Source organism: Cololabis saira, chromosome 13 (genome assembly GCF_033807715.1).
Source record: "Cololabis saira isolate AMF1-May2022 chromosome 13, fColSai1.1, whole genome shotgun sequence".
Lineage (NCBI taxonomy): Eukaryota > Metazoa > Chordata > Actinopteri > Beloniformes > Belonidae > Cololabis > Cololabis saira.
In genome coordinates, this window is record NC_084599.1 from 14,469,834 (window position 1) to 14,614,012 (window position 144,179).

The following is a 144,179-nucleotide window of genomic DNA, read 5'->3' on the forward strand; positions in this document are numbered from 1 at the left end:
ATCCCTGCGAAATAGAGACAGTTTTGCTAATTCTGCGGAAACTTCCAGCTAATGGAGCTTGGAGAAAATCAAACATAGAGGGATCTCACATCAGCAATTAGAACATTGTGCCTGAGGGCAAAACACTTTTAATCACATCACACTGCAGTCTGCAGTCATGATATGCCCCTTTAGTCAGTGGTCTATCCAAACCAATCAGATGTAAAAACTGGAGCAAAGGATGGACGACACCTCTTGTGAGGCGAATAATGATCTTTCTAATGTGCAACTTTAGCCAAATTAAGCACCATGTTCTGGTTGATACTGTAATAGCTAATTAGCCATGAGCTCATGACGCCTTGCTTTGTTTATAGAAAGTAAAACTTTGAGATGGATGAGGGAAAGACAGTTTGTCTTCTCATTGACGTAGTGGGATGTTAATATTTGCTGTCTGTGATGAACCTCTTGTTTATATTGCATTGCAATCGTATCATATTTATAAAGAGATTACTGTCAGCTCATATCCACAATGTTCTCATAAGTTTCTCCATCTGTGCTTGAGCACTGCTTCATTTCCACCAGTAGTAACTCTCAGTACCACAGATTAATGGTTTTGAATTAATCAGATGAACGATGCATCGGTTCTGTAGATGTATTTCCACTATTGTTTAATAAAAAAGCATTATTTTATTCATTCCTTTTCAGGCTTGACATTGCAAAATAATGATAAACTCTCTTAAAAACAAAGTCCAGGAATCGGTCTACTTATCATTCCTCTGAGGCATGCACAAATGCTGAAGCAATAAGGAACTAAAATGAAATGAACTTGTTTGAATTATCACAGTGTGCTGAGTTGGCTGCTTTTCACTGATTTATAGCATGAGCGCTGCAGTCCTGCAGCGTATTTGGATGGCTTGAATCAATATTTCCTTCCAAAATAACAGTAGTTTGTTTTGGGGCAGCTATTGATCCCATAGACAGAGGAGAATTTATTGAACGCAAAACCTTTATTGTTTTGTTATATGTCTTCTTCAGATCCACGACTACAGCGGATCTAGACTTTGTGTTACTTGGCTCATCTGAATGCCTTTTTGTTGCTTCACGGTGTCAGTTCAACCTCGGTCTTGGGTCTTTCTGGGTAGAGTTTGCATCATCTCCAAGTGCCAATTTGTCCTGGATGAATGGTAGAAACACTGTTGCCATTGACAGCCCATAATGTATGAAGTTCTCTAACAAGTTCAGCTACTAATTAATTCCATGATTAGGGCTTTCGTCTGCTAGCGGGATCAATAATCCAATTTTGATTCAGTAATGAGCACTTACCCGTCATATAAAATAAGGCAAGGCAAGTTAATTTGTACAGCACATTTCAGCAGCAAGGCAATTTAGGGTGCTTTACATCATTTAAACATGAAAAGCAAAGAGTCTCTAAAAGTATAAGAGCCGTTAGTTATTAAACTCCTCTCTTGTGGAACCAGCTGCCAGACAGTTTGGGACTCCTTTAAGGTTAGGCTTAAAATGTTTCTTTTAGATAGCACTTATACTGTAGTTATGGAGGGTTTCATTGATGGTTTCATTTCTTTCTTATATGTATTTTTCATTCTTCATTGTCTGTCTTTCCTGCCATTATAATAATGACATCAATAAATACAATTTACATTGTATTTATTGATGCCTTTCTACATCCAGGGTCACCTCACAGAACCATAAGAAATTACAAAAATAGTAAAGGAAATGAAGTGAAAGGTTTAGAGTAAAAAAATGTCTAAAGCAGATAGATAGCAGGGTCAAAGTGAATAGGCCAGTTTGAATATGTTTAGGTTTCAAGTTCAGATTTGAGTGATGGAAGAGAGTCTACGTACGCTTCAGAGCCGGGGAGAGGGTGACTGAAGGTGGGGAGACGGGCAGAGGGAGCAGTGAGGTGAATGGAGGAGGATGACCTGATAGTACAGGAGGGAGAGGCATAATGGAGCAAATCAGACCGATAAGTGAGGGCCATATTATGGATACATTCGAAGGCCGGTAGCAGTATCTTGAAGTTGTGTCTCATTGAGAGCCAGTGGAGCCGTTGAGGGTAATGTGTTCAGTGGAAGAGGTCCAGGTTGTGATTCGAGCAGTAGATTTCTGCCGGACCTGCACTTTATGAAGGGATTTGTTGGGGAGACCGAAGCGAAGTGAGTAAAGCTTGAGTTATGGTTCTGCATCAAAACGACGCCGTGCCTACGGCGTGTGCGCGTAGACGCATACCACATGCCGTCACTGACGCCGTCACTGACGTGCACCTCCTGAAAATTGTAACTACGCGTCGAGGCGACGCAGACCACACGCAGACGGAGAGGGCTGTGATTGGTTCGCTTGGAAGCAACACATTTCCGGTTTCCGGTTTGAAGCAGTCGTGAACTTTCAGCGCTCTTTTCTTCGTGTAAGTGTGATTTTTTGTTTTGTTTTTTTTGCAAAATAGTTGTCCTTATCTCTTTGATTCACTGTGACCGGAAAAAGTTGGATAAACCATTCAGGAAAAGATCGCGAATTAGCGGTCACGGGGGGTACTGCACCGCGGCGAAATGGAGTGACGGAGAAGTCCGAAGGGTTCACGACGGCGTCACGGTGACGGCGTGTGCTCTGCGTTGGTTTGACGCAGAACCATAATTCAGCCTTCACAGTAATCGAGTTGAGAAGTGACATGGCTGTGGACGAGGATGGCGGCAGCATGTGGAGAGAGATGCAGTCGGTAGATGTTTTGGAGGTGGAAATAAGCAAGACCGGGTGATGCTGTTGATGTGAGTTTGAAATTATAGCGCGCTGTCAAGGATGATGCCCAGACTATTAACCTGAGGGGAGGGGATAGTGGAGGAGGCGTCAATGTTGATGGAGAAACTTTGTGATTAGGTCACAGTGGAGGTCGTGGCGACGAGTACAACTTGTGTGATATTGCTCTTAAGTTTGAGAAAATTCAAGGAGAACCATGGTTTGATTTCCTGAAGGCCGTCATCTCAGACTCCTAATCGGTCAAGAACGACAACTCGCTTATCGTGACTCATCACTTAACACTATGGAGATTTAGCAGCAGGGATTAAATTGGGCCGGGGTTGTGCGGCGCTGAGCCTGGCACATAAACCAGCGCTGCATATGAGACACATCCAAAGCAATAAACGTTTGTCATGAAATATTTTCAACAAATACGACCATGAAACTCCTTTATTGTTATTTTCCCACAGTGGAATACCTTATACTAAGAAGTTTTACAGCTCTGGTTAGAATTCAGCTCTGGTTAGAGTCTTTTAGTGAGTTCAACTTCAACACTTTGAACTGCAGCACCAGATCAACACCACAATGAAGATAGTTTCTGATTTGGACTGATAGACCACTCCACTGCAGTTTAGCACAATGAGGTTTTTGACCAGGTCCAGGTCAAAAGCCATCGTTGGACTGCAAAAACTTGGATTAAGTTAACTTTTAGGTAATAAAAAATATCTAAATACAGTTTTTAATTTGTGAAACCTTTATTTTATTTGTGGAAATGCAAAATAGGGCATATTCCTTGCACTTATACTCGTTCCAAAACTAAAAATGCCTTTTACAACCAGAATTTTTATTACAACCCTATCAACTTTGTCAGATTTGTATAACCCTTATGTTTTGTCTGGTCATATATAAGCACTCCTTATCTACACAAGATTTATGCGTGGTTGCAGGAAGAAGCGGATTTTCTTTGTACCGACAAAAAGTTTGGAACTGCTAACTTGGAAGCTGAAACTAAATGCATAAATGTTTCCGCTAACACTTCATGCACACATTCACTGTGCTCATCTTTCATGAATGAGGCCCGTGTCAGTTGTGTTGTGGTTGCTTTCTGTGATCATAACTTTGAGGAGGAATGCCTATGGTTGACTTTGCCATACAAGAGAAATACGCTGAGAAGGATTAAGAATATATTTCAACATGATCCAGATGATTCATTTACTGTATGCCAGTGAATATTCTCCATGTCAGTTAAATTACCATTACAATCTCCTATTTTCAGTATATAGAGAAGTGGTCTATGCAGGCTGCATTTCCCTTGTGAAGGCTCTGTAATTGTAAACTTTCTGCCTTTAAATGGAATCTGCAATTATGACATATTTACAGACCTTTTACAGCACATACTTGACTCCAAAGTGGTATTGTAATTCCGCTTTTGTTACATTGCAAATAAGAATGCTGCAGTTAGGTAACAAATATCTGCATGATGGCTGAAAAAGACCTAATTACTATGTTTATTTTTGTTATTACTTGTTTTTATTTTATACCATTGAGTTCGAGTGTTGTGCTCCTACTTTGAAGACATTGTACAGTTATGTAATCAAAATCAGTCACCATTTTCATGATTTTTCTAAGTGGATTACACATATGGTTCTCCTCGTACTAAGAAGCCTCTTCTGAAGTAACTAAAAAAAATCATAAAAAGGCAGTTCAGTGAACTTCAAACTGCTACAAGAACAAAGAAAAGGAGGGGAACTTCCTCAGATAGTAACATCAAATATGAAGAGGTTCCTGTAGTTGGAAAGTGCCTGATACAACAGAGGAACCTGCACTGAGTCTGCCTTCACTAACATCAGAACATTTCAAAGTTTGTAAATGATACTTTAAAGGAGACCTATTATGGCATTTAATGTATATTTAAAAAAAGCCTTGAATGTCTTAAAAACAATCTAAAGCTTGTTTTTTCTACATAAAACAGAAATTCAGCCTGTGTGTCATGTCTCTAGTTTTACTGCTTCTAACCTCCTTTTCTGTGAGTGATCCTGAGGGGCGGGGCTATGATAATGAGGCTCTGTGCTGATTGGCTGACTGAGACCCCGTCCACACGTAGCCGGATATCTGCGGATATCTGCTAAACCGGAGATATTTTCCTACGTTTTGACCTGTCATCCACACGAAAACGCAAATAAACGAAGCTTTAAAAAAACTCCGGGCAAAGTGAAGATTTTTGAAAACTCCGTTTATGTAGATGCGTGTAGACACACACAACCGGAGTTTTGCGTTTTCGAACGTCACATTATGCGCCAAAACAACAACAAATCTGCTCTGACGTGCGCCTTTTGTTTACTACAGATGATCCAGCATCTGTTCTCCAAGCTATTAAATAAATGGTCTCTGGTCTTGACCACCGCTTACTGCGTTACACCGACACAGAGCCTACAACCGTAGGGTACGCGTCGCCGCGTACCCTACGGTGCCCGCGGAGCTGCAGCTTCCCGGGAGCCGCAGATGATCTACACGTTAGAATGCTTATGAATGTGGTCGAAAACGCAGATCTTCGGTTATGTGTGGATGCAAATTTTTTTATAAACGGAGGGGGGAAATATTCGTTTTTAAAAATACCCGGCTACGTGTGGACGGGGTCTGAATGACGTGTAGCAGGGGAGGGAACAAAACCTCGCTCTGGACAGAAGAGCCGGCTGCGTCGTACACAAAGCGTGTCACATGCGAGGGAGCTTCGGCGACAAAATAAATTCCATTGCTTTATTTTTTTTGTATTAGACTGTCCTAACTGGCCGCAAGTTTAACAGTTTCAGTGTGGACAGAGAGCGTCCGATGTCACGCAGCTCGACGCGATAGTCGGACGCTCACATTCAGTTACGCGGTGTAAACGGATCTTAAAGGCTGATTTACGGTTCTGCGTTAAATCGACGCGTACCCTACGCCGTAGGCTCTGCGTTGGTGTAACGCGGAACCATAAATCAGCCTTTAGTCACCTGAACAAGGATCGGGGTCACCTCGTCTTCACACTAATTCACACAAGAAGATTTAATTGAATTCTAAACAGGTACACCACAGTTATTTACTCCAATTCCTCATCATTTCACTTCTTATGTTACAAGACAAATGAATCATGTTAACTGTAAATAAATCACAACACTGAATTTTCACAAATGGCAACTTTATTGTTAAAAAAATAAGAACATAAGTTGTATATAAATAACATTTATGCACTATTGCTGGCTCAAGGAAGGACCGTGCGTCTTCTGAATGTGTCGTTGAACAGCTTCAGGTGCTTGGAAGATCTGAAACCATAAACAGAAGAAAAATGTATTACTAATAGAGTTCCGGTGTTACCTAACGAGTGAGTGGCTCCGTTAGGGAACACTGGAGCCACCGGGGCTCCTCACCGGTCCGGTCCGGTGAGTGGCCCCGGTGTGTGGCCTCCGGTGCTCTGGAGCTAAGCTAAATACTTAGCCCATGCAAAGATCACACTTGTAGACAAATATAAATAACATAAAAAAAATAACGACACTTACCGCTGACTTGTGTGCAGTTGCCGGGTCCGTACTGTTGGTACTGATCCTTTTATGAGGGTAAATGTCGATGCAAAAACTGTCCCTCGCTGTGGAAACCGGTGGAAACAGTCACCGCTTCCAAACAATGGCGGAGCTCCAGCCGGCGAAGAGAGCTGGTTGTGGGCGTGGTTTCAGCAGCGGAGGCCGACCTATGGAAATCTGCTCCTATCGTTACGTAACGATAGGCGCTTCATCTTTCCTGTGTTGGCAGTGTGAGGGGAGACCACTTTATATATGTTAAAACAAGAAAAAACGTGTTTTTCATAATAGGTCCCCTTTAAATGCTTTATACTATAATGAACTTAAACCGAAGAGTTATTGTAGAACAATCTTTGCTTTGCATTAGTGCAGAGTCTCCCAATCCTGGTCCTCGGGGCGCACCGTCCTGCATGTTTTAGATGTTGCCGTGCTTCAACACACCTGATTCTAATTAAAGGTCGTCATTACCTCGTTATCAAGGCCTGCACAACTCTGTTAATGACACAGCTGCTCGTATCACGGTGTGCTGAAGCCGGGTAGCATAAAACCACCAGGGTGGTGAAACGCTGCCTAAGTGAATGCTGTTTTCCTGGCGAGTCACGCACGAGTCAACCGCTGCAGTGCTTCTACAGGCAGTCAATAAGTAACTTCTGATGGAGATGAGAGGAACTACAGATGATGCTGCACGCTTTGTCTGTGTTTGTACACTCTCACATAATTCCAGCAGACCCTCAAAAGCAAGTTTGAACTCATTTGAGAAGAGAGGTTCCCAAGCCCTAATTAAAAAACCAACAAAAAAACTATTACATAAACAACATATATGCACATTTCATAAACATATTTCATATGCAGACGTATTGCTTTTTGTCCATGTTTTCCCTGTTGTCATGATATAAACTCAGCATTAAATATTATTAAACGGCCTAAATATGAATGACTAAAAATGTATTTGAATCACCAGGACAAAATGAGAAGAATATGCTTGAGTTGTGGAGGAAATCAAGTGAATCCAGTGTAGTTATGTCATTAACTTAAAGGGTTTCCAGGCATGTTGCCAGGATCAATGGACTATGCCAAGGTAGTGAGCCTCACAGAGCTAATATTTAGAGATATTACAGTTATCTACAGTATGCTTTCTTGCAAGCACGGTTAGGGGTTAATGTTGTACAGAGACGACGTGGCTCAGCTGGCTGACTTTGGTAGAGCTGTTGAGTGCAGGGTCTTACAGCCATAAAGAGGCTGTGATTAAGCAGTCCTTTAGAACCAACAGGTGAAATAACTTTTACACTGCAACATAAGAGATTTTTTCAGAGTAAGCAAACACACACACACACACACACACACACACACACACACACACACAGACACACACACACACACACACACACACACACACACACACACACACACACACACACACACACACACACACACACACACACACACACACACACATACATATGTATGTGTGTTGTTTATTTTATTTTTTTTACAAACATTGCCCCCTCCTTGAACCGCCACCTTATTGTGGTGGAGGGGTTTGTGTGCCCGAGTGATCCTGCCTCAAACTGCCTCAGGTAGAGGAGTTCAAGTATCTCGGGATCTTGTTCACGAGTGAGGGAAGGATGGAGCGTGAGATTGACAGACGGATCGGTGCAGCGTCCGCAGTTATGCGGCTGGTGTACCGGACCGTCGTGGTGAAGAAGGAGCTGAGTCGAAAGGCGAAGCTCTCGATTCTACGCACCTACCCTCACCTATGGTCATGAACTCTGGGTAGTGACCGAAAGGACAAGATCGCGGATACAAGCGGCCGAGATGAGTTTCCTCCGCAGGGTGGCTGGACGCTCCCTTAGAGATAGGGTGAGGAGTTCGGTCACCCGGGAGGAGCTCGGAGTCGAGCCGCTACTCCTCCACATTGAGAGGAGTCAGCTGAGGTGGCTTGGGCATCTGTACCGGATCCTCCTGGACGCCTCCCTAGGGAGGTGTTCCAGGCATGTCCCTCCGGGAGGAGACCCCGGGGAAGACCCAGGACACGCTGGAGAGACTATGTCTCTCGGCTGGCCTGGGAACGCCTCGGACTCCCACCGGAAGAGCTGGATGAAGTGTCTGGGGTGAGGGAAGTCTGGGCATCCCTGCTGAGGCTGCTGCCCCACGACCCGGGAACGGACAAGCGGCGGACGATGAGTGATGAGTGAGTGAGTGACAAACATTGCAGTTGAGTATGCTTAAAAGTTGTTAAGCATAAACAACTCTCTTGAGGTGATTCCTCAGCTTCTCTATACGTTAAGATTCAGGCCTCTAACTGGGGCTTGCAGCACGTGAATTTTCTTTTTTCTGAAGTTATTCTATGGTGGGATGCTTTTTGAATGCTTAGGCTCATTGTCCGGCTACATCCCCTCACTTTTACTAAGTTTTGGCTTAGTCACAGTACTACAGAGTCACAGCACTGTAAATGTTTCATACGTACAGTATTTTCAATGAAGACACATTAAGTATGTTTCTATATTTGTTTGTGCTCTCAGTTTGAGTACATTGTTTTTGTCTGTTAGTCGGACTTAGATGGGCTAAGTCACAATTTCTCGATTTTATGCATCATTGAGAGATCTCAGGATGAATCTCTCTGTTGGTTGGTGTCTCTTTCCTGTCCTCTCAAACTGATCATGCAGACGGCTGCCCTGTCGTTCCTGTCCACTATCAGGTTATGATTCCTCAGCAATGAAGTGAAGATTTGATGCAGTTAGCTGGGTTTTTTTTAGCGCCATGGTCATTAAAAGTTGCAGAGTTAGGGAAAGGCAGAGGAAAACAGAGGTCTATGTGCCAAACTTTATTGACAGTGCGCTCACAGCTCCATAAACATTCCACTGAGTCACATTTATTCAGTGGTGAAGAGCAATAAGGGAGTGCACTGCAGTCAGTACTTATAGTCTGGAGAAGTGCTGCATTATCTACAAGGACTGCGGACATGAACCAACAATATCCTGCAAGGTGAGTGTGATGGCCACACAAGAACACTTATGACTTCTTGTCATGGATACATTTACAAATATATGGAGATAAATGATTTACATTCTACATTAGATGAGTGTGCTTCATGTTTCTTTGTAACGAGGAAGTGTGTGGAATTAGTTTAAATACATCGTATCCACTTCTTGTGTTGGTAAGTGACTTTGACCTAATAACGGTGAGTTTTCTAGAGTGCACCAGCTGCTTACCAAGCCCTTTTAAATAACATGCTTACAGTGAAGAAACGTGAAAGCTGCTGGTATTTTGTTTTCATGCCCTGAATGCTCTCAACCACTAACACTCGAAAAGACCTCCGCTTCAATGCACTTACTTTTTAATTCCACACCATTTCACTCTCATTTTTCAGCTGATACAACAACAAAAGTAAAATGCTGCAACTTCAGCTTTGCTATTCTGTCACTCCTCAGTTGGAAGAATACTGGAATAAATCTGTTAATGAAGGGACAATTACATTAGGAGATTCTGGTTTTCATTAGTCCATCAATCCTTAAATCCATGATGATCTAATATGCAGCCTGATGAGTGCCATAAAAATCCTTCAGCTTTAACAAATGTTGTGATAATTCACTTTGTGCTATCGTCAGTTTAAAAAACAATTTTTTAAATCTCAATTACGCTAGAGCATTGCTCACTCAGCATATGCATTTGTTGACTGACTGGGGTTTGCAGCAAGATCATGATCATCCTGTGAAAGTGTAGAAAAGCCGAGACAGAAATCCCAACTGGGTTAAACTGGGTGTCTGAGGAGCCCAGTGAGGTTGGAGTCGCATACTATGAAGAAAACAATTGAAATGGGTTTATTCCTCAGAACAGTGTTGTTTTTATTGAAAGCTGTACACATAGGGCCCGATTTACTAAGATCCTAAATAAAGAGTACTAAATTGCGTGTGCACTGAAAAGGTTTGCGCGTGCTGTTGTTGTGTGTTTTGCGGGTGATCAACTAAGATTGCGTGCGCAATTGATAACAGGCGCAAACCGCAGTATTTAAATGAGGTGTTGCGCATCTTACGGTTTGCGGCGCAAACTTTGCGCCATGGAGAGTGGATGGGAAGCAGGATAGTCGCAAGCGCAAAATGAAATTTGACGAGTTGGAGTTATAGAGATATTAGTGGAAGAGGCAAATTGTTGTGCCGTATTCAGCACCCCTGCCGTGAAAAGCACCCCCTCGTATATTCAATGATAAGTAGACCAAGAAAAAAAACAACACACTGACACTTCAATATATTTATATATACACACTCACACAAACACATACTTAGGAGTTTATATTATATATATTTACAAATATTATGGAAGACAACACAGTAAGCAGGCTATTAATTAATGACATCAACATGATCAACATGAATCATTAACACAAAACTGGACGCTAAACAGAACATGGACAACAGAACATGAACAGAACACGGAATGAGAATATCATTTTTGTCAGACGAGGGGGTGCTTTTCACGGCAGGGGTGCTGAATACGGCACAACACCGGGGTATGACAACTGCAGAACAGGCGCACAATAAGAAACACTTTTTTCTCCATGAAAACACGTGATTTATTTATTATCACAAATAAAAAAATGAATGTGCCTCCTGTGGCAACCTTTTGCTGAATAATACTCGATTTAACATTCAAATAAAATATTTCTCCTTTTGCATGTGGAGATTAGCACCTTCCTTTCGAACGTATTAAATACAGACGCAATCACAATACACGCAAAAACTTTCAGGCTTGGTAAATCTAATTGCGCATGGTAAATGGAGATATTTGCATGTTCCCCTCCCAGTATTTAGCGATTTCTGGCGGGTACGCCCCATATTGATTATTCATCAGGGCAAAAGTACTAAATGGATTGCGTGTGCTATTTTGCGCATTTGAGAGGCGCAGTCCTCTTTGCACGCTGTTAGTAGATCAGCTGGCACTTTGGTTTGCGGGTGATGTCAAGTTTGCACACGTTTTTACACACGCAAACCTTTAGTAAATCGGGCCCATAGGGTTATGGCTAACGCTGCTTCAAACTGGTCTGTCCGGTCTTGGCAATTGCCAGCTGGGCCTCTAAACTTTCTTTAACTAAAAACATGACTTAGTTGAAGTTTCTGCTTCCATCCAGCACCGCCCCTCAGTATTACTTGAGCAAACAGTTGCAATGATTTTGGACAGCGTAAAGAAATAAGAAATGTTGCAATTGAAGTTTTTTTAAATGCTTCTCTGATTTTGTCAGACATTACTGTTAATATTAGCATTTAATACACGATTGTGTTGTATTGAATACACACCTCTGTGGGGCACTAGTCCTAATAGAGAGAGGAGAGTATGTGGATGTGCTCAGCTTCACTGTTTAGAGCCAGCTGGAAAATAAATCAAGGATCCACAAGAAGGTGGTGTAGTAAAGATGAATCTCCTGTAGTCATAGGTATCATTTTCTGCAGGATTATTGTGCTGAAAACAAAGCTGTAATATACAAGCAGTGTTCCAGCGTAGAGGGACTGGTTCCTTGTTGGTTTCTCCCTGGATCAGCGATGTCTGGAGCAGCGTAGTCACAGAAGCCCCGTTGATCTGTTGTATATGTATTGGTTCTTGTGAATCACTGGGAGAGACATTACGGGACATGTTCTGAAATTAATTTTTCAAAGCTCTTAATGTGAGTATAAGTGCCACTAGTCTGTAGTTATTGAGGTTATAGGGAGTTTTGTTTTTGGAAACTGGAACGACAGAAGCCTCTAAGTATTTTGAACTTGAACGGGGATAGTGAGAGATTGAAAATATTTGTTTTCACATCCACCAGCTGGTGGGCAGATTTGTTTCAGCACTCTGCCAGTTATTCCATCGGGGCCTCTAGCCTTTCGCACCTTGACAGCACAGACACCATGCAACAGCCCATGTTTTACCAGATTCAGCAGTAGGAGGCTGTGGTGCTGCTGGAAGTTGGACTGTACTACACAGACACAAACCAATGGAATAAATAATAAAGTGATGAAAAAAGACGTAAGATACCTCTGACTTTTAAAGTCGGAAATTGTCACAGGGAATCTGAGACCTGGAAACTCGATGTGCAAAAACCCAGATATTTCTAAGGGAACGTCATTACCAGCAGAATTTGAGGGTGCAATACTTTGAACTAGAGATGTCCATGAAAATGAATCAGGAAATTAGATGAGGTATAATAACATTAACAATACACAGTACCGCACACAACAAGAGCAGTCAATGTTACTAATTTAGAATATATACTGTAAAATGTGATTTTGACCATTTTAAGATGAAGAAAAAACTGTTTTCAAGTAAGAGTGGTTGGGAAGCCTAATATTTTACAGCCTTTTTTTCTCACAAGAGTTGGGGCTGTATTGCTCCTCTGAGCTTGCAGAATGAGGCTGATGGCAATATGAGCATGTGCTAATTGTTGTACCTGCCCATGAGGGATCACTCGTGACAGCTGCCACTGATGCTCCCACCTCCAGGTTTATATGGCTAATTTAGATTCATTATTGTGGGTGAATGCAGAGATATTGCCTCATTACACCCTGAAATGTGTTATTGCCTCCATCGAAGCATCCTCACAAATTCCCAAAGAAACTCAATCAAGTCTCTGATTTGTTTCCTTTATTGCCTTTTATACCATACACTGGCCTTGAGGGTCATTATGACATGGAGGTGAGGAAAACATGGAGATGAGAAACATCTTTTTTATTTTTTCATTTAAGCAGTAATTTTCCTTATCTTGAGGAATATGGCCCACAATTGCAGGTAAAAAAAACACTTTGAATATCTTCATTTTGCTCATTAGAGTCCTCTAAAGTCCTTTAAAGATCCCCCGTGGAGCACTCTTCTATTCCTTTCATCTGAGCTGTTATACACAAAACATCAAACTGCTCTGCATTATTCTTTTCATACAACCTTTCTCTCACCCACCCATCTAAAAAGTTCACCTGGAATCTTAATTAACCCACCAGACTCCCCGAGAAGAATTTTTCAAGGAAGGTTTACCATCTGGCATCTTCAGGGACTTAATCAAGCAGGAATGTTTTTTTTTTTTTTTTCATTCTGCCAATGTTGCGATGACTGATGATATTGCAGGGCCATTTGAACGTGGTAACTTTGCTGCTGTTTCATTGTCTTAGTATAACGATGCATTGATGTTTTTCACAGCTTGTCCTAAGTCTGTTTTTAATGTGGAACACTAAGGCGTTTTTTTTGTGTTTTAATGGTATGCACAAAAAGCTTTAGTGATGTATTTGAAAAAATCTGTTAAATTAATTTCAGCTTCATCTATATAACACTAAATCATGACAAATGTCATCTCAAGTTACTTCAACAATACACTTAACCTTATTCCAAATTAGTCCAACTAATACAAACTAATACAAATAACAATAATAATTGTATTGCCTCGCTAAGGCACCATAACCTTATTTGATGTAATCCCCCATCCTGAGCAAGCAGCAGGCGACTGTAGAAAAGAAAAACCGCCTTTTAAAAGGAAAACTTTGGCAGAACCAGACTCAGGAAGGGGCAGACAGGAAAGAAGAGAGAACAGCAACAACAACAGATCTGGAACACCTACTGGTAGCTGGTTCCCCAGGAGAAGGGCCTGATAACAGAAGGCTATCGGCTTTTGTAAACTCTAGGAACCACAAGTAAATATGTGTGTGAGAGGAAAGTGCTTTGCTTGGAAGATATGGAACTATGAGTACTTTAAGATACGATGGAGGTTTGTCATCCATCCATCCATCCATCCATCCATCCATCCATCCATCCATCCATCCATCCATCCATCCATCCATCCATCCATCCATCCATCCATCCATCCATCCATCCATCGTCTGCCGCTTATCCGTTCCCGGGTCACGGGGGCAGCAGTCTCAACAGTGATGCTCAGACTTCCTTCAGCCCAGACACTTCCTCCAGCTCTTCCGAGGGGAGTCTGAGGCGTTCCCAGGCCAGCCGAGAGACATAGTCTCTCCAGCGTGTCCGGATTCTTCCCCGGGGTCTCCTCCTGGTGGGACATGACTGGAACACCTCCCTAGGGAGGCGTCCAGGAGGCATCCGGTACAGATGCCCAAGCCACCTCAGCTGACTCCTCTCAATGTGAAGGAGCAGCGGCTCGACTCCGAGCTCCTCCCGGGTGACAGAGCTCCTCACCCTATCTCTAAGGGAGCGTCCAGCCACCCTGCGGAGGAAACTCATCTCGGCCGCTTGTATCCGCGATCTTGTCCTTTCGGTCACTACCCAAAGTTCATGACCATAGGTGAGGCTAGGTGCGTAGATTGACCGGTAAATCGAGAGCTTCGCCTTTCGACTCAGCTCCTTCTTCACCACGACGGTCCGGTACATCGACCGCATAACTGCGGACGCTGCACCGATCCGTCTGTAAATCTCCTGCTCCATCATTTCCTCACTCGTGAACAAGACCCCGAGATACTTGAACTCCTCCACCTGAGGCAAGACTTCTCCACCCACCCAGAGAAGGCATGCCACCCTTTCCCGGTGGAAAACCCTGGCCTCAGTTTCGGGGGTACTGACTCTCATCCCTGCCGCGTCGCACTCGGCCTCAAACCGCCCCAGCACATGCTGAAGGTCCCGGTCTGATGAAGCCAACAGGACAATGTCATCCGCAAAAAGCAAAGACGAAATCCTGTGGTTCCCAAACCGGATCCCCTCCGGCCCCTGGCTGCGCCTAGTAATCCTGTCCATAAAAATTATGAACATGACCGGTGACAAAGGGCAGCCCTGCCAGAGTCCAACATGCACCGGGAACAAGTCTGATCTACTGCCGGCAATGCGAACCAGACTCCTGCTCCGATCATATGGAGACCGGACAGCCCTTAATAGAGGGCCCCGGACTCCATACTCACCGAGCACCCCCCACAGAATGGCACGAGGGACACGGTCAAATGCCTTCTCCAGATCCACAAAGCACATGTAGACTGGTTGGGCAAATTCCCATGAACCCTCGAGCACCCTGCGGAGGGTGAAGAGCTAGTCCAGTGTTCCACGACTGGGACGAAAACCGCATTGTTCCTCCTGAATCTGAATCCTGAATGAAGAGGTTCAACTATCATCCGTATTCTCCTCTCCAGTACCTTGGCGTAGACTTTCCCCGGGAGGCTGAGAAGTGTGATCCCCCCATAGTTGGAGCACACTCTCCAGTCCCCCTTTTTAAAAAGAGGGACCATCACCCCGGTTTGCCACTCCAGCGGTACTGTCCCCTTCCTCCATGCAATGTCGCAGAGGCGTGTCAACCAAGACAGCCCTACGACATCCAGAGACTTGAGATACTCAGGGCGAATCTCATTCACCCCCGGTGCCCTGCCACTGAGGGGCTTACGAACTACCTCAGTGACCTCGGCTTGGGTGATGGATGAGCACGTCCCTGAGTCCTCACCCTCTGCTTCCTCAGTGGAAGGCATGTCAGTCGGGTTGAGGAGATCCTCGAAGTATTCCTTCCACCGTCCGACGATGTCCCCAGTCGAGGTCAACAGCTCCCCACCCACACCATAAACGGTGCCGGCAGAGTACTGCTTCCCCCTTCTGAGGCGCCGAACGGTCCGCCAGAACTTCCTCGAGGCCGGCCGAAAGTCTTCCTGCATGTCCTCACCGAACTCCTCTCAGACCCGAGTTTTTGCCTCCAGGACTGCCCGAGCCGCGGCCTGCTTGGCCTGCCGGTACCCATCTACTGTGTCAGGAGTCCCACAGGCCAATATAGCCCGGTAGAACTCGTTCTTCAGTCTGACGGCATCCTTTACTTCCGGTGTCCACCACCCGGTTCTAGGATTGCCGCCATGACAGGCACCAGAGACCTTGCGTCCACAACTTCGAGCCGCTGCGTCGTCAATGGAGGCAGAGAACATGGTCCACTCGGACTCAATGTCCCCCGCCTCCCCCGGGATCTGAGAGAAGTTCTCTCGGAGGTGAAAGTTGAAAGTTGAAGATGTCCCTGACAGAGGGCTCAGCCAGACGTTCCCAAAAGACCCTCACAATCCGTTTGGGTCTGCCCAGTCTGTCCAACTTCCTCCTCCGCCAGCGCATCCAACTCACCACCAGGTGGTGATCAGTTGACAGCTCAGCCCCTCTCTTCACCCGAGTGTCCGAGACATGCTGCCGAAGATCAGATTAAACGACAACAAAGTCGATCATTGACCTCCGGCCTAGGGTGTCCTGGTGCCACGTGCACTGATGGACACCCTTATGCTTGAACATGGTGTTCGTTATGGACAAACTGTGACTAGCACAGAAGTCCAACAACAAAGCACCGTTCAGGTTCAGATCGGGGAGGCCGTTCCTCCCAATCACGCCTCTCCAGGTATCACTGTCATTGTCCACGTGAGCGTTGAAGTCCCTCAGCAGAACAATGGAGTCTCCAGTTGGAGCACTATCCAGTACTCCCAGTCACAGACCCCAAGAAGGCTGGGTACTCCGCACTGCTGTTCGGGCCGTAGGCACAAACAACAGTGAGAGACCTTTTCCCGACCCGAAGGCGCAGGGAAGCGACCCTCTCGTTCACCGGGGTGAACTCCAACACATGGCGACTGAGCTGAGGGGCTATAAACAAGCCCACACCAGCCCGCCGCCTCTCACCCTAGGCAATTCCAGAGTAGTGGAGGGTCCAGCCCCTTTCAAGGAGCTGGGTTCCAGAGCCCTTGCTATATGTGGAGGTGAGCCCGACTATCTCTAGCCGGTATCTCTCAACCTCATGCACAAGCTCTGGCTCCTTCCCCCCCAGCGAGGTGACATTCCATGTCCCTACTGAGAGGGTTTTGGTCCAGGGATTGGGTCGTCGAGGCACCCCGCCACGACTGCTACCCAGTCCCCAATGCACCGGCTTCTCACGGTCCTTCCTGCCGGTGGTGGGCCTACAGGAAAGCGGCCCCATGTCGCCGTTTCGGGCTGAGCCCGGCCGGGTCCCACGGGCAAAGACCCGGCCACCAGGCGCTCGCCTTCGAGCCCCAACCCAAGGCCTGGCTCCAGGGAGGGGCCCCGGTGACGCCGATCCGGGTGACGTAACGGTCCTTGATCTCTTCTTTGCCATGATTAGCTTGTGAACCGCTCTTAGTCTGGCCCGTCACCTAGGACCTGTATGCCATGACATAGCTCCTAGGATCACTCGGGCAACACAAACCTAACATAAGTGAAGAGAAAAGCTTTACATTTGACTCTGGATTTTACAGGGAGTCATTGAGGAGAAGCTAAAACCAGAGAAAAGTGATCCCTCCAGTTAGTTCTTTTCATAACCCTGGCTGTAGCATTTTAGATGAGCTGGAGGTTTTTCAGAGCATTTTGGGAAAACCCAATAATACAGAATTACAATTTTACAATTTTAACATAGTGCTGCTTCAATCTTAAAGCAGCACTATGTAACTGTTCCACCTTAATATAATATTTCCATAGTCATTGTGATGGTACATCAACTTACAACAGGTTTAATGACACCTCTGTCATGGTCTGAGGGGGTCTGTATCGCCTTCACTGGCACTATGTAACTTTGAGGAGCATGGTAGGAACCCTGCCACACTAAAAAACTACACATTTTTACGGCTTTGACTGCTTTACGGCATACGTCACTTCCCCCTCCTTCCCGATTCGTAGTCGAGATGAAAATGGGCGGGGCGTGGAGCGCAGAGCTCAGGAGAAGCTGGTAACCCATTGCTGTGTTGTGGCTGCAGCAGCTCCACATAACAGACGTGGGGAAAAGATCCTAATGGTTTAACTTTTCACCACTTTCCTGCTTGGAGGCAGAACCACGGAGGCCGAGTATCTAATATAACAGAGTAAAAGAGTAAAAGAGTCGTCGGCTCGGTTGGATCGCGGCTGTAACGACCAAACATAACCTTCCACACAGTATCACAAACAAACACGCACACAGACCGGGGTCGGATCAAAACACAGATTTATTAAACCAAAAACAAACAAACAAACAAACAAACACACAGACCGGGGTCGGATCGGGTTTTATTCCCCACTTCTCCAGCTAAACGCAGTTGCTGGCCAGCTCTCTGAGGTGCGATTAACCCCAATCTTCAGATAAAACTAGTTTGTTGAGGAAAATATATTAACTCTATTTGTAGCTGCAGAGGAAAAAAATAATCTAACGAGGAAAACAAAAATATTGCTCACGCCTCGGAGCCTCTTCAGCATAATATAGCAGTCAAAAAAAAAAGAAAAAGAAAAGAGAAGTAAGAGTAATAAAAAAGATGTACTGTATGTTGTACTATTATACAAATTTATTGAAACACATGGCGAGTCAAACATTTACCAAAGCAGCTGCCAAACACTAAACAAGGTAGCCTAAGATGCCGGTTGTGCAGAACTGCGGCAGTAAATCCTTATCGGAGCTCCACTCTTTGATAGGGATTTCATATGAACCCAACCTGTTAATAATCATTATTTTCTCCATATACCACTCCCTGGCTTCCTTGTTTACGGTATCCCGGTAAATTCCAGTTCCTTTCCAGCAGTTTAACATCTTTTTTTTTTAGTTCCGTCTGTTCACTTGGTGAAACAGAAAAGTAGTTTTGAAAGTCCGTCCCTTCTTCATTCGCTATCAAAACAAATGCACACGACAGGGACAGGATCTTTACGGCAGTACGCGCTGGTGCTCATGGGAAACGTAGTGTTCTTTCTGGTAAAGCACTACCGCTTTTGTCCAAAAGAGCCGCCAAACTCAACAAAAGCTGAAAGTTACATTGTGCTGCTTAAAGGGCTGAGTATACTTCTGCGTCACACACACGCAGAGCACACGGCGCACCCGTGGTGCCGTCACGAATCGTTCAGACTTCTCCGTCTCTCCGTTTGGTCGCGGTGCAGTACCCCCCGCGGCCACTAGTTAGCGATCTTTTTCTGAATGGTTTATCCGACTTTTTCCGGTCACAGTAAATCAAAGAAATAAGGACAACTATTGTGCAAAAAACAAAAACAAAAAAAATCACATATAAACGAAGAAAAAAGCCCTGGAAGTTCACTACTGATTCAAACCGGAAACCGGAAATGCTTCGCTTTCAAACGAACCAATCACAGCCCTCTCGGTCTGCGTGTGGTCTGCGTCTCCTCGACGCGTAGTTACAATTTTCGGGAGGTGCACGTCACTGACGGCGCATGTGACGGCGTGTCCTCTGCGTGTCCAAAAACCACACGCCGTAGACACGGCGTCGTTTTGACGCAGAAGTGTAATTCAGCCTTTAAAGGGATTGTGACATGAAAAACACATTTTTCTTGATTTTTTGTGTTTTGTTGGGTGTCTTGACATCAATTACACCCAAAAAACAACGAACTTTTAACATTCAGTGTATTGTGTGCTTTCTGGGATTTTCCGCATAACTATGCAAAAACGGCGCATGTGGTTTGGTGGCGGATCGTTACGTAACGATCCGCTAAATCACCGCCCCCTCCACCCAGCTCCCTGTCTCCTCTCCTCTCCAGCGCACCATAAAGGCTGATTTATGGTTCCGCGTTACACCGACGCAGAGCCTACGGCGTAGGGTTACGCGGAGACGCGCACCATACGCTGAACCCTACGGCGTAGGCTCTGCGTCGATTTAACGCGGAACCATAAATGAGGCTTAACACGCCTCTTTTGTTCTAATCACCGGAGGAAAACTGCTAAGAAGACCCGCGGCCACTGACTGGACTTAAGATAAGGGGACAGTGCTGCTTGCATGCCTTTATTTTTATGATTGTTTGCTGTGGTTCGCCCTCCTGCTTTTCCGTGCATGCTTCGCCTGTCGCTCTGACGCCGCTGTGAGCGTATGGCTGGAGGAGGAGGAGGTTTGGAGGAGGAGCAGAGCAATGATTGACAGGAAAGGGGGGAAAGGAAGCATTTTTCACGGCGCAAAAAAACACTGTAATAAAAAGCCAGGAAAAGATTACTAGAGTGAAGTTTTTCTTGTTACACTCTTTTAGACACATTTGAGGGATGTTGCCCAAGACTTTTAATAGTGTTAAAAGCATGTTAAAAATGATGTCACAATACCTTTAAAGTAAAAGATGCATGAATGCATTTGTGAAATGCTTTTTGTGCTACCATCAAAAAAGCAGAGACAAGTCTTTCTGGGACATGGTGTCATTCTTTTAAGTTTGATAGTGAGGTACCACTTTCAAATCTAAAACACATGATGTTTTAAGCACCGACTTGCTTCAACAGCATCAAAAATTTGGTTCGTTTAATTTATAAAGTCAATTGAATACATCTGCATCATACTTTCACTTTGCATACATCGTTGCCATTAATGAGCAACAAATAACATATTAAAGAAACAGCAGTCTTCAGACTGCTGGGTAACACCATTCTGGCTACACAGATTTTATATAGGCTCTACATTTAATGTGTGACCTTTTTTGTTTTAAGGTATAATAAGCTGTTTTCCCATAACAATTATGACCAGAAAGTTTGTTTACAAGACAGATGTTCACCCCTAATATGAAGCACCAGATGTGCTTAAGCATGGATACAAGTGAAATGTCTCTTTAGGAGTCAAAGTCGGATGTAGTGACATCTAAAGGTAACATTGCAGATTACAATCAGGTAAATACCCCCACCCCTCTGCTGTAAAATTATGTGCAGATTCTAATTAAAAATATCGCTGAACGTCATTGTATTAAGAGGGATTGCGGACCAGTAGGTGTGTAATGTCCTTCTTTCATTCAATTATTGTCTGCCATTACGGCCAGTTCCACTGGTTCGATTAATCTCAGCTGTCAGCAGAATGGAGCCATTTAATCAGAGTGGAGGGGACCACAGCCCGGCTGAAAGGAGACTGGCAAATATTTCAGTCCGATAATTTGCCACTTGTGCGTTACATTGCTGCAATCTACAGCACCAAACACTCACTTGGCATCCATTTCTCTCCATTGGACCAATATCAATCAGATTTAATTGTTAGGGTTCTGGAGTGTCTTGCAGGTCCAGTTCATTCATCCAACACTTCACCAATCACAATACTGACGCAACAATACTGATATGAGATAAGGATAAGTAATGACAGAGCACACAGAAGGTGGGGTAGGTAGATGATGAATGCCAGTAACTGCTGAACAAGGTTAAGAGGTTGTGAACCAATATTGTACCTGATCAGTGAGACTTTCACTGGTGTTGAAAGAAATATAGTGAACCCGAGATGGTATCTTTTTTATGGTCACGCCTGTGCTGCTTCTCCCCTGTTTTTGCTGACAAGGTCCTGCAGAAAATAAAAATTACCTCAGACAGACATTTTCGAAGGGCCCGGCCCTGCCTGGGTGGGGGGGGGGCTGTCTGCGCTGGGGGGGCATTGCTGCCTTGGTCCTCCGTCGCTGGGCGGGGGCCCCGTGCCCCTGCGTCTGTGGGGACTCCGCGACCTTTGGGGTGTCCGCCGGGGTGGCCCCGGGGGGGTGGGGCCGGGTCCGAGGATCGGCCCTCCCCTGGCCGGGGGGTGCGCAAGCGGGCGTGGCAGCAGGGTGGCACCATTCCCAGGTGTCTATGTCTTATGTTGTCAGTATGAATGGGGGGATGTTGGATGTTGGACCGTTTCCCCCTCCGTCTGGGGGCGCCCGTGGAGGTACGGTGGGGCCCGGGCCAGCTCGGAGGGCCGGCCCCCTTCAATTGGATGGCCGGTGGGAGAACGTGGGCATCTTTCTAGGGCCGGCTCTGCTGGTCCTGCCTCCTGGCTTCGGCCTCCGCTCCCCCTCCTTCCCCCCCTACACGACTCATACGCACATAGGCGAAGGGGCGGGGGGTCCAGTCGTGGGGGGCATTGTCCCGCGTGGCCCGGCACTCCCCGCCTTACAGTTTTAACAGCACTGTAGACACTGCACATTCAACACTTAATAAATAAATTTGACAAGGACACTTAGTTCGGGAGGGGGGGGTCGGTGTCAAGTTGATACTTGGCCCTCCCCCCTCCCTGTTTTTATGGCATTAATCACATGCACTCAACACCAGGGTCGGGAGGGGGGCCCACATCACCCGCGTTCCCTTGCCAGCCTGGGACAGGTGGGTCGCGATGCCCGGGCCTGGCGGGGCTCGCCATGCAGCCTGGGGTGCCTTCTGGCGGTGCTGGACCGCCAGAAGGCGGTGCCTTCTGTGTCGGTGAGAATGCGGTATGGAAGGGTCCTGCCATGGAGGATTTGGGCCTCCATTGGCAGGACAACAAAATGTAATAATTTATTAATATTATGTTATACAAAGATGGTTATTAATATTATTATTATTATAATATTATTATTATTATTATTATTATTATTATTATTATTATTATTATTATTATTATTATTATTATTGTGTATAGTATATCATATTATTATTAGTATAGATATCGGATAGGTGAATGGATGAATGAATGGGATGCCTGGGTCTGGGGCCCTCCGTTGTCGGGCCTGCGCGGGTGTCGCCCTGTTGGGGGGTTCCCTCTCTCCGGGCCCGTCTCCGGTCCCCCCCGCTGCCTCCGCGGCGGGGCGCCCCTCTGGTCTTAGAGGGCCACTTTCGTGGGGACGGGTACTCCTGCCCGCGTCGGCGGCCGGGGCGGCTCTGTCTCTCCGGGCAGGCTGGCCCCTCGCCGGGTGGGGGTCGTTGGCCTGGAGGGTGAGGGCCTCCTGGCCACGTGTCCGGCCTGGACTGGGTGGTCAGGGACTGCCTGGGTCGCGGTCCGCCACGACGGGATCCCTGGCTGCTTCTTCCCGTGTCGTGGGGGCCCCGCCCGCGGGCCCCCATGACAGGGGAAACTACAGGAACGATGGACAAAAATGATAGCTATGAGATATTTATAATAAATAAAAATGGTAATGGAGAAGAGAGGAAGGGAAAAGGAGAGGAGAAGAAGGGTGAGAGGCACCGCCCAGCGGATCATGTCGGTGCCCAGCAGCATAAGCCTATAGCAGCATATCTACAAATACATATTCATACATTCATGCATGCACACATACACACACATAGCCACAAAAATGCATTCCCACACACAGACACATTTAGCCACACATACATACACACACACACACACACACACACACACACACACACACACACACACACACACACACACACACACACACACACACACACACACACACACACACACACACACACACACACACACACACACACATATAGCCACTCAGTCACATACGTATACACACACATACACAGCCACACAAACATATACATACACACACATACACACACACACATAGCCACAAAGACATGTACACACACACACACACACGCACACACACACACACACACACACACACACACACACACACACACACACACACACACACACGCATGATCATATACATACACGCACACACACACATAGACATACACACTGGCTTGTTCACTTACATGCTTGCTCTGTAGTTTTTTTTAGTTAGCCGTGGCTTAGCTCAGACTGTGATTTTGGTCGATTGCTGCTCGTGTTTTGGTCGGCTCCGTGTCGGTTTTGCCGGTTTTGTGTTTTGTTTGTGGTTTTTGTTGCAGATTTCCAGTGCTTGACGTGTGCCTCCGTGTGTTCCTGCTTCCTGGATTGGCAGTGGATGTAACCCCCCCCCCCAAAAAAAAAACACTGAGTTTGTATGTGTATATTTATGTATGTGTATGCATTGGTATGCGTATATATATGTATATATATTAAATATAGCAATAATGCACATATATATACATTTTCTCTTTGTCTTAGTCAAGCGTAGAATACTTAATATCGCAAAGCCAGTTTGTGGGAATTATATATTTATGCTTGCAAAAGCAACAGGTGCGATCCAGACTGGAATGTATCAGCAATGATTTGATAATTGGCGTTCCATTGCTTTGAAGACCTTTGTGATCTGCAGGGTAACCTTAATCCTTAAAATAGGCACAACCATAAGATTACAAATTTAAAGTGTAATATAACATATTTAATTCCCTTTATTGAGGTACTGTAGTGTGATACTAACTACATGGATAATTGGCGGATGCTTTTTCAGTGCTTACGAGAGAACAGTGAAGTTGAAATATCCTCTGCAGGCCTTAGATGTGTGTTCCAATTTTGCAGGTGGTGGTTTTATATTCTTTGCTGGTAAATAAGTTTAAATAGTACAATCTAGCAGAAAGCTTTTTTTTATTTCAGAGGGACTATATCATTGAATTGGCAGCTCTGATTAATTTGAATCAGTGTGAATTAAGACAAAATTAAATAGTATATTAACTACAAACAACAACAGAGCAATGAAATAAACTTTAAAAACTCAATATTCATGTGAATACCCCTTAATGAATAAAGCCTGTCAACAGGTAATGATGTTGAAACCCATCCAGCCATCGATGGTGTTCAGCTTGTTGTTTTGCTGACCCCTGTTGTTGGGAAAAATACAGAAGACACATCTCCGTGAGACAAACTAACAGGACAGAATTAGTGATTTACTGTAAATGTTGTTTTTTTTTAATCAACTCAGATTCATTAGGATATAATTCAGTTTTATTCACAAAAAGCTATAATTTAACTTCATATTACTACTTCATAAATTTGGGATTAAATTTGATTTTAGGTTTAATCAAATTGCATCACTTAAATACCTTTAACATATAGATTATGTGCACATGGTAAACATTATAACTGGTAAACTTGAGCACGTGGGCATTTTTATTGAATTTTAGCATGCTTACATCAGCATTTAGCTGCTAGCATTATTTGAAAGCAAGGTGCAACACTTTAAATGACATGATTCAAAGACATTTAAAAAGGAAGAACTATAGTTAATGAAAAATTACTAAAGTGGAAAAATTACTAAAGTGGAAATTACCAGTTGACTTTTTGAGCAATGTGGGACAAAGTTATCTATGATTTTAAGTGTAGCTATATCAACATTTAAAAATTCTGATTACAAATTTAAATCTGAATTAATGAAAGGTAAAACAGTACAAAAAGATGCATTCCTTAGCTAGAATGAAATAGTAGCTTGTTACAAAGCAACATACTTATGGTCCCCATTAAGATATATATATATATATTTTTTTTTTCAATTTTACCTATCTAAAACATTTTTAAAGCCTTATTGAATATTTCCTTGTTCTATTGAGCATTTTTTCTTACATTTTGAAAAAAATGTTTTAATCAATTATAGATAATTATAGTCTGGCGACCTCTCCAGGTTGTACTCCTGCCTCTCGGCTGTGATGAGCTGGGATAGTCTCCTAAGTTATGCAGTTAAAACAAAATTAGCTCTATAACTAGATGGTAAGGAGTTTAAACTTTCATTAGGGACTGAAACAGTTTGAATCGAAGCAATTTTAAGTTAAAACGGATAATACAGACATTAATGTCAACACTTGGGGCAACGAACATATGTCTCAATAAATCGCTTTCTAAGCCTGTGACAACACTCAAAAATGTCCTTCCACTTTAGTGGATGAAGTCCCTAAAGACAAATTAAGGTCAGTAGTTCCTCAAAATTGGGCTCATTATCTTGCTGCAGCATGAATGCTTCTCCAACAGCATGATTCGAGCTGAAAGAAGCCCTGCTTACCAAATTTCCTACCTCCCAATAGTATCATTTATTTTGGTTGCATGCTTCTCTCTACCATACTTCTTTTAAGAAAAGTAAGGAATATTAAAAACTATTTTATCATCCATCCATAGAACACGACATTACACACACTCACACACTCATGGAGGGTGTTTTATTTGTCATTTTAATTTGATCGCTTGAAAACATTGGTCTCCATCAGGGAGCTCTGTGAATCCAAGACAGTTGGTGTCACTCCTACGCACTGCAAGTCGCTCAACCAAGCACTGCTGGCGGTGCATTGCAAGCTCTGGCTGTTGGGAGTTTGATTTTATTATTTCCTCTCTCTCTCGCTCTCTCTCCACATGTATACTATATGTATACCACATGTATAATATATACTAATATGTGTGTATATTATACGGCCCCAGTTCCTTCTTTATTTGAGCTTTTCCATGCTGCACCTTCAGGAAAGAACGAAATATTCTCAAACTGTGATTTTGTGTTTTATATTTTCAATCACCAATAGGAAAAATATAACGTCATGTACAGACTAACAAAACAAAACAGCAAGGCCAAATATCAAAGAGCAAAACAATGGTGACAACATAGCCGTGAGAATAATGCCAGCTGAGAGAAAATGTGCAATTACAGTATATACATCAAGTCCCAGGTAAAATAAAGATATTTGAGCATGGAAAATCAATTTCAAATCTGCAACAGTGACCCTGACAGTGTGCTTACAGCGTGCAGCCTGAAAGAAAAAAGGAAGTTGCTGTATGTGAAATCTGCTTTAGCAAATAACATTTTCTTTTTCTATTTTTCTTTAGAAAAATCAATAAAAGTTTGTGTTGACAGTACAAAGAGCACAGTGAAAAAAAATTTGTAAACTGATCATATATTTCACAAGTTTATCATAAAAGCCTGATGACGTTTAACAGTCTTGTAACTCATGATTGGTGTTAAAAATACAGAAAATGTTGCAAATTGGTAACTTATGTGCAGTAACATAAGCTTTATGGGCCGTTGTTTCTTGTATTTGTTGTCTTGTGTTGTAAGAATGAAGCCACTGTCGTATTTTTCTACAGCTACACGATGGTTTGCATAACTGCAGCAGCATTAAGACAGGAAACATTAAGTTTTACTTAGTTGTTAAAAAAATAAATCTAAAACATTCACTAACACCTGTGAGGATCACAAAAATAATCCACAATATCGTGTATAATTGACCAGTAAACACATAAATGACTGTCACTCCGTTCAGTCAAACAATTCTTACAATATAAACCTCCCACCATCTTTGTTCCCGTGCTTTGGTTTGGGTGTGGGTTAAAGCAAATGTGATGTAATGTGTAACTTGGCATCAAAGGTGATATTAGGCCATATGTTTTTTAGTTGTTTCATACATTTAAACTAAGTTACATTAAATAGAAAAGCTAGAGGTATCAGCCTTCCGTGTGCCAAAGCAGCAGAGAAGCTGAAGTCCCTAAATATTCCTTTGAGCGATTTGAAATCAGTTACGCTTTGACATCATCACGCAGGATCAGCCCTGGCTAACCACAGGAAAGTCCAGTCCATCCTGTAAGCAAAACAGCAAGCAAAACAAAACAGATGGTGACAGTGATTTCAAAGTAATTTAAAAAATAAAATGCATATTTAGAGAAATACTCTTATCTTTTTCTCGCCTGTTTCCAGTCTTTATGCTAAGCTAAGCTAAAAGCTGCTGACTGTCACTTTACATGATCAGACATGAGAATGGCACTCATCAACTCATTTAACTGTTCACCTTGCTTTCAGATGTGTCCAGTGCATGCGCTCAAGTTTTAGTGCTAGGAAATGTATTTCGTTTTGCATTAATTTCAGAAATTTGACCTGTGTTCCCCAACTGGGTTTAAAGGTTAAACAGAAGATCTTTTTTTGAAGTACCTTTTGATACATTACTGGAAATTCTCTTTCAACATGAATAATAAACATTTAATTCAGTGCTGTCATGGCCCAAAAAAATAAAAAATAAATAATAAATAAAAACACCTATAGTAACTAAAACGCGTCTTAAAAACCCCATTTCATATGATTTCCTACCCCACCTTTAAGGAATATACACCTGCAATCATAGTAACAGAACAAGACAAATGACATAAAGGCAGAACTCATAGATATATTTACACACACAGAGTTGATATCCACCGTCGTCCTTTAGATCCGTGGCTGCCACCGAGTTCTGACTGTCGGTCTTATCTATTCATGCCGTAAATACCCAGCTTTGTTTTTGCAGTTTTTCAATGTTCTGAGCTTGTTTATATTAGTGCATTTTAATTATTAGTCATAGCTCTCAAAAAGGTTAAACCAACAGTATGTAACAAGAATGTCACCGTTATGGATAATGGATGGATGGATGGATGGATTATATATTACTGCAAAATGCGCTGAACTGCTTTTCTAAATAAACAGCTATGTTTTTATAACCTAATCATGAACCATTTAGATCTACATGCACCGCAGGTCCTTCTACATGAGAGAAAGGTAATCTTACTGCCGTATCAGGCACCTGGAATTTTTTGAATCGTTATTTAACCAGTACAAAACAGCAAAAGTATCATAGCCAAGTGACCACAACAAAGGACACATATCAATATCATAAAAAGGAACCATAAAATATCCAAATTTTAAACATGAAACTTAAAAGTAATCCAAATTGTTTTAGATTTTAGATTGTAATATATAACCATGACACATCCGTCACACATGAAAATGAGGCCAGAATGGTCAACCACAGCATTTACTAGTTGCACCTGCTTTTAGTATCTTAAATTTCCAGGGTGACAAAGAACGGTATAGTGTGGACTGCATTTAATTGCTGAAGTTTAGATGCTTATTTAGGCTTGCTTCAAATTAGCATTTAGCTTGTTTTTATAAGAATATCGCATAGATCTGTAGCAAGATCTGTCTTCCACTACTCTTATTTCTTAAACGAGACCATATTATAAACAACCTTAATTCACATTAATTACTCGCATCTCATTTGTTTATTCTGCATAGCGTAAGTATTTAGAACTTTAATTTTTAATGTATGACTTGTTTTTATTACAGAACCTCCTGATATCTTGTCTGTGAGATGCTTGGGCCGTGATGCCACAGAGATAGAGTAGAAGAGCTCCTGGTCCAACTGTGTCTTCACAGCTCCTTTCATAGCAGCCATTAGGGGGTGGGTTCACTCATAGGGCTTTTCCACCAACTCAAAATCGGTGCTGGTGCTAGAGCCAGTTCTAAACAGGTTCTACAAAGAACTAGTTTGCTAGTTTGCTGGTGCTTTGTTTCAGCCGGTGGTCAAAAAGTAATCATCACCAAACTAGCACTGAAACCACTTTGGTGGAAAAGCCCTACCGGTCAGTTCAACTACACATCCATCTTCAGAAGACTTGTGCCCAGTGTTGGTTCATTTATACTTCTGCTTGGGGCCTACTCTGGCGTTTATACTTTTACGTAATTGTGTGTGTTGCTCTGTAAGGACGCCACCAACTGCTAGGCTGCAGTGCAGGTTCTCTTTCTGTCTCCCAAAGTTTCCCTCAGTTTACTTCATGCATGTAGCTCAAACATAGCAGCGGAGCAAATAAAGTATATTTTCGGCAAGTTAGAGTTGATGAATGTTGAACATCAGTCATTTTCACAGACATTGAAGCAAACTACTGTTCTACTTGACTTGAAAACGGCGAAGAAGAAACAGCAATGGCAAAAATGAAGAACAAATCTGCCAATTCCGTTTCTTGATGTTTGCATCAACTCAGCGCGTACATACATTTGGAGAGAGACGCCTGTTGGGCTTTGCTGTAGCTACTTCATTGGGTTCACACTGACACCGTACCTAAGGTGTAGTTTTGAAGAGAAAAAGTAAGAAGAGTAAATCAGGGTTTACTCAACACAAAGTAATTTATTCCTTTTTGCTCTTTACAAAGGTAATATTATTACTCTATACTGTATGTTACTTCATGCCAAAAGTTATTTTTTGTATTCGTTGTTATAATACTTTCTGGTGCATGCCAGAAAAAAAACAGCTGAAGTCTTTGAAATGTCATAATTTGCAAGAATTGACTTTCAACAGCTGGTTATCATTCTGAAAACAGCACTTTCTAAAGATAAAACTGGTCCTGAAGGAATATGGCTTCAGGCTCAAAACTACACATAGCCTTTTCCTGTAGCCATAAATACCGGCAGTACGTGAAGCACATCTGTGGTGAGGAGGGAGAAAAATAGTGGTCATCATTTTGTCCATTTGAGTGGTATCTGTAATCTCCCAGCCAAGAAATCTAGACACGCCACTAGCAAGTTTAACCTACGTCTAGCTATCCTTCTGGAGCGTATCAAATATGCTCAAAGTCTTGGAGAGCCAATCAAATCAGTCTACTCTTGTATAGAGGGTCTCTGGGCGGGCTTAACACGACAGCGACGTAATCAGGATGTAAACGGTGTAGATGGCTGCAGCTGAGGATGAACGGCCGTTTGAATCGGCTTTGGCATTAACAGTTTAAGATTCAGACCTTTTTTTTTTAAATCAAACAGAAGACAGAACTCAAATTATTCCTTTGGGAGGTAAATGTCTATGCAACTGATAATCATTGAAGTCTGATCTGTCAGGCTGGTAATCTCCAAGAATGCTACATTTTTTATCCTCATTTCAACATTCTCATTCTTGTCAGTATCAACAGGCTGGTCCAGTTTAAACACATAAAAGGTTTGGTCCAATATCAATAATGGTGGTCGTAATTTGGTAAGAAAGTCTATAAAATCATGAGCAATCCTTTTGCAAACTTTATACAAAAATCCATTTAATCCCCCCAAAATTTTAATAAGTTATTTCATTATGTACTAATGGTAATGATATTACTGAAATTCTGACAGTAATTAGTTACGCTGCTTGTTACTGGAAAAAGCAACATTATTACAGAATTGCATCACTGACTAACACTAACTCTGCCTTATTTTAACTCATTATGGCATTATGGCTTTGAGCTGCCACTTCTGGGGTACAATAAATGCAGGATACATTTAAAAGTGGGGTTTTTCACGATCAGTTTAAACGTCTAAGTTTTGATGTTTTTAAAAGCTGATATAGAGCTTCCTTCTTAGACATTAACGCATCAGCAGGTGCATCTCCCTGTGATCACTGATCTACGAGGAGAAGCAGGGTTGGAGGATGTTTTCATGTCACAAAATGTGCTATTGCACCTTTTCTTTTTGACATCGTTTCAGTCCTGGTTTACCTAAAAACTTCAGTACACTTGATGCAAAAGGAGAAACAAAAGTCAGAGTTTTGTACATCTGACCGCCTAGCCATGAATGGACAGTGGATTTGCATGCATGACATATTTGGAAACAAGGTGTAACTTATGGCAATAAACCAAACCAAGCATTATTTCCCAAAGAGCAGACCTACTTTGCAAATCCAGACTGATCACAAAACATTACCAGGTCGTAAAGCCACACTGTCTGTATAGATCAGGATATCCATATTTGTCGATGTCAGGACTGACGTACAACTAAAACTGAGACATGAATCTTGCAGAGGATACAATAATATTATGAAACACAATGTAATACTGATGTTTTGTAACAGAGGTAACGGCAAACGTTAACCTGTGCAAACTACCTTTTGCAGGTACAAAACTGCAGCCTAAGTGTTAACAGAGGTTGGAGCAGAGAGTGACCGACTGTACATGTGAGTTTTTGTAAAACAATTGTGTCAAGTTAAATCCTTTTTTTACCTGCATGTAGAGAGAGTTACAGCTCCCTCATCAAACTCTTCCCTTGCTATGATAAAAAATGGTTAGGATTTCACCAAGTCAGGGGTGTCACATCAAGAAGTCTTTTTAAAAAACTAGAATGAGATACGGGTGGGTTTAAAAAGCACAGTGTGTTAATTGACGTAATAAAGCCAGTAGATGACGTTGAAGAAGGAGAAGATGGAGGGGAAGATAATCCGTGACCACCTGTCGATGGTATTCACATCGGTGAGGTCAGGGATTTTGATTTTGAGCTGCGATGATCGTCTCCGCAGGTGTGTTTTCTTAGGATGTGCATTCCTGGTCAGGCTGGGGCGTCCTGATTCATGTGATGCACTCGGCTTCCTGTACTGGACCTCAGAGTTGTCAAACGCCATGGAGGAGGAGTTGTGAGTCTCACTCAGGGTGGTGGTGATCTCGTTACTTCCCACCTCGTTGTGGATCTCCAAGGTTGTCAGCAAAATGTTCCCTTGAGAGTCGATCTGGGAATAGCAGACAGCAGTGGTGTTAAAAATGGGCTGTGAGATGAGCTCGGTGTGACTGATGACACATGTGTACTAAGCCTTCAGGGCTCCCAGGCTGGCCTCTTCTAGGCTAACAGATTACAGCCTGGAAAACAGAGATCGACCTTCAAAAGTAGTTTTTATTTGTCAAATTGCTTCTCACAAATCAGCTCAAGGTCGGACTGGGTGGCTCTAAAACTAATGTCCTGACAACTAATACTTCCCCCACAGAAACAAATAACTCACTAAAACAAGATGAACACAGTAAATTATGGTGATCACAATGCATGACATGATATGACAGGATTAATATTGTCAGGTTTGGTGTGAGCTCAGGATGCAAACGTATGGAAAACCAACTCATGCTCATGTTATATGGAGTCCCAAAATAAAGATAAACGCCAATGACCCAGCTGTTTCAAGGTGCATTACTGCCATCAAATTCAAAAGAGGTTTTTCAATGAATGAGTAAATATTTCACTTTTAACATTTGCTATCTTTCTATGTTCTCCTGAGAATAAAATACAGGGTCCTGAGATTTGCAATTCATTGTTTTTACTTACAATGAAAACATTTTATTGGAACCACTGAAAAGAGTTGACGCTCACCAGGCTGCCAAAAGTTATAAAATTATCTCCAAAAAGTTAGGTGTTCGTACTCCAAATCCAGAGTCAGATGGATTGAGTGTCATTGGATGCATTTCCATGAGCGGGGGTTCAGGGTAAACCCGCCAGACAGGAACCTCTAACAGGGCCGACTCCTCCTCAGCCCCCTCAGCTAGTGAGTCTCCACTGTAGCGCCACTCAAGAACCATCGACTGAACAAATAACACAGCTGACCAGGAGGTGGCAGTAATGAGCATTTTTTTGCTGATTGCAAACAGCCAGCAATGTAAAAGAAGTAAACAATGAATGTAAACAAGGGATCCTACTTGCGTTTTTGTGTGTTTTTGTAACATACCGTACAAAAAAACACGTTCGTAGCAATTGAGATTAAGAGAAAACTCACCGCTGGACCTCTATATTACCATAACATGCCAACAAGGCCCGAACTTACTCGCTGGTCCATCTATTGTTGTTTGTGGTAATCTCCATCTTCATCAAATGTAATCACAGCAAAAAGTTTCTGGTTCAGTAGGTTCAAATGAGTTCTGTTCACATGATTTTTGTTTACGTGTGAGCGTTGAAAGTAATTTAGAAATCCAGATTAGCAGAGATTCCCCCGCCAGGAGGTCCCTGTTGGCCAATCTTAGTATCTCCTACAACAGAAACCTTTTTCGCTCCGTTAAAGCTCCTGATGACAACTGTTGCTGGGCCGTTCCTGATAATAGACACATGTAAAAAAAAATCTACCTGTAACTCCTGCTAATGGAAACGCACTTATCTATAGCAATTCAAGACCATTGTTCCCTAATTAAAAGTGATGCACCAACAAAGACAACTCCAACAACATGTCTGCGCGGTAACAAAGTCAGATTCTTTGCAACTCTGGCCTCCCTCACACTTAAATGTTAATTTTACACCAAGTCTCCCATCAGGACAACAATGATCAACAACTGTTAGCATAGCATTTTTGACTATAATTTGATCATGTGGACAAACCAGAATATATCTGTTTTATGGTAAAAAGAGAGCAAAATACAAATGTTTACTTATATTTATAGTTGAAATCAGAAATGTTATGCCTGCAGAAAGGAAAACAATGGATTAAAGCATGGATGGTATCACAGTCCTGAGCCCTTGTGGTGGAAGTATCATGGTTTGGGCTTGCGTTGCTACATCTGGACTATAATGGTTTGCTCCACGTGATGGAATAATAACTTGTGAATTATAAAAGAGACTTAAAAAATTAAATAAAAATACAACTGTCCATATACTGAATGTCAAGAGTAATTGGATCAAACATCAAGACAATGAGATTAAGCAAATTATTCCACCAAAAATAATTGCAAAGAAAAAGTCCAATTCTTATACTGATCCAATGGAAATCTTGTGGAAGGACTGGAAGCAAAAAGTAGATGGCAGGAAGGCCACCAACCGATTATTTCATCTTATTTAATAGATTTATTAAAAAAGTAGTATTTTTATCCTATTTTCTTCATTTACTTTTTGTCCTTTTGCTAAAACTTGAGATAATATTGGAAATATTCAAAAATAGTTTTACAAATTGTAAAGGGTTTGCAAGCATTCAAGCATCACTGTAATCGACTGTAACCTCAGTGATGGATCGATGAGAATTATTTATAAGTACACATATACAGGCGGCAAGAAAGTGAACTACAACACAGGGGAAGGCAGTGTTGAGTGGAGTATACTCATACAGTGAGAGAAATGACTGGTGGAGAGGCTGTGAGGAAACATGTTGCTTCATTAATGAACGGGTCAAACTTTGTGCTGGAGCAGCAAAGTTCCCGTGTCGGGTTCACAGATGCGACACAACCACCAATGACAGACACTCACCCGTCGTGAGTGACGACGCCCTTGTACCTGATTGGACAGTTTAAGAGACGAAAACTTGCAATTGACTTCCTCCAGAATGGTCTACCCAGAAGAAATAAAAACACAAAGGCCTTTGCTTCATCTGTTGTCATGTGTTAGCTGATGTGCTTCACATTAAAATAGAGTCAAACGGTCCAATGTGTTAATCAAATGAACAAAGATTAATTCAAATGAACGAGTTTGAAAATTTGCATGTAGTACATTTCTCCTACTGTTATCCTGAACTGTGCAGTTTCCACTGCCACCCCTGAGCTAAAATAATGCATGTGTTATGCCACTGTGGAGCTCAAAACATTCAGATACTGACCTTGCTTAGTTGCTGACTACTTCAAATGGAGGCTGTTGTATAATAGTGGGACTAAGGCAGCCATCTGCTCCCAGTCAGCAGCAGTAAACACCACTGACAGTTACGACAAAGCATGAATCAGCAGCTGCGCAATTTACAGAACTGAAACAATCTGCTGCCAAAGCTCTGCAGCCAGATACAAGACAACGTCTCAGGTCTCGTTCAGCCCAGGCCTCAGGGGGTTAAAGCTGAAATGGCATCGAGCTCTGATTTTCATTCGTTTTTGTTTTTGTTTTGATGAACCACGTGAATATGACCTACATGTCCTATTCCACTTTCATTTGAGTTACTATCAAGACAAACATAACATTATTGGAATTTCCATTTGAATGATAAACTTAACTGACATTCATATAGTGTCAATTCACAGCAATGGTTTCAGAGAGAAACCCACAGAAAGAATCCCTTTATCAAGCACTTTTAAGAGGGGATTGGGGTAATGCAGTTTACAAACTTAAATCACAGGGTTTAAACTCAGCCTGAAGAAGGGATGCCCTGGAAATTCATGACATCTGAACATCCAGCCCACATCCTCAGTTTCATCTCTCCATCTGTGTTCAACTGTTGCTCAGACCAACATACGGGTAGATTAACAAGTATGGTTTACGTTTAATGGTATTGATTTTTATTTTATTACGTATTTATGGCTTTAGTAGCATGATCATGGAGACAAAAAACGTTTTCAAACGCATGCTTGGACGAGATTCTCACCTTGGGCCTGTCAAACTTATTGCGTTCATTATTCGCCTTCATTGCCTTCTCAGCCTGTTTCTTCTGCATCCGGGGACCTCGGCCAAAGAAGATGTAGTTGACGAAGGCATATTCCAGGAGGGCCAGGAAAACAAAGACGAAGCAGCCCATCAGGTACATGTCTATAGCCTTGACGTAGGGGATTTTGGGTAACGTTTCTCTCAGATGCGTGTTGATGGTTGTCATGGTCAGCACAGTGGTGATCCCTGCAAGAAAAGCAAGTACATTTCCAGGTCAGGGTTGGGATTAACGTTCTACTCTTTAGACAAGGTCTGAATAAGACGAATGGGATGTTTTTGGTTTGAATAAGCAAAAAAAATCCAATATCTGCCTTGTGACTCATGTAGCCACACAACGAGTGAGGAGACTTGTGCGACAAACAGTCATGCAGTCATCCCTGAAATAATACACACCATCGACAATAACGCGGCCGTGTTGTCTCCCCTGGATGGCTCACCAACCTGGACATTGTGTTTATTTTTGTTGATTTGCGCTTATATAATTTAAACAAAAATGCAATGTGGTGTATGAGGGTGAGTCAAGAGCAGGTACTGTACATGTCATTGATTTTTTGATAACAAAGCTGAAGCTCTCAGAGCTCAGAGAAGATGGTTACTTAACAAACACCTTGAAAAGCAGTACTATGCAATAATACAGATTTCTGATGCTAAATCTGCTTTGTCTGCATCCACATTGAGATGCAAAATGTTTTATAACAAACATTAGATCTCTCTCTCTCTCCCTCTCTCTCCCTATATGTATATATATATATATATATATATATATATATATATATATATATATATATATATATATATATATATATATATATATATATATATATATATATATATTTATTTATTTATTTATTTAAAGGACAATGTGCAGGTACATTAAAAAGATGGCTGCACCAGAGTTAGCCACAAGCTAATTTCCATCTGTAGTCCTTGACAAACATAAATACTACACATTAGGGTTTACAATGACAGTGTTCAAATACAAATACAAGAAACAGACTACTGTACAATGTCCTGAAACCACAATAAAAGGTTAACATTTAAAGCACTTAGTGCAAGTACAAAATACAGACTGATTAAAATAACATAGATTAGGATAATTGAACCTAAAATAAGGTTGGGTCAAGATAAATAAATCAGAAAATCCAAATGCCATCAGATGGTACCCACAAAGGAACCATCGGATGGCCAAATACCCGTACGGTATTGTCAATGAGAACAGGACTGACTATCCATATATACATATATATGACTGACTATATATATATATATATATATATATATATATATATATATATATATATATATATATATATATATATATATATATATATATATATATATCCATATATACATATATATGACTGACTATATATATATATATATATATATATATATATATATATATATATATATATATATATATATATATATATATATATATATATACATACATATATATATACATACATATATATATATATATATATATATATATATATATATATATATATATATATATATATATATATATATATATATATATACATACATATATAACTATACTTAGGGCAGCAGTGTGAGGCCAGAAAGCATGGAAGCATGCAGTGAATTATCACAAAGACAGTGATCGATTCTGGACAGCGTAGAAGTGTAAATGTGTCCTAAATTGCATCGATCAGGCCGTGTCTCAGACAGCGGCCGTCTGAATGAGATGGTGCTGATGTAGAGGAACCAAAGGACAGTGATTGGTGAAGATGCATGTCCTCACATGGACTCTCCTGAACTTATCTGCCTTGTAAAATCTACTACACTTATCTCATTATGGTGCATGTACGACTGAGGTTTAATGATTGCTGAAATAATGCGTTCTTTCATTCACAGGCAGCACTTAGAGTGTACTGAGGCAGAATGAGGATTTCCATTAAGGCCAATATTCTAGGGGAGATCAATTATGGGGAGTTACAGAGAGTATGGCGTTTTCAGATGGCAAACTGATACTCATTTTATACTGGCTTCATCTGGGACATGTGCGCTCGAAGCTTGACTGTTTGACTGCTGGACACCAAGCCTTCAGAAAATGTCCACTTACAAAGCTGCAAACACTATATGGACTCTTCCTGTAAATACGACCCCATCTGAATGCACCATTAGTTTCCGTTCCAGTGGTCGGTGGAAAGTGCCTGATGCAGATGAGTATCCTATTACACCACAAGGCAGCAGCCTCAAACACACCAGCGGGAACAAACACCATTTTCCAATGTGATACTCGTCTATTCAAATGTGATATGAGAAAATTCAGTATTGCTTTGAATGAACAAGATCAAAGAAAGGGGACTTTTTCAAGCCAATTCTAAAAAATAAGAAATATTTTGATGCTACAGGTATTATTAATCAACATAAAATGTTTAAAAAGTCAAATCTGCCTGTGATAAATCCACAGGCAATGTCTTATTTTTTTCATGTGAGCTTTAGGCTTTGATAGCGTTTGATTAAACAAAAGGAGAAAAAAAGGCTCTCCTTTCATAAAGAAATGTGCACACTGGCAAAAAAAAGAAGACGTGCTTCTGAATATGTTTTGTCACAGTTGCCTCATAACCACTTTATTAAGTTGTGTTGTGCAAAAATCAGAGGATGAATAATTATCAGCGGAACAAACGGTGTATACGTTTGTGCACACTATCTGGTGCAAGTGAGGAAATGTTCAGCAGGTTTGCGACAGTTTAAAGGTAAAAAAATCTTTTTATGTTTTTTTTATGTTATTCATTAACTTGTTCATGATTTTTATGATGTTCATGATGCATCCATCGTGCAATGTGTTTCCCATTCTTGTTCTACATCTGGGTTCATTTTCTGATTAATGAGCTAATTATATGATATTATCTTCCTTTTCTTTTACCGCCCAGTTTTCTCTTTTCTATCCTCCTGTCTGCCTCGGCACGCTTTGCGTTTTTGTCTTGGTTTGTCCGTTACCTCAGCATTTTAGTTTGGTTTGTTATGCGCAAATAAAGCTTATTTAGTCAACCTACATCCTGCTTGTGAATTTGCAATTCACCCCACTTGAATATGACATAAAAAAGAAAGAGGGGAAAACCATTACAGTTTAAATTGTGGTTCTGGATTTAAATATTGTTGACATAGTTGCTGATGAAGTCCAAATGGGGTCAAACTAAAGTCAGTGAGAGTTTGCAATTTGTGAATTAATGTTTAAAATGATTGTATGGATTGTGGTTCTCGCTCAAGCTTTGACACACATTTGTTTACAAGCCGACTCTAATTTGAGTCCAGGCGTGCAGCGTAACATCCTCCTCACTTTACTCGGTACTCACATCCAGAGGTCCATACGAACACTTTTATTTTGCTGAATGCTCTCTGCTGGGAAGAAACATCCAACCTGTCATTTTAAAGTTGGTGTAGTAAATTTCTGGAGCGCTGCATGATTTCACAGCAAATGTTCCATCAATTGAACTGCATCTCTTTGCAGAGAGAGGCCATCAGTCAAAATGTATCCCAAGTAACAAGTCAGGCACATTTTCTGCTGTGTAGCCATCCATTCAGAACATCCTGATTGCCTCCCACTTGTATGCCACCACTTTCTTCTGTTTCTGTTTCCTGTTTTGTATCTGCCTATTCTTGTATCAGGAACTTGGTGTGTAAGTGCAAAGAGGAACTAACAAAGGAGGGGGCTTTTACCAAACACTTTCGTAAGAGAAAGGACGAAGCAGAGAAAATTATTTTGCTAAAAAAAAATCAGGGTTATCTCTCTTTACTGAATCATTTCTTGTAGTCCTTTGTCACTTGACACATTTTTCCTCTGAAATTTGTTCCACATTTCCTGTTTCTACAGCGCAAATGGACTAATTTTAATCCACTGCAAGGACACATCATACCTAATGCAACTCTGGCAGCAGAGGCGTCATAATTTATCCAGAACGACACCCAGGATAGGATGGTGATAAGGATGGAGGGCATGTACGTCTGCAGGATGAAGTATCCGATGTTTCGCTTCAGCTTGAAGCTCAGAGATAGTCGAGGGTAGGCACCTGCAGGACAAGACCGGGAACAGTTTGAGAGCAGAGTTGTTGGTTTTCAGGCTCCCATTTTGCACTGCTTCGTCCTAAAACCCTGCCTTCACACTCAGAAACTCAAATTTAAAACATGCAGCTCTGCTCACAGGTTTACTGCCGCTTGTACAAAAGTACTTCCGTCTGTTTTGATGTCCTCTTCTCCTTCTGTTTTTCCTCTGCATGCTTGCAAAAGTCAAAGTTCCCAACCAACGCAATACCAGACATACCAGACAACCTTTTACAGGTGCTTTCATGTAACTTCACAGCATTTCCTTTAGGCGGGTACTGGTTAACTGGCTTCAGCAGATCACGCACAACTGTATTTTAATTCAGCAAAGGTCACTTTGTTAATGCAATTTACTGATTCACAGCAAGTCATCTACATATAAAGGATCAGTCTGAGTCCTTTTATAGAAACATTTCTACTGAATACAGTTAATAATGTTATTTTTTTACCATCTGCAGGTATGTCAATGTTTATGAACTGCAACAACAGTACTGTATGGTCATGTCATGTCAGAGAGGCATGCATATAGGTTCATTCATAAACAAATGAACAAAAAAAATGAACAGCAGAAATATATAACTTGTTTTCACTATGCAATTTAAGAGAAGAGTTAAGCCCAAAGGAAAAACATAGTGGGCAATACGAAGTACCCCATGATTCACCTTTAGAGGTAATAATTCGAACTCGTCATTTCCTTTACTCTCACTTTGTTGTGGAGGGATTTTAGTCCCTCTTCTTTACAACGCTGCTTAGGTTCATTCAAGTTTTTGGGTATGTGTTTATGCAGCAACTTTGAGTATTCAATTTGAATAATCCTTTCAAAACTTAGAATCATTGATTGTTCAGTTATTCTGATGTACATTTGCTTTGAATCATTGTCCTCTCGCATGACCCAATTTTGAACAAGCTTTAGTTGTCGAGTACATGGCTTCACATTTAACTCGAGAATACATTGGGTATACAGAGGAGCTTTCAGGCTGCAACTGACCCTCTTAAATTCTATGGGAGCAGTACGGGGGTACTTATTGTTGCCCCCATATTTTTTGGCTTTATTTTTGATAAATAAATAAAAGAATAGTGTAAAAAAGTCATTGTTCATCAAAGGTTGTATTTGTTTAAGACTGAGACCCAGTGCAATCAGATTTTTTTATTATGCTTTGACAAAAACTGCATACAGTCTGAAGTTAATAAAAAATCTTTATATATTTATATTATATATTGTAGGATATATAAACAGATTTTTTTCATTTTAAATTTTTCTTTAGTTTTGTTGACTGGGAAAGTTTGACAGGATTGTAAAAGAAAACAACAATAAATTAAACATGAGCAGACATCAACATCCACAGAAGAGACTGAACAAGAGGAACTCAGGCAGGGTGAGCAGGACGCTTGTACAGGCAGCAGTAAATCTATGAGTGGGAACTCAATATTGAGTTGACGCAGAGGAAATGGGCACAAGCAGCGGTTTTCTGAGGGTGAGAGCAGAGCAGAGTATGTGAGCCTGAAAATAAGGACTCTTTCTCTCAAACAGATCAACAGATGATTAAAATTAAGAGCAGTAAAAAGCAGGACAATTTTAAAAGGTTTTCAATGAATTGACAATTTCTGCTTTACCCTGAAGAATACCTCCGATTTTATTTTAGTCAGGACATTAATGTATAAACATATCTCAAAAAATGCACTTTTCTTTTTAATAGAAAGCATTAGAGGTTGCAGTGGCTCAGTCATAATGAGCTCTCTGTATTATAACATTGATTTCAGAACTCATCTTACATGTTATTAATTCAGCTGCAGTGAGAATAACTGCTGACTTTTTGATACTATGGAAGAATAAATCATGCTATAGGCGCTCTGCCACATGAATTATTATGGTACGTTTTCTGCCACTATTATTCATCTTGGCCGGGAAAAACAGAAAAGCAACTGCTTCTTTAACTCTGATGAGAGGTTAAGGTAACATGCAAATACAGTTAACAGAAAAGCCCAGTTTATTCATGAGAGAAATAAAGCTAACCCTTATAATTGTAAGACTATATATGGATATAAAAATGACATTGCTGAATCAGGAGTAAAAAATGACCTTATTTATCCTCTCCAGTTGAGGTTCACGAAAACATGTAGCTGATAAATTTGTTGTCTCACATGGGGCACTATTATCTCTTTTTAAATCGATTAAATTCAACCTCACTTTATCAGCAGTGTTTCTCATATGTTTGACACAGGCGAAGCAAGAGCGTACAAAAATAAAATAAAAATATCTTGTCAAAGTCCATTTGACGATAAAAACAAAGCCGAATCTGAATAAGAATCTTTTGGTATTTGGAGGGTTTCTGGTCTCTGTAAACCATCTCTGATCAGTCTGAGCTGGCGCCGTCTCAGTGCTGCGTTTACTCAGGCCGTGAATTGCATCCTGGGGATTAAACTGAATACAGAGATGAAAACTGCGCTCCAGGCAATGCTATTTTATGTGCACATTGTGAAATATAAATACTTCTGCATCACTGATTCTGTTACTTTCTTCACATACCGGTGGAAAAGACCACGTTCCTGGAAACCAACTTGTAGTCAACGATGGAGAACTGAGGGAGCTCGATGCGCGTCACCCCAGTCACAGCGTTGTCTCCCCCCTTCCAGTAGAACTCTATATCATCCGTTGTGTAACCATCTGTTAGAGAACAAGGTACAATGTGTGACTCCGATGAGCAGAAATGCCCTGAAAAATACATTCGTCTCGTTATGTTGGACGACCAAAGTCAATCTACAACCAGTTTTCTTTATGGGCTATGAATTGCTGATGAGATGAGATGTAAATCTCTGTGGGAGGGCATGTCACTGCAGGCAGGCAGACGTATGCTCGACATGCCCGGGCTCCATCACTGTCAATGGTTTTATAGGAGGGCAGATGGCCACACATGTCACCATGACTGATGGCGTCGGACTGATCCCTGCCATGCGCTACTGTGGAAACGACTGTCTCCTTAAAGCCCCTCCGTGAAGACAACGTCTTTTTAACTGGGGAGTGTGAAACGAGCAATCTTGCTGGGAAAGAACAGGTCAATAAATCCAGAGCAATTAAGCAGTCTGTGCAGTTTCTCTCTCCACAAGACATAAATGAGAATCACGGCACAGTTCATACTTTAAGAGATGAACAAAAATATATATATATAGCATTCTACCGTATTTTCTCAGAAGGCACAATTTGTGGGGCTTAATCTTACAGCTCTCAATTTCCAGAGTGCAGTTCTGCTCGTCCAGCGGGTACCGCCTCAGATCCATCATGCAGGCAGCTGTCGTTGTGATTCTGTATCCGAACATGAGCAAAAAGGAGGAAAAGATCAGGAGAGGTGTGGTTTAGTCAGGAAAGGTACAGAGAAAGACACATGCCCCTTTGTTGGAAACTAAATCTGCAAGTTTCACAAAGAATTGGGGATTCATACGGTTCTTTTCACAGCCCAAATAAATACATACACTGTGTTGAACTGCAACCTCAGAACAGTAAATAAAGCTTTTCATGTTTCGAAGAGTGTCAGGGAGGAAGCTCACACAACAGAACCAAGAATACCATTAACGCAACCAGTGAGCATGAGAGATGAGTTGAGAGCTAACTGCTACTGAAAGCACAATAAAAGATGCTGAAATATGAAAATATGTATTGCACTAAATGCACACATGGCAGCAACTGGATGAGACAGAGGAAAATTAAGATCTATCCAATCTGAGTATTAGAGATGCTCTTACTCTACAGACAGTGGCTAGGTGTAAATAATCCCTCACATCCGCATTTACAGTGTAAATGTTACTGTAATGGCAGCTCTGAAAAGACGTTTATCTACGACCACAGTCTATAACTTTCTCCTGGAGTAGGAATGAATGGAGACAAAGGTATTTCTTGTGAAAAGCAAGGCTTGGGTATGGAAATCTCCTGAAAAGACCCACTCCGCTGTCACTGGCAAACTTTCTTGAGCAGTCACGCTGACCAGTGCTCAGCGGTTGTGCTCTAATTGGAGATCTAATTTTCAGCAGATGCAATGTTTTTCCTGGGTAATGATTTTGGACAGACTTGGCTTTCTTGTATTCGTTTCTCTGAAATCTCTGTCTCTGTGTTTTATTCTAAAAAACCTTCCCCTCCTGCCTGCCTCTACTTTTTGTCGCCTTGCTTGCCCCTCTGGTGACATTTGAAAAAAATAAAATAATAATGCGTGGCCACGCATTAATAACTCGTGGCCACGAGTTAATATCTCGTGACCACGAGATAATCAATGCGTGGCCACGAGTTATTAATGCGTGGCCACGAGTTATTAATGCGTGGCCATGAGTTATTAATGCGTGGCCACAAGTTATTAATGCGTGGCCACGAGTTATTAATGCGTGGCCACGAGTTATTAATGCGTGGCCATGAGTTATTAATGCGTGGCCACAAGTTATTAATGCGTGGCCATGAGTTATTAATGCGTGGCCATGAGTTATTAATGCGTGGCCACAAGTTATTAATGCGTGGCCACGAGTTATTAATGCGTGGCCACGAGTTATTAATGCGTGGCCACGAGTTATTAATGCGTGGCCACGAGTTATTAATGCGTGGCCACGAGTTATTAATGTGTGGCCACGCATTATTTTGTTTTTTTCAAATGTCACCAGAGGGCTCCGTAGTTTTTTCTAGTGATTCACAAATGAAAATGTCTTTTCTTTTTTTCTTAGAACTGGCTCCCTTGGGCTCGAGGTAGGCGGTGCAACAAGAAAAGCTTAAACCTTGAATACCGGTAATAAAAAGTTGTACCAGTCAATCTTAAATCCATTGCTCCTCAGTGAAATCATGAACAATGGAGTCTTTAAAGGGAAACCTACAACAACTAAAATATCAACGTTCTACAGGAAGCATTCAGAGCCATGGAGGAGGAAAGTATTTATTTAAAGACTGCAAGTGTGCATTAACGTTAAGGGGTTTTTAAACTTGTTACCTGAGGCCATAGAGCACTGTGCCATCTGGGTGGAGTCGGATCATTCTGTTCTTCACGGTGACACCGTGCACAAAGGACTTTTTGTCATTGAGGAAGTAGGTGTCCGGGACCCAAAGCTGGTCTGCTACTCTGTTGTCTAGTGTCAAGTTGAGGGGGATCCCCAAGTAGGCCAGCCTCTTATCTCTCCAGTACTGCTGGAAGTACATAGTCAGCGTGTAGTCCTATGGAAAGTAAAAGAGCAGGGTCATGTGACCTGAGTCAAAAGGATGCAGTATATAAAGTAAATACTGTAATTTTGTTTCAGATTTCTACATGCTAGTGTGTCTGATTCAAACAGAAACAAACCTTTGCACAGGGTTATCAAGTTCGGCACTTGAGTCTGCAGCCAGGAGCTTTTTTTTTTTTTTGAACTAAAGTGATTTTTCTGAAATTGACAGGCTCCCCAGGGTGACTATTTTTTAAGACCAATTCAACAAGAAGCCCTTCCCAAAAGTGTCAGCAGTTTTTCAGACGGCTTTAATTAATTAATTAATTAATTTATCTTCATGGATTGATAAAGTATTTTTCAGTTTGACTTTGAATTGTCATTATGGCAGGCTCCATTGATACTATGCTCCAGATTACAACTGAACACTTAAAAAAAAAAATGTGGATAAGAAATAGCATTGCTAATTACCAAGCATGCATGCATGGGCATCAATGATTTATTCAGATTTCATTTGCAGCTCGCTCCACAACCTGATCTATCTGACACAAAAGCTTTTCCAAGCCTATAATGGAGCTTTTTACTCATTCTCTCATTCTGCTGACTAATGTTCTCTTAAATAAGTAAACAGTTCCCAGGAAGTAAATAAAAACATGCTGAAAATGTCTGTCCACTGATGCAGTGGCACATTTATAGTATAAAGCCTAGATTTGAAAATCAATCCAGTACTTCCCGACTAATGTCCCTAAATCAGAAAATTTCAGAACAATAAAATCCCCCCAAAATAACTCTCAGATTGACTTTTATTTCTTTGCAGACAGTTTGAACTGAATATATAAAATGTAATTTGTTTATTTACGTCCCTTCTTTTTTAAATTCCAGACCAGCAATCCAGCACAACATGTGATTAGAATTGTGATTTGGTCCTAAAGGGGTTCTCCATAAAAAGCTGTCTTTTTGGAACAAAGTTGTGCAGAGGGTCTTGAAAAACATCAATAAATGTGTGACAATATGGAAGATTTGTTTCAAAATAATGTTTTCTAAAAGAAAGACTGGAAGGGATTTGCATATTTCTGCTTCTCCATTGCATAATATAAAATCATTCAAGAAATCTGGTGGAATTTGAGAGCGTAAAGATGAAGAACACAAGTCTAAATTGAAAACCAATCGCATACTGTATGCCAATGTCATTTATAAATAACTCACATAACCACATGGGCAAAGGAATAATGTAAGAAATGTTTTTAAGGTACGACAATATTATTTTACTTTCATAAATGTCACTTAAACCTTTAATCAGAAAACGAGAAACCTCATGTTGGCCTTGTCCAGAAGCCACATGGACATATCTGGGCTCAGATGAGCAGGTGTTGGTTAAGGGCCTTGATCGGGGCCCACGGTGCTTCACCTCTGTTGTCAACCATGGACTTGAACCTGGCCCATCTCACGTTTTCACATGAGGTCATTTTTTTGCCAAGACCTGGTGAATTCATTTTGTGTATGGTGTAGAGTTTTTGAGTGTGTTTGTGTGTCTCTTTAGACGTCCCCTCACTCTCCCAATTCAGCCTCAACTTCCTTGAACAGAAGCTGCCAGCCCACATACAGCAGAGGTGTGAGTTGATGAATCAGCTTTACACAACTCTCATGTTCCAACACACTCTCTCCATGTCTGGACTAAAGCTATTTTAATCTTTTTGAGATCTTTTGATCCCACTTCAGCTTTCCTCCTCGGCTGCCTTGAAACAAGCTGCACCACATCACTTCCCTCTACACACTGTTCTCTCTGCCATCCTGCTCTTAAGGCTCTGTGTAACATGCAGAGTCCCACAGGGATCTATTCCAGGCCTTCCCAAATCCCCACTGAGGTGCTGCCATTTTGCACAGGCTCACAACTACACTTGAGGGCGGTGTAGTCAAGTCTTGTTTAATGAAGGTTCTTGTCTCTTCAGTAAATTACTGAGTATGTAACATAATGATTCGGTGCTGTACAATATTGTGAACTTTTTTCGAGGCAGAATACTAAAATAAGTCAAGCTTAATTGCTTGTCTCTTTCTTGTGTTGCTTGTAACTGAAGCACAATTTAAAAAATTGATATTATGATGTTTTATTATCTTTATTTGGAGACGAATAATAGCCATAAATAATGGGACAAACATGTAACAAGCTGAACTAGAAATTGGCTATCAACATTTGTTTTTCTGCCCAACCTACTGAACCACAGGAACCTTTGGTATTATTGCAAACAACTAAATTATATAGATTAGTCTCTCTGAGTTACTTTACAAATCTAACATTGAACTACAGGGATTTTAGCGATGTGTAATATAAAAACAGGTCCCTTAGGCATGACTAAATTATACCACTTGTGAAAAAAATATATACAGTATTTTTTGGGAGAAGTAATAATTTATAAGAGTGCCATGTGGCTGCATGCCACTGTTTAAAGTAAATTAGACCTGGAAAGTCCCTAACCAAACAAACATTTAATAAATACCTAAATAGATTGCTTATATTACATTCACTGTGAATCCACGAGAGATAATAATGGATTATAAGTGACTTGCTAAGTCATTACCGACTGAATACTCTGATAATAGTAATTGAACTGAGTTGAGTGGATTTGAATCCCAAGTCAAATGTGATTTCAAAAGTCAAGTAAGTGTACAAAGGAGTTTGATTTGAAATCACAAGTAGGATTTCAGACCAAAATTGCACGGGACAAAGTTCAAATACAATTATATATATATATATATTTTATAGTCAAATGCTGTCATGTGACCAAAACTCACAATACAGTAGAAACAGAAAATATGCTAATTTCATCCAATTCAATTTTTCACCAAAGAATGGAGAATTCTTGGATTCAAGCATTCTATATGAATAATTCTGTCATCGTCATTGGACTCCATGACATGAAGTTTCTAGAGTAATTTAGGTGATTTTATACTGTTTTAATCAAAGAAAATGAATCTGCCACCGCTGTGAAAAAGAATAAGTTCATATTAGAGCGAATGAAAACTTCCACCAGGACGAAAGCTTGGAATAATTGTTGCTGTATGAGGTTTTGCTTATTGAGGCCGAAGAAATATTTCTAACTTCTCCCTCAAAAATGACAGGAAACTCTGGAAACATACTCCAAAGAAACTTTTCATTCTTTGAAGGAAATAACTTGAGCTAGTCATTTCCTTTATCGGTTGAATCTTACTGTGTGTAAGATTCAGAATTTTGGCAACTTTGGAATTCGACAACAAATTCTGCAAAAACTATTTCCTATCTATCTTATTTATCTGCAGTTAGACTGGTCGATACAGCAGAGTCCTAAAATCTGCTTAGATGTTTTATTTTAGCACTTGCTCATGAACGGCTGAAAAAACGCTGTGATTAGTAAATTTTCAAAATGGTGCAACGTGGGAATAAATTGCTCTGCTGTGAGCCAATCAGATTGCACAGATCTGCACTGATTGGATGGTATAAATTCAACCTTCTAAGTTTCCACACTTTCCAAGAGATGTTGAACACATTTTTCTAATAGTTGGAAAACATTATTTTTTAGGATTTTGCAGGTATATAAAATTCACCACACAATGGAATTCAGGTTTTGTCAAGAGTTTGGGTTTGGACATGCTGCATACAGTAGCAACATTCAAAGACAGCGATCAACAACAGGAAGTCCTCAACAATGTAATTCCCTCAGCTTTGTCACTTGCATAGATGAACGCCAACATTAAACATTTCAGTTAAGCCAAAAGAGGAAGCAGCCTCATTGTTGTCTGGGGTTGATCCTCAAGGTCTGGGAAACCCCCTGGAGGGATAAACAGACACACTTTAAGAGGATATTCCCTCCTTTAACTATTAATGACTATGTTCTAATGCACAAAGCTATTTTAATCTTATAATCCTCTCAAAAAGACATCTCAGCAGCACGAAAACTACTTTGGACACAGAAACGCTGTGATTGAGAAACATCGTAGTGAGCAGTAAATTACATTTGAACTTTCCTAAAGCTCCAGTCACAATATAATCTATAATTCAATTTCAAAAGTATGTTTTAAAATGATAGATAAAAATGGCTGAAATCGAAAAAAATCACCTACTTATGCAGTAATAGGAAAACTGATCATAAAAAATCAGCTATATATAAATTAACTTAAGGTAATGAAGGTCATTGTGTGTAGGATTGAAAAATGTTGACAATCATAGTGGGAACAAAATCAAATTCACAAAATACCTGTAGACGCTCCTCTTTCTGACTCAAGTTTCAGGCTGTGGTTTGTTATTCAGACCACAGGAGACACAAAAAGGTTTGTTCTCAGCGAAAGTAAATGAGGTCCAGTGGGAGGAGGAGACTGGTGTGTCATCCTCGGCTCAGGGAGTTTGCCGTCTCATACTCAGACGTGGTTACTGTGTGGCAGTCAAACAACATTTACATCAGCTTAACACCCAGATATCTGCTGGGAATACAGGAATAGCACTCAGTGATTCCTGCCCCGTGCAAGAAGGGGACTCTTCACCACTTCACGAGACAGGTAAATCTTCCCAGCAGGATTAAGAAGAGTAGGAGGCGTATTGTGCAAACCATGCGTTTAATAATTTAAGTTTTTGAATCTACCTGCCTTGACTGGTTTCCTTTCATTATTTGTTAAATTGTTTTATTTCATGCACCTGCATCTAATGCAAATCTTAATACTGTTTTGAAAAAGACATATTAAAGTAAATTCACATCTGACAAACAAATTGAAGACGCATTTCCTGCTGTCAGTCAGTTCAAATCAAAACATAATTTTTATTTGTAAAATCTCAGATTGGCAACATCATTTGCAGTGAACTTTTAATTGTGTTTCTCAGGGGTAGATGTTTAGACACATTTGGTCTGAATTTAGTAGAACTGCATCTCAGTTACCCTGCATGACCTTTCAGTTCAAGTTGGTGCAGAACATATTTTTACTGTAAATAATAATGATCTCTTTAAGGTTTCTACCACCATCTTAACAGAGTCTTTCATTACTGTTCTGGCGTTGATTTGCATCAAAGCAGTTCCACCTCGAGGACAGAGAGGCTGCATCCTCATTTTTGAGTGGTATAATTACTGTATATTCCTATGACTTTTGCATTTTGTAATATTGTTTGAAGAAATGAAACAGGGATCTAAAACTAAGTCTTGATCCATGAGTCCATGAGAGATAATTATAGACATACCTAATCTCACTTTTATTTTCTAAAGTTCAAGAAAAAACTGTTGAAAATCAAATAATAAACAATTTCCACATAAAGCTGTTTGAAGAGTTTCAGTGAGGATTCAGATTACATTATAGTACAGAAACAACACTGGTGAAAGTTTCCAGCAATCTCCCCATGACCTCAGACAGTGGATTTGAATCTATACTAGTCCTATTGCTCTCAGTGCCGCACATTCACACCATACTATTATGTATGGTAGGCTTCAACATCCATCCATCCATCCTGGACTGGTTGCCAGCCAATGCTTCAAAATATTATTAGAATTAAAGGAGCCACCTTAGTTGGTTTAGGTCCTATTCAATAGATTTTAGTTCATGTGAATACACTAGTGTTGGTCTTGGTGTTCCACAAGGTTTTGTACTTGGGCCAATCATTTTCATTCTATGCATGCTCACATTAGGTACTATTATTAGAAACCATGGTATAGACATTCATTCTCATGTAGATGGTACTCAGCTGTATTGATCCATGTGACCAGATTAGACCGATAAGCTATACGAACTGTAAACATGTCTTAGTAACATGTTTGACTGAATGACTGCTGATTCCCTGCTACTATACTAATGAGGCTGAGGTTATTGTCCATAGACCTGAGCAATACAGAAATAAACTGTGTTGTCATTTAGTGACTTTGCATGGGATAACTTTTGCATTTATTACTGCTGTTGGGAATCCTGGTGCTTGCTCAGCATGGAGGAATACACCAAAGAGAAGAAGCAAAGCAATCTCTTGGGTTCCTTAGCTAGCTAATATATGTTACGTTAAAAGTTTCTGATGCAGAATGGTGTTCCCGTAAGAGAAGCAGACAGCCACATTCAAAATTAGTCACAGTAGCACTTTCAAAAATAAAACATGTCTCTGAACATTATACCATCTTGAATAGGTCATTGTCTCTTTATCAACTGTCATGGTTTGGTTTGCTAAGGACCCAAGTGCAGGAGAACAGGAGCCAGGCGTGTTCCCCAAAAGGGGTCCCAATACTCCTCCTCGGCCCAGCGCACGTTTTTAGCCGCTTCACGGCAGAGGAAGTCCAACAGGGGGAGGTACTCTCCCGCTGGGTCCACCTGATCGGACCGTTCTGTCATGGTTTGGTTTGCTAAGGACCCAAGTGCAGGAGAACAGGAGCCAGGAGTTGCAACAAGCGTTTATTCTCAAAAAGGCAAAAACAAGGCGCTGCAGAGCAGGATTAACAAAAAACCAGGATCAAAAAACTACGAGGAGACATGGAGGCGGAAACAGCACCGTCCGACCAGGTGGACCCAGCGGGAGAGTACCTCACCCTGTTGGACTTCCTCTGCCGTGAAGCGGCTAAAAACGTGCGCTGGGCCGAGGAGGAGTATTGGGATCCCTTTTGGGGAACACGCCTGGCTCCTGTTCTCCTGCACTTGGGTCCTTAGCAAACCAAAGCATGACAGAACGGTCCGACAGGGCACAAAGGAATGACAAGACAAGATATACTGAGGGGATAACGAGACATGACGAGACACAGGTGCAGACACAATCAGGGCAGATGGGACACAGGCGGGGCAAGACAGAAACTGAAGGCTGGGGGGAATGTCAACCTTGACATCAACTGCTTCTAAAAGCTCTTCGTAATGAGACGTGGTGAGAGCTCTACTCCAATCTGGACCCTGTTCATTTCCATGTATCGCATGACGTAAGGACCTGTGTCCTGTTTCTGAATCCTGTTGTGAAACTAAAAGCTGTGGTGTGCAGATGTGTGGGTGCAGCGCCCTGTGATTCCACCGTGTCAAGTTGCATAGACCCTAACATTAGCTCTTTCTAATGAAGTGGTATAATCGTGAATCTTCTACCTTCAAAGAACAATACTCTGTTCTCGTGGAACATTTCATTACTCCAAATTATGCCCAATTTTGTGTGTCTTGCTGCTTCTCTGCAGCCAGCTGCCATGCTGTTTCCTGAGCCTGAATTATTTCTTAAAACCTGTCGGTGTACAGCTGCAGCCCCTGGATGAGTCTGAACTCTTCCAACTTATGTGAATGTTTGATGAAATATCCCAGCCGTCATCTTCTTCATTGCAGCTCATCCCCTGCTCTTCATCCATACATCTAAGTTAGAGCCTCATTTCATCGGCAGTTAGGAAGATAAAGCATGAATTGTGTGCAAGTTTGCAACTGAAAAAGTACTTAATATCTGCCAACCACCTCACCTATGTGGACACAATTTGCACGTGTGTGCCTTATTACCAGTTTACTATCTGTCTCACTGTTGTCATCTTTCATAACTGGTTGGGTTAAATGAGAGCAGGCCTGTCTATTTTACAGCTGCAAAAAATATGAAATAACTTTTTATCATAGCTTTGAGGTTTGATTTTTCATCCAGTTCCTTCACACTAAACAAGCCTTTAGATTGTTAACCTAAAGTGTTCTTCACATTCAGTCATGACTAAAACATTTCACAGCCCTAAAGCTATGAAGAAACTTGCCAGTTGGGGGTCATCTTAACTTATTTAAAGCATTTCTCCTCATTACGCATCTTTAAATCCAACTAACAGCACAAAGGCATGTTTCTTAGGCGCGATTCGTGCCATTCGGCTCAATAAAAGCCCTTGAAGTTCCATTTTTATTTTAAGCACTCTGAGAGCGAGGAGAAGAGTGATTGTGCCGCATGCAGGCTTTATGTTCCTGCAGGGTCACATCCTACTCATGTGTAACCCTAAATTCAGCATTTTCTTCCTGCACAATGTGAAACTCTGCATTTTGTTTACAGAGAACTGCACCAGTATTTCTCACGGAGCTTTCTGCCTTGTGTAGCTGGACGAAGCAGCTTTTTGGGGATTTCTGTGGCTGATTTATTAACAAAGCCCTTCAATATAAATATGCGACAACATCTGTAGTATGAGTTTTTTCAAGGCGATACTTCCTTCAGGCAGAAATTGGTTAACATTTAACTGTCAAAATAGTTTTGGAGATTTTAGCAAATGGTGCATTTGTGTTTCACCTGACTCATACTGAGGGTAACACCACTAGGATGTAACTTGCCACATTTGGTGCTTCCCTGCCTCATGGTTTACATCTGAATGCATGATTTCCTTAGAGCTGTAAACATTCACCACTAATATGTGAGAAAGAAGCACTATTAGAAGTAATAACAGAATGGAAATCGGCACAAAGCAGTTTTAAGTAAATCAAATAAATTCAGAAATATATTACTCTAATCTAATCTTCTACACAACAAGCTCAGGAAGCTGTTAGTGGACCAATAACTCGCGTTACTCTGCCATCAACACCTCTATGCCCTAAAAGTTTTCATTTTATTCAGGTTAAAATCCTTTGGATTGTTTTTATCACTTTAAACAGATAAACTGAACATTCATTACTTTCAAAACGAGTTATACAAATGAGTTTATTATAAAATGAAACACCGAAACAGCAGAATATCTTGTCGTTAAGGTTTAACTCAACTGTTTTATTTTTAAAAGAAAGATATTATCTTCCTGAAAATTCCAAAAAAGGTTCATCCTGTCCACTCTGTGACTTCTGTAATGCTTCACCTATATAAACTTTCCTGATATGTCAGCTCGCATAATCTCCGTGAGAATATGTCATAGAAATTATTAAAAATGTCTGTGATACTCAAACACTTTTTCTTGTGCAAAGTTGGCAGGGATGCTGTCTTACAACTGTCACTGCCTATAGGTCGTCATTGCAAATACAATTTTTAGATACTGTTTGCATGTCATTTCATACATTTGTGTAAAGACCTAAGATAATAAAACGACTTTTAAAACCAGAGGGGCACTGCAGAGAATCTCCTCTTCTAAGTCCAATCATGCATTTTTTGCCAATTAACCTAATTAACCTTGCCTTAATGTAGTAATAAAAATTGTTGCAATGTAAAGATCTCTACACAAATCACTGACTAGGTATCATGGCAAAATCCTAATAGTCCCAAATTAAAAATGATGCTTATGGAGTTCCGGTATGAGTCTTGAAAGTTATGTGTGACAGCAAGAGGTCTTGTGAAGACTGCGTTCTGCACCTTCTGGAGATGAAGTGGGACTCATACATTATGTTTTCACAAGCTTCCTCAAGATGCTTTTCAACTATCACAACAGGAAAAACGTGACTGGAGTTAATAAAAGGTAACAAGTCTGTGTAAGAAGAGAAATAACCAAACCACGCACGGCACCTTGTTAGGGCGAATGAAAGAGAGGCCCTGCAGATCTTCACTTTATCGATGAGTTATGATTTCTTTAAATGCTGGATCTGATCCTGTGATCTGCAAACAAGAGGTCTGTGCCAATGGCTTTAAAGCAACTAGTGAGGCAAAATGGCATACTTAATCAATAAATGTACTGTTTACGACAGAATGATAGCTCTAGATTCAAATATTCTGGTAAAAAAAAAAAGTGAAAAACACTTAGTAGCCACAAAAAAGGTCATGTGGCAACACCCACACGGACTCCTTTGTGCATCTATTCAGTAACCTGCTCATCAATGTTCAGCATATGTGTTTGCTCCAGTAGGAAATTCATTCCCATGTGGACGTTTTATTTTCAAAGGAATCGTTAATACTCTTTTTTCAGCGTAGATAATGTGTCAAAGGAATATTTCAAACAGCTTACATACAAAAAGTCTGGGGTTGTGAAAGGAAATGATTTAGCACTCGTGTTATCAAAATGTCAAAGTTACATGTAACTCTGTGTACATGTCAGAGACTTCAGTATGTTGCAACAAAAACAAAAAACAAGGCCAGCAACGAACTGTCTCAAATATCAAACTGGCCATCTTTTCTCCGGACAGAGGAACAGAGCCTAAAAATGACTCCTGGTGGATTCTTCAAGGAAATGGTGTTTAGTAAGAACTGCAGTGGATGGCTGATAGTCCTTAAGTTGACTCAGAAATCACCGTTAAGCTTGCTGTGATCTGACCGGACACTGGACATACATTCACATTTTTACTTCAAGCTTTTTTCTTCCCAATACTGGGGCTGTGGGTATCAGCCAATACTGGATACTGGTCCGAAACTAATTATCATTTTTAAAATATACAATTTTACTTGTTTCAAAACTGAAATCAGATAAGCGACAAAAATATTATATCTATTAAATAATTAGTAAATAAAGAGCAGTCAGAGTTGTACTTCTGACCTGAGAAACTGTACCACAGCTCCAGATGTTCAGTTAAACAGTGAAAATGAACATTTTCATAAACCAACAGGGGCTGATCATCTAAGATGAAGAATCTTACAGGTTTGTCCACATTTTTCTGCTTTCAGTCTGGAAACTACAGCCTTGCATGAGGAGAATGTCACAGGTTTTCCAGCTTAAAATAAAGCAATACTGGTAATATAATGGCAGTGCTAGATAGCTAACAACTCATGCACTACTGCTTCAGGCGACTCAAAAACAAGAATTTCCAAGGGTGTACGGAGAAACGTCCTGTACCAGCTTTTACAACAAAAAAGAAGGTTTGAAATTCTGCTTGAAAAAAAAATACATGGTAGAAAATTATGCATAGATGCAAATACTCACTCATATCAATACCAATATTTTTGTCAGTATCTGCAAGTATTTCTGATACTGGTATCGGTATCAGAACAACTGTAACTTCCACCACAACTATCAACATACACATACACATACACACTCACAGATGATGATGATTAAGATTGTTGTTACTGTTTTATTTTGTTTTATTCCTTAAGTTGATATATGAGATAATTATTTCTGTTTCATTTTATTTATTTATTATTATTATTGGGTACTATTTTTTTTTCTTGTTGTTTCTGTTTTTTTGTTTTGTAATTTTGAGCATTTTGAGCAAAGCATTTTGAATGGCTCACACGAGTTTCTTCATCTCTTCCAGGTTACTACATGTTTCAACAAGCATCATGTCGGGTCTTTTAACTCTGAGGGCTGTTTTCTAAACTTAAATCATTTGTTTTAAAAGTTGTGAGGTGTTGCGTGGACATATGTAGCTTCAAGCTTATTATATTGTCCTGAGAACATCCCAGTGGGGTTCTGAAATCAGGTTAGCGCTGCTTCGATCTATGACGAGGAGAACAAGAGAGTACACGCTAAAGGTGTTATAGCTAAATCACAGGGATTAAAGTCATTGGTTGTTTAGGATTAACACCTACCTGTACGATCTACCATGAACAACACTTGTACTATTTTAAAATTTTTTCATGTGATGACAAAAAAAACATAGGTGACCTTCATACGCTCTGAAGTTAGAAAGTGTCAAATTCGAAAGCATCTGAACTTGGTCATGTGACTCTCTGAGAATTGCAGGGGGTTCTTTACTGAGCAAAACTAAAATGATTGCAGGCGAAATGTAAAAACAGCAAATATGGCTAACAGCAGAAGCAGGATTATAAACAAGGCCCTCAAGCCGAAATATTGAGGGAGTAAAACATTCTTTACTGTGCTCCTTTCAGCTATTAGAGATCCTTTTAAGCTAGTTTCTTGTCTTGTTTAATTCGGTTTGTCATTAGCTTTTGGCTCATTCCTCTTTTTTTGTACATTTTTGTGCTTCTGTTGTCATTCCATGTAATTTAGTGTTTCTGTCTGTTCTGAGTGGGCAGGTCGCTGGACTGGTCTTTAACTTCCACGGGTCACGTGTCAAAGTGCCCTTGGACGAGATACAAGCAACAGCCCTGTTGCTCTTTGATACTCCTCATGTAAAGTCACAGAAAAATGCAATTTCTTTACTCTGTAAGCCTGTTAATACTCACTTTCATCTGTACATTTGTGAGGCTCCATGATACTGATGAAACAGCAAAACTCCAGGCCGCCCTTATCCACAAAGCTGCTTCAGCCTTAAAAACTGAAGTAATGTTGCTCAGGATCACAGATAAATCGCTGCTGCTCAAAATCCTGATAAATAAAGTGATAAATACTGCAGATCTGGGCAATAAAAAAAAGGTAACTCTGCTGTGCGTGAACAGTCGGGTTCAAGCACTCTTGTCAGCGATCTGTGTGTTTGATACTCAATATTCCCTCGTGCAGCTATTTTTAGCTTGCTGACAAATCAAAGGCGTGACTGTTTTGGTTCATGGAGACGCCATTCCATCACTTCCATTACAAGCAGATCATTTTTAACACATACTTGAGCGCCAGTGGGAATCATTATTTTCTAGATGTCTCTGATTCCTCGGGCCCGAGGATGGCGTATGTATTTCCTGTGTCCCATCTGCATGCCTAAAGCTATTAACGCAGACAGTCTGATATGATCACCACAGAGGAGACAGCATGCCGAACACACTGGACGGGGGAGCAGAAAGCGTTGGACTCTAATCTGGACATTACTTTTAACTCTTTAGGTGCTGAATTTTAGGCAGTTCATTTAAGATTTATGGGCTAACCAAGTAAAACAAATATGTGTATACTGTATTCCAGTTCAATCAGTCCAATTCCAATCAGTGAAAACACTGGAAATTATTGTTGTTTTATTTGTATCCATTAAATAAAAGTATTTAACAGATATAACAGATATAAATAAGAGATTTAAGTAGTGATCGCATTTTAAAAACACTTGTGTACATCTGAACAGCAAATAATCTCATGCACTGCTGAAGATTCTGTAATAATCGTACAGACCATCTCCAAAAAACATCCGCAAACAACCGCAAAATCAGGGCTGCTTTTGGCCCTCATGTCTCAGTTATGGGACTGTGATAATAAGCAAGTGATATGTGGCCCAAAGGTCATGACGTCGGTCTGACGTGGGTTATAGCATGTGTGTGGGCCCAGAGTCATTAGCCTCGTTTACTTACGGAAAGCATTATGAGTCTGGCCAAAACTGGTCCACAAAGGGACAAACTGCAAAAGTTGCTAGATTTTGTAACTACAAAAATGCAAAAACAATGAAACTTTTTTTCAAGACTTCATCTTGAGAAAACAATACTTGAGAAAAAGAAAGAAAAGACAAGTAAGGAGGGCTCAACTTTTGCATCGGAACTCTTTAATCGTCTGGTCCTCAACCGGTCTCACAATGCCAAAAATCCAATCTCAGAAGAACAACATGTGACATATTTACATTGATTATCTGATTAGTTAACAAAAACTAAGCTGGTATGCAGAAGCAGTGTGTAAATAAAACCAAAACTATAGGTACACTCTTGTTGAATCAAGAGGGGTTAAAGTAAGAGGATAATTTGCCGCATAAGCTTGATCATAAGCAAATGTCTATTTAAAAAAAATAGTATTGAAGAAAGTTTGTGAAAGAAAACATCTTAGTGGCTTAATGGTCTGGTACATTCAGGTGTGTGTTAAAAAAAATAGTTAAATGTTAATCCCTGGACTGTACAGAACTGTGTAATTATGCTACAGTACATATTAATGTTCAACAGTTTATAATTGTAAAAAGACTAACCAAGTAAGAGTTGAGCTTTGTGTTGCTGTGTCTCTCAAAAGGGAATACTGTCTCTATGATTTAAGACCTCTGCAATGTGGCGATGTTTGGCTATAATGCACGGCACTGCATGTGACAAAACCCAAACACAAGACCAGCACAAACACCCCAGCCTTTTCAGGTTAAGTGTATCACGTCCAAGTGAAGCCACAATTTATACCTGTTTAGTCTAAGTCTGATTACCTTTTTTCATTTTGATGATTTAAGTCCACACCTCTACTTCTGAGCAGCATTTTAAACGTCAATCCTAAATTACAAAAATGTCAGCCGAGTTCAAATATGACTTAATCAGATCTTTGAGAGAATACACAGGTTTTAGATTAAAATCTAGATTCAAGATGCAAAGAAACTGTATTCATAAATAAGACTTAATAAGTATAAAATCGATCCCATTATTTGTAACAACAAAACTTTTTCTAGTATTATTATTGTAACAAACTAACATGACAAACTGACTGAGTACAAGATGGAAAGCCCATGTTCTGCTGTTTTTCTAACTGTGTTGAGACGCATTAAAATGCACCATGGGTACATTTCATCACACACTCTTGTCAGGACAGCATGTCAGGGGCTGTTTCCTCTCAGACCGTATGACTGAACACCCAGCTCTGCCAGCAGTTCACATCACTGATTGATGACATAAATGCATCAAACGGAACAAAGCTCATGGCATATCAACTGCTACACCTACACATCAACACATTGGGACACACCACTTCTTTCTATTCATTTTCATTCATTTATTTTTTTAATTTTACTTTTGAAGGAGGCACTGCGCCAGTAAAACTAACCTGGACATTACAAAGACCTGCAACCACACACAACCTCACTCAAAAATGTGCAAATCCTTCTGAAAACAAAAACATAATATTCTTGGATGCCTTTTTGGATTTACCAGGCTGCATCAAAATGATTTTTGCCAAATTAAGCCAGCTTTTATAGACTTTCAAACACATCCTAAATGTATCAAGGGTTAACAGACAAGATCTAATCACATTTTTAAAAATTACATTTGTGATGTTAAGTGAATTCTCTATAAAACATGTTTCTGAAGTCTGTTTTCTTTGTGCAGGCAATTAAATATTGGCAACTTTGCAAATCCACACGGGATGTATTTACTATATAAATGTCTTGGGGGCAAATAAAATGATGATTTGTGAGGTAGGAGGGGAATCCATGGGTTCTTAATAAGTAACGAACGCCTGCAAATGCATGTTCAAAAACACCAGCCCGGGGGATTTTTACAACCTGGCAACACAACACATCTCACTTTTGGTGCACAGCATATAAATATTATTTGTATTAAACAAGCAAACATCTGGCAACATGCCACCAAAACCACAAATGATTTGTCCTGGACTTACCATGTTAACTTCTGACACCATGTCGATACTTGCCACATCTATACTCATGCCAACTGCAACTGGTGCACCTTAAAATGAGTCACATAAAAGTGAATTACGTGACAGGCGAACCACAAAAGTGCAGAAAAATGAGGGAAGACGTGCCCGCGACACAGAGTGAGAAATGACTTAAAAGTCCTACCTCCAAAGTCTGGCCGGAGACGAATATCATATCCTTTTAACAGTTTATCCACAGTCTCTTTGACGAAGGACATGTTCCCCGGCTCATTGACGCTGAAAGACAGAGAGCAACAAGGCTGTAAGACTTCTGGAGAGCAGACACCCAGACTTTAGTCCGATATTAACCCCAAATACACGCAGTATTTCTCTTTCTGTCAGTCACACGCACACACGCACACGCACACACACACACACGCACACACACCTCTGCGCGCAGCACATCAGTGCCACGGCCAGAGCCAGAGACAGGATGTCAAAGATCCCTGTTCCCCGGGTTCTCCACATCCCTCTGTGTCCTGTTCAGCTTCAACAAATCCCTAAACGAAGTGAACCCTCCGCTGTGAGGTGAGACTTGCCCCTCATCACTTTCACCTCTGCTCCAGCTCCAGCTGACATGCTGCACGGCTCAAGCCTGAATTATGGTTCCGCGTTAAATCGACGCAGAGCCTACGCCGTGGGGTACGCCGTAGGTTACGCGGCGACGCGCAACGTACGTTGCGCGTCGCCGCGTACCTACGGCGTAGGCTCTGCGTTGGTGTAACGCGGAACCGTAAAACAGCCTTGAGGCGTGGTGATGCTGGGGACTGCGCTGTCATGTGTTGAGCTCCAATAACGGGGAAGGGAACTCCCAACCTCCAAGTTTACTTCCTTTTGAAGTTTGAAGTTGACCTGTGTACTTTCTGTAATGCAGCAAATGAAACTTTAGATCATATGTTTTTCTTATGTCCTGTGTCTAGAAACTTCTGGAAATAATTGAGAAGTTGGTTATTACTTAGAATAGATGACATACCAGTTTTTGATATTTCTCATATTTTTTTATATGTAGACAATTTGAAGGCTGTTATATCTGATATGATTAATATAATTATTCTCATGGGTAAATATCATATTCACTGCTGTAAGTGGAGAAATGGTAAACCCTCCTTTGATTGGTTTTTAAATGATTTTAAATTGTTCTTTTTGTCCCTCAAAAAATTGATTCCAGCAAAATGGCTAAAAAAATTTGTGACGACATATCTTGTTTTTTGCTTTTGTGATTCATGCCTGAGACAATGCTCCTATTTTGTTATGGTTTTTGTTTTGCCTGATTTTGAAAATATATGCAAATGTTTTTACTTGTATTTTAAAATAACAACCCCTTTTTGTTTGTTTTGTTTCATTTCTACACACATATATATATATATATATATATATATATATATATATATATATATATATATATATATATATATATATATATATTTTGTACATGGCTTATACTTGATGACAACATTCCACTTCATGTTTAAAATGTATTAATGTCCTTACGAGAAAATGTTATGATACTGTGTTATTGTATGTTCAATAAAAAAAAAAAAAAAAAAAAGAAAGTTTACTTCCTTGACACCGTTTAGGCTATGAATAAATAAAGTTAAAGAAAAAGGAGAGTTTCCAGAGTTTTTTAACTCCACACTGTCCCACGGCGCACGGGCCATTGATTATACTAGTTTGTTTTTTTTCTGTTTTACTACTTGAAGTCTACAGTCATTGCCTTTGAGGCACAAATATGTTTACAAGTTTTCTTCAGACTTTCTGTTTGCACTTTTGTTATTGCACTAAAAATGTGCACTATTACAGAATGGATGTTCTGCTTTCTTTCTATTGTTTTATATTAATTTATACAATTTTAAGGACAGGTTTCTGTTTTAAGAAAGATACTTTTTTTATTCAGTTCATTTTGTTATTTTGTTTTATAGTGAATAGCTGGATAATAATTTGTTTTCCATGTGTTCATGGCATTCAAAAATATGCATCTAATTCAATTCAGGTTTGAGTCAAATAGTTAAAAAATCGTTTCACTCACAAAAAAAGGGGCTAAAAAAATTCACCATGCCAGGAGGGGTGAAGGCAATCGGGTCGGCCGGCCCTGCCGATGAGGTGTACCTTATTTATTTATCAGGGAGTTGTCAAACCTAATGGTACCAGAAACTTATTTAAGATGTTCCTGGAAAAATACGCTTTGGTTGAGATATAGTGGCATGCTGAGGGGTGTCCACGACTGAAGTAACACTCTGGAGTATTTTATGTTCACATATCATTTTTATTGATTATTCTTCAGAAGGGTCCTCCCAACTTCTCCTAACAGACTAAAAATTACTGGACAATTTAACCATCGGTGTCGTCACCCATAGAATTTCTATTGAGGCTTTGAAGCCCCTTTTTCCTCATGTAAGGAGAAGCTGCCTGGACTTCCACCTTTGTCAATATCCCAGTTTAGCCGATCAGCCATTTTTAGTTAACATATTCATTTTTTCGACGAAGTTGGACATTTGTACTTGCAGTACCAGTCAATAGAGATTGAATTGCTTTTGGAACCAGCACCCAGTGGTCAGTAGATGAACTGCAACTTTTGTTATTTATAGGTTTGGTCCCGCCTGGAAGACAGATTGTTCACTGGAGTAGCTGCAAAGTTGATGATGAATGTTTGCAGAGGAATATCCTGTTTCAAATTGGCATATTTCACCAATTCCAGTGGTGAAATCAGAAATTACGGCTGTGTTTAGCCGGTGGTGGGTTAACACAAGCTGGTGATGGCTGAACTAAACGAGGAAAATATGATAGCTAGCCATTGGCCAAGCCAGCTGCAAAAAAGTCTAACCAAAATCCTATGCCACTAATGGTACATAAATTAATTGCTTTATATAAATGTATCTGATGTGGTCAAAAAAAAACAGCCTGTCCAGTTGCCATGATTGTGAAAAAGTTGAACTGCAAAGCTAGACATTTTAATGTGGGGGTCAATGGAGATTGATGCGCCTTTGGAGCCAGCCCGCAGTGGCCAGTCAATGAACTGCCACTTTTCTTTTTTCCCCACTGGCATCAGTCCAGAAGTTAGATTGTTGGCACTTGGTCCCTAATAGACTATTAGAAAGAACCACTGAAAGTTGTTGGTGCTCATCCTTCCATGTGTCGTAAGTGCTGCCCTTACACGTCAAAATCAATGACAAAATTTTACATTGATAATAGAGATCTTCGATACTCCTCCGGTCGTTTCTTTTTGTGGTTCTAAATCTCGGCTCGTCAAAGAAAAAAAAGTACATGTAATGCAGGGTAACCGTATCGTAAAAGCGACTTCAGCTCCACACCTATAGTATAGTGTACTGTATATCCCACGTAGCAAACAATGCTTGGCCCAAATCTGCAACTCCTGAATTATACAGCATTATCTCATGGTGAGCGTGACTGCTGAAACTTGGCCACATGTCCACCAGACATGGCACAAGTTTTCATTTTCACCAGATTTTTAGGCCATGCTTGGCACTTACTAAAGTTTTCATGTCAGAACTATTTCGGATGAAATCTGGGCCACATCTGGCTTATTCAACCTTTGCTGAAACCCAACTTGGGCTCAGTTCATGAACTATGGGACACACGTGGCCCAAATATTTATTGCCAGCTCCATAACTTAGCCATTAGTGGCAAATATAGCCCTGATACGGCACAAACGTGTCTGCTGTCTAGGTAGGAGGACCCTCAGAGGTAAGAATAGAATAAGCTCCTTTGGATTGCTTTAAGTCTGATGAATAACACAATATTTGCCATGTTTAGAAATATTTGCATTTCTTTTTTGTTCTAATGTCATGGAGAGGAACAGCAAAGCAAGCGTACCCCTTCACCAAAGGAGAGCTGGAATGGGCTCCAGCAGATCCCTGTGGCCCTGAATTGGAATAAGCAAGTATAGATAATGGGTGGACGGTGTTAAATGTCATACAAATACTGAGCTAGTTCCTGAGGCTTTTTTTCATCTTATATTGCTTATCAACATACTCATTTCCCATTTATTTCCCATCCAGCTTATCTACATATCCTTGTGTCGACCTGCTAAAAATACAAAAACAAACAGTACTTTCTACTCCATTTAAGTCTGTTAATAACCCTCTAACAAGCTCAATGTAATAGATAGGACCCGGTACGAGATGGGAGTTACTTTAGCAAGGCCAGCATAGCAGGAAGGCGTCGTCCATAACTCAGTGCTCTCCACTCTGAGATGGGTTCAAACAACACTCAGCAGCTGTCATGAGGCATGTGTGCTGGCGCTGATAACATGATAGTCTGACCATTCAGTTGGAAGACAAAGATTATTTCTGAAGCACAATTGTGTGGAAGGCCTGTTTCCTGTTAGTTAAAAATTGATTATTACGTTTGTGAACTTGCCACTTGCTGTAACCCATTGCATTTAACAATTTCTCAGTATCCCGTGACTGTTTTTTGTTTTTTAAATCAAAGAAACAGTAGTGAAATCCAAATTCAGTTTATCAAATGTTGACGTGCTTCCCTGCATCTTAAAGAGGCCATGAAAGAGGGTCTTTTAGTAATAATTGTCACTGTTTTTCAGGTTTAGAAATGGGGTAAAAGAGTTCCTGAGATGCACACCAGCGTTACAGCCACAAACATTTGTGGGGTTGAACTTACCTCGTATCATAAATAGCATAGAGCTTTTTATTTCCACTGGCAGCATTCCTGAAAAGAAAAAAAAGAAAAGTAAGCATTACTTTCTGTGGTACAATGCTGACTTTTGCAATAACTGAATAGGTCTATGGAGATCTGTTTGGAGATTTGATAATTACCCTAATTTCACCACACACATGTCAAGATCATACTGTACAGTATGTACAGCAGAATTTCCAATCAAACTCTATTGTATTGAAATGCATTTTGAAAATCAGACTTAATAGAAGTCAATTTCCACAACGACTGTGTTGGAAGTGGCTTGACTGTACTGTAAATGCAGAGTGATGTGCAGTCTTTTTCTGTGCTGCCGCAGTATGTGTGGGACACGTTTCCTCCAATCTGGATCACAAACTGTCATGCTCCGTGGGTTTTCTTTGTTCTTTGGCAGATACTTGTTTCCTGGCTGCTTTGCTCCAGATTGATCTCTTATTTTGACGACTGTTCATTTGGATTTGGATCAGAAATGTATTTGGACCATCATGGGTTTCTTCTGAAGCGGTTCTAAACCTGTCTGTCTCAACCACATAACATAGATATGAAAGGATCTTTAAAAATACAACAAAAAGAGAGGATGTAACAGTTTTCCTTTTTTTCTTCCATATAATGGCACTTAGCGTTAGTGCGGCATTTAGACTTTTTTCTTTTAAAATATGTTTACAACTCCAGAGCCCAAGTTAATGTCATCAGATGTTTTTGTGCTTTCTGTCATGAAGATACCAAAATGTTTAATTTATGTACTTTCTCCCAAATTTTTCAGTCAAAATAACATATGATCAGCCAATAATATACAAAGTGTAGATGTAAAAGAGTCCTTACTGTCCCCAATGTTCATCTGCTGTTTAGATAGATTAGTTGGCTGTGTCATAAATTAAATGTACAAGCTCTGCCAAAATTGGTGAAAGATTTAAATAACAGGCAGTCAAAAAAAGGAACAAACATAATATCATATACAGTATGATGCACCGGGACTACACACTTAGTAGCAGAGAAGTAAAAAGTATTTAGTTTTTTACAGTCAACTGAACTCAATCTAATATCATGGCTAAAGGGGACACAATATGTGTTTAAGAGCTTTTACTTGAGTGTCTGAAGCGTCTGCCAACTCGAAAACACAGAAATGGGAGCATGTCTGTGTCCCCACAGCCCTGATATCCTAACCCCAACCTTAATGTCATCCAATGTGTGAACACAGGACTGTGGGAACGCAGGGACGACCCCACAGAGATAATACAAGTCTGTCCTTTAGTCTAAAAGACTTTCATGAGCAGTTTAGATTTGCAGGGTATTGTGACACCACAGACCCAGATCACAATTGAATTATCCAGGTTATCGTTCTTTACCTCCTCCCATGTCTATTTATGCTGCATCTGCACTTCTCAGAGGTGCATAACACAAAACTGTACCACTGATTTCAGAGGAGACGAACCCCAGGGAAGAGGAGGATAGAGTGGCTCTAACTCCACCTCATATGGCTGAAAAAAGGATCCCCCCCCCCCAAAAAAAAAAATAACTGTCCCCTTTTCCTATAAATACATGGTCACAAACATTTGAATAATAGCTCAAAAAATATGTGAACTTTTGAATAGTGCGATGAGGCATCCTGGCAGGGGCGTCAATTGGGTATGGCAAGGTACGGCAGCCGCCACACCTTGGCTTCAAGGGAAAATCAAATGTAAATGTTTGTTTTTTAAATACATTTATGGAATTACTCTGTGTCTATTTGTATTGATTATTCTATTACTTAATACATATAGAATAACTACAAATGCAAATCAGAACAACATGATCGATTTCACTAGTTATTATACACAAAACTGAAAATCTTAACAAGAATATTTGTCTTATTTCTAGTTAAAATGTCTAATTTTTAGTCAAAAAAAATCTCATTACATTTAAGACAAGACTCAAAAATAACCATTTTCACCTGTTTCAAGTAGATTTTCACTTAAGATAAGTAGAAAAATCTGCCAGTGGAACAAGATTTTTTTGCTTGTAATGAGAAGATAAATCTTGTCCCACTGGCAGATTTTTCTACTTATTTCAAGTGAAAATTTACTTGAAACAGGTGAAAATGGTCAAATAAGTTATTTTTCTGGTGATGACTCTTGTTTTAAGTGTAATGAGATTTTTTGACTAAAAATTATACATTTTAACTAGAAATAAGACAAATATTCCTGGTAAGATTTTGAGATTTTGCAGTGAGCGAGACTGCATTTGAAAAAGTTCCAATTTTTCTTGACCACACAGATAAGCTCCATAGACTTCTGTGATGAGTATTAGCTGGACGTGTTGATTGATACTCTAGTTAAGTTCTGTGACTCGTAACCTTGCCATACCTTAGCTTTGACTGAATTGACGCCACTGCATCCTGGTAGGAGTGTTGTGCAATAATGATGAATTATTTGAAAGTTATGAAAACTTTCAAGTGCCCTTTTGTTGTAATTTGTGCTTTTAACAGTTTACCTTTCGCTCCAACCCTCTTTTCTTTCTTCTGCCCCCTCCCCTCCTCCTCCTCGCATCTCCATCTCTCCTCCACACTGAAGGCTGAGTTATGGTTCCGCGTTACACCAACGTAGAGCCTACGCCGTAGGGTACGCGGCGACGCGCACCGTACGGTGTTCATCTGCTGGGTGCGCGTCGCCGCGTAACCTACGGCGTAGGCTCTGCGTCGATATAACGCAGCACCATAAATCATGCTCGAGCCTTCCTCCCGCCTCGCTGCACGCTCGCCTGCTCCACTCGCACCACAGTGTGCGTGGAGCCTCGCACTTTGCGGTCGGATACAGTATTGGATTTTGTGCTGGGCTTGCTATGTGCACGGGGCTCCTCAGGGACCAACCAAGCAATGGTCAGTCAGCATAAGTGTTTGCAAGCCGTTACATTTTATTTTTTTATTTTTTTCCCCCCCGCAGCCGACCTTTTAATAGCGCTGGAGAGAAATAAACCGCGCTGCCGCTGCTGGGGAAACTGCTCGGCATCTTCTATTTATCGTTTTTCGTTAATGTTCGTCTGCTTCTTGTCTCTTCTCTCTTTCAAAAATACAATTAACATGCGTGGATGGAGGTGATGTCCAGTAGGACCTGACGCCAAAAACACACCAAGACACCGGCGCAATCTGCGTGTGAGATTCAGATCTTCGGAGAACTTTGCGCATCGTCTTGCGCGGTAAGCTTGGTTTTATTTGGCAGCTGCGCCAAAGACGGCTGCTGCAGGTCGGTGCATTACAAATGTTTGGGGAATTTCAGGGGAAATATGCGTTAGGAAAGACCAGCAAAGGTTAGATTTGGCGGTGAAAGCCGGGAGGTATCCACACCTGAATCCCGCTGCATGTGCTGGGATGCGGCGCATCCTTCACACACACGCGCTGCGGGACAGAAAGCGTTGCAGCTGGAGCTTGAAGGAGTCCCAGACAGCTGCTGTACTTATTGTATCCTGCTGCAGAACAGGTACAAGTACTATTTGATCCGCTTCAGCCCCGGATTTCAGCCGTTTGCAAAAACTTGATGCAACACAAGTGAGATTCTGGGATGGATTATGGGCTGCAAGAGGAAGATGGAACAAATAACGGAAACTGTGACAGATGACAGCTGTAGTTGCATACACGGAGACCGCTGATGTAGATATTCGTGTACATTTTGCACGAAAGCAAATGCAGCAACCTATATGTGTGGTCCACTAGTAATTTTGATTTAGTCTCTATAATAAAAATGCCGTAACAAGTAAATTCAGGGACGAAACCCGTTTTATTTGGGGTTCAAACAAGCAACGGGCAGTGATGGAGAATTAGACACTTGCTGTAGTTTTACACAAGTATGTGTGTGTGTTTTAGGAATGGGCGATGGGATGTGCTACAGCCTTGCAATGAGACGTCTGTGGTTCTCGGTGTTGCTCGTGTGCGCCACCTGCTGTCCGAGGTGAGGAACGACTCCCATAAAGTCAGGCTATTCATGTGTGGAAGGATTAAATGATGTCAAATAGTATTGTTTTTTGTTCTAAAATTTGATGTAGGAGAGGGTTGTCTTAACTTTATATCTTAAATTGGCCTTTCATGCAGCATCTGCCAGGATGCGACTGGAACTCCCAAAGAGGCAGAATTAAACAACAACATCACCATCTTCACTCGCATCCTGGACGGGCTCCTGGATGGCTACGACAACAGACTCCGACCCGGACTAGGAGGTAGACACGCTCAATAACCTTCACTTCAGCAATAAATACAGCCCTACATATGTGCAGTGAGGGAAGTGTTTGGCATGTTTGGCTGAGAGGACGAGTAGTACAAAGAAGTCTACACTTCGGTGGAGGAAGCATCAGTTGCGTAGGAGATTGCAGCCGCCCAGTTCTCAGTTTGAAGGTAATGTGTTGGTATGATGGCACAAAGACAGGTGCTCTGCTGATTAAACCTCCTCCAAGTATGATTTAAAGTCACTGTGAACAAACCTCCGAGCATACGGAGGGCTGCTGTGACCTTGAGCAGGACATTGTACATCACTGATCTGCTGTTCTGCATCTGAGAGCTGAGGTTCTCACCATAAAGGAGAAACTAAATGCTCAGTCTAGTCTAGATCTTAAGTGGACACTCTTTCTCTCCCGTAAAATTAAACAGTTGTGAATTGTAAGTCCTGTTTAATGAAATAAACAGGGCACATATCCGCTCCTACAGCTGCCCCCGTGTGTCTAATGATTCTTTTATAATGTTTACATCCATTGCTTGTTTTTGTGTTGTTATTTTTTTGTACCAGAAGGAGGAGTAAGCAAAAACAGAATTTTTTAAGTTAAAGCAATAAAGAATTGATCTAATGTCAATTTTATTGAAAATTTAAATTAAAGTTCATATTTTCCTTTAAGAAAGCTCGATCTAAAGATGTAGTTTCTTCTTTGAGTGTCAGACTGTGTGAGTCCCACCATATTTTAAGATTGGTGTGTATTATACAGTTGTTTCAAGACCCTTAATCTTCACTTGTTCAGCTACTTTTTGAAAGAACTCATCCGTCACTATGCCACCAGAATAACTGCAACTTCGGCACTTGCTGCAGCAGTTTAATCTGTACAAATAAGTCAAAGCCGGCATGTGGACACTGAAAATAGTCTGTTTTTTTTATAAAGGCTCACCGTGTTCTCTTTATTGTCACAGAGAAGGTGACAGAGATCAAAACCAACATCTTTGTCACAAGTTTTGGTCCAGTATCTGATACTGAAATGGTGAGAAACTCTTTATTTTGTGTGGTTTTTTTTTGTTTTTTTGCATGATGATTTATGTTTGGAAATTTCTAAAAGTTCTTTGTCAGTGACCTTAATGCAAATATGTTGTTCAAATAATGTTGAATCAAAAGTAACAATTTAGCAGTTACAGACACATGAAATATTATCATAAAATAATTGATTCCACTTGATCCTCTCACTCGAAGAAAGTCATAACATCCATTTAAACATATACTGAATGTATCTCTACTTATATGATCTTATTCGTGCACACAGGGAGCTCAACTCTTTAGACATACGTAACAAAGCCTCCTCCATCTTTGTGGACTCAAACAGCTGCCGTGTTCTCCTGCAGGAATACACCATCGACGTATTCTTCCGTCAAAGCTGGAAGGATGAGAGGCTTTGCTTTAAAGGCCCCATGGAGATGCTGCCCCTGAATAACCTTCTGGCCAGTAACATCTGGACACCCGACACCTTCTTCCTCAATGGGAAAAAATCCATTGCACACAACATGACCACGCCGAACAAGCTGCTGCGGCTCAAAGACGACGGGACGCTTCTTTACACCATGAGGTAAGCTCCTCAGCCACCGCCGACCCGACGTCCTGACCTGCACCAGGATAAACAGCTCCTTTCTGATCAGTCCCACGTTAAAAGCGCTGACTGGTGAGGGCTGAGTTGTTGCTGTGTTAGACGTTAGATGTTCTGTAATCCAATCAGAAATGAGGAGATGACTTAAACCTCTATAAACCTCCTGTTTGTGTTTTATTGGATCTTAAGACCCTCAGTACGCTGATACAACCCACGCACTTGTCACGCTTGTCTCAGCAGTGAACTGATGCGTCATCATGTTGTCCTCCTACAGTAAAGTCGAGGTCAGGGAACAGTTTGCTTTGACCCGGCGTCTGCCTCCTTCCCACTCTGTCATTAACTGTCACAAACACCTGTGTCGGGTCTTTTCCCCTTATTTCTGATTTTAACACCCAGTTCTACACATGTGTTGTTGCTAGGGTTGCAAAATTATGAAAGTTGGAAACTTTCCATAAGAATAAATAGGATATATACATACATATGGGAATTAATGGGAAAAAATTACAAATTTGTAAAACTGCAGGTCAGCCTGTAACAGGGAACTTAAACTTGTGGACTCGGAGGATAGAAAGACATCTTTCAGCCAAATTGTGGTAAATATGTTTTGATTTGATGCAAATTAAGTTTAATTTCTAACTTATGCCATCCTCCATCACATGGAACCTTACAGTATATATTTTATAAGGGTGTACTAATACTATGGTATTAAAGTTTAACTAACAAAACCAATGTGGGTAATAGTTTGATTTAACATGCTGATTCAGGACAGCTCATGATTTCATTTACACTAATTGTCCAGGACCAGTTGTAAATTATTGTAACTATTTGAATATGTTAAAATTCATCCGCTCACACCTGTACCTATCTGGAATTGTGTTTTCAGAAGCCTTTTTATTTATTTTTTGTTTATAAACATTATTCTAGAGAATAGTTTCAAATGTTTACCATTTGACTCAAAAATGTAATATTTCCAAAATTTGTGGAGATTCTTCTCATGAAAAGTTTCTGAAACATTTCTGGAAATTTAACCAACATTTCCCACCCATTTGCAACCCTAGTTGTAGAGTTTTTAAACCCCAAAAAAGCATATTTCTGTGAGTGTTAAATACATTTTCTTAGCTATTTCGATCCTCTCATGGTACAGTATTTATAGACTTCTTAGAAGTATCTGGAGTGGCTCGGAGGCCTCACGTGTTTGCATCTGTACAACAAAGGAGAGACGTGTCCTTGATAGAGTTCTCATTTACATTTCAATCATAATCTTATCAGGATGATAAATGCATCCAAATCAAATATTAACAAAGGAAGTTTGAGGAGATGGAAATGGCTCAAGGCTGAAAGTTGTTATTGATCGACTCCATTTAAAATGACTAGAACTCTACAGTGCATTTGCTAATGCTACGAGTAGAAATGACTTTCCAGCTGCCCATTAATGTGCTTGGGAAACAAGGCTATTAGAGGAGCATTTTATGCCCCCTTCTCCTTCATTGGTTGAGAGAACGAGTCCTGCAGTCTGCTGCGCTGCACCGTGAAAATATCTCTCAAAGGAAAATCAGGGGTTCGATCCAGGCACTGCCATGCTTTCCAGTTCACTGTAGAGAAGTAAAGCACACCATGCACCTGAGTGAATAAACAAGCGTTGCTGCAACTGTCCTTCTTTATATCAGCAGATAATGGGCCTGCTGGTCTGCTCTGCTCACCGGTTATGATTCATCCAGGGTCAGCAGTGTTTGTGCATATTTTACTAATGAAAAGCAGTCGGAGCTCTGCTCCAGTGTACCTCTGTGGATATTAGTCAAGATTAGAAGAAAAAAATGTTGGAGTTATGCAAAGCAAGATTAACAACCCAAGGCACATTTATGACACACCTTTTACGAGTAATTCATCACCGTAGAAACCCAGAATTAAACAGTGTGCATGTGAACTTCACTGCAAACAAACCTTGAGAGTCAGTAGATCAGGTTTACTACATTGAAATAACATCTAGCTGCAGTTAACAGTTATATGTCACTCTATTGTTCATTAACCAGTTCACCTTTTTTGCCTTAAAGTCAAAAGGAATTAAAAATGGCGGTTATGATTTTGCCTCATTTGAAGTGCTTGTTTTATCATAGCAACTATTCAAAAAACAGATATGTTCAGTTTACAGCTACAGAAGCGGTAAAATGCAAATTGTCTCTTTGAAGAGCTGGATTTAATGAATACTGTTCCATATATTGAACTCCTAATTATGAAATAGAAAAATAACTTATGAATGGACATCTTGTTTTCCTTTAAAAACAGGACAGATTTAAATATTCCGATCCGTCTCCGTGGTGTGATTTGTCCACAAGGGGGCGCCAAACACTCCAACCCAACGCTGTGACCAGAGACGGGTGATTATGCAGAGTAATATTGTGCTCTGTAATAAACCATATTGCGGATACTGCAGTGAATTCCAGGCCCATCTTTATTTATATCCTCTTTCTCACATATCAAGGCATGTGTGGCGCCATGGGTCACATTTTCATCCAAAAAGCTGAGGCAGCATATGCGCTTTAATATGTTGAAATGCCCCCTCTGTGGTCACTTTGGGCCCTACTTCGCACTGTGTCAGTATCACATGGAAGACCTTGTTTCCTGCCCCCTCTACTATAAATAAAACCAAGCAGCTGGTTTTAATGTTGTGACTGATTTATACGGCATTATATTCTCTGAGGATTACGAGTGAATTAACATGCCTTGTTCCAGATGGTCAAACCGAGCTGGATGCATTTTATCCTAGTCTCCACTGAAGCTGTATCATATACATACCACTTCAAAAAAATACTAAAATACAAATAAAATCTCATGTTTATTTACATATATGTATGGATCCATGTAGAGGAGCTCTGGCTGTTCCATGTATGATCAAAAGAGGGCACCATCACACAAGACTGAGGCTCCACAACTCCCCACCTCAGACTGGCGGTGGTGTGAATGTCTGAAACTTTTAGACATTCACTCGCACTCTGGTCCCTCAGTTAGTTTCTTGTTGGCCTTATCAAACTATGACTTTAATTTGTTTATTATGTTTAGTACAGATACAGTAGGATTTACATTAGCAGAATATGTTTATTTGTGAGGGTGGTACTGAAAATATGTCGCTCGAATTTTGATTTGGTTTCACCTCCTCTTTCAGGCTCACTATCTCAGCAGAGTGTCCCATGCAGCTGGAGGATTTCCCAATGGATGCTCATGCTTGTCCCCTTAAATTTGGAAGCTGTGAGTAAACACACCTCTAAGGAAAGTGAACACATTGAATGTCTGCATTAAATCAAGGGAAAAGATGTGAATGTTTGCTGCCAATCTACCATGGTGGACTTTGTGCACGACAAGCGTGGTCAGTAAAAAAAAAGTAGCATGCAGTTTTGACAAAGCTTCAGTTTGAGCCTTTTCTGTGCAGAGGACATGGCAACGGATGTACATTAGTGTGTTTGACAGGCCGTGTCCGTCAGCTGCAGAGCTGTTGTTGTGGAGGAGGAGGAGATAACCATCTAGCCACTGACGCACTCCTCCTGATTAAGCCATTAATCAACGTGTCAGAGCTTCTCTCCCGCTTGCTTCACTGCCTCCGTTTCAATTTATTGGAAAATATCAGACAGTTAGACACACACTGGAAACAGCTCAAAGCTTTCTACGGTCCACTGAGGTTAACTCTAGAAATGCAGTTGTCCTGCTCGGCCCTTCTCATGACCTTTAATCCACTCAGCTGGACTCAGCACTGCCCCAGTGCTGCAGGGATATCTAGGGGGTTCCTGCCATGTAAGTTCAAGATTAGGCGTTAAAGGTGTTCCCTGCCACTGACGTATGGAGGGTGATCCTGGACCTGAATGCTCTGACATCAGGAGTAAAGGTGCACATGCTGCATGCTGACGTGTATCAGCTCCAAGCCTCTCCTCGGGTCGCCTTTACCTCCGGCTGAGGGCAGGGACGGGATAATGAGGGCACCCAACTGAAGCCCGTTACACAAAGAGATCAGACTGTAAAGCCACTGAGAAGACGTCTGCTTTGCAGCGGCTTAACTCTCCTTAAGTTTAAATACAGAGGTCTGTTTCTGTAAAGTCAGCATAACTGCATTTCTGTAGACTTTGATCCAGTTTCACTTCTCTTATCTCTGCAAGGCCGAGAGAAGGCAACCGTTCACTACAGTTATATCCAGGCAGTCAGGAGAAGAGCGAAGGAGGAGATAGAAAATAAACTGACTACATATCTTTGAGATGTTCTCTGCATGTAACTTGTTTGTGCGTTTATGTAAATACAAATCAGATAAATCTCAATGCATAAACAGATGAACTGAAACAAAACAAAAACAACCTTGAGATGGAAAAGCATTAGATATTAATTTCACAAAAAAGTAGATGTAAATTGTATATTTTTTTTAAACAAATGTTGATGATTTTGTTAAAGTTCTCTAAAATGTCTTAAAATAGCTCCAAATGTCTGGATTTAAGCAATCACAAGCCTAAAGCAATTTAAAGCAAATATGCCTAGTAACTATACATCTTACTGTTTAAAAAAAAAGGTTGAAACACATGATATACAGTAGATAACACACAAAAAAATGTACTCATTTTTATGTGTTTTGATTTTGTGTTTGTAGAGGAATTTGCTGTATTTGTGTTTAAACTGCTTGGTTCTACCTGCCCGGGGTGAAAAGGCTTCTCTAGGCACTGATTATAATAGTTTGAGGTATTCTGCTAACCATAAAAGGACTTTTAAACCCCAATGTGGCCATACAAGCTTAACTCACGAGTGTCTAGGCTGTAAAGGTTACTGGGCTATATATCCTGTTTTTTTCCCAGGGGCCTTTAACCTGATCTAATCCTTTGACCTCATGCACGGTGCTCGCCCAGGAGCACAAGGCTCTCAACACTACTGTAGACCTGTCCACCCTGATGGCCAAATATGACTGAATCTATGTGATATATGGATAGGCGGAAACGTCGGATCTATGTTGAAGCCTTGTTGAAGCCTGGTCGGCCACAAACAGAATACGTTGATTCAACATTGATTACACATTGGAATTAGAATTGGATTGTTTCGTGGTGGATCCACCATTAATTGTCTACCTTGGCCAAAAACCAACCTTTTTGACCATAATTCAACATTGATTTAACATCTCTTGCTATCTGGGCAGTGCTGTTGTGTTAATCACCTTTCCCAGGCTGAACTCTACTATCGTGCTCGTCCTCCCCGCGCTGCAGCTCCTGCCTCTGCTGTTTAAAGCTGCCATTTGAAGAAAGTGTGTCAGGGATTGAGAGTGTTTGAATGATCTAAACGGGCCACAGTGTTTTAGGAGATTGCATTTGGTGCTTTTGATTCTGATTTGTTAGAGCAACCCATATGGCTGGTGGTGAGTTTTGATGTGGATTACTCAGTAATCACTGGTACTAACACGTTTCTTGATCTTATAGACAGAGAATTGTTCTTCACGTCTGCTTTTTTTTTACCTTCAAAGATTAAAATCCCTTCCAATTAGGGTCACACCACTGTTATCAGTTAGCCTTGTTCAATCTACAGACAAAGAAATGTAATTTTAGCAACACCTCAGAAGCTCAATATTTTGAATATCACATGCACTCATCAGCCAGGTTGTTAGATACTGTTTGGAAACTCCTTTTTACTGCGAGGACTGACTTCATATGTTCAACACGGTGCTGGAAAAATCCCTCAGAGATGTTTTTACCAAATGGAGGTGGCCTAAAGTGTGCAAAGAAACCATCTCCAACATGATTGCACAAGCCCCGGCAGCCTGAACTACTGACACAAGGCAGACTGGATACAGGGAGGATTCTGGTGAGCTCGCGTGAACTCTAGCCTCAAGTTCCTGTCCTTGGCTGACAAGTGTGGCACCTAGTGTGGTCTTCTGCTGCTGCAGCCCATCTGCTTCAAGCTTGCAGCTTCAGAAAAGCTCTTCTGTACACGGTTTTTGTTAGTTTTTTTTTGTCAATTGTGTCTTTGAATGACATCTGGCCATCCTGCATCAACAAGGGCACTTTTGCTCAGAGACTGTCTGTTCGCTTGATATATTCTGTTTCTCTGACCTTTAAACCTCGGAGATTCTTGCGTTTTAATGAACTCACTGGAGAGTGAATATTTTTGGTTAATAAATGTGGAAAATTGGACCACTGGGTTTCTGCTGAAAACCAATTTAGCCTTTTAGAGTTTTTGATGGCATTCAAGGACTGAGTGATGCAAAGAACAGGAACTCTTAGCTTGAGTAGTTTGTGTCTACGATCTGGATATCTACAAGCTGCATCACCACGTGTCTGTCAGTGTGTCAAAACATCATTTAGCTTCATTTCAGATCAAACATTTGATACTGTTAGAATTAACAGTGGTACTGAGTAAATTATGTGATGTTGTGACTAATATTGCGGCGTTACATCCCTGAAGAAATTAAATATTACGTATTCAGAGCTGTTTGCATGGATTAAACTGTGTGCAACTATTTGTAATCGCTTTAATTGGATCCACGTTAGGAATCTTTTAATGGCCGCTAAGAACAGGGGTGATTACACTGAGCATAAATAGTTCAGCTCCAGACCTAAACTGTTGTTTTACATGAAGTTGGAGAGCTGATTGATGGAGTCCAGCAACCTACAGAACCCATCATACAAGGTCCCAGTTCTTTAGTTAACAGTTCAGTTAGTAAATATTATCTTTCACACACTTTGTTTCAAGCACACTGAATATGAATTAAAATAAAGATTGAGTGTATTAGTTTATTTCACTGAACCTTCCCAATTCAGAAAATTGCCTTTTCTGGTTTTGTCTTAAGTTCACCTACTAACACCCCTAAAATTCAGTCCTTAAAATATTATAATTTCTTTAATTAAAAGTTTAAAGAAAGGAGAGAGAGAAAACCTCAAATCCACTGATTGCAGTGAGTCACAGGACAACCTCACTGAACAATATGCACATGTTTTTCCCCATGCCATTATTGATTTTACAAAAAATTGAGTCAAAAAGACGACATCATGTGTAATAACAAAACGCCAAGAGGGAAAGACATGAGCAACGCTCTCAGAGACCATTGATAACTTACACGAGAAAAGCATTCAAGTTGCAAATTTTCCCAACATGCAATGCTCAGAGGTTTACAAAAAACTAAACGACAAAAAAAAGCTACGCCTCAGACTATACAGGCCTCAGTCAACACGTTTAACCACACATGCAAAGCGATTAAACAAGTACAGTCTGTTTGAATGGGTAGGCAAGAGAAAGCCTCTTTTCTCTATATAGAAGATGAGAGCAAGACTGAGCCTGAACAAATCAGTACTTTTGGAGCGATGTTCTATGTGCAGGTCAAGACCAAGGTGGAGTTGTTCTGCCTTCATGTCTCCACACCACATTTAGCAAATGCTAAACACAGCATTTCAACGGGAGCATCTATAGCCACACATGGCAGTAGAGTTGTGATGGTTCTGGATTCTTTTGCAGCCACAAGAATCAGGCATCTAGCTGTGACTGAGCCAACCACGCCGTATATTCTCCTCTGTCTCCTAGATGCAAATGTGAGGCAATCTATGCAACATCTAAAACTTGGTCAAAGCCTTGGTTCAAAACCTGAATGAACTGAAACAACGTTGGGTCATACGGCCTGTGAGAGACTGATGGAGTCAAAGAGGAAATGACTGCTGCAGCTTCCTGCAGCTAAAGGTGGATCTAAGCGATCAGGATGTCACCGGGCACCTAGTGTTGACCACATGATTCTTTTTTTTGAGCTTGGCTTTATTTCTCTTTCTTTTTTTTAATAGATGGTGCAGTAAAACATTAAATGTTGCTTGTTTTTACACAAAACACATATGTTTAACATAGTGGCACTGGGCACTAACATTTACACATGACTGAAGATGTAGGAAATCTGTCTCTCAATCATACAGCTGTGCAGCGTACAATCTAACAGGCTGCACTAATCTAACAACTGTGGCGTTACAAGACTTCACTGCAATTTGGTTTGACCCGACTAAATCAGTCTGTGGATTATCATCTCAAAGACAGGATGGCATTGTCTTAAACAAGTCTTGGTGGGATTGAGCTGCAGCGAACATAATTGTCACCTTACGTAAACAAAACACAGATAATCATATTTTGTGTGGCTGGCGTTATATTTCTTTATGCGCCGCATGTATTTATCTGGAATTAAAGCTTTATTTTTATGTTGGAGGATTGAAGACACATAATGTAAAGGCTTAACCACTCTTTAAGCCAGTATGATGGAAGTGTGCATCGTATAGGCTGGATGCATCAAAAGGCAGTTTTGTGCTTGTCAGTCAATCAAATGCTGCAATCACACTTACGTACTAGGCACTGCACATGTTGACAAGGCGGAGCTTTACTGTGCTCTCCATTGCCTTTGTGAAAGACACGATGAGATGTGACCAGAGCGGAGGCCTGATAAACACATCGCGCTGCCAGTAATGAGAAGTCGGCAGCTGCTCCTACTAACTAGCACAATGGGAACTTATCTTTATAATTTAGTTTGAAAATAAAGTTTAGTTATGCGACAGCTGCTGTGCAAACTGTTTTACGGTATGTTTAAATGTTTTTTCCAGAGAGTGAGTCTGTCAAACTAAACGGCAGATGTGCGACACCTTAAATAAGAACATAGTACTGCGGTAACAGGAGCAGTATTGTAATGTCATTTCTTTCTATTTTAGCAGCCCTCAGATTAATAATCTCCCTACAAATAAAATCTCCCTAAAAAAAACAACAAACCCCCCCCCCAGAGAATAACCATCCTGGTGTTTCGTCTTTTGTTCCACTTTAATATTACGGCCTGACCCAGTATTTGAAAATATAAAGTCTTTCTTGTTATTTATCGTACAGCGTGCAACAGATGAAAAAGCAGGTTCCAAATCCTAAAAGAAAAAATAAAGAGAGAGAGATAAAAAAAAGTTAATTTGCGTCAGTTGCGTACCCCTGTAACTGTAGTCAACGAGGAGAAATATCTTCTTTCTTTACTCGAGTGATTTGAGATGATCTGAAGTAAGTACAGCGAGTAGTGAGGCAGCTTAACAGCACGAGATGAACCAGATTCATGTTTATTGCTTCTGTGATTATTCTCTATTTTTCTCAAAGAATATGCAGTTGTGTATGTTTGATGCTAACACTCAAATTATACTGAGAATACCTTTGTTTACAATGAAAACTTTCTGAATGCCTGAAATTTGCAATGTGTTTACTTTTTGCTGCATAGAGAAAATTTTAAAGATTATTTGTGCTGCAGCCACAGATAACTTTGCCAAATTACACCGATAAAACACAAAACTGGAACGGTCAGTTAAAATCTTTCCATGTTGCAGGTTTTCTATTTACTGGGGTGAATTAAAAACATTTGGGCGCCCTCCTTATTAGTGAAAACTAGCCTGGCTCCACGGTAGTTTTGGAAACGTCCATCACGGGCTCGTGATTGTGCTGTAACGTAGCTGTTTTTATACCCATATACTAACCACTAACAACAAGTCTGCTGTACATACTGAATACATTGTCCCCGCTGTATGTACAGTAGTATGCAGTTTTGAAAACTGTGTTGCCCTGAAAGTTGTTAAAATGACACTGATTGTGCATTCTTTTCATTAGAATTTAGATCAATTATAGGCGCCTTTAGCAGGTTGGTATAGGAAGCTGTGAGTAAATATGTAACTGTTTTAATTTAAGCTTAAGAGATGATTTTATTTTTTTAAATTTTTTCCTAAACACAGGCTCAAATATTGCAAAGCAGCTTTACCTTCAGCAGTACCTAACTTGACCTCAAGCATGTCATTTATCAAACTCATCCCTGCCTGAGAGGAGGTAGCAAATCAAGCTTCCAGGGAGCATGAAAGTAATATAGTGAACATGAAAGCAGGGTGTTGGCTGACAGGGTTTTAGCACCGAGTGCTGTTCAGTGTGTTGTTTGATCTGGGACGCTGCGTTTATTTAATAGGCAGTTCTTGAGCAGGTAGCGAATTCAGCATTTTCTCAGCTGAAAGACAGCTGAAAGGATAGAAAAATAAAAACAAAAAGTCAGGAGTGAGCGCCGTGAGCGCCGTGGATAACGACAGTTAAACATCTCTGCCACTCCTGTGGTTTCATTCTATTTTTTTTCCCTTTTTCCCCTTTTTTTCTCCTTTTTTTCCTTTTTTCCCTTTTTTTCCCTTTGTGCTTTCATTCTAGATGTCAGTAGGACGTTTTATTGCAATCATGTTATAAATAGAGAACGGTATCTTGGATGCAGATCACGTACCTTATCAGAATGTTCACAGGCCTATTAAATCTGATTGACCTGAATTATACTTTATTACTCCCGTGAGGAAATTGGATGCATAAATGAAAGCCTGTTTTGAATATTGAATTATAACTAATATTGGTTGAATTGTAAAAACAAAATTCATGCACCGATGCATACATAACAACACATAACAACCAGAACAGCCTCGGTGTGTTTAGTGTGATCCTACAGGTTTCTGGAGTTCTGCTGGATTTATTACACACAACATGCCCAAAGATACTTGCTGCTGTTGTTGTTTGGTTATTTCTTTGGGATGGTGGTAATGGGGATTGTTTCAATATGTCCCAGTGGTGTTAAGAGGAGTTGAGATCTAGTGACCGTGAAGGCCAGAGCACATGATTCACCTGTCTTTCGTGCACATGAAACCATCAGTAAGCCCCGATGCCTCATGGATGGAGATGAGGTATTGTTGTGAGAGGATAGAAATGTATCATTATAGATTAAAGGTAATGACTCAGAACAGATGGAGCTTTAAATCAGGTCCCGTCACTGCAGCGTTTAGGCCTGTATGCTTCTCCAGGTTAACACTGTACTCTCCTACTTGTTGAGATTTCGTGAATTATAACACATACGCTCATATTTTGTGCCACTGCAACCTTAAAATGATAACTTTTACCCTGCACTGAGATCGCATATCACTCCTACACTCTTAACACCAAATACTAGAATTTAATTTTCTTTCCCACTTTGGCATTACTGCTTGCTACTTTATTTTATTATATCTTGATATTTTATTTTGTACATTTTGTTCTTGTGCAGATCTCAGTTTAGTCACAGTTTCTTGTAAAACAGTTGAAATGTCTTCAGCACTGACATTCTTGCCATTTCTGCCTCAACAAAGTGCGTTCCTTGGCCCCCTCGCTCCTCTCTTTCTATCGTAGTAGAAACTGACAATGGGCTGTACTTGCTCAGCATTTAGTTCACATCAAAGATTAAGAGCAGAAGTTAGATGCCTTAGTTCTACATGTGCAGCTGTATCTGTATCTGTCCTGCGTCTCCTCGCATTTCTTAGTTTGTTTCTTTTTTCTGCAATCCTGTTGTTTTATCGTTGCATCATCATGAAACTGTTTCTCATAAAGTCAAGGTCTGGATCTTAAAAATGTTTCCTCTCTGGACTCCAGCAGTAAAAACACTCGCGCTAGCCTTTTAGTTTGATGGTGAATTAGCTGCGTCAAAGGAAGATGGAAGCGAAAATGTATTGGTGTTGTAAATATTCTCTTTTCTGAAGTGCGAGATAGCTCACTGTGTTGGTCCGAGTCCCAGCCTGTGTGTCTTTTTGCCTCCATTTCCTGTCAAATCATTTTCAAAAAATGCCACTAGAGCCAAAAACCCCACAACTATTTTCTTTTTTTTTTTTTTTTTTATATTTTTATCCCGGTTTTTTCCCCCATTTTATCACCCAGTGCTCCTACCTAACAGTCCTGTGCATTGCCATCCTCTACCAACCCCGGGAGGGCCCTGCACTGAGCTCAGGTCTCCTCCTTAACCTGAGGAGTGAGCAGGCCGCATCTTTTCACCAGACAGGGTGGGGTTTCTCCGGCCAGACGTAGCGCGTGGAAGGATCACGTTATTCCGGCCGGATCCTCCCCACCCCATCTGGCGCCCCGGTTGGCCAGAGGGGGCAGTATAGCCCAGGACTGTGTGCATGTTTTTGTGAGGGTAGCTCACATTAGCTACCCAAGGAAACACGGGGAGAACATGCAAACTCCACACAGAAAGATCCTTTCGCCACCCAGGGTGTGGGCACTGAAGTCATGGGGGAACTAACACGCACTTCAGCGCCCACAGCGTTGGGAATCGAACCCAGGACCTTCTTGCTGTGAGACGGCTGCACTACCAGCTGCGCCACCGTGCCCCCCACAACTATTTTCAACATATGTTTCTTTTCCTAGATGCCTATCCAGTCTCGGAAGTGGTCTACACGTGGACTCAGGGAGCGGCCAAGTCAGTGGTGGTGGCAGAAGAAGGCTCGAGGCTCAACCAGTATCACCTGATTGGTCAGACGGCAGGAACGGAGGACATTTACACCAGCCGAGGTCAGTGAGGTGACGGTGGCCCCACCCAGATTACTGAGGACACATTTTTACACAGCTGACCATTTGCTTGAAACTTTCAGTATTTCTGCAAAACCTTGATTTGAAACATTATCAGTCCTATTAGACCAAATCAAATCAACCAGACAATATTATTATACCCGGTATTTTCTCTATTTGGGAAATCACCTAATTTCATGTAATTTTGAGTTGGAAAGAGATGTGAACGTTTGCAGCAGTGATTAGCAGTTAACTGGCAGTCAGGTGGGACCGATCTACCTGCTTTATCCAAGTCTGACCTTTACAATGCATGTTTATGGAAGCTCAACATTTTACAAGCAAACAAGAAGATTTCTGATAATATCAGACAAACAGTGCTAATTCTCTTTAGGCAGGAAAAAGTGACAAAAGATTAAAATAATTTGGACTCCAATGAAGTATTCTTAAGGTCCAGTGGACAGTTTGATCTGATTTTTCTTTTCATTTGTGTAGAATTATGTAAAAAATACTCCTATATTTACATAGCTTTAAATTAAATACATTAATTTTTAGTCATAGTCACGTTTCTGCTTAATTCAGAATGGACATGCCATGTTTCCATAGAGGCTTTTAATTGCATGTTAAAGTAATGTAAAACAAATAAATAGCGTAATAATGCAAAAAACTTTATATTGTAATAAAGATGGGTTTCTTTTGCAAATTGATGTGCATAGGGTGAGATAGAAAGGATTTAAATACATATCTAGATGATAAACAGAGCCAACCCATTCTGTCACAGAATAATGATCACAACATTAGATGATGATTCCTAAAAATCTCTTTCAAAAGGTTCTTATATATATTGTCAAGGTGGTTTGCCTGCTCAACAAGGACAGCTTGTCATCATTGATGGGACAACTGATTTTTAACGATGCCCCTTTTTCTTTAATCACTCTGTTATTACATAAGTCCTGCAGTCGCTTCAGGCAGGAGCCAAGATTGCAGGCCTCCGATTACCCCGTCATTCAGCTCTGTGTTGTTGCTGTGTGCCATCTAAGGATGCTGGGAGAAGAAAAATTATGTTCAAATCAAGCTTGATAGAGACAATGAATGACTCACAAGGATTTGAGAGTGCCTCCCACACACAGCCAGCTGTCTCTGGGGCTTCCAGGAGAAGAGAGAGGGTGGGATGGGATGTGATGGGATGGGAAGGGATGGGGGGTGGGGGTAAAAAAAATCACTTATCCATGGTCTGAGGCCATTGGGTCTGTAGGGTTAATCCGTATGCAGGCCCATCAGTTGTGCTTTTACCAAGTGACGTCGCAGCCGAGGGATTGGCTGCTGGGGAAGAGACACGTGGGCCGGGGGGCTTAATTCTGTTATGTAAAGAATAATACATTTCCTCCGCTTGGTTGTCGATACCGACGCTGTTACAGAGGAAGGGGTTTCCTGCAGCGTCCTGCATATTTTGGGATACATGATGTTTACACTGGAAGATTTATAAGAATGACCATTTGTTGGAAAAATTGGTACAGAGCTTTTTTTAAACTGTTGCAGAAGAAAATCCAGCCATGATGGAGGTGATGGAGGAGCCAGAGTTAGGACAAGTTCAGATGAGTACACAGTGCTATATTTTACATGAGAGACTTGCTAAAAAGGGAAAGTAAATCTCACAAAGCCATCATGCTGTTAATTAGTACACCTAATCTGAGGTTCAGACCCTCTTTAACCAGCCTAGAATATCTCAGCAGTGTGGTGTAAGTGACCCCTGACCTAGCAAAAAAGAAAATATAGTGACAGGCAAAACTACACAAATCAATTCCTCCAGATGATAACATGAAGTTGCAAAGCTCAACAGATGCTCTGGATCTTTACTCACCAGTTGACCAACATAGCTGCGTTGTTCTCCGCTATGAATGGCAGTTCCCCACAGACATTCCAAACACCAAGCAGTAAAATCCACCACACCCGCATTTTTTTTCACACCTCTAGGTTTTCCATCCACTTACAATCCCGGCGGGTGGTCAGATCAGAGCAGAGTTCCCCCGGCTGTGCCGCCTCGGAGCGGGGCTGCTGGCTTGTTGTCCACGGAGGGAAGGCAACACAGGTGTCCTTTTCACTAAAGACATGGTGCTCTTGGTGTCAGTGCACAAACCATCCAAACTTTGCTCCGGTTGCTCTCAGCCCCCCTCTGCTCCAGACATCTGTGCACCTGCTGGTAATCACTGCTGACCCAGGTCTGTGTTAGTGTTCCTGCTCAGGCAACGCAAGGATGCACGCCCTCAATCAAGAGCGGCCTGGCAGAATGGGATGGACTCTGCTACACACACACACACACACACACACACACACACACACACACTCTCTCTCACACGTAGAGAGACAGAGGGAGGGTGAGAGAGATATATACAGGATGCAGATTGTGACAAGGGATTAGTGAGACAGAAAAATCCGATTTTGCCAGGAGAAAGCAGCAGTCATCTGTGGATTTTCTATAGTTTATCAGACTGAAGCTCGACAGGATTTTTTGTAGAAAAAAAAAAATCCTTCAAATGCAATCTTCAGTTGGTTAACAGGATATGGTGATTTCCCCACCAGCCTATTTTTTTTTTCCTAATATTTTACCTCACACATTTGAAGGACAACCCTGGCTATAGCTGATAAAACTTCATTTGTATAGCACTTAATCACACTTAACTAAGGGATGACACGACACCTGCTCACTGAGGGAAATGAAAATAAGTCAGTGCAAGGCAAAGCAAGTTAATTTGGGAACACTTCATGTAAGACTATTCAAAGGGCTGTTACATAAAAACATTAAAAAAAGGTGCATTCAAAAGTAAAAGTTAAGAGCAGAAAAAGAAATAAGACAGACGGACAAAAGTCGAAAAAAATAAATGAATAAAACAAATGTTATCCAAGAAATAAAGGTTGTAGTGCATTGTGGGAGATTACTGAAATGCAGCAGTAAATGAAAAGATTTTCGGAGAGTTTCATCAGCCCTGATGCATTCTGGGAGTTTGTTCCACAGGGGAAGAGCATAAAAGCTGAACGTTGTCTCGCCGTGCAGCTGTTTGATGGATTTTTCAGGGAGACCCATGACACCAGCGTCCAGTCTACTGAAGATAAAAGCATGGACAAGTTTTCTAAGTCATGCTGAGACATCAGTCCTTTAATCCTCAATATGTTCTTGAATTGAAGGTCTTTTTATTGATTTTTCAACTGTTACAGAATGCATTACATCTCAGAAAATTTGAATGAACATAGTAAATATAAAGCATAACCCCCCCCATGTCTTGCTCCAACAGAGCTCCATCCCTACAACTGAATTATTGTACATTTCAATCATCAACAGAATAAATTCAAGAACATTTACAGTACTCATTCAATGTGACAAGAATCTTAATCAAAATACAAAACCAATAAAATAAAGACAATAAGGTTAAAAGATAAAACATCAAACACAACAAATAAAAATAAATGATTAAAAATAAATAAAATACAGTATAAGGGTCAGGGTTACAAAGCTGCAACAAGAGTACCGTCCAAGAGTAAGGTCCTATGGATACAGTACCTCTAAACATCAGAGAAAGCTTTAAATATTGATTGCAAGAAATTATTTAATTTTGAACAAAACTGAAACATGTGCAAGAGTGGCTGGTGTTTGTCCCCAGCGATCACACGCAGGATTGATGTTAGGCACAAACTTAGCTCATTTTGCTTTTGACCAGTGGAGAAGATATAAAACCTTAAACTAGATGGCTGTATGCCGAAAGGCAGAAGGAAGAGGAATTAATTTTATCCAGAGCTTTCAACCAAACTTCATCAGAAAACTGTATCCCCAAATCTTCCTCCAGCTGGTTCTTTGTCAAAGTTAAAGATTACAAATTATGCGAGTTTAACAGAGCATAGATAGACTATACCAATATTTCCTTTCCAGCATAGATTTAGTTTCAAAATTGAATCTAAAAGAGAGCTACAGTAGGTGGTTGAGACGATATGTTCTTTAGGTGATAATGTCCGGACTTCACCACTATGATAAAATTCCAGTCTGAGTCCAGAAGCACACAGATTCCTGGCTTGGCTCTTGGTTTTTAGCTTCACTCCATGAAGCTGACTTCATTGGTTCCAAATACAATATTTGCGGTTTTTGTCTTCACTAACTGAGGAAAATTATGGCACACCCACTCTTTAATTTGATCAACACATTTGATCAATGTTTGAATTGGATTATAGTTTCCTGTGAGATGGTTATATAGATTTGTGTGTCATCTGCATAGGTATGGTAACACATTTTGTTCTTATTTGTAATTTGAGCAAGTGGGAGCATATAAATGTTAAACAACAAAAGCCCCAAAATTTAACCTTGGGCAACTCCACACTTTATTTTTTGTTAGCTCTGATTTGTAGTTACTTTAAGACACAAAACAGTCCTATTTTTTAGGGAGGAATCAAACGGGCAAAGTGCTGCATCAGAGAGTCCCACCCAGTTTGTCAACTGGTCTTTCAAGATGTTATGGTCAACCGTGTCGGATGCACCAATAAGACCAAGGCTAAAATGTTGCTACTCTCCGTATTGGAGTGGATGTTTTGAAGGACCTTTACTAGAGCTGTCTCAGTGGTGTGATGTGGCCTGAAACCTGACTGTAAGACATCAAAACACTTCATTAGTATCAGGAGGCTGTGCAACAGTTGAGAAACAGCTTACCAATCTTACTAAGAAAGGTAAGGTTTTTTACAGACCTATAGCTGTTCACAAGCAACCTGTCCAGACTATTCTTTTATAAAAGTGGCTGTTTTTAGACACAAACAGTCGATACCTGAATCTAGAGAAGTATTTACAATCTCTAAAGATCTGAGGCCATACAATGTGCAATACTTTTAAAAGAAAAACCCAGTTGGCAGAGTATTAAGGCAGTCACATAGGTTTTTATGAGTGATTGGACAAAATTGGCTTCTGTAAGTGGACACAGAGGTTGCACGTTTCCTGCATCTAGCATAGGAGCACTGAGTGACTGACAGTAATTTTCTGAATTGTGTCAGTAAAGAAAGAAGCAAATTCATTGCAGCTACAGTTGGACAGAAGTTCAGGGCTACTGGCAAAGGACCTCTCACTGAACCTCTCACTGTGGTTTAATGGCGTGTGATTTCTTGATTTTACAGGTCTGGCAGTAATCAGGTTTGGGTCTAGCTGCTGAAATTGAACTCAGCTTTCAAAAAAAAAATGTGGTTAATCACAGTTATTTCATGATTTAACAAGGGTGATCAATTACTTTTTCAGATATTGCCAGCTTGGCTTGGGTAGCTTATGTCCATTAACAAATGAAATCATCATTGAAAAGACCGATGCATTTTGGATTTACCCAAGTAATCTTTGTCTGATATAAAAATGTGTCTGATGATCAGAAACATGCAAGTGAACATGAAAACATGAAATCTGTGAGGGGGTAAATACTTTTTCACATCACTGTACCAACGTCAATGTAATCAGATGTGTAATCTGTCTAATGTATGTTTCAACCCACTAGCTGTGTGAAGTTTTTAAATCTTTAATATCAAAAGTCCCTGCAACCCAATACAATAGTCCTGGGGCTTTCTCAAAGATCCACTGAAGAAATACAAACTAAACAAAATAAAAAAAGATAAATAATGTTGCATCCCATCTTATCAAGCTGTTGCTAGGAAAACTAAAGCTAACCACAGAAACCCAAATCCATGTCAAGCAATGACGACAGTAAAATGAAACAACAACGCAAGTGTTCATCCTGTTTTTACATGAAATGTCTCAATCATCATTGTTCCACTGTTAGATGACCCAGAAACACAGAATTTGGTAAATAGGTCAAATGAAGGAAGGGCTTTACACCAAACAGGTGGATTTAAAGAGATTGAATGATTGCAAAACAATATTCTATGTCCTTCAATAAAATCTGTGTCATTTTACTCAATATTTGCTTGAATGTTTGTTTTACTTTTGATATCGCTGTGTGAAAACTAAACAAATGACTGCATTCTCACAAGAATCTCATCGTCTTTTTACCTCAGCAAAAGTTGCTTCAGTCCTCCATCCCTGTGAGACATTCACAGAATGTCAGCATCAGCAACAATAATCAACAACAAACTCACAGAGCAAAGGCGGACGTCTTGGTAGGGACAGCTGACACAGGGAGGAAACAAATGGAAGAAGGAGAGTGTGACCGAGCAAAAGCCGCAACAAAACTAAATCTAAGACAGTGATTGTAAAAGCGAGTCAACCTCCACCACTTACAGGGTTCTCGAAAGTGCTGAAAGTTCCTTTGTGCTGCTTTTGATTTTGATTTTGAGTTTTTATTTCGGTCAATTTGGATACAACATAATACAACATAAAAAAGGTCCAATATTTTAAGTGGCACCGAAAAGGTATAGGCTGAAGCAAAGGCTTATTATGCCTACCCTTTTATAAACCTCGACTCAGGAAGTTTTATACAAAACAAAACAAATAATTTGGGTTCAAACATTGAAAAATAATGGATATATTGAACAAGTAACAGAGGTAACTAAACAAGAAGCAAAGACAAAAAACAACAAAGACAAAAACAAAACAAAAAACATACTATAAATTGCAAGGAGTGATAAATTAAGTGGTTTTTAGCTGGAGACTGTACAGCCCGGAGAGCAGAGGTTAAGAGTAGAGTGTGTAAAAAGAATTTAACATAGCAAGTGGTATAAAGTATAAAGCTTTAAAGTCTGATTAAAACAAAGACAGAGATTTATATGGAGACATATGCTTTGTTATGTGTTTGTAAACTACTTTATTATGCTGAATTCTGGAGTTTGTCCATCAGTTTTTTTCTGTTGATGTTCTGTTCAGGATTTTTAACCACAGGTCTAAAATCATTTGCCCACTTTTGCTCCAGATGGGTCAATATAGATGTGCTATTTAAATATCTTTAGGCTGCTCTGTTCACACTGTTGATATGTTTACAGCGGCCGAGAACTTCCAAAATGTACAAAAAGGTGTCACATACTATTCCCTTCAGTTCTACTGTGTTGTTCTTGTGGAAACATCTAGAATAAGCTTTACAAGTGATGTTTTGGCTGAAACTTCAGCGGGTTTAAGAACATTATGTCTTCTGTCCTGCTGTTTTTAACAGGCCAGTACACAGTGATGATGGCACACTTTTACCTGAAAAGGAAGATTGGCTACTTCGTGATCCAGACCTACATGCCTTGCTTCATGACTGTAATCCTGTCGCAGGTTTCATTTTGGCTCAACCGCGAATCCGTGCCAGCGAGAACTGTCTTTGGTAAGTCTAGCAGCACGCAAGCACATCAGTCAGGTATACGATAAAAGTATTTTGACTTGGACAGCAGCAATGAAGCACTTAGTGAGTAATAGTATTAAAGTTTAAAAGCAGTGCTTAGACATTCATTTTATGCTTTAGCTCTTAAAGGTTTTTTGTTGTTTTTTTTTACATCTGCCCTGGTTTTGTCACGACTATAAGACTGAGCCCGTTTCTTCCATCCCCAGGTGTGACCACGGTGCTGACCATGACCACTCTCAGCATCAGCGCTCGAAACTCCCTGCCTAAAGTGGCGTATGCCACTGCCATGGACTGGTTCATCGCCGTGTGCTATGCCTTTGTCTTCTCTGCTCTCATCGAGTTTGCCACAGTGAATTATTTTACCAAAAGAAGCTGGGCCTGGGATGGGAAGAAAGCCATGGAGGCTCAACAGCCTAAGGTACGTCCTGGAGATGTGTGATACCTTATTGATGTAACACTGGAGGACCCATTTGTGGCTGCTGACTTTTTGAGAAGGTGCAAAACATAAAATAAAATAAAATAAAATAATGAAAGTGGAGTTTCTTTTCTGTTGCCTGTTTTATTTAGCACCGTTCCCCTATTTCAGACAGAAGTCAATAGTAATGTGATGAAAGTGTTCCATTTGTACTCGTGTAAACATTTATGTGCCTGTAAGTCCCTGCTCTGTTAAATGTTGAATTTATGTCGGGGAATGATGGGTGTGAAGCACTGTTTTTGAATGAACTTTTGTTTTTGACTTTGCAGAAAAAAGACCCCTTAGCACTTTTGAAGAAGCCGAACAACACGTGTTCAGCCGGTGTGAATTACACAGCCAACCTTACAAAGGACACGTCCATCTCCACCATTTCAAACAGCACGACTGTTCACCTCAAACCGTCTGAAACCAAGGCTCCAGACCCTAAAAAAACGTACAACAGTGTGAGCAAGATTGACAAGATGTCCCGGATCGTGTTCCCCGTGCTGTTTGGGACCTTTAACCTGGTTTATTGGGCCACGTATCTCAACAGGGAACCCGTCATCAAAGGAGCCGTGTAGGAGCTCTGTGACAGTGGCCATTCTTGTGCTGAAAACCACCGAAGGATTTGATGAATGCTGTCAAAAACAGTGCCAAGCACTTAGTCCGTTTATCACTGATGTCTGTTTAGGTTCATTAGACAACCTTGCATGTGTCTTGCTTCAGAAGAGTGTTGCCTTGTTTTCCTTTCATTTGTACTTTTATGATTAACAACTTAAAACGGTTTATTCGTCACCTCAGTCACACCTCAGTTAGTGGTTCATTTCTGACAATTTCTTTAAAACTTAAGCATTTGGCATTTCTATTTTCTCATTAAATCTTATGTAGACAAGGGTATGACAAGGCCAAATGCTATGCAAAATAACATTTTTAACTGTTTTATTACTCAAAACTGGCTTCTACCTTTGTAATTCTTACTTTGTACAATATAAATGAGCTGAAGGTCCAGAGATGTGAGACTGGACCAAGGCACATGGACATTTGCTTCCTTGTTACAAGCAGAAGAATAGCCATGCTAAATGTGTCGCCTTCAGAGTGTGATAGCTCATTATGGGGGCACTGAAATCTCAAGCAACTCCTATTTTCGAAGCCAAGATTGCAACAATAATTAATTGTAAATGTTGTTTCTTTGTTTTTCTGCTACTTCTCTTGAGTTAGAATGGCCAGTTTCCATTAAGTTATGTCAAATGTTATTGTGTCAATAGCAATTCAACAGGGACACTATTCCAAGTTCACCAGGTAAAAATCTGTGTATGCATAGTAGTAGTTAGTAGTTAGAGACGCTTGTATATATGCAGCTGCTTTTGGAAGAGTGGCACTGAGCTGGTGAGATGTCTTCTATGTGATGCGTAAACAGCAGCAATGTTCCTCTAGTCTAGTGCAACATTGGAAAATGAGCCAAATACTTAATATATGCTTTTTATTTATTTATTTTTTTAATTATTAACACTTTTTGACAAGTTTTTTCATTCGTATAAGCAATGAGAGCAACTTCGAAATATTCTTGATATGTATATTTGGATGCTTTTAGCAGAATCTCAGTATTTATTATTTGTAGGAAATAAAATGACAGATTTTTCATTCACTAAAAGACAATTTTAAAGCAGCAAAAAAGACAAAAACCAGCCAATGTACCATTGGATTCCTGTCTGGTTGTCTCTTGCAATAACTGTGTATCGCGTCATGGGGCTTTATCTCACATCAGCAATGATAAAACTAGCATGCAGAGCTGCAGCGGCTGCATGGCTGAAGCAAATGAGAGATTCAAGAGAGTTGACAGAGAGAAAATGACTCAACAAGAGACCCAAACAATGATAAATATAGTTTTTTTTTTTTTGTTTTTGTTTTTTTTTGTCATTGTTGTTTTTTGAACCTGGCTATTTGTTTCCCCAAATGTTTACTGCAAAAACAAATAACTTCTAAGTTCTACTCTTAGTGCTAAGCTAACCCTAGCTCTGTAGCTTAGTATTAAGGTTAAAATCTGTTTAAAAATTAAATCATAAATAATTACCATTTACCACATAGTCATAGTTTAATGCAGTTTTGAAAATGAAATTCAAAAGAGATTGACTTTGGTAAAAGTATTTTTTCTAGAAAAGATGTAGTCATCATTTAACACTCAAACACAATCTGAGACCTTTGATAATGATACATGACAGCGTAGCTCAAGAGTTCTCTCCAGTTAGTGGACCACCGTTTTGGCTTTTAAATTATAGCCAGATAGTCTTCAGCTCCGGCAGCTGCATGCCACTGTCCCCAACCAGGAGAAAGGCATAAAACCACAACACATTTTCACTTTTGGAGTGCAATAAAAGAAACAAATGTTAGAATTCACGTTATGTTTTAAAATCAGTTTCAGCAGAGCCAAACGTAAGGTTTTCTACAGTTTTAAGTCTTTATATTAAGCTCATCTGCTTCATTGTCTCAGTCAGGGACATGCGGATGGTGTCAGGATTCCCATCATTCTGTCAATCACCAAATCAACATATATATCACCTCCACTGCTGTTGCTTCTACATGGGTTGCAAAAACCTTCATGATAACAAGATTGATGACCAGTTATCATTCTCTGACCTCCGCCACCTGGTCGTGCTTTTCGACGTGTTATAAAAATTAGGCCTCACCTGACCTGATATGCCACTCAACTCTTGGTACGGGCCATTATTGTATCCCACCTTGACTACTGCCACGCCATCCTAGCTGCACTCATATCTACAAAAGGTTCTGATTGCGGTGAAGTGTCTGATCTTTAATCAACCCCCCCCCCTCTATCCTAGCAACTCTATCTCACTACCCTTTTAACTCACAACTTCATGCTCTCCTAACTTAACTTACTCTGTATTATGCTGTTTACTATAGCTTGATTGTTTTCCTCAATTTTAAGTCACTTTGGTTAAAAGCTTCTGCTAAATGTAACGATACTCGTGACAACAGCTGCACACATTTCACGCACCGAACACGTTCTGCAGTGTGAGAGTGATCATGTGACATGCCCGCTTTACGTGCCACCGTTTAATAAGTTGCATAGTTTTTTTGCATTTTAGTGAATTATAGATATTTAAATGCAAACATCACAAGCAATAAATAATACTCATCAATGCTAGTTTCTCTTCATAGTAATATGCTTTGATGTGACCCTCGTGATTTTAATGTTTTTTTAATCAAGTTTTCATCTTTTGAAGGTGATCTTTTTCAAATGTGTATAGCTATACTGTAAGTTATTTAAATCTTCTGTCATTGGAAGCCCAGTGCTCTCTAACCACATTTAAAGATTTAATTTTAAATGTAAAATGTACAGGCTTGTGTCACTTTTGAAAACGTTTCATTTTCTTAACTGCTATATAGCCTACCTGGCTCCAATAAAGCTTCACTCACTCCAATTTACTGTTTCTTGTGTTCTAAAAAGTACAATGATAATTATTTTATCTTATTTTTAATTACTTTATCATGTCATTTGTATGATTTATAGTCATGACATTTATGGTAAGGAATGTATGAATGAAAGCTCACAGAGGTCATAGCTAACAGATATACAGTGCATACTGTAAATGCATGTAGATATTAGACTGTATTATCTACATGCACTTTTGGAGCTGACTTTTTTTTGATAGAACAACTATGCAGGTGATTTTTTGCTCATTCAAATCCATTTCATACAGCTTACCCTGTGAGGATCTTTCTTGCAGCAACATCTGGCTTCTATCTATTAGTCAAAGATGTAGCATCATGGCTATTTCCATACAGATGGTCCATAGTCTACCCCAAATTAAGCAGTCACTGATGACACCAAATAGCATCAATCATAGTACGTGAGTTGAGAGGAAATTTTTGGCTGCGGTGGAAAGTACTGTCCGTTCTCAGCCAGCTCCAAGGTATGATCAAAGCACTTCAGTGATTCTTACACAACCACCTGATAATAGACAGATCTGCAGTTTCAGGAAATGTTGGCAACAGATTGATGCCGTCAGGCGTTATACCAAAACATTAAGAGGCACACATACATGCAGTATGTTGTTTACTTAAAACTAATGTTATTGTATCAGAGTGATAGAATGACACTAAGCAGCCACAATCTGTAGCCACCAGTGGTAATGATGGGATTCTTAGTTTACCTTTATCAGTGTCCAATCTAAAGCAGCACTGGGATGAAGTCTTTGAACTGTTCATGCACTACCAACAAATTCATCCACTGTTGTTTAATACCTGTTGTTTTTTCCACAGCACCTTGGATTTGATTGTAACTTGACTAGGCATTTGGGGCATCTCTCATCATCCCTGTGATGGACTGATTCATCCTTTGTGTAGAGTTTTCAGTTTACCCTCACACCTTTGTTATACCTTTCTATAGTGCCAGTTGCCAGAGCCCTCATATCGGCCCTGTTACTGCCTGCTAGTCCTTCCCAAGGCAGAACAGAGCTGAAGCAGCAACAGTGGTGGGATGAGATACCATACCACTATGTTATTTCACACAGCACTAAACGTGCCACATTCAATAAGTCACAATGTCTTATCAATTAACACTTTACACAAGTCAAATAAATGTTAACTATGCAATTGTCAGCAAAGATTCTCATTAGCAAATAAGTGTTTGTGTATAACAAGATGGGACTGCTAATTCACTGCAGTGTTGAATATGTGTAAAACTATATAGTGTGTTTAGTGCGTACTGTAGCTATCCATCGATCCATTAACCTCTGCCTATTGTAATTTAGGTTGTGGGGGGCAGCAGATATACCATCCTAATATTATTCATCCCCATTGACAGCCTTGCTCATCTAGGGTGTTCACAAACACAGGAACCGACAGGCACAGCTTCAGTCAGAATCCTAAACAATCGAGGCACTGAACATGGCTCCTTTGGACTCAATACCACCTCCCTCCCTTGAGTCCTGGTTGAAGCTCTGCAGGAAGTGGGAGCTCGAGATCTCTCTGACAGTTTCTTCCGCCAGACATCCCCAGGAAACCCTCACCATCAGCGTGGGCCTGCCTGGCATATACCCCTGCCATCTGCCGTCTAGATGATATGGTTGCAAATCTGAGGACACAAAATCAATCATTGCACTAGGGTCCAGGATGCCCTGAGTGCTTAACATCCAAAGGAGGGGGTGATTCTTCCCACATCTGAATATTCCCTAAAAAGACTGGTGCAAGACTGTGCAAGATAACAAAGATGGTACAGGACAGTCAGCACACTCCAACTCATTCCCCATTCCTTCGCCCAACCGTGGGCCTTTCTGTGTCAGAGGACAATGGAAACGCACATGCCACAATGAAAGAGCTTAACCTGACTCCTCAAGAAACTGTAAGACTACTTCCCATTAAGATACAAACCTTATAGGAACATATGGCCTGTAATCTGATTTAACTACATGAAGGTGGCTCAGCAACTGCAGGCCTGGACTCTGTGACTCTGCAAAAGCCTGGGATATACTTGCTGTTGGTACTTGCGTTCGCGTCCGTTCACGTCCGTTCTCCTGCACCACCAACCGCAACGTTGCTCGCGTAGTACGTGAGGGGAGCGCGTCGTACCGGCGGTGACCGATTGGGAGCAGTAAGCAGATCAACAGTTGGAAAAGTGATTCAATATTTAGTAGTAGTGGTAGTAGCAGCGGTAGTAGCAGTAGCAGATTAGAACAACGAACAAGTTAACATGACAACATTGGATGATTTAGGAGATTATAACATTGCTTTGGTTGCGATCTCTGCAAAGGAAACGGCGCCAGCGAACTCCGCGTCGTCACTTGTGGCCAGCTGGTATCAGACCGGGACCAGCTGGTATCAGACCGGGACCAGCTGGTATCTGACCGGGACCAGCTGGTATCAGACCAGGACCAGCTGGTATCAGACCAGGACCAGCTGGTATCAGACCGGGACCAGCTGGTATCAGACCGGGACCAGCTGGTATCTGACCGGGACCAGCTGGTATCTGACCGGGACCAGCTGGTATCAGACCGGGACCAGCTGGTATCAGACCGGGACCAGCTGGTTTCTGACCGGGACCAGCTGGTATCAGACCGGGACCAGCTGGTATCAGACCGGGACCAGCTGGTATCAGACCGGGACCAGCTGGTTTCTGACCGGGACCAGCTGGTATCAGACCGGGACCAGCTGGTATCAGACCGGGACCAGCTGGTATCAGACCAGGACCAGCTGGTATCAGACCGGGACCAGCTGGTATCTGACCGGGACCAGCTGGTATCAGACCGGGACCAGCTGGTATCAGACCGGGACCAGCTGGTATCAGACCTGGACCAGCGCCACTCGTGGCCAGAGCGAGAACTGCAGGTCGCGTACGCGTCCAGTGTCTTTTTGAGAACGTGCATGTCGACGCCTCAAATGACTACGCGTGGCTGCCATGATGCGTACGCGTTCTGAACTGCAAGTATATCCCAGACTTAAAGCCTCAGTTCTCTCAGTAGGGGTGAGTAGAAGTAACTAAAGGCAAAAGATTTTACTGAACAGATTCATGAAAAAGGGTTTCTTAGCTTTAAACATGGGAATATTTATTTTTTCAGCGGCTTCTTCTAACTCTGCTCTTGGCTGCTTCAACTATAATACGTCAAAAAGATGAATTCTGTCACAAAGGCGCAGCTCCCTGTATGCCACAAACCAAATTTTTTTCTAAATGTCAAAACAAATGACTCTGCTACAATAGCTCTATCAGAAGCACTTCATATTTTGTACTCGTTCAAAGAAGTAGTTATAAGAGGAGAAGAAAAGGAGATTTGAAAAGCTCCAGGGTGGAAGCTCACAAACTGTAGCTGCGGGAACACGTCAACTTCAGAGGCAGCTTTCCATCGATTGAAGAACTCAAGAGCAAACTCAACTTAAGACTCATTGTCATGCTTTCTGGAGTTTCTAAACAATAAAGCTTCACTCACTCCAATTTACTGTTTCTTGTGTTCTAAAAAGCCCAATGATAATTAAACATTTGAAGCCTTTATAATGTCTGTCTTTCTGGAGTTTCTAAACTTGCTGATGAGCGTCTGGGACCATTCACATCATTTCAAAACAGTCTTTTCATAGTTTTCACTGTAGCAGCAAAGGCTTACTGGCCTTTTCCTGTCGGAAGACACTCTAGGAAGATTTCCTCAGAATCTGACCACGCTCTCATTTTATCCAACTTTTCAAAGAGCAGGAAGAACATGTCTGAATCTTTTTCAGAGGATTCAAGCACATGTCTCAGGTGAAAAACTTCAGAATGTTCTCTGGATTCTGATTGCATGCTCTAGCTGCACACAAACAACAATACTTCTGACTATGCAACAAAACAGGCCAAAACAAATAACTGGATCACATGGACGCTCCAAATCATGCTCAGAGCATATTGAGTTTTATTTTTTCATTAATTAAGGAATTAATTCATTTCTAAAATAATTTCTGTACTTCACCAACTGAGCGTGCCTAATGTACCTATAATTTAATGTATTTAACGCGTGTGCATTTGTTTAAGTAAGAAAAGGCATGTCAGTGAATGCCTGCCTCCAGCTGTCCAGCAGCTTCCCATTTAGCTCAGGTGAGTATTAACATGGACACTGTATTACCTTTAGATATGCAGGAATGCTGAAACCACATGTGGAGTAATGGGTAATGGTGCATAAGAACAGATCATTTAATCTGATGTGAAAACTACAACTACAACTCGACTGAAATGCTATCTGCTGTGAGTGCTCATGTGCACATCAATTTGCCATTACTTTTTTTTTCATTAAAAAACAAAGTCATTTATTTTGCCATGGTGATAATCAGTCTGTTCTTGTTCTCATTATGTTTTATTTCAGCATCATGAAGCTCAGTTTTTACTGTGTGCATTTCTCTTGTTCTCCACCAGAGGATGACATCACTCAATCCCGTACCAGTACCAAACAGACCGACGAGCTGCTGTCGGAGAGCACCTCACTGAATTAAACTTGTTGCTGAGTGCAGCTGTGTGAGTGGAGAGGCTGTTGTCACTGTGCCCTCCCTCTTTGCAGTTAAAGGGAGATAACTTGTGATGCTGCATGCACACAATTTACTATGTGTGTTCCTGTGAAGCCCAAACAAAACAATGAAGCATGGTGCTGTCATGGGATCTGCAAGGAGCTGACACTTCATTTCTCTTCCTACAGCAACACTGCTGGTCTGCACCTCAGCTGCAATTAAAATCAAAGCCACGAAGGGCCCTGGGCCAATGGCAATGTACGCTGAAGAAAACTTCTAGCTGATCCTTGGAGGGGTGGGGGGTCACTGAAAAAGTCCATCTTGAAATAGTAGCAGGGGGAAACTGAATTTTCAAAAAGCGGAAATTCTGTATTTGTCTTTAGATGCCACAATACAATTGTCCCTAATTTTGTCTTTTGGGATGCACAGTTTAACATGTATTATTTGTCATGAAGAGTCCCATTGAGCCCAGAGCACTAGGTGTGGTCTGGTATGTCTGAGGCACTGCAGAGAGCTTTTCCAAAATAAGTGACGTGACAAAGATGGCATCTGGGTTATACTGACAGAGAAACAATAATGGCATGCTTTTAAAATAAGGCAGGTTGATTTAAACAGTAGATGATGTTGCATCATGGGAAATGTAGGATGTATTGTTTATGGAACTTCACACATACCTTGAGACTTACACCTGAGATACATAAGCCTCTGCTGTTTCTTTTTCAAGCACATTATAAGCATAGTCTGCCAATGTTAGAGAAGTGCACAAATTAAATCCATGTTCACCAAAACAAAACAAAAACTAAAGCACAGATTTACAAGTAAGATATCTCTGACCTACATGGGATCAAATCAACAGTTTGGTACATTCTTACAAGGAAAGAAAACAATGGTGTGTTCAACAACATCAGAAGGCATGGAATACCATAGAAGATGATAAAGTGGATGACTGGAGAATCCTTTCCTTTGGACAGAAAACCCTTCACAACATCCACAGGAGCTATGAATACTCTGGAGAAGATATCATTTTCAGAATCTACAATCAAGAGACACCTTCCCGCCTTTACAACAGGGTACAAACTACTTGTGGCAGGGTGGAGGAGCTGCAGCCACTCAGGCTGATTAGGGCACAGGTGGGCCCAATCAGCCTCTCCACCCTGCCAGCCTTCATAAGGCATGGCTGCACAGCAGCAAGGTTCTCCTGTGAAGCTGCTGTGAAGGTGCTTGTGCACGCGTGTGGGTGTTTTGCGATAATAAAGAGGGTTCTGCACAAAACTCTGTGTCTCTCCATCCTGTCGGTCGGGCCCCGTGGCACTCACACTGCTACACTGGCGCCCAACGTGGGGCCTGATGGGAGGAGAGGCATGGAGCGGGCCCTGGACGCGCTCGCACAGGCCATTGCGGACCTGGCCGCCCTGCGCCGGGACCAGGGCGGGCATCAGCTCGCTGTGTTGGCGGCGCTGATGCCCGCGGATCGACCCACCCCTGCGCCACGCCGGAGGTTCGCCGCAGCAGCGCGGGAGGTGCCGTAGCTTAGAGGCCGGGAGGCAAAAGCTGCGGGCCGCCAGGCGATGGCTCCTGGGACAGAGTCGGCGACGGAGACGGAGGGGGAGACGGAGGCGGAGTTGGCTGGGGAGGCGGCTGCGGAGGCGCGGCCGCCAGCGGCGGCGGATCCTGCGGAGACGGGGCCGGACCAGCGGCCAGAGCAGTGCGTCAAGGAGGAGGAGGCGGTCCTGGACGCACCAGCTCCAGAACGGGGCTGCGCCGAGAAGGAAGCGGTCCGGGAGGCGCACCGGCAGCTGGCGCGGGGCCGCGTCACGGAGGAGGAGGTGGTCCTGGACGCACCGTGTGGCCCGAGGCCACCATGGGCCCGGACCCGAGAACGGCTTCCACGGCGGGCGGGCCGACGCCGGGGACGACCCCCCCGACCAGGAAGGCCCGGGGGTTCCGGGCTTCCTCTCCCGCTCCGAGGGGGCGGGGGGGGGAGTAGGCTCGGCCGGACAGACCCCGGCGCGAGTTTGGCGTGGGGGGTGTGTGGCAGGGTGGAGGAGCTGCAGCCACTCAGGCTGATTAGGGCACAGGTGGGCCCAATCAGCCTCTCCACCCTGCCAGCCTTCATAAGGCATGGCTGCACAGCAGCAAGGTTCTCCTGTGAAGGTGCTTGTGCACACGTGTGATTTGGGTGAATAAAAGGGTCTGCACGAAACTCCGTGTTTCTCCATCCTTCGATCGGCCCCGGTAGCACTCGCCCTGCTACACTACTGATAATAACTTTCAAGAGCAGGAAAGCCAGATCAGACTCTCCCAGAAAACATCTAAAAAAAATCTCCCATGTTCTGAATTCAGATTCTGTGGACAAATGAAATGATGGTGAACTTGATACAGAATGATGTGCAGAGAAAAGAACGTAGAAGCAAAGGAAACACTGAAAACATGCTACAACTTGTGCAAGACATGAAGGAGGCAGTGTTATGGTGTGGGTAGGTACGGCTGCAGCTAGACAGGGCTCGCTAGTGTTTATTGATGATGGGACTGCTGACGGATGTACAGTAGCACTATGAATTGTGAAGTGTATAAGAGTACTCTGCTTACATTCAGCCAAATGCTACAAAACTGACAGTGCAGAGGGATATTGTCTTGAAACAAGAGTAAATACATGGAAGGTTCTTCAAAGTACAAATCAGTTGTTTGATCTCAACCCAAAACAACATGCTTTTCAGTCAAAATGAAGGCAGAAAGACCCAAAAAGAGTCAGCAACTAAAGGTGGCTGCAGCAAACGCAGAGCATCTCCACATACAGTAGGAAACAGTGACGTCCATGGACCCCAGACTTAAACTACACACGAAATGCAAATGATTTTATGAAAAATCATGGTTATATTATTATATGGTTATATATTACTCCACTTTGTGCTAATAATTTTGAGCTTCTGAAAATAAACGTACTTCTATTAAAATTACTTTCATAACTAATCAGAAAAGAACATATTTTGGGGGAAATCTCTCAAAGGACATCTGTTGAAATTTTAACAAAATACAAATATATGGCTTGTTCCTCCCTGTCTCTCCCAAAGCTCCCTAAGAAAACATGTCCCTTCCTGTATTTCCCCTGATTAAAGTAAAACTTTCCTAATATTTTTCACCACTCAATTTAGCATCTTAGTGCATTTTCTGTAGGTTACCTCCCATGTGGGTAGCACTAAGCTGCATTTCAAGAGGCACAACCAGCAGAACAGGGTTGCAGATGCTGACTCCACCCACTAAAAGCATCATGTATGAAAGGAGCTGCAAATATGTTGTAACTTTTTATAGAAAAAAAGTTTTGTACAATGGCTTAGTAGTTTTCCAACAAAAAAAGACCTCAGGAATTTATATTGTAAAAAAAAAGAAAATAAATCTACTTTAGATATACTATATAACATAAATATATTAACTATATACTGTAGGCAGCACAGTGGCTTATTGGTTAGCACTGTCGCCTCACAGCAGGTTCCTACTTTGACTCCCTGGTCCCAGGAGTGGTTCTGTGTGGAGTTTGCATGTTCTCCCCGTGCTTGCGTGGGTTACTCTCACAGTCCAAAAACATGCATACTAGGTTAATTGATGATTCTATATTGCCCGGGGGTGTGCTAGGGTTGTTCGTCTCTATATGGGCCCTATGATGGTGACTTGTCCAGGTCAGTTTTTAATTTTCTGTAGGCTACCTCGTGGGTAGGGGTTGCACACCTGCCTTTTGCCTGTAATGAGCTGGGATAGGCTTCCATGACCCTGTACAGTATTAAACAGGTATAGAAGATGGATGGATGGATGGATGGATGGATACTTTGAATTTCTCAAACAATCCTCAGTTACCAGTTTGGTATGTTTGCAGTCTGTTCTGAGACCACAAATGTGATACTTATCTGCAATGATAAAGATTTTATATTTGCAATTATAGCAACAATCAGTAAAATTGTATGTAACCCCACGGGGGAGCATATTCATGTGCAGTAGGCTATAGGTCACTGATTGACAATACTTAAGAAATCCTGCTGAATCTTTAGATAATAGGTGTGTTTACAGCCTATGTATGTGAAAATGTGGCATGATGAAATGGAAGGAAAGAAAAAGACTGATGACGGTCAGGAACAAATTAATTTCCTTGCAGGCGTAACGACTCTTGAGTGACGCACACTTTTCCACAGAGGAGTTTTGGATGAATTCGAGGCTCTCTACTCGGAGAAGCGTCGAGTGTGGGCACCTGCGGAAGACCCTAACTTGCGTTCTTTACTGGGGACAACTGCCTTTTCTGTTTGAAAAAAACAAGAACCCCCGAGGAGTCCGGGAAAGATCTGCTGGAAAACACGGGAACTGAACAAGGACAGACGTTTGCATGGGATTCCCAACTATGGAGCTTGGTTTCCTGTGCGCGTCCTCGGAGCAGCTGTGACCGCGGCGGCCAGACCGATACGCAGCTCGACTTGTTGTCCTCCTGCGAGAAACATGACGTCCTATTCACTGCCTTCTGCCCTACTTCTGTCCGTGCTTTACACCTGGTGAGTGGCATCCATAAGTTTAACATGTTATTCTTAAAATCAATCAACAGTAATAATAAATGCGTATTTCTTCAGTTGCTCCAAATGCGCGCTGTGGTAATGTCCTACAGAAACTTTATGTTCAAGTTCCTGGGAAGTGACACCAGCAGTTTGCAGACATATGCATGCGCTCTGCAGACTGCTCTGTTCCTTTGTCCTTTTTTTTTTATTATTAATATTTTATTTTGCCGTTGTAGCTCCCTGGCTGTCGTGTATGAGGAGGACTATGACGACGCTACTGTGAACCAGATGCTGGCTCCTAAATCCCAGGAAACAGACACCACGGAAATACTCAATAATTTACTCAAAGAATATGATAAGAAGCTGAGACCGGATATTGGAGGTAGGGGACACTTCTGTAAACGTTTTCACCAGTGCAGCAGCAGTTTGTGAAAGGTACTTCAGCAGTTTTATTGAGAAACACATTAAGAGTTCACCTTTTAAGGTACTGGGTGAAACCTGCAGATGTCTAAGTCCTGCCTATTATACTCCCCCAGTAATAACATCTAACAATGAAACTGCAAATATCTGTGTACCTACATAGACCTATAAACTCAAACATGCATTAGCCAGAAATAGGGTTGGATTGCTTGTTGCAATTAATCTCTCATGAAACAGTAAATAACAGATGTGTAGGGGGAGAGTAAAAGAAAAGTAAAGGAGAAATCACCAGGCAGTTCTACTGTAAGTGGGCATGCGTTTTGGAGTCCCTCTCCATATAGTAAAATGATGCCAGAGGCATGAAACAACATCGTGTCATATTCAGAGATACTTGAGGAATCCAAAACGGAGACTACAAAACCTTCCAAAACATCTTTATTTGGTTTATGTACTTCTTTGTTAGGGAATTGATGTTATCATTATTATTATGTGAATTCAAGGCTGAGTCTGTGGAAACTGTCCAAGACGGTCAGAAGCGTGTACTATTTTGTGCTTGATTGTGCAAAAGGATCCTCAAAGAAGCGTTTCTCTTCTCTTCTCTGTCAGTGTGGAGTCTTTTCCCTGCAGGCGTCCAACTCCAGAGCAGGAAAATACCCTCACACTTGAATATTTCCTGGTTTCTCTTCCCCCCTCATGCACCTTTTTTTCTTCCATCATCCATTCTTAAATGATGATATGTTCCATTCCCCCATTGGAGTTAATCCTCATTAGTCTCTGAGATCACAGCTCAAAAGCTTTCTTTTGATAGCTTTGTCACTGATTGTAGCTTTTTTTTCCCTTATTGAGTCAAACTCAGCCATGTTGTTTAAAAGATTTCAGAGTGAGTCTCTGGTCTGCTAAATAAGAAATATTTTAACTTTGTTGAGTTGAGTGACATTTCATTTGAACAAAGTTGGAGGGTTTAATCAGCAGAGAGATGGGAAACATACAGAACCATGGGTACATTGCCAAAGTAACCATGAGTTATACTGAGAAATTCACTCTATGCTTAAATTACAATTGTATGGCTTTTAATACTTTAACGTAATCCCGTTGCAATGTTTCTCAATATTGTAACACTATTTGTTGCAGCTGCTGAATAATCCTGAGGGACGGCCTCACTTCAAGAGAGAACACAATCACATGTTCTTTATCCTCATAATCTAACAATCTCCATATTTAAATGAAATTGTTGCTTTGACTCTGCTGTTAATATAACCATGCAAGGAGCTTCAAGCACCTATCATCAGCTTGGCATTTAGGATCACTCACAAACGTATCCTCAAAAGTAGTACTACTTGACAAGTTAAAGTAATGTGCAAAGCTTACTGCCCCTCTTTAATCCCAATATTGTTTGTGTATGTAAAAAAATAATAAAAACCACCAGATCAACTTGGGTCTTAGAAGTAAGCAGATGCAACAACAGAGGACAATACAGTTTCTTCACTGTGCCATTATGTAGAAAAAAACGAGACAAAAGAAATATATATATATAGATACTCCCTGCTTGACATAAGTTGTAACCATTCAAATACATAACCACCACAATAAGTAATTAATGTATATAATTATAAATTGAATAATGCAATTTAGTGAAATAAAAATGAAAGGAAATCCTATCATTAAATGTTCTTTGGTGGGACATTCAGAGAGCCGTGGTTAAGCAAATGCCCAAGAATCTCAGTGAACTGAAGCAATGTTGTAAAAAATAATGGATCAAAATTCGTCCATACTGATAATATCATACAGGAAATTATTACTTCAATGTGTTGCTGCTACAAGCTTTTATATCATAGGGGTATCGCTCATCATAACCTTCAACCAAGAGTAGCAGTTGTAGCAAGAGAACTGATGTCAGTGTTGTAATGACTTTGTTGGTTTATTTAACACCTTCTAGACCTCGCAACTCTCTTGTTTTTAGCAATAGTCTAGCAACCTTTTTCAGTTGTGACTGAATACTTTTGTTGACTGTACTTAAGGCTCGTACCATCCTCAGTCTTCTCAGTGACTGCTGGTGCTGCTGTGGGATTCTCCCCCATACTGCACGACTTAGAGTGCTTTGGCAACAAAACTGTTTGTCCTATTAGGGAGAAAAAAAACAAACTTCAAGATCACCGAAATAACTTTAAAAGAATAACAGTGATAATAGATAAAAATGTATTAAACATTGATGCATAAAAATCAGACATTGCTTTTGAACTGTGCTTCAACAGAATCATAAAACTACAGTAAATGAAAAAAATGGTTTCCTCTAATTAGCATCAAGTGTCTTCAGCCAGTCAGTCTCACTGTTTAAAGGGTTAAACATCGACCTGCTATGTGGTATCCTGGTGTTCACCACACTGAACATGGACCAGAGAAAGGAAAGGAAAGAGTTATCTGAGGAGATCAGAATCCAGATTATAAATCCATCTCCAAACAGCTTGATGTTCCTGTAACACTAATTGCAAATTTCACTCAGTGGTTTAGAGTCCACAGGATTTTTGTCAACCTCCCTGGAAGTGGAAGAAAGAGGAAAAAAATTATGACAAATCAAAAAGATGGATAAAATGAATTATAACCAGAGAGCATACAACAATACATCCCAAAGAGATTCAAGGTGAATTCCAAGGTCATCTGCGACGGATCACACCATCAGTCACTGTTTGAACCAAAGTGGATGCCCGCGGAGGACTCCACTGTTGAAAGTAAATCATAAAATAGTAGAACTTGTCAAAATGCATTTTAACATGCCACAAAGTTTCTGGGACAATGTCTCTTGGAACATAAAAAAAACGGAGCTTTTGGTAAATCAGACCAGCTCTATATTCACAGATCCAAAACTGAATCATTAAACAAAAAAACATAATAGCTACTGTGAAACACGGAGTAGGCTCAGATAAGTTCTGGAGATGCTTGGTTGCAGTCGGTACAGGGTGTCTTTAAATCTGTGGAGAGTACAATGAAATATCAAGACCAGTAAGGCATTTGGGAGTGAAATCTGCTCCCCAGAGTGAAACCTGGAGAAGTTTTCTGATGTGGGACCAAAATACCCATCAACAGGTACAGAAGTTTTACTGAGAGTACCGGAAATCCACTGATTGCAGTGAAGGCCTCAAAATGTTCTGCAACAAAACAATAAGTTGAGTACCAGCTCATCCGTCCAGACAAGTTTGATTCAGTTTTTCATTCCTTTGAGCTGCAGTTCAAAAGCGGTGTCTGATTTTATTTTGCAGTTTTTATGAAATTATTATTACTTTTGTCATTTTCAACTTATTTCAGTGACCATTGTGGATTTTTCTTTCTTTGGAAAGATATCAAAAAATGTGTCTGCCTATAAATAAAAATAAAAAAACGACATTAAAGCGACACAAAATGCCTCTTTCCTACAACTATTCCACAAAGTCATTTAATCGTAAAATGTTTTCTTCTGTGTGGAGGTGATGACCATGGTTAAATAGCAAAAGGGCCATCTCTCTTCTTCACTGAGTACCTCTGTTTCCAAGTGTATTCATCACATCTTACAAGCACTGAGCAGATTTTTGTTTTTTAAAACACTGCAATAAAACTATAAACAAGACTCCTCAAAATTGCGACATTAGAAGCTCACTTCTACGATCCAGAGAACACCTTTTCGTGGCGTCACCTTATTTATTGGTCTTTCTGGGATAGAGCCTGTCGAGATATCTTGTGAGTGCCAGTTTGTGGCTAAAGATAGTACATTGAACAGGTCTTCAGCTTGAAAAAGAGACTCCCACCCCCCTGCAACATCTTTAAACTTCCATTCATCCTGTTTGTGCTCCTTCAGAATGCAATGCTGCATTCATCATGTAGTTAATCTAGTTTCACTTTCTCAGTGAGACTGAGCTTGTCTCTGATCTTCTCTAGTATCACTGAAGGTCAGTATGCCATGATACAGAAAGAGGACCGGCAGGTTGTTGTCTGAGAACTCAAACAATGTCTCTATGTATGAAATGGCTGTGTAGAGGAAGGCAGAGAAATCTGCTTTCACTTTGGTTGCATCATCTGGAGAGAGACACTGAAGATTCACTTTGGTTAATTAACCCTTGAACTGAACATCTTGTCTAGGAGTTGAATTTGCATAAAAGTATTCATGAAGGCGTACAAATCAATACAGGTGCTTGAATCACTCTGGAGCTTCTTAACTCTCTGAAAGGGGAAGATAATGTTGTTACAGAGCCCAAGATAAACCTCCATAATATCAATATCTACTTCATTAAGGTCTTCTCTATTTTATGGAAAATTCACTTTTTTAAAGGCTGCAGCATGGAAGTTTCATCTCATGGGTGTCTACCAGATCATAAAAACACTTTATAAACCAGTCAGTGTTGAGTTTCTTCAACACAACAAGATCTCTGCATAATAATCAACAGGTGGGCAACACGCCCATCATATGTCGTTCAAAGTTAGCTTTGTCTATTAGCTCCTTCAGCAGATCCCCGTCAAAATAACTGCAGAGCTGCTGGCAGACGATCACAGCAGAATATACCGTTAAACATGTTCTCGATGGCAAAATAAAAACATTACCGTCGCGTTTAGCCAACGCTGGGTTCATACAAACGGCTGGTTGTTCGCTACGCACGGTAGTATGATGATTATGGATAAGGAAGTGATAACAGCTAGACATTGGCTGAGCTGACTGTCAACCAATCCCATTATAAATAAATTTAAGGCTTTATCTTAACTCTCCTCTCCTCTCCTCTTTTTTACCAGGGTGTAAATATATTTATTTTTGCTCTGAAGTTGGACATTTTAACATGAGAGTCATTGGAGTCGAGGAACTGCAATGAATCTTAAGTCTGCATCAAACTCAACCCCGTAGTTGGATGGCTGGTGCGTGACATGGATCTATAATATTAATTGGATAGTACATCGAAAATGGCCGCCCATTCATTTCAATGTAATTTGCTCACCCAGCGCATACGCCGAAATGAGTTCCTGACGTCCGGGTTTACTTCCGCGTTAAGGGGCCCATAGAGCATGTGCAGTTGAGTCACCTCCCATGATGCTCTGGGGCCTCCTATCATGCCCCGGGGCAACATCAATGGCCGCGACACGGCCGTGACGTCACGCCCAGAAAGAGACTTTTCTTTGACTTTTCTGGCCGTTATAAAACATTTTTGACGCATATAAAGTCCATGACTTAAAAATATAGAATACAAAGATTAGTAATTGCCGGTGATTACAGCTGGAGGTTCCTGTGAACAGTTTTAGAGGCTTCTCTTTTACTATTGCGGTCTATGGGAAAAAAGCTTTCTGGGCCCCATGGGATATTTTGTTGCAGTACCGCGGCTGGACACTGGGAAAAATCGGCGTGCTGCGGAGTGCGAGATTGGGGGGCTGGTGCGTGAGCTGCACAGCCAAATGACTCTGATGATCAGCCATATTGTTGTCTATGTGAGCAGCAACGAATAGACTTATGTCCAAAACTTGGACGCCTTTTGAGGTGTTCAGTTGTTGGCTTTACGGGCCAATGCAAAATGTGGCATGACCTGCCATCAACACATGAGCAAAGAGCCCTGTGAATTAACTTTATTTTCAAAGGAAAAGTCCTGAACTAGAGCAATACAGAGCTGTAATGGCACCTAAGCTCACATTAAAAGAGGGATGATTACTGACTGTTCATCACGAATCCATTTAAAAAATATATATATTTCAGTTAATGTGTTGTGTTTTCATTTTGGTAAGCACAAGCTGACAGCAGATGTGGTGTCCATGTAACGTTAACAGTGTTGTTTCCCTCACGTCAGCTTTAACGTGTTAGTCCTTATTGAGGAAAGGGTTAACCGGGCCATAAACAGTGAAACATGTTTTTTGTGTCTACACATCCTTGGGGTTCCTAGATAACCATTTTGGTTATTGTTTTTGCCGTATATTCTGTGCCAATCTCTCCCACTATGTGTGTGTGTCTGAGGGGATTGCCGTAGCGTAGCTTGTTACCTGCTGAGCAGTCAAAACTGCAGATCTTTAGATATTAGTACCAATTGTTATTTCACAGCCTGCATCCGTCTGGTCTCCATACACTGACTGGCAGTTTATACAGGGTGTAACTGTAAAGAGGGATCCTGGGGTTGTTTATACATGTCACATGACACCTCATTCAGAGTACCCAACCATAATTGTATTAATTTCATGAAAAATTGTAAATTTTTTCACCTTCAAACAAAGCTCTGATCTTTCGGGGGTTGTCATATTCCAGGCTTTTTTTTTGTGCTTTTTTTCACACTGGTGGAGCTTTGGATTCCATTATTAAAAAATAGTGTAAATGATGTTACTTGATCTTGTGACAGGCCAAATCTATCAAGGGCAACCTGTTATCTCAGCAGCCGACTAATCTGGACTCTGAAATTCAGCAGTTTGTTGAAGACGCCCCCCTTTCTTGTCTGAAATATTGTACAGTGAGTGGAGACATGTTCCTGTTCTCCTCATCAAGGTTTACCTAATAGGAAGTAAACAACACCACCCACTAGCTTTGGATCAAGAACCTTCTCGCTTCTGCTCTTGGCCGTCTGGCTGAATGCCAGCCGACTGGTATTTAACTGTATTTAGGAAAATACAAGTCAAGCTCCACACTGATTTGATATGGTACTCATTAAGTGTAAAATGTGAGACATTTCCATATTTTACAAGGATGGATGGCAACTCACTTGCCAATTGTCTTCAATACTTTCCTCTTGTAAATAGATTCACTGTAGAACACTGGACTTTAACTTCCTTAGAGGTCGTTTAAAAACTATTTCCAGTTTGATTTACAGCAACACTTGCTTCTCTAAGTTTATTGTTTGTACTCTTCCCTTTTTGCTATTGTGTTATCACTTATCTGAATGTCCCAGACCAACAAAACATCTGCGTTTACCGACATCTGCACACCTGCTGATGATCTATGATTTATTTGTTTGTTTCTGGTCTAATTTTTGTTAAATAATGTCATGGTTATAAAAAGACATAGAAAAAGGAAAGTAGTTATGACGTTGCTGTTGTCTGTCTGGGTTGTATTTGTCTAAAACTGAAGGCAACTAAAATCATACACGGATTAGCACATAATGATTATGCAGTTGGAACTCATGCAAAGCAAACAGCGCCACCATAAAAATAGTTCTGGGACTTAGTGGTTTGTGAAGCATCAGACTAAATGGACCATCACTGAAAGAATAACAAGCACAAACTTGTTACTGCCTACTTTTTGTTACATAAGCTCAAAGTAGATCTGAAGGTCAATATTCCTCCATCTGAGAAATTCAATAAGAGCAGCATGTGTCATCGTGCTGGCATTTAGGATTTCAACAAAATATGTTGGTTTACCCAGAAGGACCTGCTTTATACATGTATCCTATCAGCTTCAGCTTGTGATCATGATTTCCTCTTTGCTGTTGGGGCATTTTAGGATTTTCAAATTTAGAGTTTTGATTATATGAATGAATAACTTCTCACTGATGCACTCACGCTGCAATGTGTGTTCATTTTTTGTCAACAGGTCTGTTGACTTGATGAGATTGTACCTTTACAACTGCTAGATCTGAATTTATATCCTGATATTGGCTCATGCTACATTATAAAATACATCATTTTTTTCTTGCAGTGATGAAACAGGTTATTATCTTGCCCTCATCCCCTGTTGTTTGGGGCTCACAGCCTTACCGTCCTTCTGCTAGCTAGCCTAAGCCAACCTCCTCATGGCTCCAGCTTCATCACCGTTATAGTTTGTGTGCATAAGCCATGAAAATAGGGACAACCTTCTCATTTAATGTTCAGCATAAAAGCTTTTTCGCTTCAGTTCACGTTGTGTTTTAGCAGCACACACGGAAGCAACAAAAACTGTATAAGTGATCACTTTTGAAAACTGTAATGTGGAAATGGGAGATGCTGTGCATACATGCACACTAAGTACCAAAGAATAACAGCAAGTATTATAATTGTTACTATGGATATCATCCCATATACTATAGTCTTGTCTTACTAGGACTGACAAAAAAGTGACAAACTACAGCCTGTAACTGATGCAAACGAGGTGACTGAGGGGCAGCAGCAGACAACCACACACATCCAGGCCTGTCAAATCTCTTTCAGTACTGGCCTGAGAGGGCTGGCCCCACTCTCACACCTCACTGTCATTCCCTCAGCACCACTCCATGATTCGCTTTGACTCCAATAAGTAACCCTAACCCTGCTCTTCACAGTTGGTGTAACACATTTGGCGTCTCCTGGACACCCACTCACGCTGCAATACGTTGCTTTTTTTTGCCTCGGTGATCTAAATCCTCTTCTGTCACCTGAAGTACATACAAATAATGATGACCAGCTAGATGCGCCGACAGCATCTGAGATTTAGATATTCTCTGTTTGATGTAAAACAACAGATATGCACTGGTTGGTACTTTACTCAGCTACACATTTACTTTCAATACAATCATTCATGTATTCTGAAATCTGTTAAACATTGCAAATTAGGCTCTGCGCTGACGAAGTTGCCTTTTAGCACTGAACCAAAAATTATATTTAATGTTTTCAGATTCATTTGATCTGTTAGTTTACGTTACATCTATGTTTGCTTCCAGGCCTTCAACAGCTTGGACAATAAAGTTTTTATTACTTTGTCAGGCTGCCAATCTTTCTCCCAAGACTTGGAGGCCTGGCATTGAGGACACAAAGAGATGAAGTGTTTTAGTTATTGTTTTGTCCCATTCTTCCTGCAGCCACATCTTAAAGTCTGGAACAGTAAGGTTGTAGTTGGTTGCCCATTTTTCCTATCAAATTCTCTACACATTCTTATTTGGGAATAAGTCAATTCTGCAGACAGACTATCTTCAGTCCTGCAGTCCAGTCAGCACCCTTGCCCTCTTCTTCCTCAGTCATGTCTTTGTATGTGTGGTTTAGCATTTTCAACGCTCCAAGGAAAGATGCCCTTTTCTGCATCACAGACATGGACCTGGCCTTTGCCAAGGACCTGGCTTTGGAGCACAAACGTTTTCATCTCTGCAAAATATGTGTTTCTGGAATACTGGCTCATCATCGTGGACAATACACATTTCAGCTGATGGTAGTCCATCCCAGATGTTCACGCTGCATCCAGACAAAGTTAACTTTATTTATTTATTTCATTCGTTTTTTGAAGTGTAACTTTCAAAGTGGCAATTTGTCAGTATAGCAGCGTACTGCGGAGCTTGTGCTTTCGTTTCACAGACGTACAGCTCAATGACAGGCTAATATTTATCTCTCTACTCAACATCCAAAAGAAGTTGAACTTTTTCATTAAACGGATTATCATGAACATTCCCAGTAGAAATAAATGAAATTGAAAGATTGGGTTTATGGGCTGGCTAACCTCATATTACACTTGCAAGCTGGGAGATGAGATCACTGGTTTAGAAGATGTCAGAATTGCCCAAGGCTCCAGATTAAAATACTGTTTTTTGTTTCGCACTTCTCCTTCTTTTTTTTCTTAATATGGAAATGTCAACACAGGGTTGTTGGTGAACACCCAAATGCAGGAGAAATGGGAGGGACAAATATCTACAAAGGGAAAGTGCAAAGAGCATATATGACAGACAAAGAGCACGCATGAGCAATGTGAAAGAGTATGATGAATAGACTGATGGGACACGGGGCCGTATACACACACAGGCTGGAGACACACAGGTAGTAACAGTTAGAGTAGGAGGGGAGAGGTCCAGGACGGCAGGAAGGGAAGGTGGGACCAAACACAAGGATATACCAACCATAAACACAAACCTTTAACTTTGATATGCATGTACAGTACTTATTCTGTTTTTGTTCTGTAATTATTTTGTTACAATATTACTTTATTTTCTAATGTACATTTGCATCCATCCATCCATCCATCCATCCATTTTCTATACCCATTTAATCCTGTACAGGATCACGGGCATTTGCATTCATTTGTGATCAAATTCAGAATCTAATACTTTCAGTCCAGAGCTGTCAATCATCCTGCTCATCACTGTAACAGGTATGCAGCTGAGTCTAAACAACAAGTTATAAATAAGTTAAAAAAAATAAAAAATGTAAGTCCTTTTAGCAATCCCAAAAAGTTGGGACGTTGTGTGAAATGTCAATATAAACACAATGCAATTATTTGCAAATCTCATAAACCCACATTTTATTCCCAATAGAACATAAACAACATACTGAGATATTTTGCCCTTTCAATGGAAAATATTGAGCTCATTTTAAATTTCACAACAGCAGCACATATCCAAAAACCTAGAGCAGGCAATGTTTACCGTTGTGTAGCATCTGCTCTTCTTTTAACAACCGTCTGTAAACTCTTGAGGAGACAGTTACTGGAGTTTCACGGGAGGACTGTTGTCCCATTCTTGTCTGATGCAGCATTCTGGCTGCTCGACCGTCTTTGACCTTCGTTGCTGGGTTTCTTTGTTTCATGATGCATTCAATGTGTTTTGCTGGTGAAAGGTCTGGGCTGCAGACAGACCAGTTCAGCACTCGGACTCTTCTCCTGTGCCGCTGTGCTGTTGTGCTGGATGCAGTTCGTGGTTTAGCGTTGTCTTGCTGAGATATGAAAGGCCTTCCCTGAAAAACATGCCTGGATGAGAGCACATGTTGTCATAAGACCTCTACGTACTCCATCAATTGTGAGGTAAGAGTGATGTTTAACTGCAGTTCAGTCAGACAACTCACACAGAGAAAACTTCTTTATTAATTAATACTTTATTTCTGACCTCATGGCCATTTTAATTTACACTGCATCAATATAATTTATCTTTCAGCACTAATAAAGTATTATTGAATTGAATTAATATGAATGAGGAATGTAGTAATCTTGGGAACTAATAAGGACTTTTATATCGCTCAGATGATCCCATGAATAAACATGAGGACTTTTTATTCAGCTGTCTTACCAAATGTTCCATCTGCATGCTGGTAACCTTGAGTTGTTCCACCCACATTAATTTTCAAAGAAAAACATGTGTCTCAAGCATGTCGGTGATCTTTATTCTGTATTGAATCATGTAGATGACTTCAAAGAAACAAACAATGATAAACATTTGGATCTTCCTCGCTCCCCTGGCCACAGGTCATAGAAGAGCAGATTAGAGTCATTTGTTGGGATGTTTGATGACGGAAGGGATGCTGAAAATGATTTGCGCTTGTCCTTTTGGTATTAGTGAGTGTGATTTTTTTTAAAGTTGCAGCTGCACAGCAAGGGACATTTCTACTACATGGCATGAATGTGCGGCCATTCTTGACTTGCTAATCTTGAGATGCTGTTTTAAAACATGTCTTAGTGTTTTTCACGTCCTCCTGCATTAGTGATATTGGATGTTTCATATTTTCAGGAGGAAATGTTCAAGCCTCCTTCAGTTTTTTCCAATTGCTGTTGTATTTTAAAGTGTGACTTCATGAAAGGTTAACTCTTACTTACTTGAGATGCATATCAGCAGTTTGACGTGCTTATTCTATCTGTAATTATTCTTTCAAATGGTGACAAGAAGCTGACACAAAACTAAAAGAAAACTAAAAAGATGAAGCCTCTGCCACACTAATTGTGTTTTCTTTATCTGCTTCCACTGTGTCTTTGTCAACATCAGACAGTGTGAGAGGTTTCTTCATCATGACAGTGAATTAATATAAATATTTAACATTGAGCAATATTGTAAATACTGAATGATGTTGGCACTAAAATAAAGGACTTTAATGGACATTGAAGAAATATTTTCCTCTGTCGTGTATAAACTCAAGGCTTATACCACCTCAGTAATATAAAAAGCTTTTAAATGCCATGAAAGAGGGAAGGATGAGTACAAAAGGATTGCTCTGTTAGAGAAACTGTAGAACGTTACCGAGTAACCAAGCCGATGACTGTCAGGACACTCCACTCAGCAACGACATTGATTGATTGATTTGGTTCACGTAGGCTACCGTTATTGTAATTATTCACAGAACTGTCTTGCAATATCCAGGAAAATGTAGAAAAAAATAAAAACAAAAAAAGCGGCATTTGTTTTGTACTTGAAATGTTGCAGAAAAACAGCCTAATCTGTCACATCAAATCTAACTGTCACTCGGTTGGATAAGAGAAAAATGACTGCAATCTTTTTTTCTTCCAATTTGTAATTTTCTGAAAGGGTCTCAGCTGTCAATACCAATTTTGGTCAGTTCTGATTTTTTGTCTAACAACTTTAATTAACCAGTAAAAGATAATATAGACTGCTGGCTTTGTGCTTTACTAGCTGTATTTTAGGGGTTTTACCCTTTACCCTTACACACCAGCCAGAGCTCTGAGGTCGTCAAATCAGTTGCTTTTAGACGTCCCGAAATCTAGGCTCAAAACTAGAGGTGACCGAGCTTTTGCGGTGGCCGGCCCTAAGCTGTGGAATAGTTTGCCACTAAATGTTAGATCTGCCCAGACCCTAGTGGTTTTTAAGTCTTCTTTGAAAACTTATTTATTTTCTTTGGCTTTTAGTGTGTGACAACTTAGTTCCCCACATCTGTGTGAAGTGATTGTTTTTTATAGTATTTTATTACTATTTTATTGATCATTTTAGTATGTTAGTGATTTTATTGTTTCTACACTGGGTACTGTGTTTTTCTTTTGGTATTGTTTTATTCTCTTGTATGCTGTACAGCACTTTGGTCGACCTCGGTCGTTTTTAAATGTGCTTTATAAATAAAATTGACATTGACATTGACATTTGTCAGTTTCCCAAAGTCAGACATAAAGTAGCCTACATAACGTTTCACATGGTAGTATTTAGACTATTTTATATGGTATTTTTATGCAATGTGGCAATGTGTTGAACTAACAGATCTGCTGCTATTTTCACAACTTATGTGTGGCACTGCTAAACAGCAATCTCCAATACTTACTGACCTAAATCACTTTGACTATTTTTTTCTTTTTGTGGTTTAAAACTATCACGTATAGAAGTGACAAAAATTTGACTGAAACTAATCAGCATTTTATTCCAAAAGACTAAGACTAAATAAGATGGTTGTCAAAAACACTGGTTTTGAGGCTCTGTAGTGTAGAGAAAACTCATACGGCCAATGATCTATTAGCAAGATCATGAATATGACGTAGAAGCACCCCATGACACAAAGATCACACTGGATAACAGACCCACAACACAAAACCTTGTTATGAACAATAGACACGAGAAAATAAGCTGGACTGCTGGCACAAATAAGATGTACTTGTTCAGGACTAACAGACCATCACGCGGGTGCAGCACGTTGGGCCAGGGGAGTAATCAGGCATGGTGGGAGGGCAGACGAGGCTGTTTTCAAAACCACATGCTATTCTACTAGTCTGTACTGATATTACCACAAAACAATACCTAGTATGCTGCAAATAATCAAACCATCTGTAGTATTAGAGAAGTACCCATATGTCTTTAACCTGCAGTCTATATGGCATGCTATATCCCACAATGCAACGCTACAGATCGGTCATGTGATCAGCTTCGAATGTGCTGTAGCTTAGTTGTTTTGAGGTGGCATGCAGCATTTAATCGGAGATGCATATAACTTGAGCTTCAGCAGCAGTACATCGTATGCTTCACGGATGGGTTTTAGGACCAAGTGCAGCACAACGTCAGGTAGTTTAGAAAAGTTACTGAATTCTCAAAAGCAAGGTATTTCAACAGGAAGCAAGTAACAGTCTTTGGAGGCCTCCAAGAACCTAAAACAGTACCGACTGGCAGGATAGTGAGCTCTGGAACAGGCTCACTAGTCCTGCGAGTGTTCGATGAAGGTGACAACTCCGTGGAGGAGCTGATTGGAATCGTGATGGAGGGAGAAGCAGTGTCAGAACCAGGGCAGACCGTGGGCGGGGCAAACAAAGTCCAGAGGGAGCAGACAGAAGACTTGTCGTGGACGGGCAGAAGGTCATAGCAGAGATGAGATGACGTGGTCAGGGGGAATCTGGAGTCGGAACCAAGACGTCAATCCAAGAATGCTGGATTGACATCTTGCCCAAGAGTGCTGGAAAGCAGTGCACGCTGCAAAGTCAATCTGGCCCAGAGTGAGGCCTCGGTGCAGCTTAAATGCTGGCTGATGAGCAGTGAGGAGCTACAGCTGGGACCACACAGGTGGAACATGAAGCTGATGAGATGGTGGCAGGGAGAGCTGGATGTGACAAACCAAGCATCTATGAATCCATGTACTTTATTTAATTGACAAATAGAGTTTAAAAATCTAACACTCAAATATTCATTCAAATCATGTTTTAGTCATTAAATAACTTGTTTATTTGTAAAATATTGCATTCATTTGACTTTCATATACAAATAGTAAAGTGCATTAATTGTGAAAGTCTGTGACAGACATTTACTTGGTTTATACATGTTTTATGTTAGTTCAAGAAGAAACAACTATAAGTTGTTGACTACACTAAGTAATACACAGCTTTCAATACCAATATTTGAATTCACTTCAGCAGTTATTTTCAAGCAAAACCATTAACACTTGCTTTGGCATCTACTTGCTGGGTGACAGATGATGAGCCCTGGTCCAGTTAGCCTGGAGGGGGCTTGATCGCCTCTGCTTTTTGAATATTTCAGGGTTCTTTGGCATTACTTCTGGTAATGAGCTTGGACTGCGACAGCAGAAGTTGGAGGTCTTCCTACCATCAGTCACTATGCTGCAGCTAAGCTTAAGTAGACGGAAGCCAAAAATAGGCTGCAACTCTCCCAGATGAAGTTATGTCACCGGGAGTTCCTGCAAGGTTTTCTGATTAATGAGTCGACAAAAAAGTGCAGCGGAGGACAGCAGTCCCTGCAGTCACGTGAAGTCTGAAGCCTAACAAGCACGCTGCGAGAAAGGAAAATCATATTCTTTTGGAAAATTAGGGGTTTAAATGAAACAAGGAAACCATTTCTCCACATACTCATTACATTCATATTCATTTTTGTTTGTTTGTTTTCTGATCACCAAGAGTTTAGAATTAGTAAGTAATTATTATGCTTTGAAAGTGGTAGGTATTGTAGAACTGAATGTGACATGGACAAATTTGAGAACAGGAAATTAAAAAGTATGATAACTCAAACAACAAAGCATTTGATTTATCTGACAACTGTGATTTTTTATTTATTTTTTATTCATAAATTAGTCATTTCAGTCACCAAATCAGATTTGTATGGTCATAACTTTTTTTTAAAAAGAAAATCCCAAATTTGATTCAGTTCAAAAGTTATAATTCTTTCAGAATTTAGAAAATGTCACTGGTAGAAAGTTGGTACAAATCCAAATCGTGAGACAGTCAAAAACCTGATAAATCTTGAACATATTATTAGTTATATGGATTACAATTGAAAATGATATTGTTTATTAAGCAATTTTTCACTTAGATTTATGTCCAAAAGTATTTGGACAATGATACACTTTTAAGATTTTGCATTTACACAAAACCATGATGGATTTTAAAATTATATAAACAATCAAGATGCAATCAAAGTGTAGACTCTAAGATTTCAACACATCCAGAAATCAATTACCCTGTCTGACATCACCTCCAGACCTTTTATTTTCACCATTTATCTTCAGTAACAAAGGAATGGACAGCACCTGGCCACTTAACTTCTTCTTCAGTTAATTCTTCAAATACTAGAATGAACCCTTGAAAATAGAAGCAATTTTGCTAAAATGTCTTTAGCATTATTCTGAAAATGTCTTTAGCATTATCCTGGGGCCTCATGTTCAAAACGTGCGGCGCACAATGGTAAATGTCATATTTTAGTCATTTTAGTTGTAGGACAAAAATGTAGTGGTCTTTCAATGACCGTAAAGCGCAGCACAGACAGGTCATTCACAAAGTAAATACAAAAAGGCCTCCAATGAAAAACAAAGAAAATCCAAACAAGGAAAACCAGAGAGTGCAGCTGGTTTGTACACACTTAGGGCCCGATTTACTAAAGGTTTGCGTGTGTAAAAACGTGTGCAAACTCGACAGCACCCGCAAACCAAAGTGCCAGCTGATCTACTAACAGCGTGCAAAGAGGACTGCGTCTCTCAAATGCGCAAAATAGCACACGCAATCCATTTAGTACTTTTGCCCTGATGAATAATCAATATGGGGCGTACCCGCCAGAAATCGCTAAATACTGGGAGGGAAAGATGCAAATTGGTCCATTTACCACACGCAATGAGATTTACCAAGCCTGAAAGTTTTTGCGTGGATTGTGATTGCGTCTGTATTTAATACGTTCGAAAGGAAGGTGCTAATCTCCACATGCAAAAGGAGAAATATTTTATTTGAATGTTAAATCGAGTATTATTCAGCAAAAGGTTGCCACAGGAGGCACATTCATTTTTTTATTTGTGATAATAAATAAATCACGTGTTTTCATGGAGAAAAAAGTGTTTCTCATTGTGCGCCTATACTTGTTCTGCAGTCATACCCCGGTGTTGTGCCGTCAGCACCCCTGCCGTGAAAAGAACCCCCTCGTCTGACAAAAATGATATTCTCATTCCATGTTCTGTTCATGTTCTGTTGTCCATGTTCTGTTTAGCGTCCAGTTTTGTGTTAATGATTCATGTTTAAGTGCGCTCATGGATTCGGGTAAAAAAAAAAAAATCGGGTGAATGGTTATTGATGTCATTAATTAATAGCCTGCTTACTGTGTTGTCTTCCATAATATTTGTAAATATATATAATATAAACTCCTAAGTATGTGTTTGTGTGAGTGTGTATATATAAATATATTGAAGTGTCAGTGTGTTGTTTTTTTTCTTGGTCTACTTATCATTGAATATACGAGGGGGTGCTTTTCACGGCAGGGGTGCTGAATACGGCACAACAATTTGCCTCTTCCACTAATATCTCTATAACTCCAACTCGTCAAATTTCATTTTGCGCTTGCAACTATATCCTGCTTTCCATCCACTCTCCATGGCGCAAAGTTTGCGCCGCAAACCGGAAGACGCGCAACACCTCATTTAAATACTGCTGTTTGCACCTGTTATCAATTGCGCACGCAATCTTAGTTGATCACCCGCAAAACACACAACAACAGCACGCGCAAACTTTTTCAGTGCACACGCAATTTAGTACTCTTTATTTAGGATCTTAGTAAATCGGGCCCTTACAGTATACAGCTCGTCACCTGATTGCAAGATACTGTAGGAAAGATTGTAATGTCTAGGACAAGATAATACTGATATCCTAATATGTACCCCAGGAACTCACTATATGACTGCAAAAGGCCACAAATGCACATCAAGTCCAGGGTGTAGTCTGTTCTAGTTATGCGTCAATGCTGATTGAAGAATCATCTGGAGAGACTCAAAACAGTAAAACAAGATATGTTGCTTTTGACTACAATGTCTCGTGGGTTTGTATATAAATTAAACAAAAGAAATGTGGCATATATTTTTTGGTCATAATTTATACTAGAATGTGCAGTTCGTTGTAATAATGGAAGTGGTGCTGGTTCGGTTCACATTTGAACTGATTCTGTGAACACTGAATCTCAAATTACCTTTGACTCATTTAACATGTTTGCCAAACAGAAAAATACAAACGGTATGTTGTTTTATTAGCATCAAGGACTTAAGTAGAAGACCACTACAAAGTTTCTTGAAGTTTAAGGGGACTGTCTCTTCTGGACACACTGGATCTGTCAGCTTGAAGGGGTTAAGCAAGTTTATTTTTATTTGACTCAAACTCTAAATGCTTCCAACTGAAAGTACAAGTTTACTGATGAAATTCTGCAAAACCGAATTTGAGGTTCAGGATTGTGCTTTTTGGTATAACTGAGCTTATTTTGGGATGGTTATACATTATGTGATAGGGTTTGGTCATTTCTATTGACTCATTTTCTGTTGTTTGAACTCTGTAAGCACATACTTGTGATTGGTATTATATTATGATGGCAAAAAGTGTTCATTTGTTACATTTTGGTCCAAATGAATTAATCCAAGTACTGTATATCATAATCAAAAGGCTTTTGTTATTCTCTCTGATGTGAAATCAGTTTTACATGGCTGTGTCTTCTTTTTGCAAATAAATATGCAAATAAATCAAAAACACTTCTTAATGTTCTAATTCTAGCAAGTCCCGCAGACCTGTTTGATATTCAAAAGGCAAAGTTAATCCTCTTTATTTCAACTCTAGCCAGCCATCACTAATAGGCAGTGTAGGCGGCACCTACTCACTGTGCCATCCCTTTTTGTGACTGGTGATGAGGGATTATTGGGAATCAAAGTTGGATTATCTTCTTTACTAAGGAGCCATTCAGGGAAAGAGGTGGTGGGAAGAGCAAAACACACTCATAATAACATGCAGTACAAGAGAGTTCAAAAGTATTGATCAGTTTGACTCTTCACATGCATGGAAGTTTAATCAAACCCTTACACATTCCACACGTGTATGTAGCTAGCTGAAGTTTACAAACTTGATGACAAGCTAGTAACAATTGTTACAAAAAGCGAGTCAATCTCCATTGTGGTGTTAATTATACTAATAGACACAAACCACTGAGGGCAGGCCTGGAAGGGTCTGATAGTAGTCTTCTTCTCATCTGATCTTGGCTTTTTTTTAGATGTGTGACGTCACACTGTCATAACTATCCCTATCAGTGTGTCTAACAAATCATGTCGCTGGTGTTTGTCTCTTTGTTTCTCTCACAGCTAATGTACATCTATTCATCTGAGGCTCCAGTATAAATCTGGACAGTGATTAGCTGATGTTTCTTTTCTCTTTTTTCTTTTTTACAATTCTCTGCCCACCCCAGTGGCAAATAAACCAGACAAAAGGCTCTGGATTTTCCTCTGCCCTTCCCTGGATGACTGGATGATTGCTCCAAGAGCTAGTTCACCACAGATTAAATCCTCAGAGAAAAGCCACAATCTGTTATTTTCTCTTTTTACTGAAAACTACCCATTGTCAGACTTCAAGTAAAACTCTGAACAGTACGGTATATTTAAATCGCCCATTCAGGCTGCTTCACTGAATTGTTACACATATTAAATACCACAAACAGCTTATAATTTCTAGTTTGTGTCATTTAGTTCCCTAAAGTTAATGAGAAGTCCCTATACGTGCTGAATAATATCACAGCCTGACTGCTACTAAATGACAGGGTAAGAAGGTGCATAATTACACCCTCCAACACAGTTGGCACCTTATAATGAAGAAAATTATGGAGTGCAGCTTCTTTGTCAAAGATGGAAAACTCCACAGGGACGTAATTAACAACTGTTAATTACCTGTTAATATAGACATATATCAGGTTGTGTGTGTCGTGTTATGTTGTATCTTATATGTTTTACCACACAAACACTAAATTATGCACTTGGAAACAGCTGGAGTCCCGGTGACGTAAAGGCTTTCATTTCTGTTCCAACTGAAACCTGTAGCACAACAGGACTTGAATCTGTTCTGGGTCCGTTCACAATTTACAGTGTTTATAAGGGCAACAGTGTAAACATAGAAAAATCGAATGCTGTGCCATGACTGCAGGCAGAAACCTAAAAGTCTTGTTAAATTCCTTTTTTTAACTCTACCAAAAGAAAATACATGTACAAAGTGCCATAACATTAAAACTACTCAATGGTGAGTGTTTAACACTGAGTAACAATCCTTTATTTGGGGTCCTAAGTCACAACATTAAAAACTCCACCATGTTTGGGGCTACCATGTCTGAATATCTGTCATTTAGCAAGTGGTTCACATCTTTGCTGCAATTATTGTACCTCATACAGTAAATTGGAAAAACAACGTTACACTTTATGGACGAAAGCATTTGGTCACACTAATTATTATATTCAGGTGTTTCAATCAGGCCAGTTTGCCACAGCTGTCAAGCACATAGCCATGCAGTATGACACTGTGATTGGATACTCACAAAACAATGTATTTCTTATTACTTGCTTTCTTTTACCCAGTACTCCATGCCTGAATTATTTTTTTTATAGTTGTTAATTGATTTTTTTATTACCTAACTGTATTTGCTATACTCCGGCTTCCTCCCGCAGTCCAAAAACATGCATAGTAGCTCAATTGATGATTCTGAAATTGCCCGTAGGTGTGAATGTGAGTGTGCATGGTTGTCTGTGTGTATATGTGGCCCTGCGATGGACTGGGGAACTGTCCAGGTAAACCCCTGCCTCCCGTAATGAGCTGGGATAGGCTCCAGCAGATCCCTGTGACGCTGCAAAGGATAAAACGGGTATAAAAGATGGATGGATGTATTTGCTATAGTGCTTACAGTATATTACTTTTCATTGCATTAAATAAAATTGATAATTGAGTAATTTATCCTCAAAATATAGACCTGTAAAACAAAGCTAAAGTCCTGTTCACATATTAAACTGTGAAAAATTTGATTTAAAAATCCATCCATCCATTATCTATACCCGCTTTATCCTTTGCAGGGGTCTGCTGGAGCCTATCCCAGCTATTTTCAGGCGAGAGGCAGGGGTTACACCCTGGACAGGTCACCAGTCCATCGCAGGGCCACATGCACGGGGAGAACAAGCAAACTCCACACAAAAAGACCCTGCTGGGCCTGGGAGTCGAACCGGGACCCTTCTTGCTGTGAGGCAACAGTGCTAACCACCAAGCCACCATGCTGCCGGATTTAAAAATATTAATAATAGTAAAATACCTCTTTACAAAAAGAGGTATTATCGTGACCACATAAAACACTGGTCCTGAGTGAACTGGCTTCAAGCATTGAAACTACACAGGGTTTTTGTCCTTCTGCCATGAATGTGTAGGTTACTGCCAGTGTGAAGCACATCTGCGGTGAGGAGAGAGAACAAGAAAGAGTAATTGTCATCACATTCAATTAAGAGGGCATTTGTAATGTATGTAAATGTCAATGTTTATTTTGTCCACAACATCGTTCTCACTTTATCCATTTATCCAATGACTCACCACCGAGTGAAAAGTTTTGTGGTTTGCAGTCCAGATCAGCAGTTGTAGAGTCATTGTCCTGTGCAGAGACTTACGCAGAATTAGCATAATACTGGACCTTGTTGTTTTTCTCCTTTAGAAAATCAAAGCAGTAAACAATTTTCAAAAATGAACACTTTCATCAGTGTATGTTCACTCTCTGGCCGCATCTTTGGGCTCACCTGTTCAACGTAAACGCAAACATCTAATCAGCCAATCACATGGGAACTCGATGCATTTAGGCACAAAGCCATAGTCGAGACGACTTGCTGAAGTTCAAACCGAGCATCAGAATGGAGAAGATTAAGACTTTGAACACGGCATGGTTGTGGGCTGGTCTGAGTATCTCAGAAACTGCTGATCCAATGGCATTTAACACGCAGTTATCTCAAGAGTTCACAGAGAAGTGCCAGTTGAGCATCATTTCCACACCACAGCCACCTGAGTATTCTTGTAGATCATGTACAACCCTTTATGAGCACATAAAGAGCTTCAGATGGCTATTTCGAACAGGTTAATGCACCATGTCACAAAGCTCAGTTAATCTGAAAGTGCTTTCTTGTACATGACAATGAGTTCACTGCACTCGATTGGCCTCAACAGTCTCCAGATTTAAATCCAATAGAGCACCTTTTGGATGTGGTGGAACGGGAGACAAAGGGTGTGCAGCTGACAAATGTGCAGCCACTGCGTGGTGCTGTCATGTCATTATGGACCAAAACCTCTGAGGGCTGTTTCTAACACCTTGTTTGAATCTAAGCCACAAAGAAGTGAGGTATTTCTAAAGCCAGAAGGGGGTCCAAACTAGTGTTGAGGTGTGCCCAATGATGTGGCTGGTACATATGATTTTTTTATATTGCTAATTTCTCCCCAAACAGAAGATCATATGATTGATTTTCAGCCCCGTCAACTTTAATTAATCATTAATTATGATTAATCAAGATTACTGCAAACGTTTGATAATGTTTTCTTAAAGAATCGGTCTAATTTCTACAACTGACCTGGCTTCTGTCAAATGTTGAGAATCCTGATGTATATTTTTTTTATTTATATTTATGAAATCATTCAGTGGGTAGCCATACAGTGTGTATTACAAATGAATGGTTTACGACTGAGACGAGGAGAGCAGGGTAGGAGTGAGGAGTTGTCTGTGAGGACAAGCTATCAGGGTTGATTGCTTCCAGTTAACTGCACATCCTGGTGGCTGCTCAGCAGGTCAAAGTGCATCGTGTTGCAGTAGCTCACATCACCTGACAGCTCACACACACACTGGGCAGGCTGACTTGGAGGAGCCTGTCTGTGGTGTCATGAGCTGACTGAAACCCGGCTCCTGTGAAGAAGAGTTATTGTGAACCGTTTTGACATGGTTTTGTTGAATATACCTTTCAGGTATTTAAAGTGCATCTATGTAGTTTGCTCAGCATGTATTGTACAGTCATGAACATAGCACTGTTGAAAAGCTTTCCTCAGCGCTGGCTCTCCAGAAGAGCTCTCTCGTGTGCCATCTGTTAGCACAAAAGTTGAATGCTTGAACGGAGGTGGCAGGTGGAAAATATACCTGCTGAGCCTTTAATTGGCTGAGACACAATGACCCCAAATACAGGGAATGTAAAATGATGGTGGAGGTCTTTGCTATGCAAAAGCAAGTCACAGCTGTTGCAAAATTCTCTCTAAATTTCACACTTCATTTTTAATTTTTTTAAATAAAGTTCACACTTTAAATGACACAATTACACATAAGAGCATAAAATCCCTTTGGGCTTCAGAGCTGGGGGAAAGCCAGGGGTTCAACATAATTTAAGCGTTCTTTAGGAGGAGGAACTGGACTCTAAATTAAACGTGAAAGTGGTTTATCACCTGGTGTGTATGGATGGGCCTGCTATGGTTTGTGCCATGTACTGTGTTGTGTATTTGTGTGTGTTTGTCCTGCAGGTCCTTAGATGGGCGGAGCCAAACCTGATGAGTAATTTGGAGCACCTGACCAGTGCTCCCACATTACTTAAGACTGCCTGCCCAAATGCCAGGGTGCTGGCCCCCTCTGCCATCACCACCTTTTCTTTGTTGTGTTGCCTTCCCTTGTTTTAACACGGACAACATGCACCTCATATTTCTCATTGCAGCCATGCACCTCACTACACCACAGATGCTGATTCTCCACGACCCATTGTAGTTATTTTTGCATTTTCCTTTAATAAACTTCAATTCGTTGATCTTTAGTTCCGTGCATCTCCCTCATTTGTTGTGGCCTGCGAGCTGGTCATAACAGTAAGCTACAAATTCTGGCAAGAAACCCATGAGGTGTAACTTTTTCTTGGATTGCCAAAGCTTTCTTGCATCTTCATTTGTAACTTCTGCATATGTATGACACACGGTGCTGACAAGACCATATGCCACTTCTTTTGAAAATATCAGGATCTATTAAGCAACATGACAAGAGAGCATGTGCATCTGCGGAAAACACTCATCCATGCATGCAAACATTCTGACTAACTTAAATGAGTGCCCCGCCCAAAAAAAGTACTTATATTGGTGCGTGCATGAGTATGCAATAACTATTCCATAAGGAAGTCTCAATTTAACAGGTGAAAATCAATTTATGTCTCAAACCATAAACTCCGCTTTAGCTGTAAAAATGTAGCATAACATTAAATATCAGTGTGTTGAAAACAGTATGTTTGATGATGCAGGAGATATACCACTTAGCAGAGGATGTGTATGATTGCAAAAGAAAACCTGCCCAGGAAAAATAGATAATAAGCAATCATCTTGGAGAAAAAATTGTTGCTACACAAAGCGTGCCTGCAAATCTATATCAGAATGGCAGAAAAATACAATGATAAGGATTTTGGAAAGGTGTAGTGAAGGTTCAGCTCTAAACCTCACAAAAATGTTGGACCTTGGGAGAGCTGGGCATGAACTGAATCAATAGCCCCTTTCACACAGCCAGTTCGAGGCGGGAACGTTGCGCCTTTAAGCCGCCTCGCTGTTCTGTGTGAAAGTCACGGAGGCGGAATGGGGGGGCCAAGTGGCCCCACCAATAAGCCGGCAGCGGAGGTAGTCACAGAGCCGTCACAGAAACGAAACGGGGTCTGTGTGAATGACACAGCCGGCATGCCGCTGACATGACGGTCGGACTGACGCTGTCGTCACGCCTCTGATTGCGGAACGCCGGCATGCTGTGTGAATTTACAGACGGGAGCGGCGTTATGCCGGCGTTGTATGGTTCTGTGTGAACCAACAAAGGCGGCGTATTGGCAGGACTTCTTTACACCAATATTGCGGAATCTCTGTGTGAAAGGGGCTAATATCGTTAAGAAGAATAGGACAAAATTCCTCCACAATATGAGATACTGATGTGAGAGTATTCCAATTAGAGAGTATTCCAATCTCACATGGCCATCCACATGGATGGCCATGTGAGATTGGAAATGATTACTTCAAATTATTGCTGCTAAAGGTAGACGACAAACTATAGACCAATTAAGGTACTTAGCTTTTCATACATGAGTTTTTGTTTTTCATTCTGACCTAATCTTTTTGTTTAAACAAGTCAAAGGCACATGGAAAGAAGTTATATATATTTTTGTCCATCTGAGTTTCTATTTACCTAATGCCCAGACCTGCACAGATTAAGTTATTATTACTCTTTATTGTTTTTACATAAATACAACAGGATTAAAAGAGGGGGTATGCGTAGTACTTTTTGTACATGACGAGATTACCATTAGAACCTTAAAGGGGACCTATTATGGCATCTAATACCTATTTTAAACAGGCCTTGGATGTCTTAAAAACAAGCTTTTGATTGTTTTTGCTAAATAAATTAGAAATTCAGCCTCTGAGCCATGTCTTTATCTTCCCATTCTCTAACCTCATTATCTATGCGGGATTCTGAGTGGGCGGGCCTATGATAATGAGGCTCTGTGCTGATTGGCTGCCTGAATGACGCGATACACCGCTACGAAAAAATGGCGGAAGCTCCGGCCGGCGGAGTTACACCGTGTCCTAACTGCATCCAATGCGAGCGAGTGTCAGCGACAAAATCAATTCCATCCATCCATTGGCTTTATTTTTTATATAGGACTGTCCTAACTGGCCATAGCGACGCAGCGCGCCGTTTTGCTGAACATTTGTCGGATGCTCTGCTTCGCGTTGAAAGCCGGTTGAAAGCGCTGTAGGAAACAGTCATGGATGAGGAACGGCTGATCCAGTTAGTTGAAATGAGAAGTTATCTCTATGATTCCTCCTCATTTCACTACAAAAACCTCAATAAAGTGGCAGCTGCTGGAGGGAGATGGACAGAGAGCGTCCGATATCACGCAGTGCGATGCGATAGTCAGACGCTCGCATGCAGTTACACGTTTTTATAGTTGTGGCCGTGGTTTGAATTTTGGTTACGTAACGAAAATGGGCATAATCTGAACGGCTCGTAGAAGCCACATCACACTGGACGGCTCATCCGGGCGGCTGTACAGACACTGCAGAATTTGGTTGCTTTCCTCCTTCTCTGAGTTGGCAGGCTGAGGGGAGACCACTTTATATATGTTAAAGCAAGAAAAAACATGTTTTTCATAATAGGTCCCCTTTAACAAGTAGAGCTGATATGGATCCTTCTAATCTAAAATATAATAGTCACTGTTGTAGAAACAATTAAACAAAGAGTTTAGCAAATCTTCGTTAGCAGCGTATTGTAAATTGCAGCACAGCAGAAAAAACTATACACAGTAAATAAAAACTACATGAAAAAAAGAAAACAGCTAACCTGTATACAATATATATAGTATAAAAGATACCTGAAGTAGTTAGAGAGCTGCCGTAAGCATTTTAATTAGGGGTGTCAAATTAGCGCATTAATCGCGATTAATTAATTACAGGCATATTTAGCGTGTTATATTTTTTAATCGTTTAATCTATTTTTTAATCTCTAACTTTACTTTTTCTGTTTGCAAGTTGCGTTTATTATGAAATCTGTGTTTGTGAAGTGGGCTTCTTGTGCTTGAGTTGTGGGTGGAAACAATGGTCAGTCCCTCCTTGAGGTGGACACTGATTGGCTGTTGCTGTGTGGGCGTGGTTAGCTCTGCTGGTACACTCCCATTGTAGCTGGACAGGGGGGGGGGGGCGGTGAGTACGAGGAAGAGAGGCGATAGTGGAGAAGCATGTGAAAGTTGTCAGTCCGGTGAATGGGGAATTTACATTTCTAAAACGCCCCTACGGCACAATTGATAAAGGTAGAATGATATCTCTTTGTGGAAAGGACTTTGCTCACCACTGAAGCAGCTCAAGTTTAGCCACAAAAACGCAAAGCACCCAGTCACGAGCGCAGCCACAGCTAGCGCAGCAACAATGTTGCTACAGCAACGCTCTTCCCCAAACTGCATCTGTTCAAGTCTGTTAAAAAAAAGAAGACTTTATAAAGCCACTTTTTTTTTCTTTCTACTTTCTTTTGTTCTGCCACAATAATGTAATGAATTCAAAGGAAAACACTTCAATTTGAGGGCTTTTCTCAGCAATTGTTTGGTGAGATTAAAAAAGAGATTAGAGATTAGATGAATTAATTACAGATCTCAATTAATTAATCACTCGATTTTTTTCTTTAATCGCTTGACAGGACTAATTGTAATATTGCAACATTAACTGAGGTGGAGGGTGGGTAATCAGTCATTTATCCGGGGGAAGGAGAAGGGCATGTAGAAACTATTTTTGAGTCGGTTTGTTTTTGATTTAAGTGACCTGTAGCATTTCTCATTAGGCAGGGGGGAGAAAGGTGACTGCTCTGGGTGTGTGGGGTCTTTACTGGCTTCCCTCTGTAGCCTGTAAGTGTCTCTGAAGTGGGGTGGGATGATTCTGAATGATCCTGGATGAGTCTGAAAATCTGAGATACAGCAGGGGACGTGACTTTGTATATGCATCTGGAATGTACTGTAGGTGTAGACCTGGTCCATACTGTTATTCCTTTATTGGAAAGCTGACATTTGTATTGATCTTATCTGAAGTTAGAAGCTGGCTGGCAAAAAAAGTCAGTTCCCACAAACCATGTAAAGCTGGTCATCTTTACAGCAGAAACAAATATGATTTTGGATGTTCAAACTAGTTTGTGCTTTCAGGACATTAGCTGTAGCTGTACAGTAGCTGATGTATTTATGAAGCTGAATCATTAATGAAGACGCCAAATAGATGAGTCTGGTTTTGGTGCCAGGTGAGTTGTTTAATGAGCAAGTACAGTGACCCTGGGTTCTTGCTCAGATGTATCTCTCACATGTCACCACGTCACCTCTGGCTGCAACAACCTGAGATGGTTTCAAAATGCCACTCTAGAAGCAAATGAATGAAGTCAGAGTAGCATAGTGAATCATTTATAGAGACAGTCTGTGGGTTTTATCTGACTTGTTATTCCCAAGGGGGACACTGAGCATAGCATCAGATCCAGAAGTAGAAGAGACATTTTCAAATAATGATGATGCTGTAACATGAGGCTGTGTTTGCTGTCTTTGGCCACAATCCCGGACATGGGGACTAAATTTGAATTGCAATGTCATTTATGTCGCAAATATTCATTAATTTTAGTCGACGAGCCAAAGTTACAACGTGTATGCAAACATCTCACTGATTTGGGAAGGACTGAGGGTTAAGGACTTTTATGTACTGTAAGCATGGTGAAGCAAATTGAATTTAAATTTTGTTCTTATTGTGTTTGATCATGTTTTATACCAGTCATTTTTGTGCAAACATCCTGTCTTAACCTGGTTTGTGTAAGATGTATATGACGTAAATTACAAAAATGGTAAAGGGGTTCACGTGGTGATCGACTCCTGAGTGTTCGAAGCTGAAGGGCCCTATGACTTCATACAGTATAAAGATCAGCTGTGTCCACCAAAAGGGGCCTCACAGCCCGAAAAGTGTGCATGCGTGTGGGCAGGTGATGACCCATGCTCACTTGCTGTTTTGACACGTTCACATAGACCACCTTTGCAATAAATGAGTGGGTTCTGCCCTCTGTCTACAGGGGTTATCAGGTTTTAAGGGGCTGAAGTGCAGTTTTATATTACGGTAAATTGTACAATGTGTTAGTAAGCTCATTTGAGAATAATGCAGGAATAATTAACCCTTTCACAGGAACACTGGCAGACATCTGAAAAATCTCTTCACCAAACACATATGCTACTTGTTTAAATGATATCAAACAAAAGGTTCCATTAATCAGTCATTTCTTGTCCTCACTTTGACCTACAGAAGAAGCAGGTTTAGTTAGCGTGTAAATAAGTCTTGATTAATTTTTTTTTTTTATCTTTTTCCACTTCAGTTAAACCAACTGTCATAGATGTTGACATATACGTGAACAGCATCGGACCAGTGTCTTCAATAAATATGGTAAGTCAAGCTTTCCCTGCTTAAAGTTATAGTCTGTAATGTTGGAGAGCTAGCAAGATTTGAAAGTGGCACCTCCTCTAAGCCCCGCCCCCTCCTCCCCCTCCCGTCAACGCTCCGTCCAAAGCCACGCCCCCACAAACTTTGGGGAACGCGCATTTGCAGGAGTCCAGTTTTCCAGGACATTTTGGACAGCACATTTTCAACAAAACTACCCCATGTCTCATTCACCTGTAAGCGAGGCCGGTTTTAGGGGGGTGGGCTGTGTACCCCCAGAAGCGGACAACCTGCGCGCAGAATCGCACTTTGGGTTTCTTTTTTTAGCCTTTTTAAGAGGGCGAGCCGTTACATCCGACGTGACCACCCGACCGCGAGCCGGCAGTGAAGCCGGGAGCGGCAGCGGCCCTCCGATGTCAGGCCGCGGTTGCCAGTCGGTCTGGAGGAGCCGGGGGGAGGGGGTTACACTGGGACAGTCTGAGCCGAGGAAGACCCGTGGGAAGTGGACACGGGGGCTGGAGGCAGCTGGAAGCAGAGGCAGGCTGGATAGACTATACGGGATGTACCCAAAAAGTGAATGTAAGGAGCATTTATGGGTACAAGTCGGGAAGTGGCCTACTTTACATATTTCAAGGGTGCTGAATCCAAAAAAAACGGTACCCGAGCAAAATTTTGAGTTTTTGACCTTTTAATTTGCATATCAAAATGGCCGCCAAACTGCCTGTCTTGGTCAATCGTTGGACCATTTTCCCCAAGTTTTTTTGTAAGTAGGCATTCAAAGATGATTAATTAAGTGTCTAGATCTATAGTCTAGGGTCAGAGCAAGGATATAGTGGAGGCTCAGTGCCTTTTTATATGCAAAATACCAACTTTTAAGGTCAAATTAAGCATTATTTGTGTCATTTTTAAGGCCGACATAAATATTCAGTCAATATCACTCTTAAATGTTCCCAGTGTGTATATGATATGTGGTGTGATAGGAGGCAGAGAGACAAGACGAAAGGGCGCATGAGACAGAGGGGGGCGTGGGCGGGACTTAAAATGAAGGCATCTGATTGGTTCTTTCCCCCCTGCCAAGCCTCTGGTCCTGGACCAATCCATTTCATTCGGACCGCAAAAAACAGATTGGTTAGAGTTTTTACAGGATTAAACCTGTCAGAGAGGTCGGATGTTTTTCTTTTCTTTTTCTGAACACATTATTCACTGGCTACTCTCAAGATGGAAGGACCCTGTATAACAATAAATGTTTTTGAATACGATTATAGACTATACCTTTAATGGGATGATATGTTTGTACAGATTTCTGAATTGTGAGCCCTTTCTTAACCGCATGGTATTTACGTTTAAGCTGTTCAGTCATTGTGTTTGCAGTATGTTTAAAAACGACATCATGAGCCCCAGATAACTCAGTGGGTTGAGCAGGCGCACCATATACAGAGGCTATCGCCCTCATGCAGGTTCAAATCCCAACCCTGTCACTCTTTACTGTGTCTTACTCCCTCTCTTTCTACCCATTTCCTGTGTAGCCACTTTCAAAATAAAGTCCACTTGAGCCACAACATTTTTTTTTTAAACAAATGACATCATAGTTGAACAGTTGAGGGAGTAGTTTCTAAATCAGATTATGACAGCAATCCAAATGCAGTGTATAACACTTTTCTGTCCTGACTCTGTTTTTCTTTTTCTTCATCTTTGCCATCTATGGTTGTTTTTAACATATGGAAGGATTTCACTTAAGCTCCTGGCGAGTATGTGCTTCAGCAATTGTTTAATAAACAGAAACCCTTAAAGTGTTTGTCTTTATTATTTTGTACCAGTTTATTACTTTAAGACTTAATCAACATAAGAAGTTAGATATGAGAGTTATGTCATAATATTTTTAACCCAAGTTTCATTTCAAGACGGCGTGTCCGTATTGAAAGGACAGACAATCAGCCGCCGTGGTTATTTCAACAGTAAGATAAAGAGAATAAGTAAGAAAGAGAGTGACCAGCTTGTTATTTGTTTGATTTTGCAACCCAGAGCAGTTTCCCGGGAAGAAAATGAGGAAAAAAAGAAAGGGGCTCTACTGGGAGAGGCTAAATACCAGTGCCAAGCAGTGGTACTTTGAGAAATTACTTGAGATCATTAACATAGATCCATACAACCTATCCGTAAGACCCGGTCCAGACACAAGCATTGGCTAATTTATCTCTGTAACTCTCCGTATCTCGTCTCGCCAGACTCTTCAAAACAACGAAAAAGAAGACTTCGACTTTGGAGAAGATTGACGAAAACATTAGTCAACAAATTATTGTGATTGTCGCCACCGCTTTTGCGAAAATAGTCTACAAAAGACGAAGGCACCAGATGATCATTCAAATGATTACTCAGAGGCCAAGCCCTTATGTAATGCAGTGATGCATAATGATTAAGTGGTGTTAAAGCACAACTACATGATATTAATGAGGCCAAAAAAGGCTAAAAACTAGCTTTTGATGACTAGATCGACCAGATACATCAAGCGCTGCCAGAGATGTGCAAATGTTTAAAAAAAAGTGTTTCCATTACACTTTTGTGTTAAACTATATTGCTTATCAAGAATTACAGGGTTAAACAGCCTGGGGAGAGATTCTCCAGACCTCCTTCTCCCCACCCACCCCGACTAGGGAGACACCAAGGCGTTGGTAACCGAGAGATATAATATTCCTTAGTGAGTCCTGGATGTGTCCCATGACATCATGGGACTAGTCTGAAACTGGTAAGCTTCTGGACCAGATGGCCAACCCATTTCACCTGGATCCTTTTGATGTGAAGGAGCACTCCAGGGCAACCGAGCTCCTCAACGCTATTCCCAACAGTTAGCTTTAAAAATGCTCACTTTGGCAGCTTGCATTTGCAACGTCATTCTTTCAGTTATTACCCACAGTTCATGACCAGGGGCAGACCTACAGGGGGGCCCCCACTCAAGAGCCTTGCCCCCCCATCGCCTAATTTTAATGCTACTCAGCTCAAAAGCTCCCCAATGCATTGAAATAAGGCATTCATTTATTTTTTTAACTAAAGAATAGTTGGCCCCCATAAAACAGCCTACTCAGTTGTGCCACCCCACATACTGCAAGTCTGTTTGACTCTGCCGGTGCTGCTGTGTGGATGAGATGACACAGTATACAGTATGCACAGTATGCACAGTATACTGATCTGGGGCCTCATTTATAAAGCTTGCGTGTGCACAAAACAGGGCTTGAAAGATGTGCACGCCACCTTCTACGCAAAGGTTGGGATTTAAAAAAAAATACTAACGGGAAAATGTGCGTATCTTTACGCAAACTTTTATCCTAGCGCACAAACGTTTTGAAGATATGGGGAACTGGCGACGCAGAGGGTGAGGTGGAGAAATGAAGTCAGATTCATGTCATACTTTTAATGTCATCACATATCAGACTTATGTATGTATTAGGTAATATAATAGCGCTGATCGTGTCCCTCTGTATTTGAAGCATAGGGTCAGTCAGTCGGCCACTTCCAGCTGCGCCATGCGCTTGGATCGCTCTGGTGCTGCTGGTGCTGCAGCCGCGGAGCAGGACACACCGTGCCGGTGTCGTGCCAAAAAGTGATTGCAGGGCTGTACAGTGCGACAGTTTTCATCGCATTTGCGAATAAAAATCATCCGGTGCAAAGAGAAATATGTATCCACTCGCATTTGTGCGAGTGAGTTGCGCTGGGGTCATGTTAAAAAAAGTGTGAAAATTAATATGAATGTCTCTTGACCTACATCAGCCTTTCTCCACCGGGGTGTCGTCAAAAAATTACCTATTCTGACATTTCATATATAAATACCGTATTTTCGCGACCGAACCTAAAGGCGCCGTCTACAGACACACACACACGCGCTTCAGAACACACAGACAGCACACGAGTGTGCGTATTTTGAAAATAGAGCGGGAGCAAAACTTTGTTTGATTGTAGGCTACTTTATTTCAGTTTTTACATTAATCAAACCCATCGAAGTCCTCATCCCCTGTTTCTGCATTAAAGAGCTCAGCTAAATCAGCTGTGCCAGTCCAGATTTCCACACTGTCAGAGTCACATTCCATGCCGTGCGGCGCCTCGGACTTGCCGGCTTTTGCGAAAGCTCGCAAAATAGTCCCAGCAGACACGTTAGCCCACGTTAGTATCTACAATCCATCTGCAAATTGTGGCATAACTTGCCCGGCGCTGCTTTCCACTCTTGGTGAAACTGTGTTCTCCCTCGGTCATCCATCTCTCCCGCGCCGCTGCAGCCCTAAGGCTGATTTATGGTTCCGCGTTACACCATCGCAGAGCCTACGCCGTAGGGTACGCGGCGACGCGCACGTACGGTGCGCTTTGCCGCGTACCCTACTGCGTCGACTCTACGTCGATTTAACGCGGACCATAAAACAGGCTACACTTTGAACGGCCGGTGTTCTGCCAATTTCTGCTACCTGCCGAGAAATGCTACTTTTTGGTTCTGCGCATGCGCACGGTCGATTTTCAAAATTTGCATCATTTCTTGCACTATGTAAAATGGATAACATGGGATGTTGAGTATTTGATCCTTCAAAATACACTAGACCCAGAACAGAATTAAAAATTCTATCCAGAGCAGTCTTCATGTCTCCACCACAGAGGATCTCATGCGGATCAGCACTGAGGGATGTCCATTAGAAACATTCGACCCAACAAATTCTGCAGTCCATTGGCTTTCCTCATCTAAACGTGCCAGGCGACCAAATTATAAAGGAGTGGCCACAGTTTGTGTCTCAAGTTTAAGAACAAGATCTCATTAAGATCAGCATGGACTGAACCGGTTTATTTGCTGTTCAACATGTAAATGAAGTTCTGATGAATATAACATGGATTTCACAATAAACAGGTTAACTAACTGTCCACCCGGCTGTGCTAGTAAATTTTTATTTGTGCTACTAAAATTTTTAACTTGCTAGCACCAGTGCTACCATTCAAAAAAAGTAAGCGTACAGCCCTGGATTGCCTGCCAGAATCTGATTTCTCCCCTGAAAATGGGTCTTTTTACCTGCCAAAAATTGATTGAAGGCCAAATACAGTTAATGAAAGGTTGTTTCTACCTAAATATGATTTGATCTCATTCTTGAAGCGTTTACAGCAGCAACGACATGCTGCCACTCACTCGCTTTATTTTTGTTAGTGATGCCACTACTGTGACCACCAAATAATGTTGTTTTCTTGGCCTCCACCTCATCCACAACATCTCGATCTCAGTCTCCGTGAAATTTAGTGGCACGGTTGCCTGGCTCGACATGTCTCATTCATCCTGACGCACAGCAGAAACAGGCTGCAGGAAGCCGCTGCACATGCTCAGCAGGCTAATTTATATGCAAATACAATCATCATGTAGTTTGTATTGCCCATTCATGGTAAAAAGTGGGCGTGTAGAGGGCGGGATATGAGGCGAATTCATGTGCGCAACCTTCCAGCTGGACTGTGATTTATAAAGGGAACATTGCGTGCAGATGTGCGTGCACACGGTTTTATAAATCAGGATTTTTTTTTGTGCGCACCCATTTTCGGCTTTTGAGTGCACGTACACTTTTAGTATGAATCCTACGCACTCTTTTATAAATGAGGCCCCTGGTGGTTATTGTTCGTACATAGTATGCCACCTTAAAGACAATTATGATATGGCATAACTGGAACCAGGGGCCTCATGTACTAAGAGTGCGGCGCACAAAAAACGTGCGTACGTAAGTTCTGGTGTTGGTTCTTAAAATACAAACAAGAAAAGCAGAGTGTAAAGATGCACTAACGCTGCCCATAAACATTCACAAACCCGTACGATCATAATAAAACCAAAACTCTTCACGGAACGCAACGCAAAGCAAAGAACAGCATTACCCATAATGCAATGCAGCTGAAATCGGAAGAAATGCCCCCAAATAAATGATTTATTCCAGCTCACAGCCGATGTGGTTTTTAATTTTTTTGACCTTTTTTTGCACATTTCTTGTTAGAATGAGCGGTTTTTAATGGATAATTATCTTCATTATCATTTTCAAACATATGTATTTGAGGGGGGAGACAGGGCGGAGTTTTGTGCTCCCGCATGTGCGCTCAAATCCACGCTGATTGGTATGTACAGAGCAACCTGCGTGGATTTGGGCGTACACACTGTTTTTTACATCTGAATTTTTGCGTTCGTGTAAATTCCATGCACGGTTTCACGTTGAAATCCACGCACTCTTAGTACATGAGGCCCCAGGTCACGTGACCACTGTAACAGACTTCCACTATTGCATTTTGTCGAAGTGGATATTTTCTCTAAAGTAGCACGGCCTCAGGCTCTGGCTCTACATTTGTGGTCGGTCAATTGTGTTGTCTTGTTGATATGGGACCATTACGTTCAGTATGTGACCATTTGTGTTGTGGTCAGAATAGCTTACTGTTTCTAGCACTTTATCCCATCATAAACAAAGACATCCATATATTTTTGGTAAATGCTCCTGCTCGAGGGAAGAGATGATTCATGCCAAAAAGAGATGTTTTCCAGACATGTTATAATCCTATTCACAACAACTTAAAAATAAAATCAGTGCTCTCGAAGGGTAAGTAAAGTTATCTGTATTGTCACATAATATTTATGAATGTTCAAACAAAATAGAAAAAAATTATGCTGTACAGATACCTACTGTATTTATATGCATCTTGATTTTCTTTGTTTTGTTCCATTTTTTTTTTTTTTGTCTTTTTAGGAATACCAAATTGACATCATCTTTGCCCAGACATGGATGGACAACCGCCTCAGATACAACAGCACAATGAAAATACTGACTTTGAACAGCAACATGGTTGGACTTATCTGGCTACCAGACACCATCTTCAGAAACTCCAAGAGCGCAGATTCCCACTGGATTACAATGCCCAACCAGCTGCTAAGGATATGGAATGATGGGAAGATACTTTATACTTTAAGGTAAATACATTAATTTACTTTAAAACCAATAAAGAAAAGAACTAAAACTTAAGTGAAATACTTTTAAAATATGTGCCAGCTGTTCAGTTGGCAGTAAGAAGGTATGAAAAAAATAATATATTGTAATGGCAATAAAAGTGCCGACGAGAGGGAAGTCTGGGCTTCCCTGCTCAGGCTACTGTCCCCAAAACCTGACCCTGGATAAACAGTAGAACCCTGATGCATCGATGAGTGGAATAATAATACAACTTTATTTTTGTAGCACTATTCTGAACAATGTAAGTACTTAACATAGAGGCAGAGAATTAAAAACCAGTAAAACAACTTGAAAGAGCAAACACAAAATGAAACAAAGGAAATTCTAGGACTACATTAAATAAATAAAATCACAAAGATAAAAGGCTATCTGCAAAGTTAACAATAACAATAAACATTACACTGGCGAGACGGGATTATCTATGCCACCCTTCCCAACAAAGTTACAAATTGATTAACCAAAAAAAAAGGGACAAGGCAGTCAGATTAGCAGCAATAGTATATGTCATATATTCATCAGATGATATAAAAAGCTTGAAAAAGGAACGTTTTAAGAAGATATTCAAAGGTATCGACTAGGGGTGTAACAATATATCGTGCCACGAAATTTTGCGATACAAAAACGTCACGATACGTGTCGTGGAGGTGACAAACTGTATCACGATATTGGGTTATTTATATGAATCTATTGTGTTGACTAGTAACGCGCATCCGACCACGTGTGCCGACCGCGCCTCGACCTGCAGACCAAAATCTTACTACGCTCAGAAGAAACTAGTACCGTTTTGCGGTCCCGATCACGGGACTCTTGCAGGGTTCTGAACTTTTACTTATGTAAGGCTGGTGTAGAGTTAAGCCTTACCTTATTAAATTAAACCTTTTTCGGGTCATGAGTAGGATAAACACGGGGACAACTTCTGCTGAGCTCCAGTGTACTTTAATGTCCGTTCAACAGTGTAGGATTTTACAACATCAACACAGCACCTAGTGCCGTACTGTGGCGTATCACTCCGCCCAATCTAAAACATACTAAGCACTACAGATAAACTGACTAGTGTAATTATAGTCCCTGATTTACATCAGAATATAAAGAATATATTTATAAAATAATGAACCCTGAATGACCAAAATAACCTTCTTAACAAAAATAAATCTCCTCTTACACTTATAAGGTGAGCATGAATCAATCTTTTTTATGATGTAAAATTGTATGTTTTTATTTACTTTAATTTATTTATTTAATTTTAGTTGTTACATTTCTGGAAAAGAAAAAAGTCAAATCATACATGAGAGAAACTATTCAGTTTGTGGCAAAATATTTTTATTGTATGAAACTGAAGATGCATAATGCAAACTTGACATTTACTTTTATTTCAGTTTGTGGAAAATGGTTGGCCTGGCTTTCTCTTTAAAACTTAAACAGTTATAAATAATTACAAACTGTAACAATAAGGCAAATGCACAGCATTGTTTTGTATTTTGTATCTTTCAAATAAAAGACCATTTTTCCAGTCATATGTTCCTCATTCAAGGTTGTTAAAAAAATACTGCTATAATATTGTATCGTTATTGTGACCTCAATATCGTGTATTGTACCGTATCGTGAGATTAGTGTATCGTTACACCCCTAGTATCGACGTGTTATGTGATTTTGATCTTGATTTTGAGAGACACGCTATGAGATTTGCACGGCAGCTTGAATCTGTGGCTTTCATGCGAATGTACAGTAGAGTGTATTCAGCATTAAAATTGTCATTTACATTATGGTCCTGAATAAATTGTCCAAGAGGTAGAACGTAAATAGAGAACGGAAGGGGTTCAATGACTTAGTCCTGTGGTACACGTGTGAGGAGGTGAAATTATTCAGAGTGACAGAGAAAGGACTGTTAGATTAAAAAAAACATTGAAATATAGCATAATAAACCAAGAGCAGAATTCTTAATACCAACCATGGACTCCAAATGATGGAGGAGCATGTCGTGTTCAAAGGTGGCACTAAAATCTTAGAGTATCAAATCGAACATTCAATTAGCAGAAGGTCATTGGTCACCATAACAAGGGCTGTCTCTGTGCTCTGGTGTGCTCTAAAACCAGAGCAAAAGCTGCTCAAAATAGTTTTCATTCAAAAATGAAATCAATTGTGCAGAGATTGCATTCTCCAAAGCTTCAGATAGAAAGAAAAGTTTAGAGGCTTGTGTATAGGTTGTTCAAGATGTGGGGTCCAAATTTAGTTTCTGTAGCAGTAGGTGCACAACTGCATGCTTAAAACTGTGTGGCAAGGAACCACAGGGCAGTGGGAAATTAAAAATATCGAAGATAGTAGGCCTGACTGTTGGGAATGGGAACTTTATCCAGAGTTCAGGAGGATGATGAGACTTTTCTGGGAACTGTGTGAAAGTGGCAGAATGAACACGGGGAATAGAAATTCTATAAGAATTATTTCTGATTTTTCCACTTGATAAAATTAATCAGGAATTTTTCAGGCATTTTTCAGATCAATCAATCAAACCTTTATTTAACCAGGAAGAGCACATTGAGATTTAAAATCTCTTTTAGAAGTTGTTAGGTTTAAACACAGCATTACATAAATTCATAATGAGGAAAGACACAAAGACTATCTTGGGATGGGTTTTTAGCGCACTCCTGCAGGAGGGGGGAGAGCAACAGGAGTGCAGGGCAACTGCCCTCACTGAGAACTCCTGAGCTTCCCCAAGATTCTCCCTCTAGAAAGATGCTTTTATTAAGAAACTTTGACAGGAATTGATCATATGAGGACAATGCATAGTAAACAGTAGACAGTAGACATTGGGTAGTGGACAATGGGTGGAAGTGATAACGTTTGATTGAGTCCTGACATTACAGTGGTGACCTGTCACAGGACAGTTCAAAACCTAGTAGATCAGGAAGTTGCTGATGTGGCTTCTGTTAGCCACGCATGTGACAGTTTCACAATGACAAAACAAGTTCAAAGGTTGATTTACCTCACAAAGTATCCTAGCCAAGAGGCCAAGAGACAGCTACAACATGACTCCAGGGACAAGAAGATGAAGGGGAAGCATTAATTAAAGAAAATATTCAGATGCGCCTCCTTTTTATACCCTAGAATTGCAGGTTTCTAGCCACTAGTGAGACTTCCCAATGACAGCCCCTTCTTCAGTCTGCTTGGTATGTATGCCATGCATTGGTTCCTCCATCTCTTCTTCTAACTCGCTGGATTGCTGCTGCCTGAGACATCCACTTACCATTTCATTATTAGGGGCCATCTTCTGGGTGCATTTCTGGGTCTTTGTTGTTTCATTCTGGATGGTGACTTTGATGTTCACTACTCCCCAGCCTCCCTCCTTCCTCTTCAAGTAGTCTCATGGTGTTGGACTTGTGATGAAATCCTCCGTGCATCATGAGGATTTTTTCTTATCTTGACATCAGTGGTCTCCATCTTCTGCTGCGTCCAGGCTACTATACCAGCAGGGTACCTGATTACACGCAGGGCATATCCTAAAGTGTTTGTATTTAACCTAAACATCTGATATAATGCCTTCTGGGAGTTTTACCCCGTGAATTGTGGCCATTTTTCCCTCTCTTTAATACTGTTCGAGCATTTTATTCAGCCTGAATAACATTCCGATATCACTAATGTATATCATGGTGAGGAAGATCAGTGAGTCAATGTTTCACTTGCTCTTCTCGACCATGCAGAGGAAGTGGCTGATTATTGCTCCACTTGAGAACCGGTATCCATAGCAACTCTCCAAACCATCTCTGTGCTGGCACTGTTGCCTCACATCAAGAAGGTTCCTGGTTCATTTCCTGGGCCCGGCGGGAGTCTTTCTTGTGGAGTTTGCATGTTCTCCCTGTGCTTGGGTGGGTTCCTTCCAGGTACTCTGGCTTCCTCCCACAGTCGAAAAACATGCATGCTAGGTTGCTAAATGCTAAATTGCCCAGAGGTGTGAATGCAAGTGTGCATGGTTGTTAGTCTATATATGTGACCTGTCTAGGTCAGTTTTGCATTTTTTTGTAGGCTACCACCTCACATGTGGGTAGCGGTTGTACCCCTACACCTTGCCTGAAATTAGCTGGGACCCTGCAAAAGATAAACGTGTATAGAAAAAGGATGGATGGGTTAGATATTTTGCTTCATTGCTGGTGTTATTCATTAAAAATGTGAACAGAACAGTCCCCAAACAGAGCAGCTCAAAACTAATGAAACCATGTGAACAGCAGTTGTAAATGTAACCTGGCTAGTTGACCACTAAAAGATCAATCTAGCAGGCAAGCTGCCTTCCAGCAGCTATTTTAGGACTCCATGATATATACTACTTGTTACAATAAGAATTTTTTATTTATCCATTTTATGTTTTTACGTGTTTGTTTTTTGGTGCTGCTCTTATGGTTGAATGTACGACCACTTTTTTTTGTTGGTTTGCTTTTCGTTATTTGGGTTTTTGTCAAGCACTGTCAAACCTTTTTGCTTTGCTTTTTTGTCAGATGAAGCATTCCAAACCCAAAAGAATGAGCCCTCTAGTGTCTCCTTTGCCTTGAACAGGCTGTGTGCTGCAAAATGTGCTGCAATTCGGCCCCGAATTTCCCGCGCTGGGCTGCGGATGTGACGTCACATGACGCTGCATGCGCGTTCTCCCCGTTCTCCCGTGCCGGCTTGACTGTTGACTGCAGTACCCCCAACAGCCGTCGTGGTGAAGGGTGGCGCTAGAGAGTCTCATTTCTTAAAAGGAGCCTCAAGCTCCTTTAAATAATTAGAACAATTTTTAAAACAAATTTTCACTGAAGCAGCTCTGTTGACCGTTAAGGAGCATGAAAACACTGAAGAGTGATATCAGCGGACTGAATGAGTGGAAGACAGTTAAATGTCATTTGGTATTAAATGTGCATTGTCTTCATTGGAGTAAACAGAGTTGACATTTTGTTTTATCCATGCCTTTCCCACACGAATGATAATGTCCCAAGTCCATGCTTTTGTGAGGTTGGAAGGTCAGACCAGAATTCCATTGAAAAAAATAATGTAAAAATGCAGATCTACCTTTGGAGTACCGTATTCTTTATTTAAGGTTGTCTTTGCTAAACCTCAGAAGCTCAAAGCTGGATGTGTTTCCTTCAGACCCTTTTCCCATGAGATGGCAGATGATGCATGCTTTTCTTTAGCTGTTTTATAACAAAAGGTCAACATCAGTTGTGCTTCATAATTACAACACATCACGGTGAGCTTTCCTTCAACCATTACACAAAATTTCAGGAAACAGTTTTCTATGAAAAAAAAGTATATATATTTTTTAATGCATTACTGCCATCACCAGAGGCAGTGCAGCAGGAAATAACAGTCATTTGTTAGTCTTTTATAAAGTTGTTTGTTATGCTGTAAACCCTGAAGCCTTCCAAAGATACATTTCATTCACTGTAAAGTTCTAAAGGGCCTTTGACACATGATAACAGATTTGCCACCACTAAATGTTTGCATAAAGATGTTGAAAAGACATGGCCCCATTCATCCATATTCTGTACAAGGTTTATTGTCTTTGTCACCAGGAAAGAGGTGGTCTTCAGCCTGAACAG

General features: G+C 40.8%; 3 protein-coding genes across 12 annotated transcripts in view; 2 read left to right on the plus strand and 1 right to left on the minus strand.

Moving 5' to 3' along the window:
• Positions 1–25,753: 25,753 nt before the first annotated feature.
• On the minus strand, positions 25,754–84,938 carry gabrb3 (gamma-aminobutyric acid type A receptor subunit beta3). 8 transcript variants are annotated; one of them, XR_009783926.1, is made up of 12 exons: positions 84,543–84,938; positions 64,520–64,567; positions 60,030–60,121; positions 59,849–59,916; positions 44,660–44,880; positions 42,920–43,002; positions 42,229–42,366; positions 39,518–39,670; positions 35,572–35,816; positions 34,822–34,885; positions 34,476–34,556; positions 31,956–31,995 (listed from the first exon to the last, which is right to left on the minus strand). XR_009783926.1 is itself a non-coding variant. In XM_061737861.1 (11 exons), exons 3-11 carry the CDS (start codon positions 60,100–60,102, stop codon positions 31,648–31,650), a joined length of 1,410 nt encoding a protein of 469 aa, XP_061593845.1. In that variant the 5' UTR covers positions 60,103–60,121; positions 64,520–64,567; positions 84,673–84,938; the 3' UTR covers positions 25,754–31,647. The 8 variants fall into 8 exon arrangements, 6 of the variants coding, with proteins under 6 accessions (XP_061593845.1, XP_061593841.1, XP_061593843.1 ...); XM_061737861.1 differs by lacking the exon at positions 34,822–34,885 and having other exon boundaries at positions 25,754–31,995; positions 84,673–84,938; XM_061737857.1 differs by lacking the exon at positions 34,822–34,885 and having other exon boundaries at positions 25,754–31,995.
• On the plus strand, positions 67,351–92,376 carry gabra5 (gamma-aminobutyric acid type A receptor subunit alpha5). Of its 3 annotated transcripts, none has more exons than XM_061737865.1 (11): positions 67,363–67,406; positions 67,636–67,723; positions 68,388–68,472; positions 68,613–68,737; positions 69,693–69,760; positions 70,116–70,336; positions 73,515–73,597; positions 82,544–82,687; positions 89,797–89,949; positions 90,174–90,385; positions 90,712–92,376. In XM_061737865.1, the coding sequence occupies exons 3-11, from the start codon at positions 68,390–68,392 to the stop codon at positions 91,000–91,002; spliced, it is 1,380 nt and encodes a 459-aa protein (XP_061593849.1). In that variant the 5' UTR covers positions 67,363–67,406; positions 67,636–67,723; positions 68,388–68,389; the 3' UTR covers positions 91,003–92,376. The 3 variants fall into 3 exon arrangements, with proteins under 3 accessions (XP_061593847.1, XP_061593849.1, XP_061593848.1); XM_061737864.1 differs by having other exon boundaries at positions 67,365–67,406; positions 67,622–67,723; XM_061737863.1 differs by having other exon boundaries at positions 67,351–67,723.
• Positions 92,377–102,827: 10,451 nt separating this feature from the next.
• LOC133457738 (gamma-aminobutyric acid receptor subunit gamma-3) overlaps positions 102,828–144,179 on the plus strand; it is a 58,517-nt gene continuing 17,165 nt past the window's right edge. The window contains exons 1-4 of the mRNA XM_061737053.1: positions 102,828–102,933; positions 103,170–103,315; positions 131,568–131,635; positions 138,358–138,578. Of these exons, the coding sequence (XP_061593037.1) occupies positions 102,881–102,933; positions 103,170–103,315; positions 131,568–131,635; positions 138,358–138,578 (488 nt within the window). The 5' untranslated portion in view covers positions 102,828–102,880. The remainder of the gene's footprint in view (positions 102,934–103,169; positions 103,316–131,567; positions 131,636–138,357; positions 138,579–144,179) is intronic.

Excerpts from the sequence above, each read along its gene's own strand:
- gabra5 (XM_061737863.1), top strand. The coding sequence starts at position 68,390 with ATGGGCGATGGGATGTGCTACAGCCTTGCAATGAGACGTCTGTGGTTC. Across the intron at positions 73,598-82,543 it reads TCCCCTTAAATTTGGAAGCT|ATGCCTATCCAGTCTCGGAA; the intron begins GTGAGTAAACAC and ends TTCTTTTCCTAG. Across the intron at positions 82,688-89,796 it reads GGACATTTACACCAGCCGAG|GCCAGTACACAGTGATGATG; the intron begins GTCAGTGAGGTG and ends TGTTTTTAACAG.
- gabrb3 (XM_061737857.1), bottom strand. The coding sequence starts at position 84,637 with ATGCGGGTGTGGTGGATTTTACTGCTTGGTGTTTGGAATGTCTGTGGG. Across the intron at positions 60,122-64,519 it reads TATGCTATTTATGATACGAG|CGTCAATGAGCCGGGGAACA; the intron begins GTAAGTTCAACC and ends TCTGTCTTTCAG. Across the intron at positions 31,996-34,475 it reads GGCGTCGTCACTCACGACGG|ATCGACTCTCAAGGGAACAT; the intron begins GTGAGTGTCTGT and ends TGCTATTCCCAG.